The sequence below is a fragment of the Pelophylax lessonae genome (genome assembly GCF_965119305.1).
Source record: "Pelophylax lessonae genome assembly, chromosome: 4".
In the NCBI taxonomy this organism is placed as follows: domain Eukaryota; kingdom Metazoa; phylum Chordata; class Amphibia; order Anura; family Ranidae; genus Pelophylax; species Pelophylax lessonae.
The window spans coordinates 119,637,789-119,781,967 of NC_138771.1; the positions used below are offsets into that span (position 1 = coordinate 119,637,789).

Here is a 144,179-nt window from a genome sequence, read left to right on the forward strand (position 1 = left end):
CTTAAAGGTGTATGCGCACCTTTCCAAAAGAGAATGGTGGGGCGCATACACTTGTGAAAAGAGTAATTTAGGGTACCAAAGGTACCGGAACATTACAATACCCCCCCCCTTAAGGCCGGCTCCTGAAGGCCTCTGGAGCTGGTTTGTCTGGGTATCTCGCATGAAAATTGCGGATTAATCTAGGGGCATGTATTTCAGAGGTGTTTAGCCAGGTGTCGTCTTGGGGCCCATAGTTCTTCCATCTAACCAAGTACTGAAGTCTTCTTCTGTAGATACGAGAATCCAGAATCTCTTTTATCTCGTATTCTTCTCCACCTTCAACTCGTACAGGAGGCGGAGGTGGAATATTAGGCCTTATTCCTTGGTCCGGAACATGGGGCTTCAGTAGCGACACATGGAAAATGGGATGGATTTTTAGGTCTATTGGCAATGTAAGCTGTACTGCAGCTTTTCCAATAAGTTTTTTGATTGGGAAAGGTCCCAAGAACAGAGGTCCAAGCTTTTTGCTAGGGATCTTCAGTCTTAAATTTTTTGTTGAGAGCCAAACGAGGTCCCCGATAGTGTACTGTGGAGAAGGTCTTCTGCGAAGATCATAGTACTTCTTTTGTTGACTGTGAGCGTGTGCAATGGTAGTATTTAATAAACCCAGAGAATCCTTTATTTGGGTAAGATAGTCTGAGGCTACTGGGTTGTTTGAAGGAAGGATGCGTGGTGGAAGAATAGAGGGATGAAACCCATAGTTCAAGTAGAACGGACTCTGCTTGGTTGTACTGTGGGTTGCGTTGTTGTAGGCAAATTCTGCCAGAGGGAGAAGATCCACCCAATCATCCTGTTGGTAAGAAGTGTAACAACGTAAATACTGCTCGATGCATTGGTTGACTCTTTCAGTCTGTCCGTTGGTCTGCGGATGGTAAGGAGAAGTGAGCTTCCGCTCGATCCGTAGTATGTGACATAGTTCTTGCCAGAACTTAGAAATAAATTGGGATCCACGGTCAGACAGAAGAGTTTTTGGGATACCATGTAATCTAAAGACATGTTTCATCAGGAGTTCTGCCGTTTGTTTGGACGAAGGTAGTCTGCGAATAGCAATGAAATGTGCCATCTTTGTCAGATGGTCCACTGACACCAAGATGGTATTAAATCCTTTGGAAAGAGGCAATTCTACGATGAAGTCCAAGGACAAAACTTCCCATGGAGTTTTGGGTATTGGTAGACTGCATAGTAGACCGGATGGTCTCGTAGTGTCAATTTTGGACCTGGCACAGACATTGCATGAAGAGAAGAATTTTTGTATAGATGTTTTCATGTCAGGCCACCAGAATTGCCGGGAAATCAAATTAAGAGTCTTTGTCATACCCATATGTCCTGCCATAGGCACATCATGAGATAATTCCAAGATCTTGGTGCGTAGGGTAGGTGGTATGTAAAGTTTGTCGTTGTAGTAGAGGAAGCCTTCTGCATCAGTATTTAGTTGTAGTGGGGGTGAATCCAAACTTATACCATGCAAAACCTCTTCCTTCAAGGAACGGACAACTCCAATAATGCGTTTGTGAGGTATTATAGGAACGGAAGGGATTTCAAAGTAGTTTTCTTCAGTTAGTCGTGATAGTGCATCCGCCTTTTTGTTCTTATCTGCAGGTGTTTAAGTCACTAGGAAGTTAAACCTTAGAAAGAATAGTGACCATCGTACCTGTCGGTGCGAGAGAGTTTTGCTAGTCTGAAGATATTGGAGGTTTTTATGGTCCGTGTATATAATTATTGGTAATTGGGTGCCTTCGAGTAAATGTCGCCAATTCTCCAGAGCCAATTTTATAGCAAGCAGTTCCTTTTCACCCACGGGGTAATTTATCTCGGGACTGCTTAGGGATTTAGAAAAAAAGGCGACTGGATGAAGTGGTGAAGTGTGGGTTGGTCGTTGGGAGAGTATTGCTCCTACTGCCATGTTTGACGCATCTACCTCCAGAATGTATTGGAGGGATGGGTCTGGATGGCGTAATATGGGAGCGGAAGTAAACCTTGTCTTTAACAAGTGAAAAGCTTTATTTGCTTCTTCTGACCATTTGAATGGTTTTTTTATGCTAGTGAGCTGTGTGAGGGGTCTCACAATAGCAGAAAAGTTTTTAATGAACTTCCTGTAGAAATTTGAAAATCCCAGGAATCGCTGTAGCGCCTTGCGTGTGGTTGGTGTAGACCAATCCTGAATGCAGGATATTTTACTCATGTCCATCTCGATTCCTGTTTTGGATATGATGTAGCCTAGAAAGAGTACCTCGTCTTTATGAAACAAGCATTTCTTCAGTTTCACATAAAGGTTATGTGCAAGCAATCTCGATAGTACAAGTCTTACATGTCTTATGTGTTCAGACAGGGATCGTGAATATATAAGTATATCGTCCAGATATACCACAACACAGACATCTAGTAAGTCTTTAAAAATATAGTTTATAAATCGTTGGAAAACTGCAGGGGCGTTGCATAGCCCGAATGGCATCACAAGATATTCGAACAATCCGTATCTGGTTCTGAATGCAGTCTTCCACTCGTGTCCATCACGGATTCGAATGAGATTGTATGCTCCTTTCAAGTCCAATTTTGAAAAATAGGTAGCTCCACGCACCTGCTCAATGAGCTCAGGGATAAGCGGTAGAGGATAGCGATCTTTTATTGTGATAGCATTCAATTTCCTGTAGTCGATGATAGGTCTGAGACTTGAGTCCTTATTGCGAACAAAAAAGAGTCCTGCTGCTGTGGAAGAAGTGGAAGGTCTAATAAAACCTTTTTCCAAATTCTCATCCAAATAGGTTTTGAGATGGGAAAGTTCATCCTGTGAAAGAGGATAAACATGACCGAACGGCAATTTGCTATTTGGGAGTAGATCAATGCTACAATCATAGTCTCGATGAGGAGGTAATGCTTGAGCATTTTTCTCAAGAAAAACCTCAGAAAGATCCTGATAACATAGTGGTGCAATCTCATCTGTCACCATAGACAGAATCTTCCCGGAAGACGGGAGGTTACACGTATCCTCGCAATAGCAAGAGAGGAAGGCCAAGGACCGTTCCTTCCAATCTATGGTTGGTTGGTGTGTGTGTAACCAGGGAAGTCCCAACACAATGGGAAAGTGGGGTGAAGGTATTAAATCGAAGGTAGTAGTCTCCCTATGAGACTCGTTAATAGTGACTAGAAGTGCTTGTGTCTGATCGGTGATCGGACCAGAGGATAACGGAACACCGGTAATAAGACTTACTGAGACAGGTTTAAGTTTAGAAATAATAGGAATTTTATTTGAAGCAGCAAAACATATATCAATATAATTTCCACAAGATCCTGTGTCAATCATGGCCTTAGTAGTAATCCTGTTCTGGTCCCACTGTAATGTCAAACAAACAAAAATGTAAGGGTTAGTGAATGAAGTTGTCAATCCCCCCTAGGAGGACATGTGAACACTCACCCTTCTTTTTGTTGACTAGGGGACAGACATTTATCTTGTGATCCGGGGATGCACAGTACAAGCAGAGATTTTCATATCGTCTTTTGGCTTTTTCCATAGTTGATAGCGGTGGGCGTATGGTTCCTACCTCCATAGGAACGGGGTTAACGGCCGTAATCCGAGAGGAAACGGATAATGGCATTCCCATTTTCTCAGCCTTTCTTTCTCGTAGTCTTCTATCTATGGTAATACTGAGTTGTATTAATGCATCCAGGGTTTTTGGTAGATCCGCTCGGGCGAGCTCGTCTTTAACGGCCTCTGATAGGCCAAGCCTAAATTGGGTTTTCAGAGATGCATCATTCCATTCTGAATCAAGGGTCCATCTCTTGAATTCCGCGACAAAGTCTTCTACAGGCCTCCTTCCTTGTTTCAAGGATCTTAATTGAAGATCGGCAGTACTCTGCCTATTGGGGTCATCATATAGGCTAGTGATTTCTGCTAGGAACAAGGCATAGGAGTTGAGAAGCTGGTCGTTTTTCTCAAAAAGAGAGTCTGCCCAGGCTCGAGGATCGCCTGTTAGGTAAGAAATAATAGTACAAACCTTAATGTGATCAGTAAGGTAGGTACGAGGTTTTAGCAAAAAAAGTAACTCACATGCGTTTTTAAATTCGCGAAATTTTTTGCGATCGCCTGTAAATACCAAAGGGGGATTTATCTTGGGTTCAGGGGACTGAGCAGAGGTAAGTTGTGTCAGTCTAATTACCTGCTGCGACAGAGCCTGATTGTCTTCTTTTAATTCAGCAAGTGCGTGTATTAACGCAGTTACTTGCTGTTTTAATTGTGTCACCTGAGTGGTTATTTCTGCTGAATCCATTTGTGGGTTCGTTCAATCTGTAACGCTCCTGCGTTTCATGTATGGTGTGGATTTTCAGCTGCAGAAATATTCCACTTCAGTAGTCATGTAAGAGAGATGCTGAGATACCATTCCAACCTCAATGACTCATCATGTGTGGAAGGTCTTAATTCAGCTAGTAAATACACACACTCAACAAGCTGGTTCCTAGAGTGACTTTATGTATGTAGTAACACAGTGATGAAGATTTAAGGGACAGGTTGAGTGGAGGTGGTAGGTGACAGACACTTGAAGGTAAGACAGTAGCAGATGGATGCAGGTAGGTTTAGCAATCATGTATGGTAGCAGATGACAGAGTAGCAGGTGGACATACAAGAGAGATCAACACAGTGCAGGAATAAGTAGCAGTAGTCTTAAGAGCTAGCAATCTAGATATGCAGATGTGATAAATAGTCTTTACTATGCAGAGCTAGATAGTGTAAGCTTAGTATAAGTTTATAGAGGGTTCCCCTGCGGGGTACTTAGCACTAATAGCAATACAGCCGAAGGTTGGTTCAGGAGGAGCGGATGATCCGGAAGCGGGATACAGGGATCAGCGCAGCGAGGTTCCGTCAGCGAGGTATGCTTGCAAGCACGAAAGCTTCAAGCCAAGTTAGCATCCAGGTAAGGGTGTTTGAACGAACACATGTGAGTGAGAACCGGCGATTTAAATAGCCATCTAGTCCGGCGCTGAGTGATGACAGCTTCAGTCTTAAAGGTGTATGCGCACCTTTCCAAAAGAGAATGGTGGGGCGCATACACTTGTGAAAAGAGTAATTTAGGGTACCAAAGGTACCGGAACATTACACAGTCTGGCTTCTATAATCTTGACTTCTTTCAGCCTTTCCAGAATTTCCATTATAGCTTTCATTTCAGCTTTTCGTAGGCGCTGCGCCTCAATAGCAGATTCCATCTCAATTTCTGCTTTCTTGACAGCAAGTTGTTCGACCAGTTCCTTTCTTTTGGCTATTAAGGTACTTGAGGACTCTGATATGTTACTGGCACTTCTGCTAGTGAAGGAAGTCCCACTTGAGATTGTGGTTCCCCCTAAGGACCTAGCATAGTCTCTCATAAAGAGTCCGTTCATTCTATTTCTTGCCTTAACTTCATCATAGTTAGCTTCAGATGATGGTTCTCTCATGAGCTTTACTAAATCTTTAGTGACTGCAGTACACGTGTCCATGTTCCTTACAATATCCTGGGAAGGTGTCGTGGATGACCTCAGATTGACATATGCTGCCATGAGCTCTGATTCAGATTCTTCTATCGTCTCTACAATATTACTCAAGTTTTCTTTTATACTTTCTTGCTTTAGCCTTCTACGAACATCTTTAATGTATAATTTCCACTTATCATACATTCTGGTGAACTTTTTTCCTTTTAATGCTGCTTCTTGCTCCAAATTTTCCAGCATCTTTGCGGTCGGTTTTCTGATACGTTCTGAACATCTTAGTTCATCTGTTTGGGATATATCAGTTTGGGGCAAGACTAATGCTGCATCTGACTCTTCTACCTCAGACAGGTTCCCTTGCTCTTCACTTTCTAACTTATCTATCCTTGTATCCTCTAACAGTGGCATAGCAATACTAGACTTAGACATTTTTACTCTAAATGCTGTAACACTCAATAAGAATATTAAGAAGACTTTCACTTTAAATGCAATAGTAATAGGTGCAGGCAATAAAAATTACTTTCACTTTAAGTGCAATGGCAACAGGTGCAGGCAGTAAAAAATGACATTCACTTTAAATACTTTAGAGTCCGTGTACTACAACTGCCCCTTGTTTTTTACTTACAGTCCTTTTATTCCTGAACACGAAAATGTCTCTTTCTTGTCAAGCCTATTGCAATGATAAGTAATAAAGGAAAGTTCTGACCTTATTCTGAAGAGCAGGATACTGCGATCTGTAGGTTGCTGGAACAAATATCAGTCTTAAAGGAGACTTGTCTTTTCTTGATCTGATGCTCTATGCAGACTTGCGATGCTCTGCGCTGACTTGCGATCCTCTGCGCTGTCTTGCGTTGCTCTGCGCTGACTTGCGATGCTTTGTGCTGCAGGCTTTGGGCCTAGTGGCGGGAAACTAGCTGGCTGCAGTACGTGGTCTCTCCGTAGGTAGCGGTGCAGGCACTCTAGCTCTGGACTTTGGCCTCCCACCATGCGTCTCTTTCTCTCTCTAGGAATTGCAGGAGGGTTGGCGCTCTTTCTGTGTCTATCTTGCCTTTGCCGTTCTGCCACTTTAAGAGTCGGCTGCAGTTTGACTAAAACCACACGTTCTATGGCCTCTATGTAGCTCCGCTGCTCAAATGCGCTCTTTACTCTGCAAGTTGAGGAGCACTATTACTTTGCCCTCAAAGGGCTAAATAGTTCCACTGTGGCAGGCGCAGCACTACAAAGTACCTTATGCGCTGTGGCATTAGAAGAATTGGATCTCTCTGACTTCAGTCTAACCAGACTGTCTGTTACTCTATAAATTCCTCTAATACCGTTCTATGGAAAGCAGTAGGTTTAAAGAGCACACCAAACGCTTAAAGCGGTTGTATCCCGCTTTTTGACACTTTTACCTACAGGTAAGCCTATAATAAGGCTTACCTGTAGGTACAAATAATATCTCCTAAACCGGCACGGTTTAGGAGATATTTACAGTGCATGCAGCCGCTCGCGCGAGCGGCGCATGCGCTCTGAAGGTCCGGGGGGACCTTCAATTAACTTGCCGGGAGCTTGCCGGAAAAATCACTCCCGCGCGCATGCGCGGGAGTGACGTCATCACGGCTCCGGCCAATCAGCGCGCTGGAGCCGTCTCTTCCGGCCAATCAGCGCGCCGGAGCCGCCGAACCCGGAAGAGACGACGAGGGATCATGGCAGTGCCCGCATCGATGTCCGGGGGTCCGTGTCGGGGCTTCGTTTTAAGGTAAGTTAAACATAATGGGCTAGTATGCGATGCATACTAGCTCATTATGCCTTTGTCTTGCAGGTTTTTTTTTTTTATTTTTTTTTTGTATAGGGTTTACAACCGCTTTAAGATATCTTCTTTATTAACTTCAACTTTTCTTCATAGATAACAGTGACACTTTTGCAGCAGACAGTCCATGTACAACATGTGCTGAATACAGTATAACAAATGGTGGATATATTTCTCTCTCTATTGCTGTTTGCTGTTTGAGTTTGTTTGCTTGGGTTTGGTTTTGAGTTGTTAGAGTTGTTTGGGTTTTTTCGATAGTTTGAATTCAATATAACTTTTGAAGTTTGATTGTTTGTTTGTTTGTTTGTTTGGTAGTTTGTTTGATATAACTTTGCTAGGACGTAAGGATTGTTTGATTTCGTGTTCGAGTTTGGTGGAACTACAAGTGAACACATAACTAGTTCAGTATACAGCTCTAATCACATTACTAACAATAGGAACATATATAACTGTTAATTACCTATTTTTGGCCACTTGCTTCCATAAAACTGCTCTGTGGATCTGTGTGTCTGTTCAGCTCTCTTCTGTAGTGGAAAATGAGAAGGCTGGCTGAAGCATGAGGCTTCAGAGAAAAAATGGGTGTAAGGCTGGCTGTAATTGGCCAAGACTGTTGCTGAGTGTGAGATTGGCTGTGATTGGCCACAAACTCCTTATCTGTAATAAAGTTTAACTCTGTGCTTTCTGGTTTAAATTCTGCTGTGTCTGAGCTTACCTTACAGGCATATAAATGAATCTTACAGGCAAATTTCCTTTTGCTTCTGTGAACACAACATACAACTGTTATGTGACATCCAAACATGAAATCACAGTAAATAACTCTGCTTTTGTCTCTCACATATAAACATATGCACTGTATTGAGGTTATTAACAGGTCTAGCTGTATATGCATGTAGGTCATATTAGCAACCTAGGACAGGTTCTAGCTGGCCAGCTACACCCCCTGCTCCCTCCTCACTTTGATTTAACTGACAGCAGCAGGAGCCATTGCTCTTAGCCAAGCCTGTGAGAAATTTGAGAGAGGAGAGAACATCTGCAGCCAAGCACAGTGCTGGATCAGTACAGGACTCGGGTAAGTATTTGGATGAGGGGGAGAAGAAACACGCACTGAATGGTTTTTAACTTACTGCAAAGAATGCAGTAAGTACGGTAAAGAAAACCTCATGACTTTAGAACCACTTTCATACATACTGGCTTTAGAGAGGGAGAAGTCTATGTAGTTGTTTAGTCACAGCAGTCTGAGTCTTTCTGCATTTCGAGGAAGGTATTGTTTATTGCCCTGTGTTAAATGAAAGTGGAACTTTACCCATAATAACGTGGAAAAAAATAATGTTCTTTAGGAAGGAACATTTCTTGGTGTAGAGCTTGCAACAATTATATGATTTTTTGGAGTTTTTCATACATTCATATTTACATAGTTACATAGTAGGTGAGGTTGAATAAAGACAATAGTCCATCCAGTTCAACCTGTGTAGGTGTGTGTGGCTGTACTCATCTCACATACCCCTGAATGTTCTGATCCTTGAGATGTAAGTCTAAGAGTCTTTTGAAAGCCACCATACTACCCGCAGAAACCACCTCTTGTGGTAGAGAATTCCACAATCTTGTAGCCCTAACAGTAAAGAACCCCCCACGTTGCCTGTGGTTAAAACGCTTCTCCTCTAATCGCATTGTATGCCCTCGAGTCCTCATGCAATCCCTTCGAATGAACAGCTTTTTTTCTAAGCTGGGATCCCCATTAAGATATTTATAAATTGCTATCATGTCCCCCCTCAGACGTCTCTTCTCCAGGGAGAATAAATCGAGCGATTGTAGACGCTCTTCATAGTCAAGGTCCTCCAATCCCCTAATTAGTTTAGTTGCCCTTCTCTGGACTCTCTCCAGCTCCAACACATCCCTCCTGAGGACTGGCGACCAGAACTGGACAGAATACTCCAGATGCGGTCGGACCAGAGTTTTATAAAGTGGAAGGATTATAGTCTTATCTCCACATTTGGTGTGGCTGCGCTGATTGATTAATATTTAGTTGTTGCATGTTTCTGTTATACAGTTACACACATACAGTTCCTGTTTTTGCAGCCATGTCATGTAAATAATCCTGTATTTCTAAAGATACCAATTTGGAGCAAGTTGCAAAATAGATTTTAAACAGAAACATGGAAGATAAATAGACCTATAATGACATTTCAGCTATCCTCCACTAGCTTTACTGACCCTGAGAACCAAGCAATTTCCCTTGAGATTCTGATCAACACTTTTCCATTATAACGAAGGCTATACCAACATGTTCAGCAAGAGAAAATTAGCTCATGTATGCCAGTAATGACGCAAGTCATGAAAACTGCAGAAATAAAACATATTTGCAGAATTACGTAGATACTGTACAAAATGGAATCTTACTGGAACAAGACAATGGTAGGAGAAAAAAGAAAAACTCCAAACTGCAACCAGCTGCAATTTGTTGTTATTATTTGTGATAGTAGAAGTAGTAGTATCATCATGTGGGAAACTGCAGCATAGAGGATTTTGCGTTAAGGTGAAAAATCTTAAGGCTTTACAACCACTTTAAAGTCATATTTAGGCTGGGATTCTACTTTATAACACTTTTTGGTGGAAAAAATAATCAAATGGAGAAAAGCCTACCACCAACAATTTGTATGGAAATAAATGAATCTACTGTAGGGGCGGGTAGGGCTAGATGAAAATCAGGGGCACAATTATGATGTGCACAGTGTACCCCAGGAGGATACCTTTCATTTTTTTCCGTGTTATACAATTTAAACAGAAAATCATACATTTTTGATTTTCAATTGGTTCTTTAAAAAAAAAAAAAAAAAAAAACATCAGGCCATATCTGAGTGACGATATACAGTATGTGCCATTTTGCTGTTATGGTTGTTTTTAGTTAAGCTCTCCGCTCCATAGAAATACATTTACACAGTAATTATGCAGTAATTACACTCAGTGTAAGCATACTAGCATATAGCACTTGGGGAGATGCTTTTAAAATAAAGTAACATCCATTAACTTGCAGCAGGAGCAGGCATACCCTTTACATTTGCATATGGTTAACTACCTAAACGGAGTCTCTCAAGAGAACTCTTTCTACACTTTTTTTTAAAGCTAGACTTCTGGCAGATATAAAAAACACACATTTATGCAGCTCTGTATTCATTAATGCATCCTTAACTGTATTGTTTACTATGAAAACAGAGTAAGTACCTGGATTTGAGCTGATATCAGTCCTTGTACAGCAAAGCTCAGAAAGATGGGACGATAAGCAGCACAAAAAGCCAGTCAGGTACATTGCAGTGCAAGAAGCATGCTGCTAGGAGGAGAGATCAGAGTAACAGAGAGGAGCATATCAGTCTGCTGCTTCTCCTTTCACTGTCCAGTTACACAGTGGAGGTTGGGAGGAGACCTGTAAGTAAAAGTGAAACTACCGCAGAAAAAGATCAGGTCCCCTCTGCTTCCAGGCAGGACTGTACTATGTGACAGAACTGTGTAAATCTCAGGACTGTGTGGACAGAAATACAGAAATGTATTTCAGCTGGGTATTTACTGTGTGACTGGATTTCAGCTTAAAAGGTTCCTCTGTAAGCAGACAAAAATACCTGAGTCCCTGGACAAAGATTATTTTCCTAGGTCCAGATGGCAGCTTCCACCCAGTAAATTAAGGAAGGGGAATAATCTTACATGGGACAATGCAACAGAGCAGACACATTTTTTTATGAACACATGCATTGAATTGAAAAACATAACATTGAATAACATGTTGTTTTTTTTCCTGTTACGTTCATTGACGGACACAATTCTGCTGAATCTTGACCATAGGGTTATATCGCCACCTACAGGAGTAGCACACTAGACAGAAAAATAACTTTGCACCACCTATGGGCAGTCCGTTCTGGCATAAAACCCCCTCTCTGCTAAAGGCAATCCAGTTTTTTCTGCCTAGTGTTCAGGAGTAGAGACCAGGCTCCCTGCTGGGACCTGCAGTTCCATAGCTTTTTCATCTTTTTCCTAGGAGTTTTTTCCTGCAGAGACCTTCTATCAACAGCCAGGCTGGGCAATGGGCTTGATGATCTAGATCCATTGGTCACCCCCAGTCTAGCCAGCGAGCGCGCACAGACCTTTAGCTATGCCCTGGGTCAGCTGCGACATGCTATATCCTGGACCGGGCGTCCAGCGAGTAAAACGTCTCTTGGGGACACATATGACGGGGCCCCTATAGTCTGTGTCACAGTGTTACCCTGGCTGACAGCCCCCCCTTCGGTGGAGAGGAGATTCTTTCTTTGGAGTTTTACCCGCACACACCGCTGAATTGGTAAGTTGATGTCCCCTTTCCTCCTTCCCCGGACACGATGTGGGGCGCGGGTGCTCTTGAGGGTGGTTGATCCCTATGGGGAATCCTGCCTGGTGGGGCTATTTGCTCCAGTGGCAGGGCGGCTGGAGGCACCGCTGTGATGCTGGCAGGCCATTCGCCTTCCTCCCTCCAGTTGAGTGTCAATCTTTTTGGGGCCTTCCCTGCAATGGCCTTAGCCAGTGGCCTCTGTTTGTGGGGCCTCAGACTGCAGCCACTTTTGCAGAGTCTCAGACCACGGTCTCTTTTGCAGGGCCTCAAACGTTGGCCTCATTTGTGAGATCTTATACGCCAGCCATAGGGCCTCAGACAATGGGCTCCTTTGCCTCAGATGGCAGCCTCCTTTGCTGGGGCCTCAACCAGTGGTCCCTTTTTATGGGGCCTCACCCTGCAGCCTCATCCGGTGGCCTCATTTGCGGGGCCTCAGACGGCAGCCCCCTTTTGCAGTGCCTTATCCAGCAGCTTCCTTTGTACCTCAGTCGTCAGTCTCCTTTGCAGGCCCTCAGTTTGCAGCCTCCTTTGCACGTTGGTCTTCTCTGGGTGGCTCAACTGGCAGGCCACATTGGAAGAGTCTTTCTCCGAGCCTGCAGTCATGCCTTGGCGTGTAGGCTGACCCCCACCTTGGTTTACCAGGTGGCATGTCTCTGTTGTTGGTTCACGGATCCTAAGACCTGCATTTTGGGACCATGTACTGTGTCTGTCAGGCCACATAATGGCAGTTTCTACCTTTCCGCCTTACCAGTTCCAGCCCTTCATGGCCCCACCGGATAGGGGCAAGCACTCCTGGCCCACAAATCTACAAGGCCCACCGATCAGCATGAAGGTTTGCAATATCCATCTTCAGGGTAGGGGATCATCTTTGCTGGTTTCAGAACATGGAACGCCCCTGTTGCTGTGGAAGAGCATTTTCTTCTTAGCCGCTTCAGTAATTCCTTCCCTACAATTTCCATTTTCTGTTATTGTGCCCTGTGCAGGATCTGACGCACTAGGGGGTATTTTTCCCAATGCCCAGGCTGGCACAATTCCAAGGATTTCCTCCAACCTGTTCACAGTCCCGACACAGGGACCAGAGGCCAGGTTCAGCGGGTGAAACTGGAATCCATCTATTCAGTGGCCTCTCCTTTCAGAGGTTTTTCTTTTTCTCATAACCATGAATGTCCAGGATGCATACCTACACGTTGCTATGGGCAAGGGACACGCGTGGTTCCTACGCTTTGCATTAGGGGACGGGAAATATCAATTTGTGCCACTTCCCTTCAGGTTGGCTTTGTCTCACTGGGTGTTCTCCAAGGTGCTGGCTCCAGGTCTGGCGTTGCTGATACAACAGTGGATTGATGTGACTGGTTACTCGGGTGACTATAGCTGACAAGCTTTTGCGGGCGGACTCCCAGGTTGCGGTGACGGACAACATGGGGAGCTTGAGGAGCTCCCTGCAGGGCCTCCAATGGTTCCGGAACCTCAGGAAGTCTTCCCTGACCAGGGGACTGGAGTCTCTGGGCCTGATTCCTTACTCAGAGCAGGCCAACTTGTTTCTCCTGGTGGACAAGCTTCAAACTGTGATCCAACTACTTTATGGCACGTGAGCGGCCTTCCTGGCGGTCTTGCATTTGGAATCTGGGTCCTATGGTATCCACCTTCTAGATGGTCTTGTGTGCGCAGTTCTTATATTTGCCTGGAGATTTTGTTCAATCAACCCCTTACATTTACTGCAGTTTGGGGCTTTCTGGCAGGTAGATAGACTTAAGATGTCGCTAAAAGCAAACATTCCTCAGGTGTATTTAAATATAAAACTAAGGACTGTATCTTGTAACAGTAGCTTTCATTTATGCATCTCCTATATATTTGTAAATACCTGGTTGATCCTGCCCATTCTATTCACATCCTAGCTGCAGGTAGCAACCTAACAGAAGCTGATTCTCTGGCTGTAGCATTGCCACCTTCATTTCGCATGTGCCGGAGAAAGTCCAGAGGAGCCCACTCGCTTCCTTTTTTGTCTTAAAGCTTTCTCATGTGACTTATGTAATTTTCAAGGGTGTCTCTAGCACTGAGATTGATGTTTCCATATTGTCTCCCATTCCCTGCCATACCAGGTGATCAAGTGTCATCTAACAGGGCAGACCTAAGAGAAATGGCTTCCTTCTCCTACTAGCTGCCCTACATGACAAACATTCCTCTAAATTTAGGCCCCATGCACACGGGGCGTTTTTAACGCCGCTGTAAGCAGCGTCAGGCGTTTTCTTTTTGCAGCCTAAAAACGCCCTCCATGTTATTCTATGGCCTCATGCACACTCAGACGTTTTTGAGCTGTAAGTGGCCTAGGTGTTCTTAAGCTGCAACAAGAACCCCCGACCTGCGCGTTCTGAGGACCAGCGTGACGCTGCTAAAAGCTGAATAACTTTGCTATAACGTTGCTTAAGGTGCGTTAAGCCACGTATATATTTTTCTTCCATTCAAATTCAATGGTTCCCTATGGGAGCCTATTGATTTGAATGGAGGTCGCACCGCAACACCGCAAGTCGGATCCGACTTGCGGGGCGACTTGCGCTGTGGGAATCTTGAGGGGGAACTCCACGCCAAAATGGGAAAAAAACGGCGTGGGGGTCCCCCCCAAGGTCAGCAAAAGAGCAGAAGACCCCGGAGAGAAGAACACAAGAAGAGCGGACAGCAAAAGAGCAGAAGACCCCAGAGAGGAGAAGACCCCGGAGAGGAGAAGACAAGAAGAGTCGGATGAAGATTTTTAATAAACTTTCCAAAACGTCTCCTGTCGTTATTTCCATACACTGCCTTTTATGTGGTGAATGAGTAGGGGTACAGTGTACCCCATACCCATTCACATAGGGAGGCGGTCCGGTATCTGGGGGGCCCCCTTGTTAAAGGGGGCTTCCAGATTCCGATGAGCCCCCTGCCCGCAGACCCCCACAACCACCGGCCAGGGTTGTGGGGATGAGGCCTTTGTCCTCATCAACATGGGGGCAAGGTGTTTTGAGGTGGGGGGTGCAGAGCTCCCCCTGCCCCAAAGCACCAACACCCCCCCATGTTGAGGGCATGTGGCCTGGTGTGGTCCAGGGGGGGTGGGGCCGCTCGCTCGTCCCCTCCCCTTTCCTGGCCTGCCGGGCTGCATGCTCGGATAAGGGTCTGGTATGGATTTTGTGGGGGACCCCACGCCGTTTTTTCGGCATGGGGCTACCTTCAAATTCCATACCAGACCCGAAGGGCCTGGTTTGGAACCTTGGGGGGGACCCCCACGCCGTTTTTTTCCCATTTTGGCGTGGAGTTCCCCCTCAAGATTCTCACAGCGCAAGTCGCCCCGCAAGTCGGATCCGACTTGCGGTGTTGCGGTGCGACCTCCATTTAAATCAATAGGCTTCCATAGGGAACCATTGATTTTGAATGGAAGAAAAAAAACGCTGCTAAAAGCAACGTGGCAAAACGTGCAATAACGCCAATGGAAAAAGCTACTGAAAGCACGTTTTTACAGCTGCTTTTTCCGGACTAACTTTGACGTACGTTTTTTCTAACGCCCCTTGTGCATGGGGCCTAAGGTGTGTGTTTCATATTGGAAATAGTAGCAGCTCCTTCAGAGAGATATGGCCTATCAATCAACACAAACTCCACTTCCACCATGATTCTAACAACAAATATTGACTAAATAAAAGTTACAAAGGTTATTTTTATACACATAAATTTTCGTAATTGCTTTTTTTATAGAAAGCTTTTTTTTTTTTTTTTTTTAATATATGTAATCACAATAGTGCCAATCTATACACTTCCTGATATCACAGTGTGGTGGGCAGCAATTTCGCAGTGTTACCTGACTGAGTGCAGCATTTTCACTCTGCAAAAAGGTAACTTCTTTTGCTGTATCATTTATTTACATTGATTTAATATGGGGAATAAAAGAAGATCGATATTACATTTTTTCAATAGGTATAATAACATAATACATATCTATGGTCAAAATGTAAAATCAAAATGTTAATTTCCACAATATTTCATTTATTTCTAGCCTATTCCTATTACTCTGAATGATTGTGACGTTTGTAAACTTAAGGCCCGTACACACGTACCGATCGTCGGCATACAAACGTCGGTGGACGAAGGATCTGCCGATTGTACGCGTGTTAGTATGGTGCCTCCGACAGATGTCTGCGCACAATCCGCGGACAAAAGTCTTTCGTGCAAACATGAAAATATTTGTATGCCGACACCAGAACGGACGATTGTTCGCCTGTCAGTACACAATTCGGCCGACAGACCGCAGATTTGCAAGACTGGGCATGCTCAGAAAATAGAAAACACAGGGAAAGTTAACCATTACATGACATCACTTCTGCAGTCGGCGGACAAAATTCTTGTGCTGTCCTTGTGCTGTCTTTGCACTTTTCAGCAGACACCGACATCCCGGGGAGAAAAGAGGAACATTTGTAAGCCGACCATCGGTACGTGTGTACGGGGCTTTACATTTGAAGACTCCCACACAATTACTTCCATGAATTCTGTGAGACAGTGAAACAGTCAACAGTAAATGGCATCAAACATGCTTGGGACAAACATATATCTAATCTCCGAAAATAAAGTTATCGAAAAAAAAACAAATCAAAAAATAAATATGTAAAAAAAAATTGGGCAGGCTCGATGCACTACTCGTTTTCTGTCGTCACTTTTCTAAGTTTCTATGACACATATTTGCAATGACCTCTGAGTAGGTATTGCTATGTCACACATTTGACAGAGCCTGCCTTCTGAACTACAGAGGAGCTGAGAGGAGGAGTTTCAGGAGGCGGAATCAGTACAGATGGTACCATGGGACCAAGCTTTTTTTTTTTTTTTTTTTAATATATGTAATCACAATAGTGCCAATCTATACACTTCCTGATATCACAGTGTGGTGGGCAGCAATTTCGCAGTGTTACCTGACTGCGTGCAGCATATGCACTCTGCAAAAAGGTAACTTCTTTTGCTGTATAATTTATTTACATTGATTAAATATGGGGAATAAAGGAAGATCGATATTACATTCTTACAATAGGTCCAATAACATATTAATACATATCTATGGTCAAAATGTAAAATCAAAATGTTAATTTCCACAATATTTCATTTATTTCTAGCCTACTACTATTACTTTGAATGATTGTGAAGTTTGTAAACTTACATTTGAAGACCCCCACACAATTACTTCCATGAATTCTGTGAGACAGTGAAACAGTCAACAGTAAATGACTTCAAACATGCTTGGGACAAACATATATCTAATCTCCGAAAATAAAGTTAACGATGCACTACTCAGTCATTTTCTGCCGTCACTTTTCTAAGTTTCTATGACACATATTTACACTGACCTCTGAGTAGGTATTGCTGTGTCGCACATTTGACAGAGCCTGCCTTCTAAACTACAGAGAAGCTGAGAGGAGGAGATTCAGGAGGCGGAATCAGTACAGACAGTACCATGGGACATGTAGTCTTTATAAATTGAAAGTAGACAGCAAAGGAGAAGCTGCAAAGCATGCAGGAAATCCTGTAAATTATGGAAAGGGATGTCCAGCAGACAGGCAGCACTCACAACATAAATAGGAGATTTTTAAAGAAATCTTTTAATGGATTGTTGGATTATCAAAAATATTGATTGTTTGTATTGCTGTTACAATGTTGGTGTTCTAAAATGAAAGTGCATACAATGACCAGAGAACTAATTTAAGCATCACAACATTCTCTTGAAGGCAGCAAACGGTTAACGTTTGGGTTGAGCATCCAGTTTTAGCTCCGTCTGGTGTGTCTGTGTGTCTGTTTTCATTCTTAGTAGCTGCTGGTTTTTACTAAATTTCACTCTATCAGAATGATAATATTTATATCTATTTTACTCTTTATTTACAAGCAAATGTTATCTATTATAAACTCTATCAAATGAGAAAGCCAAATCATTCCTTCGTAGCTTTCAGGACTGTATGACCAGCAGCTGCATTGTTCTTTTCTGGTTTCCGTCTTTTTATAATATTTTTCCAGGGCATCTTTAAAAATTAAGTGAGTTCACGTTTTTGTCTGCTGATGGAAAGTTTGGCTTTGATATTTTTAACCGAGCGTTCTGTGGATAAATGGAGATGTGTACTCCTTGTACCAAATGACTGAAGCATGAAGAGTATGAAGCAAGGCTGCATCTTGCTGGAGGCTGATAAACAAGGTAAGTGTTTGTTTAAGTTGATGTATTGATGCTGGGATGATGAGGATGGAGTGGATAATGTACAAAATAATAGCTGATATGCCATTTTCCCTTCTGTTCAAAGCAGATAAGTGTTCATTACAGATAATAAAGCAGTGATAATCACTGTCAAATGTTCTTGGAAATAAAAGGCATTAGGAGAAAGGTTTTTTGTTTATTTTTTTATTTTATTTTAATTATAATCAAGTTACAAGTGAAAATGCTAAAAGACTTTGATTTACTATGATGATGTAATATTATAACAGTTATAATATTAATTAAACTTTTACAGTGTACATCATGGATAAAAACAACTATAAAATATGTTCTGTGTTAGCTATTCATAAGTTACAATAAATTACATTTTTGCAGCGCGTGTCGTGGTTAAAGACAATTATAGAATGTGTTTTGTGCTGATTCTGTGTAAATTACAATATTATTACATTTTCACGGTGTATACCATGGACAAATACAGCTCTAAAATGTGCTGACTTTGCATAAGTTAAAATATTACATTTTCAGGGTATATATCATTGAAAAAGACAAGTAAGAAATGTATTTTGTGTTTACTGTGTTGAATACTTCAATATCCACCAACTTCAGAAATATAATTGTGCATAAAAATGGGACTTTTGTGTATTGTGAAAGACCAACGTCTAAATGCATATTATGACAAATTAAAAAGGGGTAGCAGAATAAAAATGAAGTATGGGGTCCATTATAAAGGATTATTTTGATTTTCTCTAGGGGCAGATGAGGAGAATGAAGGTACTGTAAGGATTTGCAATAATATGTATCACTAGGTCACTCACTCTATAACTCTTGTCATCTAAAAGGTAGCAGGTACACAAATATTCAGGATAAAATGCTTTATCACAGTGCTCACTGGTTTCATTGCTCATGAAACAAAAAAACACAATTGCCAAGAATTTGAAAATGATAAGACTCTCACAAAATAGAATTTTTTCAGCTGATTTAAACTTAAACCTTTCAGTTTATGTAAGGTTGGCTCTTGGGAAAGTGAACTGTGCTGTTGGGTTAACTGAACACAATTCTGGAATAGAGGTGTAGTCCATTATGCCAATATATTATCCATTGCTAGTACTGTACTTCATTGTTATCAACTTTTTTATCTGTTTTTTTCTCCATACACCCTCATTTTGAAGATGAGAAGCCAGATCCAGGTGGATCCTATGGGGTCATGTGATGGTTTGTATAGGTAGATTAAAGTAGAACCATAGGCAAAAGTTTTATTTTTTTCAATTTGGATAGAGTAAAGGAGGGTTATAACCCCTGTCAGTTTATTTTTTGCCATCTGTCTTCCATTAGAGAGATTTTTCCTTCACTTCCTGTCCTATAGCCAAAACAAGAAGTGAGAAGAAATCCCTTCAAATTAGGGGAATCCCATAGGGACCCCCAGGTCACCAGAACTTGTGTCCCCATTGAAAGATTTACCCTCTCTTACTTTTCGGAGGACAGCCCAAAATTTGGGATTTTCTTTTACTTTTACTTTCGATAATAATGGTAAATAGAACAAAAAGGAGAAATCTCCCTAACGGGGCACAGACTAAACTGTTCTAATCCATCTCCACTCTATCCAAAACTAAAAAGAAGTTTTGCCTTTAGTTGTACTTTAAGGACGTCTTTTGCTAAAGAGGTATTTATTACACTGGCATAGCAACCATGTGTTAAACAGACAAATTTATAATAGCCACTATAAAATTGCATTCTCACCTGCCATTGTTTGGTGTTCCTGATCATAAAGATCTGAGCTTGATTCATACAGTTGGTTGCCTCCCCAATCTCGGCAACCTTCCAGATCTGGCCAACAGCTGTGGAGGGCAAAGAGCACATGAGGGTTGGGGAGGTACTCAGATCCTGCATAGCTTAGTACAGAATTCACCCCGCAGCTTGACACAGTAAGTAACAATAGTGGCACCTTGAATTGATCCCAGCATCGGGGGAGGTGTTTGGTATTTTGGGTTCTACTCATTTCAGTGCTGAGACTTCAGAACTTTAACTTCAAATATCCAAACAGATTGGGGTGAACATACTAGTTATAAAATGTATCTCATTTCAGTGTGCTTAAATACAGTATATACAGGATAACCCCTTTATCATTTTACTCCATAAGAAAGAACACAAGAGTATTTTCATGGCTAGGAGATAGAAAAATCTTAAATGTATAGTTCTGTAAATTGAACTACCAGCAACAGCAAAAAGCAGATGCTAATCATATGTTATAATGTATTTAAAGGCAAGCAACTCAATTATTGAAATGTATTTGGGTTAGAGTAAATCCAAACAGACCCACCATTAATCCATGCAAACAGTAAGTAGAATCACATTTTAGAAGCTGTCACATTTGGAGTGTATTTAGAGAGACAAAGTACAAAGAGGCTTTAGGTAGTTCTCCCATAAAATGTATTCACACAACAATTTCCAAAATAAGACAAAACCTTTGTGAGCATTGCCTGAAGTCTCCACTTCACCATCATAATTCCTGTGGGATTTTACAAAATAGGCAGAACAGCCCAACACCGACATCCTGTTTATGAGTTGGTGTTCAGGTTAATAAAGGCCAATGGGCGGGTTATTTATTTAAAGACTTGCCTCGCAAAAGTGTCACTTACCCAGATGTCCTTTCTACTTATCTAGAGGGTTTTTCCATCAATTTGCTGAGGGAACAATAATCAACCCTTTAAAAGGTAAGCTCAACTTTAACAGACAATACATGGAATGCCACTCAAGAAACAATGATTTAACTAAAGCTCAACTCTAGAAAAAATAGAAAATTCTCCCTTGCAGTACGGCTGCACTCCACTGAATGGATTAACTGCTCATTTAATTGTAGGGGTATTGGAAAGAAGATTTACTTACCGGATTCTCCACTCTGCTAGACCAGTTCCCACAGTATCTTCTTCCGTGTACTCCAGTAGTTTAAGGTCAAGATTCATACAGGGTTCATTGCCCTACAATGGACATAATGACACCAAAGAACAGTCCACCGCAGGAGCATGGGGGACTGACATCTGCTGGGGGAGTGGAGGATTGGGTAAGTGAAAGTGCTTTTACCCCCCCCCCTAGAAAAAGCAAGCAGTTAGCCCTTGCAGTGCAGGTGGAGCCCCGCCGCAAAGGGAGAACTTTCACATTTTGCAATGTTGGACTTTAGGGTTCTTTGTTGCTGGATAAGACATCATAAACAAGACACTATAAAACATCACTTTCAAATACAATTTTCTGTCAACAGTGGCGATATCTTGATTAACTTAACAATACTAATGTGGTTTAAAGGAATCTATCATAATTGCAACCTATAGTCTGCTATTACTAATTTCTTGAAATGCTAGTTGCCTGGCTTTTTTGCTGATACTCTGATCTCAGAACTATGTTCTACAATGTAGGTACTTTGAGTCACTGGCCTAAAACACGTACACAAATGAGGAGTTCTGACTTCACTTTGACTTAATTGTTGCACAATGGTTCCAGGTAAGTGACTTAAAAACTACATAAGGTAGGTGATCAGCATCACAGTCTGGCAGCTATACTTCTATTTTTGTTGTCTAAGGGTGGTGTGCTCCAAGTAGCTTACTTACAGATGAGAGAAGTATAGCATTGGTATACAATAAAAAGTGTGGACTAGGGGACAAAGAAAATTAAAATATATTATTGATGCAAGGAATACACCTTCCCTAAGAATACAAGGCAAAACCAATTCTTAAAATACACTACCAGCAAAGACAAGCATCCCTAATACCTATATTATAAAGTGTTGAGTGTAACATGTAAGATATATTAACAGCAAGTGTAAGTTAAAGCACGTGCACCATTAACAAATAGTTTGTGAAAGGCACATTCACTACTTTTTTAATATACCTTTTAGGGCCTTAATTGCAAATGCTGAGGTTCCCTTGATATGCTGTAAGTCTCTATCAATTCTGACAAATTCCCTTCACCTCATATACCAAAAAGTCATTTGTAATGTAAAGGCTAATAGTACTGCATCAGCACTCATTTGGGACTATGGATACATACACTTTTTAAAGTTTCAGCACCTATTGTTTTTTTTTTTTTTTCTCCAAGGTGCTACAAAAATGACAAATGATATTTGTGTTTCTGTTGGAGAGCTTTTCTCCCCCAGTGAAAGAAGGTGGGGGGAGGGGCAGAAAGTGAGAAGAGCCCCCCCCCCCCAGGAGGAACAGTCAACAATTAACTTGTTCTATGGTATTGACTGGCATTAGACTTTAAAGCGGAGTTCCACCCTAAAAATTAAGATGGCACCGTCCACTAGCTTAAAAACACCTGAAAAAGAATTGGATAATTAAAATATTTTTTTTTGTTCCACTTACCTTGTTTTTAATGAAAATATACTTACCTTCCTTCCTCTTCCTCCCTCTGCGGACACGGCCTCCGTAGTAACTTCCTCCTTGCATTGACTCCTGGGAGATGAGCGTCATCAATCCCAGAAGTCAATGCGCCTGCACCGGTGTCACTCGTCACTTCCGGTGCATGTGCGTAATTTCCTGCTGAACAGCTTCTGGGCATGCCAAGAAGCTGTTCAGTGATTATGCGCCTGTCCCGGAAGTGACGAGCAGGGCATTCTGGGACTCCGACGTCACCGAAGAGGACACAAAGAGGGACGCTCTGGCTTCAGCTGCCCACACCTGAGATGGCAGCTCTGGACAAGACATTTTCAAGGTAAGTATTTCTTCTTACCGGTAAGTGAAACAGGGGACAGTTCAGAAGCTATCGTTGCTTAAATGCACTAGCCCTGACTGTCCCGGGGGTATTTTTAGCTAAAAAATTTTTTTTGCCCAGAACCCCGCTTTAAATTGGTATAAAAGCTTCACTTTTTGCTTTTTAAAATAACAAACATGTTATACTTACCTGCTCTGTGCAGTGGTTTTCCACAAAGCAGCCCTGATTCCCTTCTTTACAGGTACCCCACTAGGGCTCCTGTCCCCTCCTCCTTGAGCAGTGCCCCCAGAGAAAACCGGTATGTACCTGCTTCCCAGCCGCTGCTCAATGCATCCATAAGACACATAGAGCCGCGGCTCGCCCCCCCACTCTCTCCTCATTGACTCACTGTCTGTGATTGACAGCAGTGGGAGCCAGTGGGCTCCCGCTGCTGTCTCAGCCCCAATGAGGAGAGAGAGTGCTGGAATAGCCAATCTATCGTAGACATTGCTGGATCGGAGGGAGCTTAGGTAAGGATTGGGGGGCTGGGGCACTGCGCACAGAAGATAAAAAAGGCTTCGGTCTTTAGAACCACAAAGCATTTTAATCCTATGGACATTTCAAATCCCCATAGGATCACATATAAAGTGGTTCTAATGGCTAAAGGTTTTTTTTTTATCTTAATGCATTCCTTGTGTGCAGCTCCCCCCTCATCTCCCCCCTTTACTTAATCTCCATCTCGATCCAGCAATGTGCACATGAGCAGCAGCTCTCTCCCTCCTCATAGGCTCAGGCACACTGTCAATCACAGTCAGTGAGGAGAGAGCAGGGACAATATGGGGCAATTGTGCAGACTGTGTCAGACTGAGCTGAGTTGGGGGTGATGATTGTATTAGGAGACAGACTGACTTGGGGGGGGATATTGTACTGGGGGTAGACTGACCTGGGGAGAATTGTGCTGGAGGACAGACTGACTTGGCAGCTCCATGTCTGAATGAATACAAGGAGCTGTGCCTCAGCTCGGGTGCCCCCATAGCAAGCTGCTTGCTGTGGGGGCACTCAACAGCAGAGAGGGGCCAGGAGTGCCCAAGACCCAAGAAGAGGAGGATCAGGACTGCTCTGTGGAAAACTATTTCACAGAGCAGGTAAGTATAACATGTTTTTTATTTTTATTTAAAAGAAACTAGACTTTACAATCACTTTAAAGGCGAAATTTGTGCAGGCGTAACCTTCATAACTTTTTACTAAGTAACTCCTCCTGCAATATCTTATCAATATATTGTTCTATAATATTTAGACATAATAAAGGGTCAGGATTTTCAGCTAAGACGGTGGCCTTAGGAGGACACAACCATTTAGCCTTTAGTGTCTTGGCTGTGTTGAGTCACATAACTTATCCCCTTGTGCTGTCAAGTTATAATGGTATGACAGTGCCAGTGGGCGCAGGGACTAAGAAAATCATTTTCACCTGTCTGCAGCAAACTAATGGCATTATTCTCCCAAGATACTCCTCACAAGTTTAGGCAACGTTACCTGTTTGGAGTTCAAGAACTTATTTTTACTAAGGAATAAAAAAAAAAATCACTTACATTAGTACTGTTAATGTACATTGTGACATATCAGGAATTTATTTATGCAGACTTCTAAAGTTACTAATGGTCCACTTTAAATCTTATTTGTAAAGAGCTCTGCATTAGACAATTATACAATAATGGCATTTATATTTTGAAACACTCACGCTAAATATAAGAAAAATATGAAGTAAACATACCGTCTGTAACAATTTCTGCAAAAAGAGATCAAGTGAAAGCTTTTGGCAAATATTAGTAAGCTTTCACGATGGATTGGGACAGTGATGTCAGGGTAATTTCTTCACTGTCACTAAGTAAAACCCATTGCGTCATTTAGCACTGTATATTCATTTTTGTGTTGATTTTGTAAACCACTGCCCAAACTGATGGCACAATATAAATCCTGAATAATAATAATCCTGAATAATAATAATAATAAAAATGATATGTGATCTTATAAGTCAACATTTAATTACAATGTGACTTGCTTTAAGGCATGGGTGTCCAACCTTTTGGCCTCTCTGGGCCACATTGAGTGTAGAGATATTTTCTCGGGCCGCATATAAAATATATACTATACGTAGTTAAGGCATGTAATAAAATGCCGCCGCGCCCCCTGCACTAATTTAACACAACTAGAGGATGATCAAATTAAATGGAATCAGTATACAGAGGTTTACTTCTTCTGAGGGATAATAAAGGAACACTCTAACCACCATGACCACTTCAGTGATTTGAAGTGGTCATGGTGGTAGGAGTCAGAAACACTGCACGTGCTCGCCTCCCCTCCACCTCTGACTACCATTGGTTGGAAGCTGCTGTGGCCGTGCCCCGACCCGACTTCCTTCCTCCCCAGCAAAAAAAATTGTCAGGGGGCATTGCCTGCGGTTCTGGGCCACATGCGGCCCTCGGGCCGCAGGTTGGACATGCTTGCTTTAAGGCATAGCATATAAATCTGCTCTGTTTATAAATGTCATTTTATTACTTTATACTAAAATCAACATAACCAAAATTAGACAACATATATATTTTTTTTGTTTGATAGGTGTTTTTTAGGTTTTTGCATAAACACACAAAAAGAACCATTGAACAAAGGCACCAGTCAAAATTACAGATTTGATATATAAAGCATATGTAAGTACAGCACCCAGAGTAAACCTGAGTATTGTCATGCCCAAGGACCCCATATAGCCCACAAACCGGGGGGTGGCAGTACTAATTGTCCGGGAGATATAGGTGCCAAAACCCCAGAACAAATCCATACATACCCACACACCCATGTACAACACACATACCAGTGCCTCAATCCCATGTATACGCAACATCAGAGAATTAAAAGAATTAACCTGGACAGAGTCAAATTGTAAAAGTAAATGCATACAGAAATAGTACATTAACATTCAGGTTGGCTGAGACAAAGAGACATCCCCCCAAAATGACTCTGAGATATCCAACCATGGCAGCCATAACTTAGAGAATTGCTTAGGGCATGCCCTACCCTTATATATTAATTTAAACTTTGGCAGATTTGTATTTACTAGAGGATAGAATTATTGACCTGTGGGTGAAGCAGCATCTTTCCAGTGTAGCAAGATCACTTTACATGCATAAAATTAAAGTATACGCAGCAGGGTGCGAGCATGAGTCCTAGGGACAAAATCATTCAAAATATCTAGTAGGCTACGTCCAGGGTCCGAGGTATTGGAAGATTGAAAAAATAAAATAAATTATGCCAAAAAACTGACAGTTCTAGTCAAATCCAAAACATGTGGAGCAGGTCCGCCCCCCTGAGTCCACAGGGGGAACAAGTGACAGCAGACCCAAACCCCACCCCATGCGAGCCTATTTGGCCAGGGTGTCGTGGAGATGATGGATAAACTTGAATTGAATTCGTTTTTCGGCCGTACTAATCACATTTTGAGAACATACTTCCGTGGCCTCTTCCCAACCCTCCTCAGAGATCCCAGACATTAGCATAAGCCACTTGCGATGGGAATTCTAAAAGGGGTGGGTTAGCCTCCGCCAGCAGAAGGTGGATATAATATGTAGTTACCAATTCAGTGAGTTCCAGGTACGATCACAAGTCTTCCAGTGGGGATTCTGTGAGCTCTAGCATCCCAAACTGCTTCCAGATGGCATGGCAAAACAAAAGATAGTTAAAAAAAAAACGTATTATCCACAACATAACTACCCTTCAGATTCTCAAATGACAAAAAAACTGTGTTTTTTAAAAATTTGAGAGACATGGGTGATGCCATGGTGACCCCACCAGTTTGAGTTGGGATGACTGTAGAGCTCAGGGAGGTTAGGGTTATTCCACAGTGAGACCTTAGGTGACACCCCAGGGTTGACAAGGAGAGTATTTTCCCTCCTTCTCGCCAGGCCATAAAGCACACATCTACAGGGGAGTAGAGAGAACATTGAGATCCCACAGACCTGTGCAAGAATCTTTTAAAGTAAGGGAAAGGGCAAAAATGGCAGACAGGAGAGCAGTGGAGGGGGTCGGAAAGGCAGAATGTAGCCAGTCATACAGAAAGTTAAGACGCAATAAAATAATTTCGTAGGTTAGGGCAGGCAAGGCCTCCATTTAATTTAGGGGCCTATAAGGAGGACCTGGCAATACGTAGTTGAGCCCTAATCCAAAGGAAGGAGGACAGGTTGGACTCAATAGTTTGAAAAACGTTTTTGTTAGAAAAACTGGAGCTGCTCTAAAACAATCTGTATATGTAGTAAAGTATGTTTAAATGTGATTGGTGCGCTTTTCAGTGTAAAACGTAAAAAATTTTGAAACCTTCAAAATAAAGTTTCTAATCCACAATGATCACAAAAAATGATTGTATAGTCTTGAAAACTCATAAGATGATGTGTTGAATCAAAGATGATATTTAACGGTGTTAAATTAACCAGAAATAATCAACAATAGAAATGTGTAAAAAAAAAAAAAAAACACATGTGAAAAGTTATTATAATTGTCCTTCAAACTTGTGTAATAAAGAAACAAAAGATTGGTGAAAAGTCCAATAATAAATCAATAAAGTGATGAATAGTTGAATGGTCCCTCCGCCTGGTGAAATGCCTCCTTACCCAGGGGAAAATGAGGTAAGTGCCCTAAATATATTCCTGTGATTGTACCATGTGTATATCCATATAAACACCTTCAAACGTGCATGATCCCCCAGGTGCAAAAGCAATGTAAGCCTCTTACCAAATAAAAAAGGAAAAACAGCCTTTCAATCAACAGATGGAAACTGCAGGCACTCTTCCTATCTCCTTCAATTGGAATGGATGGCTCACACGGTGCATCGGCAATATGCATTAAAAATATGGGAAACTAATAGTGCATTACCTTTGATAATATTGGTTTATTAGAAAGATTGCACTTACATGTTAGCAGATCTCCCATTCTCAGTCGAAGCCCTATTGGAGGAAACGCTTCAGGAGGGAGGTGTGCCGTCATTGCGTCACTCGGAGTCCGCGCTGCAGCCGGACACGAGTCACAATAGAGATCCTCTCTGTCTTAAACATACCTTTATTCCTGCTTGAATCGTCTGCTAACATGTAAGTGCAATCTTTCTAATAAACCAATATCATCTTTAAATATCATCTTTGATTCAACACATCATCTTATGAGTTTTCAAGACTATACAATAATTTTTTGTGATCATTGTGGTTTAGAAACTTTATTTTGAATGTTTCAAAATTTTTTATGTTTTACACTGAAAAGCGCACCAACCACATTTAAACACATCATTTTCACATATTCTGGTAGCTAGGGCTGGGGAATATAATCGAAAGATCGCTGCATCACGATTCGACCCTTCGCGATTCTGCATCGATGCGGGCTGCCGGCATAATCGATTATACGAAATGACGTCATCAGCCGCGGCCACGCCCTATCGCGCAAGGGAAAAAAAATAAAAAATCACAAGATCGCAGGATCGGCAGCTGATTGGTGGGTTAGTGGCGGGAGCTTAATAAAAAGGCTCCGCCCCTCCCCTTCCGCCTCTTTGACCCAGGCCGAGGCGCAGCAAGACATCCCCCGCGTGTATCGGCGTCCCACCTGCGGCCTAGAAGCCAGCCAGCCATCCAAGCCAGAAGCCGCCAGTCCAGTGAGTCCACACACAGGAGCGAGGAGCCCCAAGTGCGTCCCCATCGCTGCCAGCCAGCGCCGCCAGCCTCACCTCACCTCACCGTAGCCGATAGGCCCTGGAGGCCCAGCCGCCATGCCACTGCCAGTGACGCCAGCCGCCCGCCACAGAGCCCAGAGAGCAGCACAGCACCTGTCCTCCTCTGCAATGCAGTGCACAACAACCCACACAGTCACACAGCAGGTATGTCCGAACAAATAATTGTGTAATCATTCATGGGGGTCTCTCGTCTGTATCTCTGGGGGATGTCTGTGATGGGGGGGGGCCTGGGACAGGGGACGGTCGGTCGGGGCCCGGGGGTACTGTTCTGCTGTGGCAGTCTGGCAGCCAGGGGGGTCAGTCAGTGTCAGTGGGGGCCTGGGGGTCTCTGTCAGTGTCAGTCAGCTATGGGGGTCTGGGCAAGGGGGGGACTCACTCAGTGTTTGTCAGTGCTGTGGGGGATTGGGGAAGGTGTGGGGGACATCCAGGTCTCTGTCAGTGTGGGGGTCTGGGCAAGGGGGGGGACTCACTCTCACTCAAGTCCTTTAGTTGTACTTTAAATGGTGGTAGGCCTGGCTTATATTAATATTTTCTTTTATGAAGCAGTAAACTGCACTACTACAGTTTTTTACTAATTTTACTGTTACTTCTAGTAAAATACTAGTGTTGTTGTCTGTCTCTGCTATGCTGTTTGCATTTTCAGACCTTCCTATATGTTTGCAGTGCAAGTGCACTAAAGTATGCAGGGCTTGCAGGCCATGACAGGGTCCAGGAAAGTGTCCTTTGAAGCAAATGAAAATAAAAAGGATTCTTTTATTTGTGACTGATTGTTTGTTTTTTTTGATAAAGTTTTGAAAACAATTGGGCAGTGGGCTGGGCATGGGCATTGGGCAGTAATCGTGATGCATCGTGATGCATCGCAGAATCGAATTGTATCGAATCGCGACCCTAATAATCGTAATCGCATCGAATCGTGAGGTAAGTGAAGATGCACAGCCCTACTGGTAGCAGCCTTTCACATATCAGCGCACCCTTCTTTTTAACCAATATGTAGTAAAGTATGCTTGTTATACTCACGGCGGAACCTAAGGGGTTAATCCTCCACATTGTGTAAAAAAGGCTGTTTGATCCTGTCTTCCCCTCCTTCCACCATCCCCTGATAATTTCCTGATAACACAGAGTCTAAGGAGTCAGGCTGCACATGCTCAGTTTGGTGTGTATTGCTAGAGAGGTTTTTTTTTTCGGGAGGGTGTATGTTATCAGCACAGGGCCAATCAGCACTGTAAATAAATCCAACAAACAGCTGGAAGCTGTGCTTCTTCTTAAAAGGTCCATAGCATGAGGAAGACTGAGGCCGAAACGCGTTGTGCATCAATAAAGGACCTTTTAAGAAGAAGCACCGAGTTTGAGGCTTTTTGTTGGATTTATCTATTGTGGATTGGTTGACCTGAGCCCTGGCAATCTATATTTACATCTTTTTTATTTGGCAGTAGAGCTTGGGTGAGTTTATCTTATCACCAATCAGCACTGTCCCCAGACAGAAGATCAGGGGTCCTGCATCCTGATAGGACAGTTAGTGCAGTATGAAAACTTATCCTACAAGCTTTAACCAGTGGTATTTAGCAGTTTATATTTACTAAAATAATTGCATTTCTATGTTCTATTTACTGTGGAAGACCAGATATGGTAAATGCAGGCTCCTGGGTTTAGTAACACTTTAAGGATTGTTGGAATATTTTGTGGGGAAAGAAATTTATATAACAAAAAAAGAGAAATTAAAGGGAGCATCGGTAGTTTCAAAAAACTATTAGATGGGCACCTTAACCACTTTACCCCCGCTCACATTGCTGCTACTGCGGCAATGTGGCTCGTTATCGTCCAGCGACCTAGACCTACGTCGCTGGTCCCTCCCCTAGTGGGCGGCGCGCGCGTGCCGCCGGAGGCTCACTCCCGCTGTTTTCAGTCACAGCGGGAGTCGGGCCAGGGGAGGAGCAGCGGTGAATACCGCCGCTCTTCCCCGATCGTCGGGGAATCGAGTGTGGAGATCCGCCCGCTTGTGTAAACAAAGCGGGCGGATCTCCTAAGTGACAGGCAGGGTCAGATTGCAGGGTTCAGCATAGCTGAACCTGCGATATGTTCCTGTGTCACTCAGTCACCTTCCCCCCACTCATGTCAGTAAGCACCAGGCATACATTAACCCCTCCCTCTCCAATAAAATTAACCCCTTCCCTGCCAGTGTCATTTTTACAGTAACAGTGCATATTTATAGCACTGATTACTGTAGTAATGTCACTGGTAACCCCAAAAGTGTCAAAAATGTCAGTCAAGGGTCCGATCTGTCCTCTGCAATGCCGCAGTCCCGCAAAAAAAATCGCAGATCGCCGCCATTACTCGTTAAAAAAAACCACCAAAAATGACAGAAATCTTTCCCTTAGTTAGTAAACGCAATAACTTTTGCGCAAACCAATCAAAATACACTTATTGCAATTTTTTTTACCAAAGACATGTAGCAGAAAACAAATTGGCCAAAAATGTTAAAAAATTTTGATTTTTACATTTTTTGGGGGGGAATTTCATATTAAAAAATGTGAAAATAATTGTTATTTTTTCAAAATTTTCGCTTTTTTTTTTTGTTTATAGTGCAAAAAGTAAAAATTGCACAGGTGATCAAATACCACCAAAAGAAAGCTCTATTTGTGGGAAAAAAAGGACGTAAATTTCGTTTGGGTATGACTGCGCAATTGTCAGTTGAAGTCGCACAGTGCCGAATCGCAAAAAGTGGCCTGGACGTAAGACAGCAAAATCCTCCGGTGGTAAAGTGGTTAAAGACCACAACATACAGGGGTATACAATGTACGGTTAACAGCAAACACACACACAAACATCATAGCTTGAACTGGATGGACTGATGTCTTTTTTCAACCTCACTAACTATGTAACTATGTAAAGAGTATAAGTATATGTGTAAGGATATCAAGCCCCAGTTCACACTATGAATCACACAGGAATGCGATGCGCATTCCTGTGCAATTCACATGCGTTTCAGTGCGGTGTAATTTAAGCCCATTCATTTTGAATGGGATCAAATTGCACTGCATCACACCAAAAGTATTGCATGCACTACTTTTGGAAACACACTGCAACCAGATCGCATGATACTTTTGTACAATGCGATCTGGTGCAGGCAAACACACTGCAATTGTGACCTGCATTGGCGGTGTCATTAACTTAAAATGAACACCTGCTGCAAATCACAAGTGCAGTGCTTTCTGAAGGTGGGGCAGGAAACATGCATGGAATGCGGGTTTCCCACACCGCATTCCAATGTTAACCTAGCCTATAGATGATAAGTACATGATTGAAGAGACAAAAATAACTTTATATAATAAGTGCAAACACAGCTGAAGATATGGCAACTTTTCCTTGTAAATGCATATACATAATATGCATGGTGTCCTTACAAGACAACAGTTTGCTGTGAAAAGTTTTCGATAAAACAGAAATTAATTTGACTGCCTACAAATTGAGTTCTTTGGACTTCAAATGCGCATTAATTGGCAGGATATAGGGTGTCAATGTGGCCAATAAAAAGTGAACACTAAGTAAACCACATGAACCATATTTTCCAGCCATTTGTGCTATAATTGAATCTGTAATCATTACACAGTTATTGCCAGGTTCACATTGTTGTTTTATAGTTGTTGGTACATGATCCCCCAGGTATGTGAAGCTGTATTTATTTCTGCTCAGAAACATGAATGTTGTTCATTTATAACATATGCTTCAGTTTTTTCCTCTAGGCAACATTCACACCTGACAGCATGTAGAGCATGGGAGAAAATGAGAAATGGGGTCCCAGCAATTTGCTGAAGGAGGCAGCCCCATTGAAAGCATTGGGAATGTTGCCGTTGCAGCGATTACCCGTGAGTGATCAGCCCTGGATGCAGACCGTTTACATCCAGTGCCAATTGCTCCCAGGTAATTGGCATATACAGTAGCGATTACATATGAGTGGCTGCAATTAGTTGCAGGAGCCGATAGCCTCCCATTTCTGTCAATATGGCTGCCTCCCGCAGCTAATCACTGGGACCCCCCCTGCTGATTTTATTGATTCTACAAGCTATCAGGCAAAAACGCAGGTGTACAATAATGGAAGGAAAGCTGCGCACACAGAACAATGAGCTAAAAAGGCTGCTAGTACAAAGTATATCAAACCAAAAAGACAATGTAAAGATGGTACAGCGCCACTAAATAGAATATCTAACTAAGGAAAAGGAGGTGAACCAATGTCCATAAGTCCATATAGAGGAAAAAGATTCAAATGCTGAAAATGTAGCCACAGATCCAACAAAATTCTTGCAAAGGGAGTTTCTTGGCTGAGATCACACAAAAAAGGATGTACCCTTACCAGACAGTTGGACCCCCTGTTAAGGAAGGTCAAACAGGCGTGCGTAATCAGTCACCAGAAACGAATAGACAACCCAATTCCTCTCCGAACAGCCACAGAACATCCGGATCGGACCATGGAACCGGTAGACCTCAATGGACTCCAGATGTACATAGGGGATGACCTCCAATAATACAAATGGGGGCGCACATGGTGAAGTATGTACGGATTTTATTAATAAAAGAAGGTAAAAAACTCACATGTAACTGCTTGATACAGGCATGTTAATCGATTGATTGGCCGCGGCTGGAACAGCGTGACTGCATGGGGGCTAGCGTACCTGACGCGTTTCGTCCTGCAAAGGCGTTTTCAAAGGCAAAAGCCCCCCACATGCAGCACGCTTTTATAGGGTGCCCCTGATCGTTTGGAATGCGGCCATGTTGTCACTTCCGGTGCGTGATGACGCACTTCCGCTTCCAGTGCGCGATGACGCACTTCCGCTTGCGGTGCGTGATGACGCACTTCCGGTCGCGGCGTGCGTGATGACGCACTTCCGGTTTACCGATCAGCATCGCTGTGAGACGGTGCTGAACTTACAGAAGCCTGGTGTAGGAAGCTCAAGGAAGAGGCAGAGAAGACAGTCAGCAATGGAGGATGGAAATCGTCCGACCGCCCAAGACAAGCCGGAAAGGAACCATCACCTCGCAAACCGTCCCCCCAAACCATAAACCAACATCCAACCAGCGAATTGGAAATTATGGTCCAGCCACATTGCAAACGATCTAATATGCAATATATAATTACATAATAAAAACAGATAAATTTGCAACCAGGTTAAATGCAAAAAAACACACATAAAAACAAGTGCATTATATATAAAACCAAATTAAATAAGTTACAAACCATAACCGATGATAAAATTTATGATAAATTAAACCCATCTGCATGCAATAACTTGAAATTGAATACATTGAAGGTCACATAGTATATATGAGATACTATAGTGCTCAATCTAGTACATTGCCCAGTGGTAACTCTATAACTGCTGGGACAGCAAACCCTCCAAAACTATTCAAAGTAAGAGAAGAAAAAATGGGATAAGCGAATTGGCAGTAGAAAGTTGGTACTTCCTTAACGATCTTACTCCTAGGGGTACAGAAAAAAGTTCCCAAGCAGTGCACTCAAGTTGTTGTACTTGGATGCGGGTGCAAACGCAGGTGTAAATGTCGCCTTATACACTCTTCAGGGGCCATCTTTTCTAGCTGAAGGATTATTCTACACAAGAACAACACATCAATGATTGAGGGGGGGTTTAGATTCTGATTGCCGCCATTACTGATAAAAAAATAAATAAATAAAAATGACATAAATCTTTTGGCTAATTTGTAGACGCGATAACCTTTGCGCAACCAATCAAAATACGCTTATTGGGATTTTTTTTTACCAAAAATATGTAGCAGAATACAAATTGACATAAAATGATATAAAAAAAAAAAAAATTGATTTTTACATGTTTTTCTTGGGTAATGTTATTTAGCAGAAAGTGAAAAATATTTTTTTTTTTTTTTTTTTTTCAGAATTGTTGCTCTTTTTTTGCTTATAGCACAAAAAATAAAAGTCGCACTGGTGATAAAATACTACTAAAAGAAAGCTCTATTTGTGGAAAAAAAGATCAATTTTGTTTGAGTACAGTGCCGCACGACCGCGCCATTGTCCGTTAAAATAACGCAGCGCCGAATCGCAAAAAAATGGCCTGGTCATTAAGGGGGAAAATCTTCCAGTTCAGAAATGGTTAAAGTAGGTGTAACAGAAAATTTTTTTTTCATTTTTGATAGAGAAAGGGAGGGGTCAAGTTTTTTTTTTTTGCCACCTGTGTCCCTTTCTGGAGATTTTCTTTCACTTCCTGTCCCATAGCCAAAACAGGAAGTGAGAGGAAATCCCCTCTAATGTCAAGGAATCCCAGGATGTCACCAGGGTCACCAGAATTAGTGTCCCCATTGGAAGATTTCCACTCTATTAATGCTCTGGTGTAAACCTAAAATTTGGGATTTTCTTTAAATCAGGCTATACATTATGCAATGTTCTTTCCTTCCACCATGGGGAATCCCTCTCACTGCACTACTGTGTTCTACCAGCAGGGAGCATGGGGAGCCTTCCCTGCCAACAGAATACAATAATTAATGTTGCCAGCTTATAGCCAGCGACAATAATCGTTTCGGAAAAACGCAACAGGTTGGTCATATACAAGTTGATCGATGGATTGACTTGTGTACAATCAAGGTGCCCATACATAGATTGAAATTCGACCGATCCCTGCTGAACCGCCCAAATTTTTATCCATGTATGGTCAGATTTACTTCCGCTTTGGATGATAAAGGTAAACAGGACAAATATAGGGTGACTCTCCCTAATTGGGGACACAGACAGCTATAAAAACTGACAGGTGTTCTAATCCAGTCTTTCTCAACTCCGGTCCTCAGGGCACACTAAGGCCCCTTTCACACATGGGAGTCCATCGGCGGACTCCGTTTTTCTCAGCGGGGCATCCGCTGAGCAGGCGGATTGCAGCTCTGTCTCCGTTCTGTGTGCGGAGACGGAGCTGTCAGGTCCCCGCTGTTCTCTATGGGGGAATCAGATGAGAACGGACCGTCTGTTCGTTCTCATTCGATCCCATCCGATCCAATATAGGGTTTCCATCCGTCCAGATTTGACAGACCAGATCGGATCGGATGTCAGCGGACATGTCTCTGCTGACATCCGATGTCCCATAGAAATGCATGAGGCATCTGTTCAGATCCACCTGAAAAACTGACAGGCGGATCTGTGAAAGGGGCCAGATTTTAAGTATTACCTTGGGGAAATGCAGACTAGAATACTGCAATCACTGAGCAGCAAATTATATCACCTGTGATGCATTTCAGTTTTCTTGCAAACCTGGCCTGTTAGTGTGCCCTGAGGACAGGAGTTGAGAACCACTGGTCTAATCCCTCTCCACAATATCCAGAGTTAAAAAAAAATGTTTTGTCTTTACTTACAATTTAAGCTGGACATACACTAGTAAATTTTCATTTGAAATTTTTAATTAATTAGACTTTCTAATGTGAGTTGTTGTTTGATCATCTACTAGTTTATAGCCAGCTTTAGCACCATATTTATTAACCAATTGCAGACCGCCGCCCGACTATATACGGCGGTGGTCAGCCCCTCCCAGGCAAAGTGACGTACCGGTACGTCACTAGCCTGGGAGCGAATAGGGGGCGAGTGCGCGCCGCCGGAGGCACGCTCCCGCCCCCGCTCGTACCCGACGAAGCCGGCGCGTGCGACCGGCGGACCCGATGTCCGCCGGTCACTCGCGATCGTCGGGTAGAGAGGGAAGAAAGGCAGGCGGCTAATGTAAACTAAGTCGCCTGTCACTCTCCCCTGTGTAAAAGCACAGATCACTCGGTCCTGCTATGTAGGACTGTTGATCTGTGCTGTTACACCACTAGCCACATCCAATGACAGTTAGAAACACGCCCCTAGGGACACACTTAACCCCTCTCTCTCCAATAAAGTTAACCCCTTCCCTCCCAGTGTCATTTTTACAGTAACAGTGCATATGTATAGCACGGATTACTGTAGTAATGTCACTGGTAACCCCAAAAGTGTCAAAAATGTCAGTCAAGGGTCCGATCTGTCCGCCGCAATGTCGCAGTACCGCAAAAAATCGCAGATCGCCGCCATTACGCGTTAAAAAAAACAACAAAAATGACAAAAATCTTTCCCTTAGTTAGTAAACGCAATAATTTTTGCGCAAACCAATCAAAATACGCTTATTGTGTTTTTTTTTTTACCAAACATATGTAGCAGAAAACAAATTGGCCAAAAATTTTAAAAAAATCAGATTTTTACATTTTTTTGGGGGGGAATTTCATATAAAAAAAATGTGAAAAATATTGTTATTTTTGCAAAATTGTCGCTCTTTTTTTGTTTATAGCGCATGATCAAAAAATCGCACAGGTGATCAAATACCACCAAAAGAAAGCTCTGTTTGTGGGAAAAAAAGGACGTCAAATTCGTTTGGGTACAGCGTCGCACGACCGCTCAAATGTCCTTTAAATTCACGCAGTACCGAATCGCAAAATGCCCCCTGGTCAGGAAGGGGGTAAAATCTTACGGGGCTTAAGTGGTTAATGTTGTCTGCATGGCATGTGCAAGATTATGGTCCTTGGAATTGCCTAGAAGGAGTGACAGTTAGATAACCATACTCATAAGGTGGAGTCCTAGTCAAGTGCAAGGTCGTTGAAGTGGCAGACAGGCAGAGTAGAGGAAACAAGTTGAAGGTCAGGGCCAGCAGAGGTGCTTGCCTCTCCATCTCACCAATCAGAAGAAGTTTTCAATTCATTCATAGTATACAGAGCTTCCAGTGAATGGCTGAGCTGCGCTGTATAATATACATAGCTAAGCTAAGAAGCTCTGTTCTTCCTCTACCCAATAGTTAGTTTGAACCAGCTTGGCCCAAACTAAGTATTTAATGGGACATTAAATGTGGAGTTAGGCTTAAACATTAGACAAAAGAGGAACTATGGGGTGAAATCTACATACCACTGGGAAAGATCCAGATGACTTATTGGTTGCATTAAGTAAATATTGCCCAGGGGAGTAAGGCAACCCATTCATGAGTCAGTATTGTTCTGGAAAAAAAAAAAAGACTTGATTCCCCCATCCACACATTCTACTTGGATGGGGGCAGGGCAGGGACAAGGGGTGGGCAGGTGATGTGGTTGCCCTGGGTGCAATGGTTTATTGCAGGGATGGGGGTGCCCTGACCCTAACCCTAACGGAATGGGGGTAGTTTGGCATCTTTGCCCTGAGAGCTGGGTGACCTTGTCCTGGCACTGAATGGGGGAATCCTCCCACTAAACGACTGTATTCTGACAGAGAGGAGGCTTCGCTGCAACCAGAATACTCTGATCAGCTATAGCTTGCAGTGCTGATTGAGTGGAAAAAACTCGACAGGGGGGTTGTACAGAAATCGATCGGTAAATCAGCTTCTGTACTACCACAGTACCCATACATGTATGGCCAGCTTAACCCGGCTCAACTGCCTTGATGAGGAGATACTGTAAACTTTCACTGCTCTTGATACAAAACCCGATGACCTATTTCTGTCTGTCTATGTGAGGATGGTAAATAGAAAGGTTAGCAGTGTTCAGCCTACACTCTATATCTTCACAGTGCAGCTGTGCAGTCTTTATGATTGTTTGCAAAGTTCAGGTTGCTGTACACTTAAATGTGCTTGTATATGATTTCACAGAAGTGTGAACTATATTTATTTGTGCCCAGAAACATGTGAACTGTTAATCCATAACAAATACAACACACCCTGCTTCCTTCCCTCGTTACACTTATATACTCTTTAGAGGCCATTGTTGCTTCCTGTAGGATTAACCTGCACATAGATGTAGCGCTACCCCCGCAGGAGTCACTTGAATATTGTTGGTTCCTTGCTCTGCTTTTTCTGCCAGAACAAACTCAAACTCTGTTGGTACATACATATTCGCCAGCACACCAAGGATCTTGCACAGCAGTCCAGAGAAACGTTTTATTCCAAAAGGATCACATCAGGATAGGTGCAATGTTTCGGAGTCACGCAGGACCCCTTCGTCAGGCATGTGACGAACCCCACTGGCACACCTGGTAAAATGTTAATGTAGTTACAGAAGAAAATGGACACAGGTTGTAGTGAACGCAGAAGTTATCTTTACTGTGAACTTGCTTAACCTTCCTAGCGGTATTCCTGAGTGTGGCTCGGGGATAAAATTCAGTGCCAAAAGCGGTAACCCCGAGCCACACTCAGGATTACCCCAGAATGATACTTACCATCCCCTGCGATCACCCTCCGTCCTCCCCAGCCTTCCTCCAGCCGTCCTCCCGCTGTCTTCTCACTGTGTGTTCAGCCAATGCCGGCACCTTCTTCCGGTTCCCTTCCCTGCGAGCGTCACGTCGCAGGGGGGTGAAACCGGTGGGAGATTAAAAAAAAAAAAAAAAATTACATGATACAGTGTAATCTGTTAGGATTACAATTTTGTATCATGCCATTTCACCTAGAGGCTTTTTCAGTGCCCTGCCTGTACTTTTTGTGGTACTTTGTGCCTGGAAAATTGAGAATGTCCATGGTGTCCAAAAAACGTTCTTTTAGCTCAAAAACACTTTTGGACAAACTGGAAAAGAGCAACGGTGAATCGGAAATATTTGAAGAACTGAGTGATAGCTCTTCATGGGAAAATTCGTCATCAGGTACTAAAAGTGAGCTCAGTGATGTGCAGACTTGGTGCTCTATTGACTGTGGTACAGATCAGGCAGTGCCCTCAAGATCCCATTTACTGGAGCACCTGGTATGAAAGTTGACGTTGACCATGACAACCCCTTGGCATACCTACAATTATTTCTGACCGATGAGGTTATTGAAATAATAGTTACCGAGACAAATCGGTACAAAGAGCAACAATTGGCTACACATCAGAAGTTTGCAAGATGCAGAAAGTGAGAATTAGTGACCAAAGATAACATTTAGAAATTTCTTGGTCTAATAATTCTTCAGGGAGTGGGGGGAGGGGGGGGGGACACCTGCAGAAGTGGTATTGCACAACCAATACATTACTTGCCACTCATTCTTTGGCATGGTCATGTCAAAGTACAGATTCTTCCTCATCCTCATAATGAAATATCTCCACTTTGAAAACAATGAAGAATTTGATGACATTTATTATTGTAGCACCCTACAGGTAGGTGCTAGGTTAATGTATAGTGGGCCTTGTCTGCCTAACAGCAGGGCTGTGATTTATTTAGTTAGGGTGTAAGGGCTTCCAGATGTGCCTGCTGAGGGGAGAAGTATCCCCACTGGCTCCTGTGAAAGGCTTCTCATAGGGCAGTGTAGGAAGCCCAATCAGGGAACACATCCAAGCTTGTAACTACCCCAGAAGGCAGATTATGCTGCAAAGGATTCAGGAAGTGGGTATACGTTTGGGGAAGTGCGTGACAGGGTCTTTGGCGGGTGCCAAAGGAGAATTCTTGCAATGTCCTTGGGTTTACTAGAGTTTAATCGATGGTAAGTGTTATTGGTTTTCAAACTTGACAGACATCCCTGGTTTGATGGTACATGAGAACTGTCAACTGTCTTCGAAAGGGGTGTTGACAGAGGCCATCTGAGGAGCGCCCATGGGTTTATAACAGTATCATGGACCTGTCTTACACTCAGTTTTTTACCACTATTGATATCTCCCAATATTTCTTACGGTTGCATTCTTGAACTGATAGATTATTGTTCAGCATTGAATTTCGTGTCCAGGGATACTAAACACAGGTAGCTCAGATAAACCTGTCACCCAGGAGATAAGAGACTAACATCTTCCCTTCTGTAGATGCTATCTTAGTCTCGTATGACCTTGATTCCTTCAGTATTACATTCCCTATTCAAATATTTACTTATTATTAATGTGTCATGTTCTTGTCTGATTTTATGAATCGTGTGTGGATTTATGTTTTGAATCGGGCAAAGGTCTCTGAAGGGTCACTTTTCGCCCCTGAATGCTTTTTATGATCCCCATGATTTCTGGGTATCCTTTTATGGCATGCAAGGCATTCTTAATAGATTTGGTCATCGTTTTATGATAGGTTTGGTTCAGTAAAAAAAAAAAAAGGTCACTGCTTATGCCCCCGCACATGACAATATAGCTGAGACCTGACAAAATGGATGTTGCCTTCCACTTTTCATGGGCTCAATGTGCATCACCATTACAGAAGGGTATTTATATATTATATATGTGTGTATTTTTGATACTATTTTCCCCTGGTAACCTCTGGAGAAACCTTGGTTGAGAAACCCGGCTTTAAGTAATTTTTGCTGTGATATTTGGCAAAGTCATTGCAATATATTTGAGAAGGTCTGTTTTTGCATTAGAGAATAGCCATTGTCATTCTCTGATGTTCTTGAAAGTGTCACTCTGGTATCCATCTGTCAAAACTTCAAATTGATGACACCCCTCTCCTAACGGCTAAGATATCTCTAAAAATAATTGTGAATAAGTAAACTGTTCCCACTACATATGACTTATGTTATAACAAGGGATTAGACTATTGCGATATGCATGTACATTGTATTATGTTTGGAGTGATTGGGAGGTTTGCAGCAAATGACGTATATGATTGTATATACACAAAATAAAGTCTCCAAAAATCTGGCGAAATGACCGGAGAAAATAGATATTTTTCACTACATGTAATGGGGTGGATTTACTAAAGGCACATAAACTGAGGACTTTGCAAGTGCAATGGCTTCAGAGCTTAATAAACAAGGGGGGGGGGCTCTGCTGACTTCCATCATCCAATCATGTGCAAGCAAAAATGCATTTTATTTTATTTTCCTTACATGTGATTGGGTATTCTTTGTAAAGTGAAACTCTGGAGCAACTTACAAATTGCACCGTCTATTTGCCTTAAAGTAGAACTATAGGCACAACTTTTTTTTGCATTTTGAATAGAGTAAAGGAGGGTTATTATCCCTTTCAGTTTTTTCTTGCCCTCTAGGACCCCTTTGGAAGATTTATCTTCTATTACTTTTTTGGGGACAACCCAAAATTTGGGATTTTTTTTTTACTTTTAACGATAATGGTAAACAGGACAAATAGAGGGTGAATCTCCCAAATGGGGGGCACAGACAGCAATAAAAACCTGACTGGTGGCTAATGCACCTCCACTCTATCCAAAAAAAAAAAAAAATGTTTTCTTTAGTTATACTTTATGTAAATCAGCCCCAATGATTTCCATATTTCCATATTTAGGTTTCTATGCATTACTGTTGAGAGAACTGATCCAAAAAGACAGAGACTAATCAAAATTGGCTGTTATATTTTTATATTACTTAAAGTGACATTAAAGGCAAAAAATAAAAATAAGAGACATGTCTTACTACCTGCTCTGTGCTATAGTTTTACACAGAGCAGCCCTGATCCTCCTCTTTTCAGATCCCCCGCCGGCGCTCCTTGCCCCTCCTATCGAGTGCCCGCAGAGCACATAGCTTGCAAGGGGGGCACCCAAACAGGCATGCTCCCAAGCCGCTGCTGTACATGTCCATTCAGACACGGAGTTACGGCTCAGCCCTGCCCCCTCCCTCTCCTCATTGGCTCACTGGCTGTGATTTACTTGTCATTGGCTTTCACTGCTGTCTCAGTCAAAGAGGAGGGAGAGTCTCCGGAGAGCTGATGATCTTGTGCACATCACTGGATCAAGGAAGAGATCAGGTATTATGGGGGCTGAGGGGGGCTGCTGCACACAGAAGGTTTTTTACCTTCATGCAAAAAATGCATGAAGGTAAAAACCCTTCAGCCTTTAGAATCACTTTAAATAATGCATGCCTTAACCACTACTTCATTGCCACATGCATTTAAATATTTATTTCCTTCTGTGAATGGATTTTTAACTCCTTTTTGTTTGATACAGTTCTTACTGACTGTTTTGAGCGTTTTGCAGTAAATACAAAGTGGTACTGTGAGGTGACAGTTGCATGATTGAATATTTAGGGAAAAATGTGTCTGGACACCTAAATACCACATGCGAGATGCTTTTGTGAATTGAGCCCACTGTGTTAGTAAAGTTGACCATAGATTGTAGATAGTGGTAAGACACAGAAACATGATACCATCAGTGAAGTTCCTTTTGTCTTCTCTTGAAACCGTACATACTTGGCTATTACCTTTTCCCAACATGCATGTTCTTGTCAATAGAGGGAATAGATCAGTAAGGTGCTGACACAACGCTGGGGAAAACCCATAACAAACAGTCTATAAAAACTCCAGTGTGACTCAACACTAATCTTCTGGAGCTGACACATAAGGATCCCCTATGCATATTTTTAACATTTGGCAGTCAAATGATGACTTATAAAGCACGTCTGGTACTACTGTGAACTAATATCTCTATGCATGAAACATTTGTTTAATGTGGTCAGTGAAAAACTATTTCTCTGTGTTTGCTTTTTTGGATCAATTATTTGGGCAAAGAATACTTGTGACGGTAATCACTGTCACTGGAGGTGAGGATCAGATACTTAATGGTTTGAATTGCTTCAGATGGGACAGCAATATTTGTCAGCAATATCTTCATATAGAAATATGAAGATTTAATAGTATTTTACACTGGGGGACTTAGACTGTTATAGACAATTGCCATGAAGTCTGACTCCTAGATAATGTGTGTATTCCATGTCCCTGCATGCCAGACAGGTTTCCCTATTGTTTGTGTATTGAAATGGAATGTGTATTGTGTTAAAGCTTACCTGTCTCATTGGTAAATGTTTTGTTTTTTTTTTTAAATAATTTTTATTGAGTTTCTAAAAAAGTAACAAGCAAGTGTAAAACGCACAACATTCTAGTACAGTGCAATACATTTAAAACAAAGTGTTAATAATAACAAGTGCGGTTGATAAAAAGGAGGGGGGGGAAGCGGGGGGGGGGGTGGCAGTCTGTCACCCAGAAGAAGGCAGGCTTAGTGGTGGAGGTTGGGGTGGTGAGCAAGAAAAGAAGGCACATGTTCACGAGAGGCATCAACTGTCATAGAAAAACCGTCAATATCAATTGTCCCTTGGCTAATAACATTGTAGGCACATAAAATTGAAGAGAGAGACTGGGCGTGCAGAGGTCATCACGCACAGGCACAAAGGGCTTATGTCCACACACAGGTAGATTGTATATCGCTTGAAATATCAACCACAATACGTAGATAGCTGAGTCTGCATGGGAGCGTGTTAATGTATGTAAAGTCAGGGAGGAGAGCACGAGGGGGGGGGGGGGAGAGAGGGGGGTAGAGAGGGGGGAGCCCACACACGAGCTGCCCTAAGGTCTCCAGCCCACGTGTGGGATAGGGATGGGAAGATGGGGTGTGGGGGGAGGGGTAAGGGGGAAGAGAGTATTATGCATTATGCAGATGTCCAAAAATCCCAATGGTAATTGAATTTTTTCAGGGTCATGTCATTAATGGCCAAAGATCGTTCATATCTATGGTTGGTTTGTAACGGTGAGATCACTTCCTGCATGGTGGGCGGGGTGGTGGTTTTCCATTTGCGTAGGATCAACAGTCGGGTAGCTATCAGTGTATGTGTAATCCATGCATGGAAGCGGTGAGGGTGGTTATCGATACCTAAGTGTAAGAGAGCTAGAGCCGGATTAGGGGCTATGATGCAACCAGTGTGTGTGGCGATATATTTAAAAACAGTATTCCATAGACTTTTGAGGGATGGGCACTCCCACAAAATATGTAGAAGTGTTTCCGTATGTCCGCAATCCCTCCAGCAGAGGGGGGAATACGCTCGAGAGAAACCCGCTAAGCGATAAGGGGTATAATACCACCTGTTGGTAATTTTCATGGCCATTTCCCAATGTGTAGCGCAATGAGTATGTTTTTGTACTGTCTTCAGGGCCAGTTTCCATTGTGTGATAGTGAATGTGGTACCCAGATCAGTATCCCATTTGAACATAGGTGGGGTCTTCAAAAATTAGGTGTTGTCTAAGAATATGTTGTAATAGTAGGAAAGCCATTTGGGGCTTTTGGGGCAATCTGTAAAGACTTCCCATATCCGCCTGTCGACTAGAATATCCTTCAGTGGGTGCTGAGTCAGAAAGTGATGGACACGTGTGGCGTGAAAGTGAAGGGATGCAGGGAGGTTGTACATTCTCGTCAAGATGGTGTTGGGTATCACATTATCGTCTTTGAGAAATTGATAAATGTGTGTAATACCATATTGTTGAAAAGATTGCAAGGGTAAGTCCGGGACATGTGTAGCCAGGAGTGTCAAGGACATGGTAGTTTGGGGTAGGACATTGTGGGAGAGTGGGTTTCCTCCAAGCTCGTAAGGAGGCTTGGATAGGGCGAGGAAAAACCTTGAGGTCCCAGTGGAGCCATCTGTCCCCAATTAGGAACAATTGGAGATCTTTGGTGGGAGTCAGAGCCGATTCCAAGTCCACCCAAAGAGGAGGAGAGGAGTTCTCCAGCCATAGTTTGGTTTGGGATAGTGTAGTTGCCCAGTAATATGAGGGAATATCTGGCAAACCCGCCCTGCCAAATTGTTTGCTTTTTTGCAGGGTAGAAGCTGCGCATCTTGCACGCTTGCCTTCCCATAGGAAGTAGTGCAATTGTTTAGTGAATAGTGATAAGCTGGTATATGAGAAGGGAACAGGTAGGTTCCTAAAAAGGTAGAGAATTTGGGGAAGAATTATCATCTTATAGGCTGCCAAACGCCCGCACCAGGCCAATTCAGATTTCTTTATATGTTTTATGGCATTGGTTTTTTTGAGCACCTGTGTCAGATTTGTGGAAAGTTACATGTGAGGCTTGGGGGTGATGTCTATTCCTAGATAATGGATACTATCCTTGGTCCAGGGGATAGGGACAATTTTTTGCAGGCGACGGTTCTCTGTGGCACTCACTCCCAAATCAAGGACCGAGGATTTCGTCGCATTGAGCTTATAGTAGGAAACAGCGCCGAAGGACATCAGTGTCTCATACGCAGCTGGTAGTGAGTGCAGGGGATCTGTCAACATGAGGATGACATCGTCCGCAAACAAATTAATTTTGTGGGTTGTGCCTGCCACAGAGGAACCCGAGATAGTGGGATTAGTCCTGATAAATTCTGCCAGGGGTTCGATAACGAGATTGAACAAAGAGGGGGATAATGGGCAGCCCTGCCTGGTACCGTTAGTTATGAGGAAGGGCTTTGAAAGGACACCTGAGGCATTTAACTGAGCTGAGGGGCTTGAGTATAGAGTGGAAATAGCGAGTAGAATAGGTCCAGAGAAGCCGAATTTTTGAAGGGTAGCATACATATACCCCCAATGGACCCTGTCAAAAGCCTTTTCCGCGTCTATAGTCAACAGGACCAAGGGTATATTATGGATGTTGGCATGGGTAACAATGTCTATAACCCTCCTGGTGGCATCAGAGGTGTGGCGACCAGGCATAAACCCCATTTGGTCACGTTTAATGAGTGTGGGTAGTACATTTTTAATTCGTTTAGCAATAATTTTGGCGAAGAGTTTGGCGTCCGAGTTAAGAAGGGAGATTGGGCGGAAATTGGCAGGGGTGACTGGGTCCTTTCCTGGTTTAGGAAGTGTGGAGATATAGGCTTTAAGCATATCCTGCAGGAGAGAGCCACTGGAAACAGCTTTCGCAAAGACCGATTCCAGGGGGGGCTAATATGTGTGCAAATTGTTGGTAGTACTCGTTAATAAGCCCATCCGGACCAGGTGATTTTCCTTTGGGTAATGTTTTGATGCTAGTTTCTATTTCTTTCGCCGTAATGGGAATGTTTAGGGAATCTAGCTGTGCTGACGAGAGAGTGGGAAGTTTAAGCGAATGTAAGAAATGGTTAATGGTGTGGTCTGTAGGTTGGCGCACACTTGGGCAGTCTTTAAGGTTGTACAAAGCGGCATAGAAATCGGCAAATGCGTCTGCAATGGCCTGAGGGTGGGAAACCTTTTGTGAGGTGGACGCGGTTAGCAAAAAGGGGATACGTGTTTTGGCCTGTTTCTGTTTAACCCTAGATGCTAGATGTTTACCTGTCTTGTTGGCCTGCGTGTAGTGGGATTATCTGAGCCTGTTGAGAAGCCTGTCAGATTGTTCAATAAACAATAATCTAAGATCATGACGTAAATGAGATAATTCAGATGATCTTGCATCTGAGGAGGACCGTTTGTTCTCAGTTTCGAGAAGATGAATTTGGGACAGAATTTGGGACAGAAGATCCTTCAGCCCTGGCCTGCTGTTTAATGCACACTCCCCTAATAAAGGCTTTGTGCGCAGACCACAGCACCCAGGGGCCTGAGACTGAGCCCATATTGAATTCAAAGAATTTGTGGAGGTGTTTGATGATATGGGCGTTGGAGGCAGGGTCCTGCACCGTCCCACTGTCATATCGCCAGAGAAAGGTCGAGCGGACCGGCGCCCCCTCCTCAATAATAAGTTCAACCGACCATGTAATATCTCTGATCATCGAGGAGGAGGACTTTTCCAGGAGGAATAAATCTGTGACAAATTAGTCAATGCGGGAGTAGGAACGGTGTCTGTTGGAAAAAAAGGTGTAGTCCCTCTCGGATGCATGTAAACATCTCCACACATCAAATAATCGTGTTACATTCAGCGTAGAAGATAAAGATACAGGTCGGCCCCCAGATGGGCCTGAAGACAACCAAATTAAAGTCACCACATAACATTAAATGCCCATATTTAACTCGATCTATTTGTTTGAGTAATCTCCTCAAGAAACGCAGTTGGAGACCATTGATATCACAGGTAAGGATTATGTAACGGCCAGCTGGGTCTAGTATAGAGGATTTGTGGCAAAAGGTCAAAGTGTCAAAGTGTCTTTCAGAGCCAGCATCACTCCAGCTTTTTTACTCGGTCCGTTCGCTAAAAAAACGTGGGGAAAGTTTTTGTGCAGACATTTTGGATGGTTGTTGGATTGAAAGTGCGTTTCCTGCACCGCTACAATGTCTGTTTTGCTATCACGAATTTCCCTCCATAAAGAGTGTCTCTTGGCCGGGTGATTCAGGCCATTAGCATTAATTGTCAGACATTTTATGGTCATGTTTGGCTATAGAAATAGATATGACTCCGATATGCAGTGTTACAGTAAAGAATGCGACCAAAACGCGTTTACCCAACAGTTGAGACATCGCTCCTGCCCACTCAGGTGACGAAAAGTCAGTTAGAGGAGGACTGGGGGAGATGAGGAATGAGAACAGGGAGGTGAACCTTAAGAAAGGGACTGTCACAGCAGTCCTGGGACATTGAAAACTGTCGCAAAGAAACTTGAGGGCCATGTAAGGAGAACATCCTTAGGCCGGGAACACTATGGGGTTGCGAAATTGAATACGAGGCATACCCCAAAGGAAGCATCATTTAGATTTTGCTGAGCATTTGCGGGAGACCACATGCCACGGTTCTTCCTTATACTCTGGTTGTGGTGCCCTGGAGGGACCCGGCTAAGAAGGGGGGATAATGTTCTAGGAGCGCAAAGCAGATAGTCCCTCCTCCAAGGTCCGGATGGTGACTGTAGAACCCCCATGCGTGACAATGAGGATATTGGGGTACCGCCACTTGTGGGGTACATTATGATTGCGCAAAGCCTTGGTGACTGTGGCCAAGTTGCGTCGGCTCTGCAAGGTGTGCTGAGACAGATCCGTCAGTAGTTGGAGTCCACAAAATTCCCCTGGCAAAGAGGGGATGTTGCGGGTGGCATGCATGAGTTGATCCTTGATATGGAATTGTGGACCCTCATCAATACATCTCTTGGTAACTCACCCGCTATAAAGGACGGCTTGGGGAGCCTGTAGATCCTATCGATCAAGAGATCTGATGCCGATGCTGTGGGTAGCAGCGAGCGAAAGAGGTTGGTAACATGGGGCAGTAGCTGATCTGGAAGCACCGATTCTGGTATACCCTTGATTTTGATGTTGTTCCTTCTGGAACGGTCTTCCAGGCCAACCACGTTTTTTTTTTAGCCACTGAATATCTTCCCTTTGGGCATTAAAGGCATCCACCATGTCATTGTGAGAAGATGCTTGAGCTGACACTACATGTTCTACACTGTCCACCCTGTGACCCAGGGATTTGTATTGATGCATGCAAGACATCAAGTTTTCAGAGTGAGAAGCATGTCTTTGAGTACTGACACAGACAGAGGCTGATCTCCAGATGGAACGGAAACAAAGGGATCAGAGATAGGCTGAGATGCAGATGCAGCAGCGTGGAGGGGCAAGGGGGCATTCATACTTGCAGTTTGATGAGGCCTAGGAGGAGAAGCCGTTCTGGGCTTATTCTTCGCCAGGCTCCGGGAAGATGGAGAGAGAGGAGGAGATGGAGGCAAAGCAGATCCTGAGGATGTCCCGCTGTCCGGATTTGCAATCATCCTGCCTGGATGGGCCCAGGATGATGCCGGATTGTGCAGGCTCGATGCGTTGCTGTTATGGCACGGTCCGCCGCCGCCATCTTGCCGTGGTTCGGGGCCTTGCTGAAGGAAGAACCCTGACAGCTTGTTAAGCTGGCCGGGGTCCTTCTTGCGGCAGGTCATCATAGTCCCGAGGTCTGGCAGGGTGCGCAGATGGAGGAGCGGGGTGCCGATGGTGAGTCTGGGGCTGTATGTGCGGCGGTGTTCCCGATGGACAGCGGAGCGGGACTAGCACACGTCCATTCACTCTGCCGGAAGCCACGCCTCCTCTCATTGGTAAATGTTAATGACCTCTTGTTCTGTCTGCCTTAAGATAAACTTATTATAGCAGTGTAAATCACTGTTTTCATTGGATTGTAAATGTCAGGGTCTGTTTTCCACAAGGTGAACCTGAGCGGTAACCTTGTGGGGGAAAACTGTATAAAAGTATGTTTCTTGTTCAATAAAGTTGAGTTATACACCCTCAATCTGTCCTCATTGAGTCCTGTCTCTCATTGGGGGAATCGGCTACAAGGAATCCGTTAAATGGGAGATATATGTGTGTACCAGCAAAAAGAAACTTTCCTGTACCTTCATGATGCCTCTGTGCAATAAATACATAAAGATGATTTTTTTACATTGATGGCAAGTGGTGGGATGGCCTCCTAATGCAAGGAGAAGCAGCTCATGGAGACACCGGTAACGTCATGGAGCAAACACCTGTACAGCGTCCCCATAGAAAGAGGAGAGGTACAGATATCAACCGCCATGGAAGAGGAATTTGTGAGGCGGTTGCGAGAGATGCAGATACAGCACCAATGTTAGAGCAGGTCCTGCTAGAATGGCATGATTCTGTGCGCTTGGATCTCTGGAAGGAAATGCTAGCCCATGAGCAGTGCCACCAGGGAAAAATCCTCCCCTCCATCCAGAAAAGGTACTGGTTTTCAGTATGGATTGCGGGAGCTGTTTTTGGGAGATACACCGCACAAGGATCAGACAGCTGAATTAAGCAGGCTGATCTGGGCAGAGATGCGGTTGGAAGAGAGCTATAGAGCCCTCCGGTGGCATGTATCCCAAACATGCCCTTGGATAGCGGATGACAGCCCAACAGAAGGCTTTGGCTACAGCGGCCATGGACTGTTGTATGAGAAGCTGTCACGGGACCCTAACTTTGGGAGCGATTTGGAGTGGCGGTTAGAGGAAATTATTGATTACAGAGAAAGGATTCTGAACATCTCGGAAGTGCTCTGGGCACTGGAAGATATGGAGTTTCTGGCCTTTAGGAATGGGAGCTGGAGATCACCTACAAACGGCTGCTAGACTCTGCTCAGCACCAGGGCTGGGCTCCCCTTGCCTGAGAATATCCAGAAGAATCGACCATATGGCACAGTAAAAGTGTGCTTTGCTCACCTGCACCCACGGTCTTGGATTCGGAGGTCTTATGGTGGATGCAAGTGCTGACTCACCTGGACGAACCTGTTTCTGCACAGGATGAGCTTGGATGGAGGAATGCGTCTGTCCAGCCACTGGATAAAGTTATGGGAGAAGAGGAAGCCATCTTCATTTCCCAACCACGGATCACAGATGTAATTGACTTTTCAATCAGAGAATGGTATGGATGATAAGTCACCTGCCAAAGTGTTGGCACTGGGCCCAAGTGCCACCAGCCCATGCCCTGGACTTTCAGCAATTCCAGAGACTGGGGATTTAATAGATTTTTCTGCTGAGGAGGAACTTCCCAGTGAGCCTAGAGCAGAAGAGCGGGCATCCAGGCCTATTGCTGCTGACCTCTGCCTGCAACAATTGGTGACCCAGGATGATGTGTGCAAGGCCACTGACTTTACAGTTTACTTTCCAGCAGAAGTGCTGGCAGCAGGGCAGAGTGCTACCAACCTCTGCCCAGCACCCGCAAAAGCTACAGAGTTCCAGGAAGCTGGGGGAAATTGGCCCCTTGCCCCAACAACAAGCTGATGAAGTAAAGCTTCTACACCCAGCAGAAGAGCCGGCAACAGAGCAGAGTGCGGTTGGCCGCTGTCCTCAATTTAAAAAAGATGGAGTTCCTGTGGTAATGGATGGGACTACAGTCTTCACTTGTATACCCCAGGGATCCTAAGCCCCACCACCCCGTCTCTTCTCCAGCGGCTGAAAGGACTCCCAGGAGAAGGGCCAGTCAACGCTCATCCCCAGAGGCGGGTATGTTCTACAAGAGAGGCAGAGTTTGGCTGGGTGAGTAACGCTGTTTTCTGGACAATTTGTTTGGGGTACTGGGTGGGTGCAGACATTGGGAGGGCCCATGGAACACAATCTACCTTAGAGAGGATGGAAAATCGCTCTCTTAGCCCCCTAGGCCTCTCTTATGTATAAGTCACCCTGTTTCTATTAGGGACACAGGGTGCCCAAGAAGCCCAGTCTGGCCTGCCCAAACCAGACTTTCACAGACTGATCGGCTATGAGAGCTCCATGCGCCTTGCCAGGACAAACTTACAAACTATGTGAAACTTTGTCAAGGAAGCTGCCATGATGGATTGACTCTTCGGGACTTGTTACCCGACTAACTCAGGCACAGACCAGTTGGAGGTCTGGTACCTGGTTAGTCTACTTTTGGGGGGAAGATATGTGACGGTATTCACCGTCACTGGAGGTGAGGAGAAGATGCTTAATGGTTTGAATTGCTTCAGATGGGACAGCAATATTTGTCAGCAATATCTTCATATAGAAATATTAAGATTTAATCCTATTTTACACTGGGAGACTTAGACTGTTATAGACAATTGCCATGAAGTCTGACTCCTAGATAATGTGTGTATTCTATGTCCCTGCATGCCAGACAGGCTTCCCTATTGTTTGTGTATTGAAATGGAATGTGTATTGTGTTAAAGTTTACATGTCTCATTGTTAAATGTTAATGACCTCTCTTGTTCTGTATGCCTTAAGATAAACTTATTATGGGAGTGTAAAACTCTGTTTTCATTGGATTGTGAATGTCAGGGCCTGTTTTCAACAAGGTCCACCTGGGCGGTAACCTTGTGGGGGAAAACTGTATACAAGTCTGTTTCTTGTTCAATAAAGTTGAGTTATACTTCACCCTCAATCTAGAGTCCTGTCTCTAATTGGGGGAATCGGCTACAAGGGATTGCTATGTCCTCCATACTCCCTTGGATAATCACTAAGCTCTTGTAAGAGCTTGTGTAAGAGCTTGTTCTGCTGCACTCTCTGGGGAAAGAGAGGTTCACCCACAGGAACCTGGAGCCTTGTCGCAGGTCCAGGGTGGGTAGGAGACGGCGAGACCCTAGCCAAGCTGCGGCGGTTTGTGGGGTCTGAAGTGGTTACGGTGTCTGGTGGAGTGCTTGGAGCCCCTGGGAAGCACTAGGAGCATCTTTCAACGGAGGTCCCCGGTCGGGATGCCGGTTGATCCGTTAAATGGGAGATATATGTGTGTACCAGCAAAAAGAAACTTTCCTGTACCTTCATGATGCCTCTGTGCAATGAATACATAAAGACGCTTAACCTGCATTCTAAATAAAGCAAAATCTGCAATTATCGAACTACAAACCATCATTTAAAGTGTACACACCTATGAAGTTGTCTTCCTAGATCATGAAGGATTCCACTTTCCTAATACTATTTTTTCTTAGTACTTTGCAGTGGGCTACCAATGAGACTTTTTTAGGGTATCTAAAAACTTTCTGGTATTTGACTAATAAATAATTACTACTTACCATGGGCTCCTTTATTTTTACAATTTCACTAATTAGTTATTAAGCTGAAGAACACAATTAAAAATCCTTTCTCTTTCCACTTTCTACGCTGTCATCTCTTGAAACAAATTGCACTATGAATGGCTTAGAAGCTAGCGTGACTTCAGATATCAATGGGAACCTGAAACAAAGAAATCCAACAATGATATATCTATTAAATATCTGGAGGAATAATAGCAACCTATTAGCAACTCTCTTTCATGTTGCAGTGAAAGATTAGAAAATAAAAAGTTAATTGCATCTAATAAATGCGTTTCACTATGAAACATTAATGCAATTAGCTATTCAGATAAAACCTCCCTAAAATAACTATATTGTGCAGATCATTTTGAACAAGTAATAGAATGTAAAGCTCACCAGTCAGATTAGCAAATAACTGGTTATTTCCCCTTAATATTCAACCACTAGTTTCTACTAACTGTGAGGATAAAATAAATGCATAGCATTTTTAGATACCGTATATACTCGAATATAAGCCGACCTGAATATGTGCCGAGGCACCTAATTTTACCACAAAAAACTGGGAAAACTTATTGACTCAAGTATAAGCCTTGGGTGGGAAATGCAGCAGCTACTGGACCCAACTGGACCACCACGAGACCCAAAGCAGGGGCTGTGGTCATGGTGCAGGGGCTGCAGACATGGTGCAGGGGCTACCTTGGGTGGGAGATGCAGGGCTGTGGGCATGGTGCAGGAGTTGTTACAGGCATGGTACAGGAGATGGTACAAGCATGGTACAGGAGATGGTAAAGGCATGGCACAGGAGATGGTCCTGGAATGGCACAGATGGTACAGGCATGGCAAAGATGGTACAGTCATGGCACAGATATGGCACAGATGGTACAGGTATGGCACAGATATGGTACAGGCATGGCACAGATATGGCACTGATGGTACAGGAGATGCAGTGCTGTGGGCATGGTACAGGAGTCTCACTTACCTTTACCTGCAGTGCTGCGGAGGAGTCTCACTTACCTTTCCGCCTTACATTTAAAAATGGCGCCACCCGGTGCCAGCACGTCACTGCGAATGCGCTGTCTGCCCGGGAATAGCCGAACGTGTACGGGCTTTTCCGAGCGGCGGCGGCGCATGTGCACTGACTGGGGAAAGGGTAAGTGAGCCAGTGACTCGAGTATAAGCCGAGGGGGGCTTTTTTCAGCATAAAAAAACATGCTGAAAAACTTGGCTTATGCTCGAGTATATACGGTAACTCTAAACAAAGACTCCTTAATACAGCAATTGAGTATCGGAGCTCTAGCACTGCAGGCACATTTCTGCACAATGGGGTTTATTTACTAAAGGCAAATAGGCTATCTGCTTTGCAAGGGAAGTTGCAATTTGCAAGGGAATTAGTGATTGTGGTGAAATTTTACTTTGCAAATAAAACACAATCACATGCAAGCAAAATAAAAAACAGCATTTTTGCTTAATCGCATGATTGGATGATGGAAGTCAGTAGAGCTTAACCTCATTCACTAAACTAAGGGAAAACTCCCTGCAAAGTGAAAGCTGTCTTGCAAAGTTAAGAGCCTATTCGATTTTAGTAAATCGACCCTTAGGAGTCTTATACAACAATGTATTTTACTTTGCTAAGAAATTGCCTCAGTGGTATTGTAAAAATGTCGCAAAAGGAAGAATGTTACTCCAAATTGTTGAGTGATATTCACAGACCTTAGAAGAAATATCCAGAGGTTTTTTTTTTTTTTTTTTTTTTTTTGTAATACAAAGGCAGCTCAACAATCGGAACAGAAATATCCAGGATTTATAGAAATTGGCTGTCCATCTGAGACACCTCTACAAAGTACTACACCTTCTGGCTTCTGCAGCACTAGCTAAACAACAACAGGGCCCTCACTGTACTGATACTGTATATACAGTGCTGGGAGGACTACGGTCTGGCCAGTCAGATACAGTGCTCATCAGATATTTCCTGTTTCTCAATTATTAATAATATTGCTTTACTGATTTACGTTTTACAAAAAAAAAAAAAAAAAATCTGATAAGCATTTATGAGCATAGAATAATCCACTTTATCATAATGACCAGTAAGCTGTAAAAACCTAGTTTATAGTTGAGTAATAAATGGCTTTGGTAGGACTTACTGGATATAACACTGTATATAAATGTGTTATTTATTTTTATTAAATGCCTTTATAACTGTATCAACTCCTGGCTACCATATGGATGTTGTTTTTCCAGAATGATTTGTCTTCTGTGTGAGTCTTAAATCTTCACAATGACATTTTAATTTCTCTGTGATTGTATTCATTTACCTGATTGTTGGTCATCCTGTTCTTCTTTTCCCTTCAACTTTTCCAAGCATAATTGTCATTCCAGTGAGTCAGTTATTTTCATAAAATATTCAAAATAGGAAAACCACAGCCAAGTCATCTGGGCTTCTAGTGAAAGACTGGGCTTGACTTGCTGTCTACGTTATTTGTAGGATTTATTGCCAGTGCCCACGTTTAAGGCACCAATTCTTTTTCTCTTTATTCTTCATTGTCCAGCTTTCACATACATAGAGAAATACAGAAAGTACCATGGCTTGAAAAATTCTGATTTGTGTACCTAAAGAGGCATCAGTACTTTGAGATTTTTTCTAGGTCTTTTATCCTTGCTCTTCCAAATGCCAGTGTGCTAACTGCCTTTACTGTTATCATAACTTTAGGAAACTTTTGTTTTTAATATTCTTACTATATAGCTGAATGTTTTTAATATATAGCCAGAGTCCCACGTTTTCACTTTGTTCTTTTACTTCATAGGGCTCTTGAGGTCCGACTCCTCTACATTTTCAGCTAAGAACATAGTGTCATCAGCATATAGAAGATTGCTTCTCTCATTATATGTTCAGCATACTGGTTGAATAAGTATGGTAATCAGTAAATTGAGTATTGATTTCTATGTTGTGCTCAAGGGCTTCATCTGAAATGATGACTCTATAATTGACAATAATGTCCAATGCACAATACATTTTTTTAGTTTTACTTTTGTTTTGTATGGATGCTATAATAAATTTAATTGTAGAAATCTATTAAAATCTTGTTAGGTGCATGAAAGCACTAGCATGGAATCCTATACACAATTTGATCATCCCTACAAGAAACACCACATCACTCCAACCTTGTGATGAGATAAATGATTGGTGAGAAAGTAAATGCAGGCTTCAGTCAACACATTGCCTTAGGTATAGTTACTGAATAGGATGCAATAAACCAACAGACGTGTCTATTCTGTCAACCACCTGTGCTTAATACTTATATAAACATTGCTTGGTATTGACAGTATTTACAATTGGAGTTTGGCAATCCAAAACCTTTAGAATTGCTATATAAAATGCGCAATAATCTTGCCCTTTATTATTGTAAGCAGAAATAAGCAACATGGTTGATCGGGTCTTCTAAATTGCTCATTTCAAATAATAATAAAAAAATAAATAAAAATGCAGCCAAACATGAGCTTGTTTTTTTAAAACTAAGGAACATACCAATCACTGACATTTTACTTTAACTCTTGAATTCCATTAATTATTTCACTCCTTTATTCAATTGAACACTGCAGACATTAGCTTCTGCCTCCTTGCAGCATTTCTGAGCTGGCCTTGCATAGCGAGCCCTGGACTCCACCAGCTCAGCACCTGTTACCCTGTTCCAGTGACACCACTACAGCTTATTGCCTCTTTGCTCCGACATTGTATGCACCACTTAGCTAGATACTGTAGTTTCTCCTGGGAAGCACTGTACTGTTCTCTATCTGTACTTTGATTCCTTGAGGCCTCGCACAATCTTCCATGAGTCCCAGGCCAAGTCCCCAGAAGACACCGTACCACAATCACACCCAAATTGGGGTATGGATCGCTAGGAAAGAAACCCTAGGACAATACCAAGGTCCTCCATCACCTATACAAAGTCAACTCAGCTTACCGGCTGGCTGGTTGCTGTATTGCACTTAGACACTTGTACTGTAGTCACAGGCAATGACAACCCAACCCTCCAAGGGTTAACTTGGCTGCTCATAGGACACCTGTACTGTATCTTCTCCTTGTAATGTGTCTGTGTGAAGTGATATGCCATGCATGTACCCCTTTGTGTGTGTCCCTAAATAACTTCGGACAAGACAAAAATCGGTTTACAACAGGAACTAATTTTACTGCAGCCACTTTTGTTACTGCTAAATCTTACAGCTACATTCCAAGCATAGCACTCTCTAGTATGTGCTAGGTGTAAGGTAGGTTAGTATAGTATTGTTAGTGTAGGAAAATTTCATTTAGTTTAGCTTGGTGCTAAACTTGAGCTGTGAATCTGGGTCAGAGTTCAGTGAGTCAGTGCTTGGTGACTCGTCCTGACAGCTACTCTGGTGCCTCTCCTTGGTCTAGAAGGTTGTAGAAACTTCTAGAGCTAGAGGGTGGAGGTTAGGAGGAGCTGTTTGGAATATTTATAAAGGCCTCAGCCAATCCCCAGTAAAGGGCTGACAGGGGGAAGGCTACCTCATAAAAATCCATGAGTCATGCCAGCAGGGAGTCAGGTGGAAGATGGAGATGGAGTGCTGAGGAGACTGTCGGTGGCCCACAAGGGTGCCCCCTAGGCTCGGGTGTTGGAAGGATCTTGCCATAACACATAGAGCAAGTCTTTTCTTGAGGCACTGGCGCAAGGAGAGAGAACAGCAGGAGCAGGTCAGCACTGCTGGGCAGGGGCGTACCTAGAGCATTTGGCACCCGGGGCAGAACCTATATCTGGCACCCCCCCCCCTGCGTGCAGGCGACGAACCGCACATTGACCCGGCGGCCAGGCCCCTCCTCCTCTGCAAAAACGGCGCCAATTGACCTGAGGCGCCAGACAGAAATACGTGTAACTGGCAGTGGCATACTTACTGGGGTTGGTGTCACCTGGTGCAGTAAACCATGGTGTCACTCCCCCCCAAAAAATTATTTTCCTGTTTTCTCAAAGCGTGCCAAAGATGCAGCATGCAAGACTTTTGGTGCGCTTTCAGAAAATGCAGAAAAAAATCTGTAGGACTGCAGTAATAACTGTGAGCAAAATGTAGGAAGACACCCTTTACATTACACAGCCCCCGTACCCCTGGACCCCTTTACATTACACAGCCCCCCCATTGGAACCCTTTACATTACACAGCCCCACCCCCCTCATGGAACCCTTTACATTACACAGCCCACACCCCCCTCATGGAAACCTTTATGTTACACAGCTCCCGTCCCCCCATAGAACCTTTTCCATTATACAGCCCCCGTCCCCCAATAGAACCCCTTACATTACACAGCCCCCACCCCCCATGGAACCCTTCACATTACACAGCCCCTGCCCCCCAAAAGAACCCCTTACATTACACAGCCCCCACCCCCCCATAGAACCCTTTACATTACACAGTTTCCGCACCCCCCCAATAGAACCCTTTACATGACATAGCCCTCGCCCCTCCCCTCAATAGAACTCTTTACATTATACAGCCCCCCCTAATAGAACCCCTTTACAATACAAAGCCCCCGCCAATAGAACCCCTTTACAATGCAGACCCCCCCAATAGAACCCCTTTACAATACAAACCCCCCCAATAGTACCCCTTTACAATACAAACCCCCCCCCATTTAACCCTTTACAATACAACCCCCCCCATAAAACCCCTCTAAAATGCAGACCCCCCCTAATAGAACCACTTTACAATACAAGCCCCCAATAGTGTTGCAGAGTGCGATCACTGGGTGCAGCAGAGTCCATTTAGATCAGACATTGTGGAGTAACAGGAACTGGCTTCTTTATTGGAACATAACACAGAAAGCAAAGATGTCACCTCATTGTAATAAGAACAACAGACAGGAAGAGATAACCAACAAGTTCAGTACAGTGTATAGGATATTACAACACATCATAGAAAATGCATAGCATATCACTGAGCATTAGCAACACCTAGTGTCCTATTTGTGAACTGCAGTTAATCTATAATAGGCTAAGCTTTAAAGTTGTTGTATCCCCAACACCCCTTCTCAACAGCTAAGGCTTAGTTTATTAAACCCATCTTCTTTGTAAGCCTTGAGTGTCTTTCAGCGGTCAGAGGCTTTGTAAGGATATCTGCTGTCATATCTTCGGTTGGGCAATAAAGTAACTCAAGAAGAACTTGCTCTTGAAGATCCCTAAGAAAGTGGAACTTCACATCAATGTGCTTGGTTCTTGAATTAATTCCTTTCATGCGCGCAAGTGCGAGGCATCCTTGATTGTCCTCATAGATTTCTGTTGGTCCCAACTGTGGTTGACCCAAATCTGTAAATAGCTGTCTCAGCCATATAACTTCTTGACCTGCCTGCGCTGCAGCAACGTATTCTGCTTCAGTAGACGACAGTGCAACAGAGAGTTGCTTCTTACTAGTCCAACTGATGGCACCTCCTGACAGAAAAAATAAGTATCCACTGGTAGATTTCCTGTCGCTGGTGTCTCCTGCCCAGTCAGCATCAACATATCCTGTTAAGGTGCTTTCATCACTTGCTGGTAACTTTAACTTGTAGTGCAAAGTCCCTTTAAGATAGCGAATGATTCGCTTTACAGCATTCCAGTCCTTTTGACTTGGCATTGAAACCTTTCTGCATAGGATTCCAACAGTTGCTGCAATGTCCGGCCTTGTAGCAGTGGTAAGATATTGCAATTTCCCTATTGCCTTCCTGTATTGAGTATTAGTAGGTAATGGGTTATCTTGGCAATTCATCTCCTTTAGGTAGTTGGTTTCCATAGGAGACTTTACTGGTTTGGCGTCTTCCATTCCAAATGTTTCAATTATTTCTTGTATTTTGTGTCTTCGGTTCAGAAGAAAGCTGCCATCTTCCTCTCTCTCGATCTGGATGCCGAGGTAATTCTTTATGTTGCCAAGATCTTTGGTGTTGAAGTTCTGATTTAATTTTACTAGTATTTCTGCTTCATCCCCTTCTTGCTCAAAGCAAATCAGGATATCATCCACATAAATAAGCATATAGACCCATCTGTCTTCCAATTTCTTTGTGTATAAGCAGGGGTCTGCTTTACTCCTCAGAAAGTTTTGATCTGTAAGCACTTAATTTATTTTTATATTCCACGCTCTGGCTGCTTGCTTTAGACCATATATACTCCTGCAAAGTTTGCATACTAGGTCTGGCCTTTGTTCATCTTTAAACCTTGGAGGCTGTTCCATGTAAATTTCTTCTGTTAGCTCGTCATGTAGAAACGCGGTTTTCACATCAAAATGTTTCACTTGCATTTTCCTTGTGACGCCTACTGTTAGTAAAGTCTGTATTGTAGTGTGCTTGACTACTGGTGCAAATGTCTCGTCATAGTCCTCTCCGTATTTTTGAGAATAGCCCTTGGCTACTAGCCTTGCTTTGTATCGCTCAATTGTGCCATCTGCATTGTATTTCACTTTAAAAGTCTATTTACAGCCTATAGCTTTCCTTCCTGGTGGTAGCTCTGTAAGTGTCCATGTTTTAGTGTCATGCATGGATTTTATCTCTTCATCAGCAGCCTTTATCCATTTACTTGCTTCTTGTTCTGAAAACTGAGATATTTCTTCCCAGGTTGCAGGTTCGTTGATACTGGCAGTATTTGCTTTGTATGAGAGATGTACAAGTGGTTTACCCTTATTTTCTCTTGTTGAACGTCTCAGTTTTGTGTCTGAGCCTTCTTGTATCTGCTCTTCAGTACTGGTAGAGTCTGCACTCACTTCAACTGTTTGTTCAGAAGTTACAGAGATAGGCTGGTCAATGTCAGTTTTCCCTTCTATTTTTGCTTCTACTGTTGTCATTACACTGTCTCTGAAATCTTCAACAAAAGTTATGCTGTTGCTAATGGTAACCTTGTCTGTTTTGGGATTTAGGACTCTGTAACCTTTGATATTGTCACTGTATCCAACAAAGATACCTTCAAATGCTCTGTTTTGGAGTTTGGTGTGTTTTTCTTCAGGTATGTAGATAAATGCTTTGCATCCAAAAACTCTTAGGTGTTTTACATTTGGCTTCTCATTGTGCCAAAGTTCATATGGAGTTTTCTCTACTGTTCTGGAAAGAAGTCTGTTCTGCAAATATGTAGCTGTCATAGCTGCTTCACCCCAGTATTTTTGTGGTAGTCCAGAGTCTGTCAGCATACATGTGATCATTTCAGTCAGAGTTCTGTTCTTTCTTTCAGCTACTCCATTTTGTTCTGGTGTATATGGGACTGTCTTTTGATGTTCTATTCCATTCTGTTTTAAGTACTCTTGTATCTTATATCCTGTGAATTCACCTCCATTGTCACTCCGAAGTATGAGAGGCTTCCTCTGAAACTTGTTACTGGTCTTTATTATATAGTCTTGTAATTTGTCAAAAACGTCATTCTTGTGTTGCATTAGGTAGGTGACTGTGTATCTTGAATAGTCATCTATGAAAGTCACTATGTACCTTTTGCCTCCAGGTGTAGGTGGATTTAGGGGACCACACACGTCACTGTGAACTAAGTCAAGTGGTCTTGAAGCTCTCTTCTGACTGACTTTGGGAAGTGTTGCTCTTGTAGCTTTTTATTTAATGCAACATTCACACTTAACAGTAACTGGACAAGGGGATATTGTTAGATCCCTTGTCAGATTTCTCCTCTGTAGTTCCTGTATGCATTCTGGGTGTCTGTGACCTAGACGTCTGTGCCATATATGTATACAGTCATTGTGCTTGTGTGTACATAGTCTCACCTTTTCCTTCACTGTGTCGAGGTGATATAGATGATCATCCAGCTTGGCGCATGCTACTGTCTGGTTGCCTTTTAGGATTGAACACTTGTCACCTTGGAATTTTACAGTGAGTTCTCTGGCTGTTAGACGATTCACAGATAAGAGTCCTCCTTCTAGATTAGGAACATAAAGTACATCTTTCACTGGTATGGCTAGATTGTGTCCCGCATCATCAGGGCATACAAGGGTTCCATGCCCATATCCTTCTGCATGTATTTTGCTTCCATCTGCAAGATAAATAGTTTCTCTGTTGTTCAGATCAAGTTCTGTAAAAAACTTCTATCTCTTGTCATGTGACTAGTTGCCCCTGAATCGATGCACCAGCCTTGACATTTATTGTTGCCTGTCGCTTTAAATGTGGCATTCCAGTTTCCTTCCCATGGATCATTGATTATGGCTTCGACCTTTTGTTTAGCATAAGAGGGACGCTGTCTTCTTTGCTCTGCTTTCCATATAGTACAGTCTTTCTTTATGTGTCCCTGTTTGTGACATCTGAAACACACTCTGGTCTCTTTCCTGTGTAACCTTGCGTCTGTAGCTTTAAGAGCGGTTCTGGTGTCGGTTTCTGTGGAGTCATGCACTAATTCCTTTCTTCCCTGATACTCATCTATGAGCCTGGTTTTTGCAAATGCTAGCGTCAGATCTGTCTCAGGTCGTGTCTCCAGTGCATTGATCAGTGCAGTATATGTATCGGGCAAACTGCATAACAACATGGCTGCAGCGTGGCTGTCTGTTATATTCTCCCCGATTGATCTGAGTTGCACAATCATTTCCAGCATTGTGTTTATATGTTCCTGCATGTCCTGTTCTCTGCTAAGTCTCATTCTGTAAAGTTTCCGTAGTAGAAACAGCTTGCTGTTTAAACTGGATCTTTCATGCAGTCTATTCAGCACACCCCACATGCCTTTCGCTGTGTCCTCATGGCGTATATGTATGAGCTGATCATCCTCCACTAGTAAGCTCATGGTGGCCCGTGCCTATCTGTTTTTCTTGTCCCAGTCCTGATTATTGTCCTGTGGCTTCTCTGTGGTGGTAACCTCCCACAAGTCGTCTCTAGATAATAGCATTTCCACTTTAAACTTCCATAGCTGATAATTGTCATTGTTCAGCTTGGCCACTGAGAGTTTAAGTTCTGAGTTTCCGGCCATTTTTCCCTCCCTTACTTGTCTATAGGAGATGTCACTGGAAAGCTTCCTTATGTCAATCTTTATCTGGATCCTGGGCCCATAACCTGTTGCAGAGTGCGATCACTGGGTGCAGCGGAGTCCATTCAGATCAGACATTGTGGAGTAACAGGAATTGGCTTCTTTATTGGAACATAACACAGAAAGCAAAGATGTCACCTCATTATAATAAGAACAACAGACAGGAAGAGATAACCAACAAGTTCAGTACAGTGTACAGGATATTACAACACATCATAGAAAATGCATAGCATATCACTGAGCATTAGCGACACCTAGTGTCCTATTTGTGAACTGCAGTTAATCTATAATAGGCTAATCTTTAAAGTTGTTGTATCTCCAACAAATCGAACCCCTTTACAATGCAGACAACCCCCCCCTCCAGTTAAAACCCCTTTACAATGCAGACCCCCCCCAATAAAACCCCTCTACAATGCAGACACCCCCCCCAATACAACCCCTTTACAATGCAGACAACCCCCCCCCAATAAAACCCCTTTACAATGCAGACACCCCCCATAAAACCCCTCTACAATGCAGACACCCCCCCCCATACAACCCCTTTACAATGCAGACAACCCCCCCCCCAATGAAACCCCTTTACAATGCAGACACACACACCCCCCTCCAATAAAACCCCTCTACAATGCAGACCCCCTCCCCCTACCTTATTAGGAGGAGAGCAGAGAGGGAGGATCTGTTCAAAGCAGAGAATGGGAGAGAGGCTCACGAGCCCTGCATACACAGCGGTCAGCGGGAAATGCCGAAGTTAATTGTGCAAGTTAATGAGCCGGTGATTGGTTGCTAGGCAGTCCTAGCAACCAATCGCCTTCTCATTATCTAGCCCAGTAAACTTCGGCATTTCCCGCTGTGTATGCAGGGCTCGTGAGCCAAGTGAGTCTCTCTCCCATTCTCTGCTTTATGCAGTTTCTCCTCCTCTGCGCTCCTGTGTCAGCGAGCGGCGGAAGCAGTCCGGCGGCCGGCCCCGGGTGTCACCTTGGTGCTTGCTGACACCCCCCTAATGTGTGGCACCCGGGGCGGACCGCCCCCCCTATTGGTACACCACTGCTGCTGGAAGATCTCCTGAGAGACAGCCAGGTTGGCTGGAGGACTGTGGTGGAGAAGTTAGCGTGGAGGGCTAGTAAAGGGGCAGCTGCAGCCAGGTTGGTTGGCAGTGCTTGAAGAGATGGTTCTGTTGGTAAGTGGGCATCCCATTACCTTCCATCCCTATCCAAGTTATTACTCTCAATAAATAACAACAAAAAAAAAAACAAAGTCTCTGAAATCTGTGAAAATTTGGTGTGCCTGGCTGTGCAGGGTGAGGGATCCCAGTTTAACTGCGACTCCCTAGGGGGTATGCTACACAATAGATATGCTTTCAGCTCCTAATAAATAGATCTCTCTCTGGTGCCCCGTGTACCCCTGCCCAATAGTTAATCATACCTTTAGTATTTACAATGTTTATTTTGGTTGAGCATAAAGTCCATGTACTTGAACCCCGACCCGATTACCGCCAAGGGTGTACGTAGGACAAAATTTAATTACATGGCAGCACAGTGCCCCTCTCCTGATCCCATACACAGAGCGAGCCCTGGCAGACATCCCCTGATATTTATAGCCTCCACTAGGGGGCTGGGTCATGAACATCAGGGAGAGAGCGTGCTCACACAATTTAACTCTTTCCTGACTTCTAGGCACCAACCCCACTATAGACACATCATATAGTGCAAACAGTTGTGAACATATGACATATCCTACTGTCATCAGCAGTCTGGTCATCACTAATTGACAGACATTGTATTGTGTTTTGATCATTTCAATTAACCCGCTTACTGTACATTTGTAATATAATATATGTATATTTGTTTGCCTGATTTTTTCTGCATGCAACTAAAGGAATTATTAAAGGAATACAGGAATTATAAAAAAAAAAAACAAATGATATAAAGTTAGGAAATGGAAAGGTGAAGTAACATATACACACAAAATGTAGGCACCTGCCTAGTCATTGCCAATAGTGTCCCCCATACATACATGTTGTCAACACACAAAAGAAGTGTAGCACCCTCTAGTGTGTGCTACTAAAATTTTAAAAGGAAAATTATAGTCTGGCCCAGGGTTAAACCAGAGTCACTGAATCTGGGCAGGGCTGGATGACTCATCCTGGCTGCTCTCTGGTGCCTCCCCATGTTTGTAGAATGTTGGAGAACATTCTGGAAGATAGTGGGCGGAAGCTAGAAGGGGTTGCCTTGAATATTTAGGGGCCCCTAATCAATCTCCAGGTAGGGGGCCTGCTAGGGAACTGAGGAGCCCTTAAATAGACGTGAGCCATACCAACAGGGGAGTCAGGTAGAAGATGGAGAAGCAGTGCTGAAGAGAGTCTGTTGGTGGCCCTTGATGGACCCCTGCTGGGGAGGGGCTTTACCTTGGGCTGGAGCTCGGGAGGCTGGCCTGGAAGAATCCCACCACAGGAGGCAGTTGGAGGGATCCTAACCGTATAAGGCAGCGGAGAGAGCAAAAAGAGACAGTGGGTAGATCAGCATGGTGCAAGAAAGCACAAGGGGAGAGACTGCCAGCTGTAGCAGTGCTCTTTTGAAGACAGCGGTGTGCCAAGTCTTTATTCAACCTTGCCCTGGGAAGTCTCCATGTGTGTGTCAGTCAGGAGGACTGGAAAGAGAAAGCAGCAGGGTAGGCTAATGGCAGCCAGGTGGGCTAGCATTTTTGCAAGCAGTAGAACTGGGATCAGTTTCTACGGAGAGGCATAAAGTTGTGTGAGATGTTGTTCACTCCACATGTGCTACTTTACCAAGGGACTGTAAGTTCCTAGTCTGTAATGGGCTGTTGCTGAACTAACTAGAGACTGTTAGTTCCTCCAGGAGTGACCCAGTAAGAGCTGGACAAGAGAACCACGTCTGTGCAGGTGGAAGGAAAAAGAGGGGTCTGTAAATAGGGAGGATGTTTTCCCTGGTTCTGATTGTTGGACATTTTCAAGTTGGGCATCCCATAATCCCTTACCCCATCCATGTTGTCATCCACAAAAACAAGCCAAAGGGCTGATTACTGTGTCTGGATGCAAAAAGAAAATGCTTTGTGACTGGCTGTGCAGCAGTGGGGAACCCTAACATCATCGACTCCTACGAGGGTAGTGCTACAGATGCATTAATAGTGTCTAATATTAATAGCAAGAGAATTGAGTCTTGTATACATCTGTTTCAAGTCTATCCCATAACTGGCCTTAACAGCAAGGAGCACATGAAAGGGTGATGCATGTCAAGCAAAAACAAAGAAAAACTCCCAGCTCAACTTACCAACCAGCCTGCAACAAACCAAATTGTCCTGTCTAACATTTCACGTTGAAAACAGGGGTTTGGTTTGCACACATTTACAAATATATGCGTAAGCTGCACAGACTGCGATAAGGCACCCCAGGATTATCTGCAGTCCTAACCTTTGCAGCCATTGTGCTATTTCCTGGGTGTCCAGTTCCCTCCTGTGCCTTTAAGGGGCATGGGCTCCCTCCAGGCTCACCTGCCCTCAATCTATTCATTATTATATATACAGGATGTGCTCCTACTATGGAGGCTCTCAAAATTCATAGTTAGGACTGCAGATAATACTGGGGTGTCTTGTCGTGGCCTCTGCAGCTTACTCATTTACATGCAAAAATGTGCAAACTAAACCCTGTTTTTAACATGAACTGTTAGACAGGACAATTCGGGTTGTTGCAGGCTGGTTGGTGAGTTGAGCTGGGAATTTTTCTTTTTTTTGTTTTTCAAGTCCATCCCCCTGGGGTCTTTTTATTGGGAAATATTTTCAACATTCTTTCCAACTTCCAAAGTAAAAGAATAATCTAAGTAATTCATTTCTCCCAACTCCCAAACCGAAAAGTTACATAGTTATTCAGTTATTCGTCTACATATACCCTTGTACAGGCATATACAGTAAATCACTACAGAATTGATAGATTAAATCTACAGCATCAGAGATAGAAGAGGCACCAACCTGTGTACAAGTATACTAACACCACATGAATTGGAAGAATAACAAGAATGTATACCCTGAATATAATTAGACCAATTTAGATACCTCACTGTATTCAGCATAGCGTGTCTCTTGCAAACAAATTATAGTAGGCTGCTATTGTTTCAATAAATGGAAAATTGTATTGCACTTAGTGGCATTCTCCATCCCATGTACTTTCCAATAGACCACATACTTACAACTATTCATGTTCTAAATAACCATTCTCAAAAATATAAATAATATACTGTAAGAACATATCTTCGGCAATTCAAACCACAAAATATGTGAAATATCATTGTTCCCTATTGACAATAACAACTGCTTAAACTCAATGTCAAAACAATCAATAAAACAATAAAAAATATCTTCCACAAATTCATATCACACAATATATTTAGAGTATTTTTTGGAAGAAACATCATTCCCCACTGACAATAATGGATGCTTGAGCTTGGTATTAAAAGGACCAGAAAAAGGCAAAAAACACAGTAAAACTAAATTATAATATGAAACAACATCCATCCCCATTGACAATGACAACTGCTCAAGCACAGTGTTAAAAGCCCAAGAAAAAAATTATAATGTACAATTAGCATATTTACCCATTGACTATAAAAAAATGCTCAGGCTCGGTATTTAAAGGACCAGAAGCATAGGAGATTAAAAAAACAAAAAAACAAAAAAAACAACACTCAAACATGAGGAATAAAACCTACGGAAAGACAACCGTAAGAACTCTGTCAGGGCACAGCATTACAGTGGCCCTGTAAGTAGTGGCTGTGTATAGTATAGTATAGTTTTTTGGGGAAAAGGACATTGTTTAGTGTCACTTTAAGGCTTTTATGGCTTTGTTTTTTTTTCAAATGAAAATAACAAACATGTTATACTTACCTGCTCTTTGCAATGGTTTTGCACAGAGCAGCCCTGATCCTCTTTTTCTGGGGACCCAGCCAGTGTTCCTGGCTCCACCCTCCCACCGAGTGCCCCATAGCAAGCCCCTTTGTATGGGGGCACTTGTTCATGCTCGCTTCTGAGCCCTGCTCTGTGCATCCAAAAGACACACAGAGCAGGGCTAGGTCCTGCCCCCACTCCCTCCTCACTGGCTCTGATTGACAGCATTAGGAGCCAATTGCTACTGCTGCCGCTTCTGAGCCAATGAGGAGTGAGAGAGCCGAGAGAACCTTGGCTCTTGTGCATATCCCTGGATCAAGAGTGGGCTCAAGAAGGTATTTACGGGGGCTGCGAGGGAAGCTGCATGCAGAAGGGTTTTTTTACCTGATTTCATAGAACACATAGAATGTTTATGCAAATATTTTTTTAAAGGGTAAGCCACATCCTATATGTCACATATTCTCCGTTCCAGAACTGAGATTTTTTCCCATTATTTTTTTATATAATAGAGTTTTTATCAATCAAATGGAAATCCACATTTTTGCACTTTAATAAAACATCTTCCAGTGCAGTCTCTTTTTCACCTTGCAATTTTTCAGAGATAGCTGAAGGGATTAATGTGCTCTCTAAAATCTGAGAATCACTTGCTTCCTCAGAAATCAATCCTGATGTATCAGAATGATCTGGGTCTGTAAGTTAATGGCCTCGGGCACACTGGGGCTCTTCTGAACACGTTTCCCCTGCCAGGAGAAAAGCAGCTGCAAAAACACTCCTAAGCTGCATGTTTTGCAATTGCACATAGGCGTCAAGCACTTGGGGGTTTATTCATTTCATTGGCCAGAGTATTAATTTCTGGCCATTGAAATGTAAAAACACTCAAGTGCTAAAAGCGCCTAGTGTTACCGCACATTTCGATGTGTTTACATTCATTTAGGTGCTTCAAAAGTTTTTAATGCTCAAAAGCTCATCTCCTGAACGCACAAGTGATGGGGATTTTTTCTGCCTCTAAACACATGTAGCACCCTACAGGTAGGTGCTAGGTAAAGGTATAGTGGGCCTTGTGTGCCTAACAGCAGGGCTGTGATTTATTTGGTCAGGGTGTCATGGTTTCCAGGTGTGCCTGCAGAAGGGGGAGTCTCCCCACCGGCTCCTGTGAGAGGGTTCTCATAGGTCGGTGGAGGAAACCCAATCAGGGGACACATCCAGCCTTGTAACTACCCCAGAAGGCAGATTGTGCTGCAAGGGATTCTGGGAGTGGATATAAGTTTGGGGGTGGCATATGACACGATGTCTTTGGCGGGAGCAGAGTCCCAGAATGGAGAGTGTGGCTGTCTCTCCTCCTGTCTGAGGAAAGAGGATGTCTCGAGGTGTCGCCTGAGAATCCAGAGAGTGCTGAGTTGAACTGAGGGGATCCGGTGTGCCGAGAACCTGCGGAGACAGAGAGGGGTTCAGTCCCAGGAAAGCCTACACAGGTCGTGAGTACTAAGGATTGCCCCTGGGGACCACTCCGGAAGAGGTTCTGGGATCCAGTGCCAGCTAGCAGAAAGGGGGTACCTAGGTTGAGGACCCTGAAGTTACAGAGGGGGGTACATAGACAGTGAACCCCGAAGGATTCAAGGTTAAAGGAGGCATCCACTATTGGGCCCTAAATTGTACAGAGAGTGTGCCAGTGGGGATTTACAGTTCTACAATGTACTACCTCGAGCCAGAGCAAGGCAGGAGGGAAGTATTCAGTGACTTTTTGTAGTGTAACAGTGTCGGTGGTTCTACAATTTCAAAGTCCTGGATCTTTTGGACTTTAAGTCAAGGATTCAGCACTTCTATTAAGCTACAGAGTATTCTCAGAGCTAGTGAGCGTTGGCTTGCGCCGGCTTGCGTCAAGGTAGCGCCAACTGGCATTTTTCAGGAACCAAGTCCCAAGTGTACATAATTGAAGCCTAAAGGAGTATCCCACTCATTCCCTTCTCCCATCCCCTTTATATACAATAAAATAACAAAACCAAGATGCCGGAGTTGTCCTTGTCTCAGTCTCTACATCCAGGACCACAGCTCACATGGGCTAGAAAGGTAACCGGTAACAGTGGCAGACCCACATCAGGCCACAGGCCTGGAAACCTTGCTACACGCACATAGTGTGCACGGATGCATAGGTTACCATGGAGGGGCATTTAGAGATAAAAAAGCTCAAATGCTTGAAAAAGCAATGATTTTCAACTCAAGTGTGCATGAGGCCTTTTGGTGGATAGGGAGTATGCAGATTGAGTTGAAACATTATCTGAATTATTTGTTCCCTTTTACATATGCCACTGGACAAGCTGTTCCTGGCTAGCTGCCATCCTATTCCCCTTCTTTTTAGGCGTTTACCCACCTTCCGGTAATAGTCTTACTGGTGTAGGGAATAGGGATGATCGAACCTTTCAAAAGTTCGGTTCGGCCAGAACATCCGAACTTCCCGAAAGTTCGGCCCGGATTTCAGAACCCCATTGAAATCAATGGGACCTGAACTTCGGTAATCAAAAAAACACAATTTTGAAGCCCTAAAACCCAATAAATGCCCCTAAAAAGTGCCTAGGGTTCTGGGTCATACCACAGGGACTATTAATCACACAAAAAAAAGTTCAAAAAAATTTCCATTTTTGATAGAGAGCCAATTATTGAAAAAATAAAAAAAAAAAAAATTTGGATTTAGTATTTGGGGGGGGGGGGGGGTCTAGAAAGTGTACCTGTGAAGTTTCAGCTCTGTAGCATGTCCAGAACCATTAAAAAAATATCATTTGTATTTTATCACTTATAGAACAGGTTAGTGGCTTCTCTCTTTTCACACCTTGCCGGTTTAGTAGCAAGCGTTTTTTTTGGGCATTTTTTGTGGTCTTTTCAGGCAGGCAAAACATCTGAACTTGTGTACACACATGCTGATATGTACAGTGGGTACGGAAAGTATTCAGACCCCCTTAAATTTTTCACTCTTTGTTATATTGCAGCCATTTGCTAAAATCATTTAAGTTCATTCTTCTTCCTCATGAATGTACACATAGCACCCCATACTGACAGAAAAACACAGAATTGTTGACATTGTTGCAGATTTATTAAAAAAGAAAAACTGAAATATCACATGGTCCAAAGTATTCAGACCCTTTGCTGTGACACTCATATATTTAACTCAGGTGCTTTCCATTTCTTCTGATCATCCTTGAGATGGTTCTACACCTTCATTTGAGTCCAGCTGTGTTTGATTATACTGATTGGACTTGATTAGGAAAGCCACACACCTGTCTATATAAGACCTTCCAAATCACAATGCATGTCAGAGCAAATGAGAATCATGAGGTCAAAGGAACTGCCTGAAGAGCTCAGAGACAGAATTGTGGCAAGGCACAGATCTGGCCAAGGTTACAAAAAGATTTCTGCTGCACTTAAGGTTCCTAAGAGCACAGTGGCCTCAATAATCCTCAAATGGAAGACGTTTGGGACGACCAGAACCCTTCCTAGAGCTGGCCGTCCGGCCAAACTGAGCTATCGGGGGAGAAGAGCCTTGGTGAGAGAGGTAAAGAAGAACCCAAAGATCACTGTGGCTGAGCTCCAGAGATGCAGTCAGGAGATGGGAGAAAGTTGTAGAAAGTCAACCATCACTGCAGCCCTCCACCAGTCGGGGCTTTATGGCAGAGTGGCCCGACGGAAGCCTCTCCTCAGTGTAAGACACATGAAAGCCCGCATGGAGTTTGCTAAAAAACACCTGAAGGACTCCAAGATGGTGAGGAATAAGATTCTCTGGTCTGATGAGACCAAAATATAACTTTTTGGCCTTAATTCTAAGCGGTATGTGTGGAGAAAACCAGGCACTGCTCATCACCTGTCCAATACAGTCCCAACAGTGAAGCATGGTGGTGGCAGCATCATGCTGTGGGGGTGTTTTTCAGCTGCAGGGACAGGACGACTGGTTGCAATCGAGGGAAAGATGAATGCGGCCAAGTACAGGGATATCCTGGACAAAAACCTTCTCCAGAGTGCTCTGGACCTCAGACTGGGCCGAAGGTTTACCTTCCAACAAGACAATGACCCTAAGCACACAGCTAAAATAACGAAGGAGTGGCCTCACAATAACTCCGTGACTGTTCTTGAATGGCCCAGCCAGAGCCCTGACTTAAACCCAATTGAGCATCTCTGGAGAGACCTAAAAATGGCTGTCCACCAACGTTTACCATCCAACCTGACAGAACTGGAGAGGATCTGCAAGGAGGAATGGCAGAGGATCCCCAAATCCAGGTGTGAAAGACTTGTTGCATCTTTCCCAAAAAGACTCCTGGCTGTATTAGATCAAAAGGGGGCTTCTACTAAATACTGAGCAAAGGGTCTGAATACTTAGGACCATGTGATATTTCAGTTTTTCTTTTTTAATAAATCTGCAACAATGTCAAAAATTCTGTGTTTTTCTGTCAGTATGGGGTGCTATGTGTACATTCATGAGGATGAAGAATGAACTTAAATGATTTTAGCAAATGGCTGCAATATAACAAAGAGTGAAAAATTTAAGGGGGTCTGAATACTTTCCGTACCCACTGTATATATACACCTAGACCTATATAGGTGTGATAGGAGCAGAAATATATGCTTGCGCTAATTAAATCATTTACACTAATATGGCTCCGCTCCTAGAACACCTATATATGTCTAAGTGTAAATTACATATAAGTATGTGTGTATATATACCACTATACACAAGTTCAGATGTTTTGCCTGCCTCCAAAGAACCCAAAAAAATGCCCAAAAAAACGCTAGCATCAAAAAAAAAAAAAAACGCCCAGGTGTGTTGTTGCAGGCATTCTTTTGGGGTTTTTGGAGGCAGGCAAAACATCTGAACTTGTGTATAGTGGTATATATACACACATACTTATATGTATTTTACACTTAGACATATATAGGTGTTATAGGAGCGGAGCCATATTAGTGTAAATGATTTCATTAGCGCAAGCATATATTTCTACTACTATCACATCTAGATATGTCTCGGTGTATATTTACATATAAGTATGTGTGTATATATATACCCGTATACAGAAGTTCAGATGTTTTGCCTGCCTCCAAAAACCCCAAAAAAATGCCTGCAACAACACACCTGAGCTTTTTCTTTTGGCGCTAGCGTTTTTTTGGGCATTTTTTGGGTTTTTGGAGGCAGGCAAAACATCTGAACTTCTGCATACGGGTATATATACACACATACTTATATGTATATATACACCTAGACATATATAGGTGTGATAGTAGCAGAAATATATGCTTGCGCTAATGAAATCATTTACACTAATAAGGCTCCGCTCCTATAACACCTATATATGTCTAAGTGTAAAATACATATAAGTATGTGTACATATAATACATATAAGTATATACCACTATACACAAGTTCAGATGTTTTGCCTGCCTCCAAAAACCCCCAAAAAATGTCTACAACAACACACCTGGGCGTTTTTTTTTTGACACTAGCGTTTTTTGGGCATTTTTTTGGGTTCTTTGGAGGCAGGCAAAACATCTGAACTTGTGTATAGTGGTATATATACACACACCCTTATATGTATTTTACACTTAGACATATATAGGTGTGGTAGGAGCGTAACCATATTGGTGTTAATTATTTCATTAGCGCAAGTAGTGTTTTCTGCTCCTTTCACACCTATATATGTGCAGGTGTATATATACATACATGGGTGTGTATATATACCCCCTATACACATGTTCAGATGTCCTGCCTGACTCCAAACATGTGCTCAAAAAAACCCTATAGACGCCTGCAGCCAAAAAGCAAGCTGACGGGTGAGAAGCCATATCCCTGCAGCGAAAGTGACTTCAGAGAAACTAGCTTTTCTCTATTGCGGTCACCCTGCTATGGAAGGGTTTGGTCACCCTGCCATAGCAGTCACTGTCAGTTAACCCTACACTACATTAGGGTCACCCTGGCACTTAACACTTTCCCTATAGAAACTAAATTTTTGCATCTAACTAAAGTGTAAAGGAGCACTCTAACTACACTAGATATCCCTTTCCTCACACTAATAAATGCTAAATGACACTTTTGAAGCCAATTTAACAGAACTGCTTCCATTCTCTTCCATGTCCCTGTATTACAATGCTAGGAATTTGCCGGGGCTATCTTATATACTGGGGGGCGTATTCACTAATGATTGGTCTAGGAACCCCCTAGTCACTCCAATCACATTCCTAGCGTTCTCCTGCCCCCTCAATTGGCTTTTGCTAATGGTTCTGGTCCAATCACGGGCTTTTAAAGCCCATTTCCTGTCCCATTGCATTTTGGTCGGTTCTGGTTGCCGAATTCTGAACTTTTTGGGCAAAAAGTTCTAAATTCGGCCGAACCTCGAACAGCCAATGTTTGGGTCGAACCGATGGTCGACCCAAACCGTTCGATCATCCCTAGTAGGGAACTCTTCTCTTGGATATTTTGGTATCACTGTTGGCAACCAAAATCTCCCGTCGTCAGATGAGAAAGAAAGAACTAAAAGACTAAATTGGGCTATGCTGGTGCCAGTAATACTTACGTGCAGAGTACTGGGCTATGCTGGTACCTCCAATGCTCCTTACAGGACACTGGGCTGTGCTGGTACCAGTAATACTTGCGTGCAGAGTACTGGGCTACACTGGTACCTCTAATGCTCCTTCCAGGATACTGGACTGTGGTGGTACCAGTGATAATGTTTGCGTGCAGAGTCCTGGGCTATGCTGGTACCTCCAATGCTCCTTACAGGACACTGGGCTGTGCTGGTACCAGTAATACTTGCGTGCAGAGTACTGGGCTACACTGGTACCTCTAATGCTCCTTCCAGGATACTGGACTGTGGTGGTACCAGTAATAATGTTTGCGTGCAGAGTCCTGGGCTATGCTGGTACCTCTAATGCTTCTTATAGGATACTGGTCTGTGCTGGTGCCAGTAATACTTGCGTGAAGCAGAGGACTGGGCTACTCTGGTACCTCCAATGCTCCTTACAGGACACTGGGCTGTGCTGGTACCAGTAATACTTGCGTGCAGAGTACTGGGCTACGCTGGTACCTCTAACGCTCCTTACAGAATACTGGGCTGTGCTGGTACCAGTAATACTTGCGTGCAGAGTACTGGGCTATGCTGGCACCTCCAATGCTCCTTACAGGACACTGGGCTGTGCTGGTACCAGTAATACTTGCGTGCAGAGTACTGGGCTACACTGGTACCTCTAATGCTCCTTCCAGGATACTGGACTGTGGTGGTACCAGTAATAATGTTTGCGTGCAGAGTCCTGGGCTATGCTGGTACCTCTAATGCTTCTTACAGGATACTGGTCTGGGCTGGTGCCAGTAATACTTGCGTGAAGCAGAGGACTGGGCTACTCTGGTACCTCTAATGCTCCTTACACGAAACTGGGCTGTGGTAGTACCAGTAATGCTTGCATGCAGAGTACTGGGCTATGCTGGTACAACTAATGCTTCTTACAGGATTGGATTAATATTTTAATGTCAAATCAAAAGGGTTTGCAAATCCTCGTTATTTATCTTAATAAAAATCACAAACATGCCTATACCTACCTGCTCTGTGAAATTGTTTTGCACAAAGCTGCCCCGATCCTCTTCTTCTGGGGTGCCCCCCCAGCGCTCCAGGCCCCTCCTGTCTCCATTGACACAGACAGCCCCCTGCTCCCGTGTCACTGAATTTGATTGACAGCAGCGGAAGCCAATGGCTCCTGCTGCTATCAATCTGTCCAATGAGGAGAGAAACATCCGCCAGAGCCGCTGCGCTCGTGCACATCACTGGATCGGATCGGGCTCAGGTAAGAAAAAAATGGGGGGGGGGTCTGGGGGGGAGCTGCAGCACAGTAGGTTTTTCACCCTAATGTATAGAATGCACAATGAACAGAAAAAAAAAGCAGGTTCCTTCATCCACAAGAACATGGTGGATGGAGGAATCAACCCCCCCCCCCCCACACACACACACATGGAAATATTAGATCCTGACAGCTGTATTCAGAGCTGTTAGAATACACTGATCAGGTGCTGCAGCCAATTGGTCTCAGCCACTGATCTAGAAATGTTTTACAACGTGTGAAAACAACTTCTGTCAAACAGGGCCGGCCACACTCTTTGAAATTTGGGTGGTCCCTGCTGAATCGGGCTACATTTCGATCAGTCTATCTTCAGTAAGCAAATGTGAGGGTTCAACAAGTTCCAATTGTAATTATGTTTACTGTAACTATTGTGGTTTGTAAATGAACTCAGCTGGATTAAATTCTTTGTATTACAAGGACAGTGTGACTTTTGGCTCAGACTGTTTTACGAAAAATCCAACTACAGCCAAAACTTTATATTCAGTTTTGTATAAGGTAGAGAGGGGTTAGAACTGTTAAGTTTTAGAACTGAAATCAAACAACTATATGTACAGATGAAATACACATATGCGGGCTATTTTACCTAGCAAAAAAATATTTCTGTTCATCTAGCATTAAGATTTCTATAGTCCTTTTGGGTAGGGTAGGAGAGTTGATTTTTATTCTGCTGTAGTTCATTAATGCATACTCGTCTTTTCCCTCCTCCACCCTGTAACTGGACAGTAAAAGGAGAAGCAACAGACTGATAAGCTTCTCTCTCTGCTCTCTTCTCCTACTAATATGCTCCTTGGGGAACCTTAAGTGGAACTTTATTAAAAAAATTAAATACTGATAGATCACTTTAGGCAGTCCCCTTTTGCAGGTATATCTATTTAAAACATTAAAAATAAGTGTCTATCCTGTTAAAAATGCAGTAATCCACCGTCTCACCCTGATCTGCACATGCTCAGTTGCTCTCTATTCTTAGGCACTGCAGAATTTTTAGAAGCTGATCTGCTGACAGACTTAAAGTGATTGTAAAGTCTCATTTTTTCCCTTTCTTTAAAAATAACAAACATGTAATACTTACCTGCTCTGTGCAGTTGGTTTTGCACAGAGCAGCCTAGATCCTCCTCTTCTCAGGTCCTTCTTCGGCTCCCCGCTCCTGCAGCCTCTCCCCGATCCCACTTTTAATTGTAAAAGTGGACTGGGTATCTTCTCTCACTGTTACAATTCTCTCGCTGTCACAAAAGAATGCGGCCGTACAAAGTTTTGTGAATGAATTAACTACAAGTACCGACAGCCTTTGTGGCTGATGGCTTCTAGTTCTCAATGAAGTACCAGGGCACTGGTAAGTGCTCTAGTAGTTAATTGATTCTTCCTGTTATTCAGGAACTGCCTGCTCATACGAGGTACAGGCAGACAGCTACACAGGCAGTCTGCAGGAGCCTACGATTGCACCTGCAATCTGCTGATCATGGATGCAAAGCTTTATAGGCTCCTAATAGCAAAAATAAAAAATGGAATTTTATTTACCTGCAATTTGCATGTATTATTATGTTTTAGAAAGGTGAACGTATCCTTTAAACTAAGTTTGTATACACTGCTTTTTGCTGATCTTGTTGACTTATGAGTTGATTCAAGTCTAGGGGTACAGAATTCTGTTATAAGTCAGTTAATCCTACAGATCACATTGTTTAGCAGATTGTGTCTGAATCATTCCTCTGTGTGCTCATTTATGCTCAAACCACCATTTATTCCAAACCATTGGTCTCCAAACTTCAACCTGGGGGCTGGATGCGGCCCTTTGCCTGCCTTTATCCAGTCTATATTCGGCTCTTGGGGCACAATTCCTCCCACTGACACCAGCGATGGGGCACTATTCTTCTGCTGACACCAACAGTGGGGCACCATTCCTCCTACTGACACCAATGATGAGGCACTATTCCTTCCCCTGATACTAAGGATGAGGCACTATTCCTCCAACTAACACCAATGATAGGGCATTGTTTATTTGATTGATGCCAGGGCATTTTCCACTCACACTGAGAGATCGGTCCCCCTCAAAGTCTGAAAAACAGTAAACTGGCCCTTTGTTTAGACTTTATGTACACTGGCCTACATTTATCGGGGCCGGGGGAAAATGCAAAACGCTGAAAAATTGCAGCACATTTTTGCCATGTTTTGTGTTTTTACCCACGGCCGGGGGTCAAAAAATTCCTATCCTAAATGGGATTCTCCCATGTTCAGGAGAGGGAAGTTTAACCTCACCTAAACGCAGCAGCTCCTAAACTCTGCTAAAAGCCTATGTGTACATGGACTCAAGCTTAGGAGCTGCAAGTGTAGGCTAGTGTACATGAAACCTTAGACAGTTTGGAGACCCCTGCTCTAAGGCTCCATGTACACGGGACGCTGGAAATGGCCGTTTAGGAGCAGTTGGACATTTTTTTCAGAAGCCCCTGAACCCATCTACATTTTATCTTATCTGTCCATGTACACCAGGTCGTTTACAGTCATTTGCAGGCAGTTGCGTTCAGAGACTGTTTTTAGAACGCAATTATTTGCGTTCAAACGTGTGTTTCCCGGCGTTTCAAATGCACAAACGCGTCCGAACGCGTCTGAACGCGATGACCCGCGTTTAGCGTTCGCGTTTTTCCATTTTAAAGGGGAATAATTTTTTTGACCTCTAGGAACGCTTCTAAACGCAAACGCCCGCAAACGCCGCTAAACGCCCGCTAAACGCGGGTACAAACGCGACCGAACGGACGTTTCAAACGTCCTAAAAATTCCAGCATTCAAAGGGACTTTTAGCAACGTCCCGTGTACATGGAGCCTAAAGCTTCATGTATACTATAGCTCCTAAACTTGAGTTTAGGATCTTTTGTTGTTTTTTTGCCAAAGCTCCTCAACTCAACTCCATAAAAGCCTAAGGGTCCATGTACACATAGGCTTTTAGGATCGTTTAGGAGCTGCTGTGGTTAGGGGAGGTTCAACCTCCCTCTCCTGAACGCGAACGCATTCAGGATAGGAATGTTTTGACTGTCGTCTGCAAAACGCTGCAAAATCGCAGTAAAATCGCAGCATGATTTTGCATTTTCCCAAGGCCAGTTTTCATAATAGGCTATATGCACATGAAGCCTAACTCATAACAATACATTGAGTTAATTTACCCGTAAACGGTCTTGTGTCTATTTCATGATACTTTTTCACTAGTGTTGAGCGAACACGGACTGTATTATTCGTGTTCGTACCGAATAATTGGATTTTTTGTACCCGAACACGGACACGGACACTTTACTGTATGTTCGGGTAAAAATCCGTGTTCGGTCGTTTTATTTCCGGGTTTTGCATGCTTTGGCGCTCTTTTCATGGTGGGCTTTCAACAGCCAATCAACAATCGTTTAACTGGTGTGCCTTAAGCCATCTCAGCCATGCCTGCAAATGTCTCAGTAGCTGTGATTGGCCATCTGAAGCATGTGACCAAGTCTTTATAAGTTCCAGGCAGCCGCAGCGTCTTCATTCTGCTGCTTAGATCAGGGACAGAGCACACATCAACGTGCTGGCTGCTGATTAGGGAAAGACAGGCAGGAAAAAACCATTTGTGTCCGGATAGAATTGAGGGACAGGTCGGAGTGTTTAGGCAGGGCGAGTTGTAGGCATTTTAGGGATAGAGTCTGCTGAATTATAGGGTCAGTGTCTTCTACAAAGTACAATCGATATTGCTGTGTGGGGGGTGGGGTGACTCTGCACTCAATCCTGATCTACGATCTCTTCTCAATCCTGTTAGGGAGAGGCTGCTGCTGCTGAATTTTAGGGAAACTGTGTTCTACAAACTACAATCGATATTGCTGTGTGGTGTGGGATAGGAGATAGGCAGGTGTCAGTGATCCACATCCACTTTTCTGTGTGTGAGCTGCAGTGAACACAATCTTTTTGGGCTGCAGTGAACACAATCCTTTTGGGGTGCAGTGAACAACGTCCTTTTTGGGGTGCAGTGAACAAAATCTTTTTGAGGTGCAGTGAACAAAATCCTTTTTGGGGTGCAGTGAACAACATCCTTTTTGGGGTGCAGTGAACACAATCTTTTTGGGGTGCAGCGAACAAAATCCTTTGTGGGGTGCAGTGAACACAATCTTTGTGGGGTGCAGTGAACACAATCTTTTTGGGGTGCAGTGAACAACATCCTTTTTGGGGTGCAGTGAACACAATCTTTGTGGGGTGCAGTGAACACAATCTTTTTGGGGTGCAGTGAACAAAATCCTTTTTGGGGTGCAGTGAACACAATCTTTGTGGGGTGCAGTGAACACAATCTTTTTGGGGTGGAGTGAACAAAATCCTTTTTGGGGTGCAGTGAACAACATCCTTTTTGGGGTGCAGTGAACAAAATCCTTTTTGGGGTGCAGTGAACACAATCTTTTTGGGGTGCAGTGAACAAAATCCTTTGTGGGGTGCAGTGAACACAATCTTTGTGGGGTGCAGTGAACACAATCTTTTTGGGGTACAGTGAACAACATCCTTTTTGGGGTGAAGTGAACAAAATCCTTTTTGGGGTGCAGTGAACACAATCTTTTTGGGGTGCAGTGAACAAAATCCTTTGTGGGGTGCAGTGAACACAATCTTTGTGGGGTACAGTGAACAGAATCTTTGTGGGGTGCAGTGAACACAATCTTTGGGGGGTACAGTGAACACAATATTTTTGGGGTGCAGTGAACAAAATCCTTTGTGGGGTGCAGTGAACACAATCTTTGGGGGGTACAGTGAACACAATCTTTTTGGGGTGCAGTGAACAAAATCCTTTGTGGGGTGCAGTGAACACAATCTTTGTGGGGTGCAGTGAACACAATCTTTTTGGGGTGCAGTGAACAAAATCCTTTTTGGGGTGCAGTGAACAACATCCTTTTTGGGGTACAGTGAACACAATCTTTTTGGGGTGCAGTGAACAAAATCCTTTGTGGGGTGCAGTGAACACAATCTTTGTGGGGTACAGTGAACAGAATCTTTGTGGGGGTGCAGTGAACACAATCTTTGGGGGGGTACAGTGAACACAATCTTTTTGGGGTGCAGTGAACAAAATCCTTTGTGGGGTGCAGTGAACACAATCTTTGGGGGGTACAGTGAACACAATCTTTTTGGGGTGCAGTGAACAAAATCCTTTGTGGGGTGCAGTGAACACAATCTTTGTAGGGTGCAGTGAACACAATCTTTTTGGGGTGCAGTGAACAAAATCCTTTTTGGGGTGCAGTGAACAACATCCTTTTTGGGGTGCAGTGAACACAATCTTTTTGGGGTGCAGTGAACAAAATCCTTTGTGGGGTGCAGTGAACACAATCTTTGTGGGGTACAGGGAACAGAATCTTTGTGGGGTGCAGTGAACACAATCTTTGGGGGGTACAGTGAACACAATCTTTTTGGGGTGCAGTGAACAAAATCCTTTTAGGGTGCAGTGAACACAATCTTTGTGGGGTGCAGTGAACAAAATCCTTTTTGAGGTGCAGTGAACACAATCTTTGTGGGGTGCAGTGAACACAATCTTTGTGGGGTACAGTGAACACAATCTCATACTTCTGAAGATTTGAGGGTGCTGCCTGTTCCATACTCCTCCTCCTACTGCTCAACCATCCTTTTAGGGGTAGAAACAATAGTAATTGTGGCCTAGTGTGGTGGTGTACGTGTGAGATACATACACTTTCTTTTTGATCATATTTTCTATTCCGCTATTCAATTAAAACCTTTGGGGATTAATTAAATTGCGTGATAGTCTGTGTCGGTACGTTTGAGATCCACCTTTCCAAGTTTTTTGGGGTTCATCTCATACTTCTGAAGATTTGAGGGTGCTGCCTGTTCCATACTCCTCCTACTACTGCTCAACCATCCTTTTAGGGGTACAAACAATAGTAATTGGGGCCTAGTGTGGTGGTGTACGTGTGAGATACATACACTTTCTTTTTGATCATATTTTCTATTCCGCTATTCAATTAAATCCTTTGGGGATCAATTCAATTGCGTGATAGTCTGTGTCGGTACGTGTGAGATCCACCTTTCCAAGTTTTTGGGGTTCATCTCATACTTCTGAAGATTTGAGGGTGCTGCCTGTTCCATACTCCTCCTCCTACTGCTCAACCATCCTTTTAGGGGTACAAACAATAGTAATTGGGGCCTAGTGTGGTGGTGTACATGTGAGATACATACACTTTCTTTTTGATCATATTTTCTATTCCGCTATTCAATTAAAACCTTTGGGGATCAATTAAATTGCGTGATAGTCTGTGTCGGTACGTGTGAGATCCACCTTTCCAAGTTTTTGGGGTTCATCTCATACTTCTGAAGATTTGAGGGTACTGCCTGTTCCATACTCCTCCTCCTACTGCTCAACCATCCTTTTAGGGGTACAAACAATAGTAATTGGGGCCTAGTGTGGTGGTGTACGTGTGAGATACATACACTTTCTTTTTGATCATATTTTCTATTCCGCTATTCAATTAAAACCTTTGGGGATCAATTAAATTGCGTGATAGTGTGTGTCGGTACGTGTGAGATCCACCTTTCCAAGTTTTTGGGGTTCATCTCATACTTCTGAAGATTTGAGGGTGCTGCCTGTTCCATACTCCTCCTCCTACTCCTCAACCATCCTTTTAGGGGTACAAACAATAGTGATTGGGGCCTAGTGTGGTGGTGTACGTGTGAGATACATACACTTTCTTTTTGATCATATTTTCTATTCCGCTATTCAATTAAAACCTTTGGGGATCAATTAAATTGCGTGATAGTCTGTGTCGGTACGTGTGAGATCCACCTTTCCAAGTTTTTGGGGTTCATCTCATACTTCTGAAGATTTGAGGGTGCTGCCTGTTCCATACTCCTCCTCCTACTGCTCAACCATCCTTTTAGGGGTACAAACAATAGTAATTGGGGCCTAGTGTGGTGGTGTACGTGTGAGATACATACACTTTCTTTTTGATCATATTTTCTATTCCGCTATTCAATTAAATCCTTTGGGGATCAATTAAATTGCGTGATAGTCTGTGTCGGTACGTGTGAGATCCACCTTTCCAAGTTTTTGGGGTTCATCTCATACTTCTGAAGATTTGAGGGTGCTGCCTGTTCCATACTCCTCCTCCTACTGCTCAACCATCCTTTTAGGGGTACAAACAATAGTAATTTGGGCCTAGTGTGGTGGTGTATGTGTGAGATACATACACTTTCTTTTTGATCATATTTTCTATTCCGCTATTCAATTAAAACCTTTGGGGATCAATTAAATTGCGTGATAGTGTGTGTCGGTACGTGTGAGATCCACCTTTCCAAGTTTTTGGGGTTCATCTCATACTTCTGAAGATTTGAGGGTGCTGCCTGTTCCATACTCCTCCTCCTACTCCTCAACCATCCTTTTAGGGGTACAAACAATAGTAATTGGGGCCTAGTGTGGTGGTGTACGTGTGAGATACATACACTTTCTTTTTGATCATATTTTCTATTCCGCTATTCAATTAAAACCTTTGGGGATCAATTAAATTGCGTGATAGTCTGTGTCGGTACGTGTGAGATCCACCTTTCCAAGTTTTTGGGGTTCATCTCATACTTCTGAAGATTTGAGGGTGCTGCCTGTTCCATACTCCTCCTCCTACTGCTCAACCATCCTTTTAGGGGTACAAACAATAGTAATTGGGGCCTAGTGTGGTGGTGTACGTGTGAGATACATACACTTTCTTTTTGATCATATTTTCTATTCCGCTATTCAATTAAAACCTTTGGGGATCAATTAAATTGCGTGATAGTCTGTGTCGGTACGTGTGAGATCCACCTTTCCAAGTTTTTGGGGTTCATCTCATACTTCTGAAGATTTGAGGGTGCTGCCTGTTCCATACTCCTCCTCCTACTGCTCAACCATCCTTTTAGGGGTACAAACAATAGTAATTGGGGCCTAGTGTGGTTTTGTACGTGCGAGATACATACCCTTTTTTGGATCATATTTCCTATTCCGCTATTCAATAAAAACCTTTCTAGGGCAAGATCTTAAATTACAGAAATATGAGGAGACCGTCAAATAAGGGCCGTGGCCTGGGTCGTGGTGCTGCTGGTAGAGGAAGGTGTTTCACTTGTGCGTGTAGCTGGCACAGATCGACCACGTCCTCTCCTTGCAACAGGAGAGGACGTGGTCGATCTGTGCCAGCTACACGCACAAGTGAAACACCTTCCTCAAGTGTGAGTAGGCGACAGAACCTGCATCAGTATTTGGTAGGGCATCATACGCCCCTAGAAGTGATGAGGCCAGAACAAGTGGAGGCGATAGTAGATTGGTTTGCTGCTGACAGTGCCTCCAGTTCCTTCACATTGTCTCCCACCCAGTCTACTGCAGAAAGGTCACAGTTGGCACCTGCAGCCGATGTCCAACCGTCTTTCACCTCACCCCCTTGCAAATCAGGCAAGCAGTCTGAGCCCCAAGCCATACAGCAGTCTCTTCTTCTTTTTGATGACTCTGTCAGCAGGGTTTCCCAGGGCCATCCACCTAGCCCTGCCCCAGAAGTGGAAGAGATTGAGTGCAGCGATGCCCAACCACTTATTTCTCAAGATGAGTACATGCAAGGATCATCGCAGCACGTCTCAGATGATGACGAAACGCAGGTGCCAACTGCTGCGGCGTTCAGCATTGTGGAGACCGACAAGGAGGGCAGGGGTGAAGACTGGGTGGAAGATGATGTGGAGGACGATGAGGTCCTCGACCCCACATGGAATGAACGTCATGCAGGTGACCTGAGTAGTTTGGAGGAAGAGGCGGTGGTCGCACAGAGCCACCAGCACAGCAGAAGAGGGAGCAGGGTGCAGAAGCGGAGCGGCCGTGCCCTAGACACTACGCCCGCTACTGCCCAACGCAGCAAGGGAACGAGCGCACCAAAGTCAGCTCAAAGGAGTTCTCTAGCGTGGAAGTTCTTTAGAAAATGTGCTGATGACAGGACACGAGTGGTTTGCACCCTGTGCAATCAGAGCTTGAAGTGAGGCATAAACCTTCTCAACCTGAGCACAACCTGCATGATCAGGCATCTAAGTGCAAAGCACGAGCTGCAGTGGAGTACACACCTTCAAAACCAAGAAACGTCTCTGGCTCATCCTGCTTCCTCTTCTGCTGCAGTCTCGGCCGCTCCAGCCACATCTGTAGTGATACCGGCACCTGCCACCCCGCAAACAGACGATCTGTCAGCAACACCACCACCTGGGTCACCAACAACCATCTCCACAATGTCCCGTGGAAGCGTTCAGCTTTCCATCTCCCAAACACTTGAGAGGAAGAGGAAGTACCCCCCTACCCACCCGCGATCCCTGGCCCTGAATGCCAGCATTTCAAAATTATTGGCCTTTGAAATGCTGTCATTCCCTCTGGTGGAGATGCACAGTTTTAAAAACCTTATGTCGGTGGCTGTCCCACAGTACGTCGTGCCCAGCCGCCACTACTTTTCCAGGCAAGCCATCCCTTCCCTGCACAACCAAGTGGGGGAAAAAATCAGGTGTGCACTGCGCAACGCCATCTGTGCCAAGGTCCACCTAACTACCGATACGTGGACCAGTAAGCACGGTCAGGGGCGTTATATCTCCCTAACGGCACACTGGGTAAATGCAGTGGCGGATGGGCCTGAGGCAGATAGCAATTTGGCGCATGTCCTTCCACCACCGAGGATTGCAGGGCGCTTCAGTTTGCCTCCTGTTCCTAACTCCTCCTACTCCGCTTCCTCATCCTCTACCGCCTCCTCATCCGGACAGCGTAACACCTTCACCACCAACTTCAGCACGGCCAGGGGTAAACGACAGCAGGCAGTTTTACAACTTGCCTGTTTGGGGGACAAACCACACACCGCGCAGGAGTTGTGGAGGAGCATGGAACAGCAGACAAATGAGTGGTTGCTGCCAGCGAGCCTCAAGCCCGGCCTGGTGGTGTGCGATAACGGGCGAAATCTCATAACAGCTCTGGGCCTAGCCGGTTTGACGCACATCCCTTGCCTGGCGCATGTGCTGAATTTGGTGGTGCAGAGGTTCCTTAAAAACTACCCCGATATGTCAGAGCTGCTGCAGAAAGTGCGGGCCGTTTGTGCGCACTTTCGGCGTTCTCACCCTGCTGCTGCTCGCCTGGCAGCGCTGCAGCGTAACTTCGGCCTACCCGCTCACCGCCTCATATGTGACGTGCCCACAAGGTGGAACTCCACCTTGCACATGCTGGAAAGACTGTGCGAGCAGCAGCAGGCCATAGTGGAGTTTCAGCTGCAGCACGCACGCGTGAGTCGCTCTGCGGAACAGCACCACTTCACCACAAATAACTGGGCCTCCATGCGAGACCTGTGTGCCTTGTTGCGCTGTTTTGAGTACTCCACCAACATGGCCAGTGGCAATGACGCCGTTCTCAGCTTAACTATCCCACTTCTATGCCTCCTTGAAAAAACAATTCGGGCGATGATGGAAGAGGATGTGGCACAGGATGAGGAGGAGGAGGAGGATGAAGAGGTAACATTTCCAAGGCTTTCAGGGCAGTCATTCGCAAGGGGCTCCGAGGGTGGGTTCCTGCACACACAAACGCCAGGGACACAATTGTCCAGCAGGGGCACAGTTCTGGAGGATGAGGAGGATGAGGAGGATGAGGAGGAGGAGGAGCTGGAGGAGGAGATGGAACCATGTTCACAGCAGGGTGGCACCCAGGCCAGCTCATGGCCATCACTGGTGCGTGGCTGGGGGGATACAGAGGACACGGACGATACACCTCCCACAGAGGACAGCCTTTCGTTGCCTCTGGGCAGCCTGGCACACATGAGCGATTACATGCTGCAGTGTCTCCACAACGACCGCCGAGTTGCCCACATTCTAACTTGTGCTGATTACTGGGTGGCCACACTGCTGGATCCCCGTTACAAGGACAACGTACCGTCCTTAATTCACTCACTGGAGCGCGATCGCAAGATGCGCGAGTACAAGCGCACGCTGGTAGACGCCATGCTGCTGGCATTCCCATCTGACAGCGGGGCCGCAGTGGAAGCACAAGGCAGAGGAGGAGGAGGAGGAGGAGGAGGTCGCCAACGCAACCAGGGCACCGCCAGCACCTCAGAAGGCAGGGTTAGCATGGCCGAAATGTGGAAAAGCTTTGTCAGCACGCCACAACAAACAGCAGCACCAGCAGCTCAGATGGAACGTCTTAGCAGGAGGCAGCATTTTACCAACATGGTGGAGCAGTATGTGTGCACATGCCTACATGTAGTGAATGAGGGGTCTGCCCCCTTCAACTTCTGGGTCTCCAAATTGGGCACATGGCCTGAGCTTGCCCTTTACGCCTTGGAGGTGCTGGCGTGCCCTGCAGCCAGTGTATTATCTGAACGGGTATTTAGCACGGCTGGGGGCGTTATAACAGACAAGCACAGCCGCCTGTCCAGAGACAATGTGGACAAGCTCACGTTCATTAAAATGAACCAGGCATGGATCCCACGGGACTTTTCCGTACCTTGTGCAGAATAGCAATGGATACCGACCTTACCCACCCATTGTTCCATTTTTGCTCTTTCTCACTCTTTTGGGGTGTACCCTCATTTAAAATTTGTGAAAAGAAGCAGTGTTGGCTACCTCGTCCTCCTCCTCAGGGCCAGATTAACGTAGGGGCTATTGGAGCTGCAGCTCCAGGCCCCTACCTTTTATATAGGCCCCGGGTTGGCCATATTCACTGTTACCGCTCTTCTGTCACTTGTAAACACAGAAGTCTGGCTTCTATGCTCGCTTCCCCAGGCAGCACCCTCAGAACCTCCCCACACAGCGCGAAGGCCGGACAAGGAGGGACAGTTGCCGATGCATGGATGTGTTTATGGGCTTCAGAGACAGCATCCCATGTTGAATTAGGCATGCATGGCTGCACCCTTCCTCCTCTGGGTGCATGGCAAGGCACGGCCCTTAAGGCCCTTCAAAATCCTCAGCACCAAGCCCATGATGCTCTTAATCCGGCCCTGGTCCTCCTCCACCGCCGCTTCCACCTACACCGCCCATAGGTGTGCGCAGCCTATTGCATTAAGGTGTGCACCCCAAAGTTGAAATACACATGCATGTGTTTGCCAGCAGGGAGAGTAATGTATCGGGGCCATGTACCTGTAGGCAAAGAGAAATAGAGCAGAGCAGGTCCGAGGGAGATCTTTCCCATCTCCTCACTGGCAATGCTATGTGCCCTAGGTGATTAGGGTGTGCCCAGGCACACCCGGCACACCCTGTGCGCATGCCTATGTCACCGCCACATCCACCACCACCTCAACCTCCCTCCTACTCCATATGGGCCTCGTCCTTCAGAGATGAAGAAGAACATTGTTTTATTTTTCTGTTTTTTTTTGTTGTTTTAAGTTATTTCCCTATCCACATGTGTTTGCAGAGCACTTGCCATGCTCTTAATTACGTTTTGCTGCCATTTGCAGCACTCTAGCCCTTTCCTTTGGTGTTTTAGAGCCATTTTAGTGCCTTTAAGTTCGGGTCCCCATTGACTTCAATGGGGTTCGGTGTCCGGGAAAAGTTCGGTAAAAGTCCGGGACATGGACCCGGACTTTTTTTTAAAGTTCGGCCGAACCCGTCGAACACGGACATCTAGGTGTCCGCTCAACCCTATTTTTCACACTCAAGTTAAAGGTGTCCACACTTGTTTTCCTATAAGTGCTTGCAATAACTTTCACTCAACCTGGTTTATCAGGGGATATGATTATTTTCTTGGAGATGAGGTGCAGTACAGAGAACTTGTAACACTAAACAGCTCCTTCGGGGGTAGCGCTACAAATGGTTGCATGTGTATTTAGTTTAGGCCACATTCACACTGGGCATTTACCCCCGGTGCATAGGGCTCTGGCGTGTAGGTTTGGGCGGAAGGCATGGGTACACCATCCAGCCCTGCTGCTGGCAGCTTTTTAAATTCTATGAGGCAGACAACTGAAAGGCAGGCATTCCGGGCATTCATCCCAGATTGCATACTGCTAGTGCCTTCCACCCGAAACGAAACACCGAATTCCCCTTTACCAAGGCTAAACACCCAGTATAGAGAGATAAAATACTTCTGCTCACAATCTTCTTTTGTCTGAAACCATCACCGGGATAAGAAGTAAGTGTAAACCTCTCCAATGGGGCACAGCCAGCAATCCAAAATGCCATGTTTTCCATCACTTCTCAAAAATGAAAAAGGTTTTTGCGGAAGTTGGGCCTTATAAGTACAAACAGTATGCATATACCTATCATACAAGAATTCTGACATTAGCAGACAAAAAAAAAGGCCAAACATTTAATTTGGGAACTACTTAAGCTGTAAATGAATTTGTGATTTTCCTCATGCCAGACAGATATTAAACTTTTGTCTTCTTTGCTGTAATGGTTGGCTAAGAATGAAGTGTTTATATTAGCACACTTGGCCTTAATATTTGAAACTCCCAAGTTTAGAGTGGCATTCTTTTTGTGTACATTTGTGAGGGAAAGAAATAGTCTGTATATGTTCAGGGGTGTGAAAAGGTTCTTTTGTTAATGCTGTAATCCGTAATTTTAAATACTTGCACATATTTACTGAACTAGTTACTTAGCAGAAATTTGTGTTTTATTGTGACTGTTTAAAATAAATTATGATATCATAGTGTTAGGAACGGCTTTAGTGTATTCTCACTCATTTATTTATTTGCAGTGCTGCATACTACTTTAGAAACACCCGAGTATGCTATGGACTACATCTGCATCTACACTACTGGGACTATTGGCCTGATTTACTATAGGAATTTAAATGGACAAGGGGTCCCCCTGGGTTCCGGGATTCTAGCGGCACATACACTTCCACAAGAAAGTAAAATTTAAACCATTTTATTAACAAAAACATATTAAAATCGATCTGTAAAAGATCTAGAATGTAGACATATTACAATATATACAGAGAGTGTGTATGGATGTAAAACCAAGACAATAAAGATGATGGTGGTACATGTACTCGGTGGCATATGTTTACATTGAAGGAAATCCTCCCACCCAACGCGTTTCAGGCACGCAGGCCTTTCTTCAGGGGTTTGGATGCAGAGAGATTTTGATTTCCTACATAACATAGCAGATAGTAGTTTTGTTAGTTACACAGGTTGTGGTGTGTTAAATATATGTTCATATACATATATAACAGAGTAGGTAATCATTACATGTGTGAATATCATTTGATGTACAGAAATGCATACCAGTAGAGTTATCTGAATGTGACAAGAGGGTCACAGCTGATAAAAGCAGAGAAGGGAGAGGTCCGCTGCGTATGGTGCCGACACTGCACCACGAGGGGATCCTGGGGGTACCGATCCTCCCGCATGTGGTCCCAGCGAGGATACCCAGTGGAAGGTTGCAATAGCGTCTTTGTTGGCATATATAGGGGTATATGTAGAGTAGTTCCTTTATTTGAAAATATCCTGCGAGTTATAGGTGAAATATATACTATGGTAAGAGAGAAGGTATACCTTGTGGAAATATTAGTATGTCTGTGGAGGCGAGATCCTGTATTAAGCGGGTCCGAGTGCAGGAGAGTATGTTTCCAACCGGAATCACCTTCCTGCAATGTATATATCCTTATATGAGTACTGGTCTGGGGGTAACATAATTTTAAGTTGTAGGATCTGTGTTGCATCGTACCTTGGTATGTCAGTGGGTGAATGATGGGGTGGTCGGGTCCTCCAAAAAGAAGCGTTATGGGGGTCCGGTGTTCCCCCAAATAAACAAGATGTGTGTAGGGATAGGGTGGTCCCAGGATAGGCACTGAAACTAGGAACATATGTTGTTATATATCACTGTTAATCATGTCTTCATCTATATATGGAGTTAATTGGTGCTCTTCTACCTGAAGAGTAGAGATTCAAGCGTAACCAGTTCTTGAATTGAGTGGTTGAATCATGCACCTAGAAAAATAGCATAGTGTGTATGCCAGACTATGTAGGGATCGATAGGGTAATGTAATCATTGTCTAAACAGAGGAGGATATAAAAATCGGAAAAAAGTTCCTGGAGTAGCTGGACCTAGGTAGTAGGAGCTATAGATAGGGTGCAGCTTCCTGTTAGGTTCCTAGGATAGCAAATTTCTAATCAGATGCAATGGAATGGTTAAAAAGCAGGTTTTCAGAGAGAAAAGAGGGAGTTGTAGAGTACCTTGCAGTCCTATCTTGGATATCCTGGTCCGGATAAACAGCAGCAGATCGGTGTGTATCGTCTGCTGCTGTTTAAATGGAGTAGTGGGGACCCCAGGGCGTGCGCAGTGCGGGCCGGAGCTCGCCGTTGTGCTGGTAAGGCGACCAATAGGATCCCCTGTCGCTGGAACGCAGGCCCCGCCCCCAGATGCGGAAGCACGGCCTGCGTTCCAGCGGCACAGACGCACGTAATGGCTCCATCGAGACAGGCAGGAAGACGCCCGTGGGAGGAGACAGGATGTGGAGGACGTGCATGAGGCACGCCCCCTGGGTGCGTCGGGTGGAGCCACAGCGGGAGGAGAGGACCAAAAGGGGTGGAACCCACAGTGGTACATGCCAGCACACACAGAGATCTCTGTGCCCTTGGAGAGATGGGAAAGGGAAGGAAGGGAGAAATGGAATGGCAAGGTGGTTCATTAGGTATTAGTAGAATAGCATTCGGTGGTACAATGTGAATAGTCAATTAGGTTTATAGTAATACAGTTGTGAATGACGTTCATTCGTTTTTAAATACAGCGAAATGTATATTGGAGTATATTCAAAGTTTAAAAGGACCCGAAGTGGGTCGAGAGATATAGTTATATTTTATGAACAACAAACATCTGTAACATTAAATCAATAAATGCGAGTATGAAGTTATAAGAGTGTGCTACATTGTTCACAGGTGCGGATGGAAGGTAAATATGCAACTAAACCTGGAACCAGGAACCTTTAACGGTCTGGGAGCAGCAGACCTGGTTGATAAAGCAGATTAGTGGGCAGCCAATACAAATATAAGCGTATTAAATCACAGGAAATATGCAATATCAAGGAACATACCGTATACATGCAAATGACGCAGTAAATGCAGGGGGGGGGCCCTCGGGGGGGGGGGTTCAGTGGGAGGGGATGATATGCCTTTTTGAAAAATTGGGTCGTGCAGAAATTTATTTTTTTGGCTTGATAAACGGTCAAGGAGGAGGTTGTTTATTTCTCCCAACCTCCTGAGGCGAAGCCTTCCAAGAAAGGTCTGAAACTGAGGGAGTCGTTGAGCCTTGGTGGTGATGTTGCGTTGAGTTCTACTATCCATTGTACTTCACGTTGTAGAAGTATTTTATTCCAGTCGCCCCCTCTTTTATTAGGGTGTATTCTATCCAAAATCAAGAACTGGATGGCAGGGAAGTGGCCTTGGTGGAAGTCCCTTACATGCCTGCCTAAAGGGAGGTCGGGATTGGCTGTCTTCATGCTCAATATATGGCGGTAAGCTCTGTTGTGGAATTCTAATTTTGTTTTACCCACGTAGTAGCTACCGCATGGGCATAGTAAGAGGTATATCACCCAGACGGTTTTACAATTGGCGTAGTGGTGTGGTTTGTATCTTTTGCCATTTGGTAGAATAATGTTGGTAGTAGTGCACATATATTGGCAATAGGGGCAGCCCCCGCAACGGAAGGTCCCTAGTCGTTTACATGGGTCTCGTCTGGGTTCACCTGTGTATTCGCTGTGAACTAGCATGTCTTTCAGTGATTTGGTTTTCCTGAAAGTTATTGCTGGGTAGTGTTGCACAAGCGGGTTAAGGGTCAGAAGGTGCCAGTATTTGTTGATAATTTTCCTTACTGTTTCGTGTTGTTTCGTGTATTTTGTGATGATGCGAATCGTGTCTGGTTTGCTTCTTATAGGTTGCTGAGATGGTTTAGGGAACAATAGGTCTGCCCTATTTTTTGATGCAGCACGTTTAAAGGCCTTTTTGAGGCAGGTGTTTGTGTACCCCCGTGTGCGTAGTCTATCTCTCAGTTTGTTGGCTTCCACTTTGAAGGTCTCATCGTTCGAGCAGTTTCTACGGATTCTAAGGTACTGGCTTTAGGTTCTTTTGTTAATGCTGTAATCCGTAATTTTAAATACTTGAACATATTTACTGAACTAGTTTCTTACCAGAAATGTGTGTTTTATTGTGACTGTTTAAAATAAATTATGATATCATAGTGTTAGGAACGGCTTTAGTGTATTCTCACTAATTTATTTAATTTGCAGTGCTGCATACTACTTTAGAAACACCCGAGTATGCTATGGACTACATCTGCATCTACACTACTGGGACTATTGGCCTGATTTACTAAAGGAATTTAGAATCTTCCCACAATAAAATGAGGCTGGGTTCACATCTTTCCATGTCCACTTTTGTTCATTTTTTTGTGCATTTTTAAATGTGCATTGTAGTGCATTGTACACGTGTTTTCATTATCCTATTGGGCATCACCGTGTGTGAAAATACACAGAAAATCAGACATGCCTAATATTTTACCAACACACCGCAATGCAGTACAGGGTTGTAGATGGGCTCAATGGAGTCATTGTGTGTTATATCTCTTAGATGTCAATCAGGGTTTCAGCTATTCACAGTATCGGAGGCATTTGCAAGTTTTTTTTTTTTTTTGTTGTTGTGGCGTGTGCCATGAAAGGGCTACACACATACGCTGTAGCTGCAAATGACTTAAAGCGATTGTAAAATAAACTTTTTGATTAAAATAACAAACATCTCTATACTTAGAGTAAAGTTTCACTTTACAGTTATCAAATCATGTGATGCAAATTCCTGTTTATTTCTTCTGCAAATTATTTTCTTTCTGTGAAGCTTCCTTTAGGCCTGCCTCACACGGTTTAGAAAGCATAAAAATGCAGGTCATAAAAATACAATGGGGTGGATTTACAAAAAGGCAAATAGTCTGTGCACTTTTCAAGTGCAGCTGCACTCATTTTTCCCAGCGCTTAGTAAATGTGGTAAAGCTCTGCTGATTTCCATCATCCAATCGCGTGCAAGCAATTTTTTTTTCTTTGCACCTGATTGGGTATTCTTTACAAAGTGAAGCTTTACCACATTACATTTACTAAGGAAAACGAGTGCAACTTGCTTAGGGGAAAAAAAACGTGCTACAAATGATGAATGAATGACACCAACAATTTAAAAAGCTGCAACTCCACTGTGTGATATAAACACAGTAAACAAGTATATGTAGAAAAACAGAGTCGCGCGTTGAGCTAATAAATAGGGATGATCGAGCGGTTCGGGTCGACCATCGGTTCGGCCCGAACATTGGGTGTTCGAGGTTCGGCCAAATTTAGAACTTTTTGCCCAAAAAGTTCGGAATTCGGCAACCAGAACCGCCCAAAATGCAATGCTTCAGGAAATGGGCTTTAAATCATCATTAGTGAATACGCCCCCCAGTATATAAGATCGCCCCCGCCATATTCCTAGCATTGTTATACTGGACATGGAAGAGAGTGGAAGCAGTTCTGTTAATTTTACTTTAAAAGTGTCATTTAGCTATTTTTAGTGTAAGGAAAGGGATATCTAGTGTAGTTAGAGTGCTCCTTTACACTTAAGTTAGCTTCAAAAATTCAGTTTCTGTAGGGAAAGTATGAAGTGTCAGGGGACCGTAGTGTAGTGTAGGGTTAACTGACAGTGACTGCTATGGCAGGGTGACAAAACCCTTCCATAGCAGGGTGACCGCTATAGAGAAATTATCATTTCTCTGAATAGCTTCGGGACACCATTATGGCTTCTCACCAGCCAAGCATTTTTTATGCTGCAGGGGCTGCCACTGTCAGTGCTTTTTTGAGGACATGTTTGATGTCAGACATGACATCTGAACATGTGTATAGGGGGTATATATAGACATATATGTCTGTATATACACCCCTAGACATATATAGGTGTGATAGTAGCAAAAATAAATGCTTGCGCTAATTAAATCATTTACACAGATATATTTCTGCTACTATCACACCTATATATGTCTAGGTGTGTATATAAATATATGTATGTGTGTATATATGCCACTATACACAAGTTCAGATGTTTTGCCTGCCTCAAAAGAACCCCCAAAAATGCCAAAAAAATGCTAGCGTCAAAAAAAAAAATGCCCAGGTGTGTTTTTGCTGGCATTTTTTGGGAGTTTTTGGAGGCAGGCAAAACATCAGAACTTGTGCACAGTACCACTATACACATGTTCAGATGTTTTTCCTGACTGCAAAGAACCCCAAAAAATGCCTGCTATTAAACCGGGAGAGAAGCTAACTACCTGTGTTTAAAGTGTTCTAATACAAACAATCCTTTTTTTTCTGGTTCTGGACATGCTACAGAGCTGAAACTTTACAGGTACACCTTTTAGACCCCCCAGACACAAAAACACACAAAAAAAAGTTCTTACAAATTGTCATTTTTAATAAAAAAGCCAATTATTGAAAAAAAAAAGAGATTTTTTGGATTTCAGATCTGGGGGGTCTAAAAGGTGTGCATGTGAAGTTTCAGCTCTGTAGCATGTCCAGAACCAGAAAAAAAAAGATTGTTTGTATTAGAACACTTTCTTTCAGGACAGGTAGTTAGCTTCTCTCCCGGTTTAATAGCAGGCATTTTTTGGGGTTCTTTGCAGTCAGGAAAAACATCTGAACTTGTGTATAGTGGTACTGTGCACAAGTTCTGATGTTTTGCCTGCCTCCAAAAACCCCCAAAAAATGGCAGCAAAAACACACCTGGGCATTTTTTTTTGGACGCTAGCGTTTTTTTTTTGGCATTTTTTTGGGTTCTTTGCAGTCAGGAAAAACATCTGAACTTGTGTATAGTGGTACTGTGCACAAGTTCTGATGTTTTGCCTGCCTCCAAAACCCCCCAAAAAATGGCAGCAAAAACACACCTGGGCATTTTTTTTGGACGCTAGCTTTTTTTTTTTGGCATTTTTTTGGGTTCTTTGCAGTCAGGAAAAACATCTGAACTTGTGTATAGTGGTACTGTGCACAAGTTCTGATGTTTTGCCTGCCTCCAAAAACCCCCCAAAAATGGCAGCAAGAACACACCTGGGAATTTTTTTTTGGACGCTAGCGTTTTTTTTGGCATTTTTTTGGGTTCTTTGCAGTCAGGAAAAACATCTGAACTTGTGTATAGCGTCCAAAAAAGATCATATAGGTGTTAAAGTTAAAGCAGGGTCCCGACCCACATCCCTGTTCTACTGAAAAATTTCTTTTTTTTTTCATGGTTCTGGACATGCTACAGAGCTGAAACTTCACATGCACACCCTTTAGACCCCCCAGATACTAAATCCAAAGTCAAAATCAAAAAATCTCTTTTTTTTTTTAATTTTTTCAATAATTGGCTTTTTTATCAAAAATTACAATTTTTAAGAACTTTTTTTTGTGTGATTAATAGTTAATGGGGCATGACCCAGAACCCTGGGCACTTTTTAGGGGCGTTTATTGGGTTTTAGGGCTTAAAAATTGTGTTTTTTTATTACCGAAGTTCGGGTCCCATTGATTTCAATGGGGTTCTGCAATCCGGGCCGAACTTTCGGGAAGTTCGGATGTTCTGGCCGAACCGAACTTTTCAAAAGTTCGATCATCCTTACTAATAAAACATCAAAAGTGATAAAACATCCAAAGAACAAAAATATACATATAAAAGTTCAAAGAAATGTCAAAAAGATAAAATTTCTCAGTTGGTGGTACAAGAGGAAAAGTGGTGGTTGAATTCAAAAAGAACTTTGCCACATGAGATTCCTCATAAGAATGTCATTGTGTATAGCTGACCACAAAAAGTACCGCCAACTTAAATGCCAGGCATTTGTTTTATTTAAGGTGGCGGTACTGTCACAGATTGCACACTGTCCTATTACAATCCACTACTGGTCTTGTCCACCAACAGACCCCACCAAGCACTAGTCCAAATGGCCATTTCCAAGAGACATCCCTAGAGAGGTTGGAGGAAGGAGCAATCCGCACAAGAAGTCTCTTCACTAATGACAACATTTTATTAAAGGCAAGAATTGTACAAGCCTTGTCACAATGTCACAGAGAGTATCTTACTGCAAGATCACAGTAGAGGAGAAAAATGCAAGGACTTGCTTTGGACAGACAAAGGATGTTTGATGGTAATTTTGGGGTTTGCCTTATCATACACTTTCATTGTTACCAGTGCTACTCTTTATGCTGAACTCACACAGTACTTGAATGTCCTGTTTAGTTTATAGCTTACACTTTTTTGTTATTGCTTTTCTTTCACAGCCTATGAAAAACAATGCTGAGAGTGAAAACAGAAGAATATATTCGACCACCACAGATAAAAACTGTCTGCATCTGGATGAAGCATACTTTCTGGACACCATGTATGACTCAAGCTGAACGACTAAAGTACATAATCATGTGCAAGATCTTGGATCCAAACATTTAGAATCATTTAAAAATCATTTCCACATAGTATTCTGATAAACTGTTTATAAAATGTCCTCGTTGTTCATTTCCATGAGTCCAGAGAACATAACCAACCAACCTTCTGTGGCAGAGACAATGTACTGGAATAATCATACCATGTTGTTCAAACCAGTGTTCCATATAGTAATCTCACCCATAACTATGATAATATCAATAATTGGTATATGTGGAAACAGCTTAGTTGTGTGGTACCTCTCTTTTAAGATAAAGAGGAACACTTCCACAACCTATATCTTCAACCTTGCCTTGGCTGATGCTGCCTTTCTGCTTTTTGTAATGGTATTGACTTTTGTTGCTATGGTTTTTACCCTGGCCCCAGGGTTAGAAGCTCACTATGAAGATATCAATTTTATTAATGTGATTGATACACTCATCCAAGCATGCATTTTTGGATACAATTCCAGCTTATGCCTTCTTACAGCTATAAGCATTGAAAGATGTATTTCTGTCCTATTTCCTATCTGGTATCACTGCAACAGACCAAAACATCTATCTGTTGTTGTCTGTGCCTTCATATGGGTCACTTCTTGCCTGCTTAGTGCTCTTGAGTTAGCTTTTTGTTACAACGTTACATACAATCGCACAGGCCTAAAAGATGGATCTGGTAAGGAATGTAAAGTTGTCTTTATTATTATCTGTTGCTTTAGCTTCATGATCTTTATTCCATCCATGACAGTATCAAGCTTGGTTCTGCTTATTAAAGTATGGAAAAGTTCTCAGCAACGACAGCCTAGGAAGTTATACGTGGTCATTACAGTGACAGTGGTCTTCTTTCTTGTGTTTGGAATGCCCATGAGAATCTTGCTACTAGCATGGTACAAACACCATATTATGCCACCTTTCCCCATGATGGATATATTTTCTTTGTTCTGCTCTATAAACAGTGCCATAAATCCTTTTGTATACTTCCTTGTTGGTCGCAAAGGCACCCATGGTGGAAAAATGACACTGCTAGCAATTCTTCAGGCTGTATTTCGAGATGAAGGATCACAGTATAAAAGAGGACAAAGAAAAATATCAGCGGAACCAGAGACAGTAATATGAAATTTCCATGGTTAAAAGATTATATGCATCCTCTTTGGTTAGACATAGAAAAGTGGAGGTTGGTTAGCCTGGAAAGCTGGGTTTAAGAACAGCTGTTTGCTCTCTGTTGTCAAACTGCCATTTTTTCAGATAGAGGCATCATGATGGAATAATGTACACATGTATCTAAAGGAATTAAATAAATGTTGATATAATTTATTTTAATTGTGCAAAAATTGATTGAAATTTTTAAGAATTCAATTTGTCACATAGACATTATTTTTAGGGGTATTTATGTAAAAGTAGCAATGTGTTACATGTTAGATCACATTTTTAGGTACATGTACAGGCTATGACAGCTTGGATACTTAGTTTGTAGCTCAGTTTATGACTATACTGTTTAAAGTTTACCCAGCTTAGGTCTGGCTTTATGCTATTTGATTTTTCTCTAGCAAGGAGAACAATCCAACCTGAAAAGAGAGAAATGACAGCTGTTTGTTTAATCCAAGCTACAAATGGGCAGCACACAGTGGGAAACGTGTCCGCCAAGTGTGCCTGGTGATTAATCCAAGCATTGATAATAATAATAAAAACACAATGTTGGGTTTAAGCAATTGCCATTGTCAGTCATTGGCAGTCATCTGCAATCTATTTATTCATCTTTGGTTGAACAAATTCAATATTTTTCTTAGCATGACAATCATTTGCGTTAAAGATTGAACTTGCCATGTACACTGAGCAGCCATAATGTTTTGACCACTGAGAGGTTAAGTGAATAACATTATTATTCTCCTTACATGGGCATCTGAAAGTTGATGGGATATATTAGACAGAAAGTAAACCTGCTGATGTCTTAGAAGCAGAAAAAATGGGTATCACAGTTTGTTGTGTATGGGGCTGTGTAGCTGAAGACCAGTCAGGATATCCATTCTGACCTGTGTCCACAGTCAAAAATGCCTACATTGAACACATGAGCATCAGAACTGGACCACAGGAAGGTTGTCTGGTCTGACGAATCTTGTTTTCTTTTACATCATTGTATTAGCCAGGTGCATGTGCATTGCTTACCTTGGGGAAGAGATGGCACCAGGATGCAGTATGGGAAGACGGCAGAGGCAGTGTAATGCTGTAGACAATGTTCTACTGGGAAACTTTGGGTCCTGCCAGTCATGTGGATGTTATTTGACACATACTTCCTACCTAAACATTATTGCTGACCATGTATACCCTTTTATCAAAATAGTATTCTCTGATGGCAGTGGTCTCTTTCACCAGAATAATGTGTCCTGCTGCACTGAAAAAAATGGTTCAATCAAGGTTTGAAGAACATAACAACTGGTTTGAGCTGTAAATTCAAAATTTTCCAGATTTGATTTGAATCTGGTCAATGTTCTGAAAAAAACAAGTCTGATCCATAGAGGCCCCACCTCGCAATGTACAGGAATTAAAGTATCTGCTACTGAGATGGTCAAGTGCCATCAGAGGTCAGAGTTCAGAGGTCAAGTGCCATCCATGCCTCAATTAGTCAGGGCTGGTTTGGTGGCAAAAGGGGCTGTTTTAGTGGTAAAAGGGGTGCCTACCCAATATTAAGTGGGTGGTCATAAAGATATGTCTGATCAGTGTTAGTAACCTTGTTCTGCTGAGTGACCAGACAACAAATAGGGGGTGCTGCTCAATGCTCCAGCTCTATCCTCCCCTGTTGGACAGAGCTCACCCCAGCTCCAAAAATACAAGAGACAAAAAAAATCATGATTAAGCACTAGGGTGGAGTGAAATGCATGGGGGGGGGGGCTGTCTTGGCTGGAGCCCGGGCTGAGGCTGCCATTTCACATATGCACAAGGTTTTGCAGTGATGAAGGGTGCATAGGACCTTTTTTGCCTCTTGTTCTGCTGGGTGCCACAATCTGGGATGGGATGTCAGCAGACCCAGAGCTGTCAAGTGATACTCCCTGATATAAATAAGCAAATGGACAGATTCTCTCTCACTCAGGGTTTTGCCACAGAAAGTAATATTAAGCGCATTGGGTTGTGGTTATGTTTTATGACATATTTGTTTTAGCACCAAGAAACCAATGTATCATATAACACAACCCAATGCACTTACAAGTCCTTTCTAAACAAATAAGCTGAATGATGGGTGAGATTTGTTATTCCATATCTATAAAAAACTATTATCTGCAAACAAGGTAAAAAATGAATTAGCCTGGCGAGCACTTGGCACGTGTACTGTACAGGTAACTTAGTTGCGGTCAAATGTGTTAGTAGTTTTTTATGATGCAGTTAGTCAAAATGGCCACTATTTTTACATGCAATATGAATAGGCACAACAAAAAGAAAGAAAAAAACTCATAAAGGCAGGCATTCAGGCATTCTTTAAAAAGGAATGAACACACAAAGCATTGCTGTTTTTTGTATTTGGAGAATTTGTAGCAACAACGAGCATGAAAAAAGATTTGTAATGTTATAAATAAGCAAATGTGATTATTCACCAAACATTTACTGTAGGTGTATCTTCCTGGTGAATGCATTTTAAAATGCAGTGATTAGTTCACATAAATTAAATGTTTGGTGAATGTAACAATCAGTGTTTTATAAATGATAAAAATAATAGTAGGTAATTAAAACAAAGTTGGAAATAGATTCAGTTTTGCAAGGACTTTATTTGTCTGCTGCTTTGATCTAGTTTGCTGACCATTTTGTAAGATATTTATAAAGCAGAAAACAGGAAAACTTTAAAAATATTAAAACAAAATGCCAATTGGAACTTGGAAGCACTGAATTTTTCAAAGCTTAGAGAGAAAACATCAGCATTGTTTGAAAACTAGCAATGAACTAAGGCTCCATGTACACGGGACGTTGTTAAAAGTCCCTTTGAATGCTGGAATTTTTAGGACGTTCAGTCGCGTTTGTACCCGCGTTTAGCGGGCGTTTAGGGGCGTTTAGGGGCGTTTGCGTTTAGAACCGTTCCTAGAGGTCAAAAAAATTATTCCCCTTTAAAATGGAAAAACGCGAACGCTAAACGCGGGTCATCGCGTTCGGACGCGTTCAGACGCGTTTGTGCGTTTGAAACGCCGGGAAACACACGTTCAAACGCAAATAATTGCGTTCTAAAAAAAGTCCCTGAACGCAACTGCCGGCAAATGACTGTAAACGACCTGGTGTACATGGACAGATAAGATAAAATGTAGGTGGGTTCAGGGGCTTCTGAAAAAAACGCCCAACTGCTCCTAAACGGCCATTTCCAGCGTCCCGTGTACATGGAGCCTTAAAGTTCAAAGTATCCAAGGCCTGTATTACAGGTATTCATACACTTTATTGTAATACCGGGGTACTTATTTTTGGTGATATTCCAAATTAACTTTATGAATGTAACAAAATTAACATTTAGGATTGACAAAAGAATAGTGGCATTTCAATCTAATGGATAAAGAAACGTCAAATTAAAATGTCACATAAGTGTAGCAGTATTTCCAGGTCTTATGCCTGATGTGGATCTGCCATTGTTATCGGTGACACCTCCAACACATTTGAGTTGTGACCCCAGGTGTGAAGACTAAGACAATTACCATTCAGGCATCTTTGGTTTGTTTTGTTTTATTGTATTTAGGGGATGGGAGAAGGGAATGAGTGGGATACTCCTCTGGCTCAACTAGGTTTGATTGGGACACTATACAAGAAAAATGCCCACTGGCGTTGTCTTGACACCAGCTTAATGCCGACCAGCGCTTCCTGAGACTTAAAGATACTGTGATACTGAAATTGTGCTGGAACCTCGACTTTAACTTGACTGTTAACTCAGAAGATCCAGGACTGGAGAATACTTGACTTCTGACGCTGCTTTTAGCTCAAAAGTCACTAAACAGCTCCCTCCAGCCCTGCACTGGCTGAGGTAACTCCTTGTAAATACTTGTGCTGCTGTAACTCTTAACTTTGTACACTTCACACTGTACACTGACTCTTCAGGGCCCAAACTGCAGGTACCCCATCTAATACTTCAGGGTCCTTTGACTAGGTACCCCCTCTAATACTTCAAGGTCCTCTGACTAGGTACCCCCTCTAATACTTCTAGCTGACTCCTGGATCCCTAGAACCTTCTCCGGAGTGGTCCCCTCTGATGCTAGGCAGACCCCCAGGGGCAATCAACAGTACTCACGACCTTTGTAGGCTTTCCTGGAACTGGACCCCTCTCTCTCTCCGCTGGTTCTCGGCACACTGGATCCCCTCCACAGCTTAGCTCAGCACTCTCTGGATTCTCAGGCAGCCACCTGAGACACCCGCTTCCTCTGACAAGAGGAGAGACATACTTCCCCTCCCGGGACTCTGTTTCCCGCCAGAGACGCTGCGTCATGCTTTCCCTTCAAACTTCCAGAATCCTCTATGGCAGAATCTGCCTTCTGGGGCAGCTACAAGCCTGAATGAGTCTCTGATTGCTTTTCCTTCACTGCCCAATGAGAATCCTCTCATGGAGCCAGTGGGGATACTCCCCTCTCAGCAGACTCACCTGGGAGACATGACAGCCTAGCTGAAATCATGGCCCTGCTGTTAGGCAGCCAAGGCCCACTATACTTTTACCTAGCACCTACCCTGTAGGGTGCTACATCCATCCCACACCAAACTGACCAAACTCAGAGTCCCTCTGACTCTGAGGCAACCGCCTCCTATCAAAAACTCTGCCAAAAATTCAGGAGTATCCCACAAACCTGGAAAGGGGGGAGAAGGGAAAAACGAATATACAAATAAGTTACGGTGAAAAAATATATCTTTACACTGCTGTACAAATTTACAAACATTTTTAAGGTGCTTGAAAACTGATGCACCCCCCACCAAACAAACTCGTTTGAACAGACAAGGACTCACTGCTCAAGGTGGTGTAATTGCCTGATGACTCACACAGGTGCATGCCCCGGCTCGCCTCCGTGAAAACTTGATAAAAGAAAAGGAATTGGCAGCACTCCAGGTTGAGTCAAAATCCAGATTTATTGACTGGACATCCAAATATGACAATCGTGACAAGGTAGACGCGTTTCACACACTGACTGTGTGCTTAATCATTACAAAGAAAAATGGGTATAACATCTCAATATATACACACACAAAAATCCAATCATCAATTAAAAAACAGGTGATACAAATAAGGGGTAAACCATTTTCCTAATTACCGAGGACACTGATAGACCCATAAAACATCTATGTGAAACCAGTGAAAAATCAAATGTGAATGCCGTGACACAATTGTGTATGAAAAAATATATAAATGCAAAAAATCTGATAAAATCTAAATATGTGTAAACTATATGTGAAAATTAAATGTATTGTGATTAAAGATATGGATAACATTACCATTGTTTAATAATATGTGTCAATTATAAAATGAGAATAAAAGCGCAAAAAATGCACAAAAAATATACAAAAATACAAGGAACAGTGAATATATATATTGATATCTGTACAATCCGATTATGTGAATATAAAACTATGAAATAGTTTGTTATTAAATTTTCAATTTTAAAAATGTTTTTTGTCAAATATATAAATCTATTTGTGCATATTAGTTGTATGGGTCAGAAGAAAATCGATCGTATAACATACACAGGCCAAACGATATATGTACAATAAAAACAATTTCAAACAATATGGTTTTTAGAACAAAATAAACACATATGATCCTGTGTATATATGCATCAACCGGTCACCCATAAAAACAATTACAATCATATCGGGGTGACCGGAGAGAGATATATAGTTCGAGGAGATCACGGCTACATACATCAGATTATAACATTAGATACTGAACAAGATAGAGGATCCATACATGGTAAGATCTTATTGTAGAGAATCCATAATTGGAAGGATATATGGAGGGATAGGGGATCCATACATGGTAAGATCTAATTGTAAAGAATCCATAATTGGAAGGATAAGGGATCCACACATGGTAAGATCTAATTGTAGAGAATCCATAATTGGAAGGATATACGGAGGGATAAGGGATCCATACATGGTAAGATCTAATTGTAAAGAATCCATAATTGGAAGGATAAGGGATCCACACATGGTAAGATCTAATTGTAGAGAATCCATAATTGGAAGGATATATGGAGGGATATAGGCCTGGAAGATGAACAACTACACAGAGTATATTTAATATTATGCAGGATAATGGCCAAACATTTAAGCTCATTATATAAATAGAATATAAAGTATATGTAATATAATATAAACTCTGCAGTGTTGGCCATATCATGCTATAACTCTTAGGGACGGACGTTGAGATCTACTCAGAGTTCAAAGGATCCGAGGGACAAAGCTAAATACACCAGACTACAACACTAGATATCGTGCAAGAGAGGGGGTCCATACATGGTAAGATCCAACTGCGCAGAATCCGCACATAAAAAGGACATAAATATGGGAGATAATTAACTATGCAAAGTATCGTTAATATTATGTAGGATGATGGCCCAACCTCTAAGCTCATTATATAAATAAAATGTAAAGTGAAAGTAATATAATATGAACTCTTTAGTGTTGGCCACGTCATGCTATGAACTCCCAGGAATGGATATCGAGATCCAGCCAGAATTCAAAGGATCTGAGGAACAAAGGATCAGTTAATCAAAAGATCCAGAGATCCTGGCCCCCAATTGTGAAAAAACATGCGGCTATGTATATGGGCAATTCCTGTTGTAATTGAATGTGGAAATGCAACAAGTTTGGAGGCAATTATGTATCTGGATTTGTTACCCGATGTCAACATCCAATCCCAAGCAATGTGTGAAATAGATCATATAGTATACAGTATATTTATTGTTATATCGTATCAACACTATTAGCAGATTGACATGGGAACTGTAACAACACTGGAGATAAATTCTCCAATGTGTTGCATTGGACGGACACTGGATATGGAGGATTCCAATCATAAATGGTTTAAATCCATTTTATGTGAAGGAGAAAAATACCCTCAATATTTGTGAATATCCGTATGAACCACCATTTTCTATATAACATACAGAACACACATACGCAGTCTGCGAATAGGGCCAGAAATTGTATATAATATCATAAAGATATAGGTTTGCACACGACCTAATGGATGTATTATCTACAGATAAGGAAATTATGGTTTGGCCCGACCCATTGTGCCGTATGTGTGCAGATCCAAATGAATCATGTCAATGATCGCCGACATCTCCCGATGTATGAACAAAAGAGATTATAATGGTGAATCATCAGTTTATTGTACATAGAGATACAAAACACTGACTTCCTAGATATAGGTCGCTATGGATCATTATCTTTTGGATATGCACACATGTAGCTGATGTTTGGAGATGTAAGAAGGCACCTATTCATAAAAATGGGTTACATCCCATTCAAAGTTCATGCCTTGTGGCAACCTAGTTCGCAAGTGGAAGATCCAAAAGACTTCTCTCTCTTGCATAGAAGCCGAAATATGTCACCCCCCGTGGTGGTGTTTTAATTTTTTCAATAACTTGTATGTTCATAGCTGTGGTGTCTCCATTGTGGCACAAGTTAAAGTGTTTGGCTACATTAGTTTTTGATTTTTTATTGACGCTATATAGGTGTTCATTGAAGCGATCTCGTAGTCGCCTAATCGTTCTACCCACATATTGTACATGGCAGATTTTACATGTTAACAAATATATGATATAGTTGGTGTTACAGTTAAAGAATTCACTTATATTATATCTTTTGCCTGTACATGTGGAGACAAATTGGTCTCCCCTGAGCATGTGGCTACAACATGGGCATCCAGTACTGCCACATCTATAGTTCCCTTTAAAATGTAGCCAAGTAGGGGTTTTTAGAGTATTTCTACGAAAAAAAAACTAGGGGAGAGTGATTGGCCAAGGGTAGGGGCACGTCTTGGGACTACATTAATGCCTCCCTTAAGTAATTTTGCACATGTTTCATCGGTACCTAACATAGGGAGGTGTCGATTAATAATGTCCCGAATTTCTCTAAATTCAGAACTGTATGGGGTAGAAAAGGTAAGTTTGGTTTGGTGCATGCTCCTGCTGTGTGATCTTTTTAACCCTATAAGATCTGATCTTTTTTTGTTTTAGCTATATTCCAAGCCAACACTGCAGAGTTTATATTATATTACATATACTTTATATTCTATTTATATAATGAGCTTAAATGTTTGGCCATTATCCTGCATAATATTAAATATACTCTGTGTAGTTGTTCATCTTCCAGGCCTATATCCCTCCATATATCCTTCCAATTATGGATTCTCTACAATTAGATCTTACCATGTGTGGATCCCTTATCCTTCCAATTATGGATTCTCTACAATTAGATCTTACCATGTGTGGATCCCTTATCCTTCCAATTATGGATTCTTTACAATTAGATCTTACCATGTATGGATCCCTTATCCCTCCATATATCCTTCCAACTATGGATTCTCTACAATTAGATCTTACCATGTATGGATCCTCTATCTTGTTCAGTATCTAATGTTATAATCTGATGTATGTAGCCTTGATCTCCTCGAACTATATATCTCTCTCCGGTCACCCCAATATGATTGTAATTGTTTTTATGGGTGACCGGTTGATGCATATATACACAGGATCATATGTGTTTATTTTGTTCTAAAAACCATATTGTTTGGAATTGTTTTTATTGTACATATATCGTTTGGCCTGTGTATGTTATACGATCGATTTTCTTCTGACCCATACAACTAATATGCACGAATAGATTTATATATTTGACAAAAAACATTTTTAAAATTGAAAATTTAATAACAAACTATTTCATAGTTTTATATTCACATAATCGGATTGTACAGATATCAATATATATATTCACTATTCCTTGTATTTTTGTATATTTTTTGTGCATTTTTTTGCGCTTTTATTCTCATTTTATAATTGACACATATTATTAAACAATGGTAATTTTATCCATATCTTTAATCACAATACATTTAATTTTCACATATAGTTTACACATATTTAGATTTTATCAGATTTTTTGCATTTATATATTTTTTCATACACAATTGTGTCACGGCATTCACATTTGATTTTTCACTGGTTTCACATAGATGTTTTATGGGTCTATCAGTGTCCTCGGTAATTAGGAAAATGGTTTACCCCTTATTTGTATCACCTGTTTTTTAATTGATGATTGGATTTTTGTGTGTGTATATATTGAGATGTTATATCCATTTTTCTTTGTAATCATTAAGCACACAGTCAGTGTGTGAAACGCGTCTACCTTGTCACGATTGTCATATTTGGATGTCCAGTCAATAAATCCAAACAAACTCGTTTGGTGAGAACTAAGAAGAAAAATACAATGCAAATCTCCTAACTGACTATCTCTAAGCTGATCCCACCTGTAGAGAGAAATGGAAGCAAAAGTTAGTCAAATGCAAGCCTAACTGCCTTGACAGTTGAATGGAAAGATCCTCCTTTTATCTCTAAGGGCGACCTTTCCACTCCCTTCCCTGACTACCTCTGCTGACCAGTATCTTGACTCGCCGGGGTCCACTTCTTTCCGATGAGTCTGTACCCTGTCACTGGCTAACTATTCAGAGTCCTTAAATTAAGTGATCTACAGCGCCCTCTTGCTGTCTTTCTAAGTACTTCTTGAAGGGACAAGACAAGTCACAGTTCTGTATGACCTGCAGTCTTGCTGAGTCAGGGTAGTAACACAGGGGTCTTGTAGGACACCCCCCCCCCACCAAAGTTCCTGGACACTTGAACTTTGCAACAACAAATCTTCACTTTGTCAAAACTGTGGACGACGTCCCACACAGTTATTTGTAATCCACAGAGACCCTGGCCCGATGGCCCAAGGGGTCTAATATAGCAACAATTTTCCAAAAGACCCTGGCCCGATGGCCCAAGGGGTCTAGCATAGCAACATTCCTTCCAAGACCCTGGCCCCGATGGCCCAAGGGGTCTGCGTTGAACTAGAACACTTTCAAACTTGTGAATTCAGCCCTACATTTTTAAAGTTCCTTGGTCAGTTGTGATAGCCAGCCGGCCAACATGGATTTTCTTGCTTTTGAAATTTCCTCTTTTTTTTTTTTTCGAACAAACACTTGCTGCCCTCAGATATAATAGTCAGGATGAGGGACTTGAACACATTCTCCTATTTCATTTTTGACTCTGATGGACCAGGCACGCCCTGATCCATCTGGGCGACGGACCTCCACCCTGTCTATGTAGATAGAGCTCCCAAAGTTCCACTGAGCTTTCCCACTATTGAACTTTTCTTTCAGCTTTTCCTCTGGGGAATCCCTGTATGGCTTGAGGACAAACAGGAAATCCCAAATCATCTCATCGCACCAAAAGTCCCGAAACTTCTCCACTAGCAACATTACTTCTCTTGGTGCATACGGGTAATCATACCCAAATTCAAGGGCTACCTTCTTTTGCATCTACCTCTGCATCCTGGATAACTGGGGAAGAGTCCTCCTGTTTCCTCTCTCTTGTGGAAAAAATGAAGTATACACCCTTTGTATCATGTGCTCATAGGCCGCATTATGGTCTCTGGCCCAAGCAATATTTTCTGAGGGGTGAGGTCTTGAACCCTTTCAACGTAGGCATCGCAGAACCCCAATTTCTGAGCCAAATCCCCTCTCTCTATGGCTCCCTTAGCCTCTTGATCCAGTGGAACTGTTACTTCAGGACCCGGGGAGCTGCTCCCAGCTTCTGACCCCCAGTCCCACTTGGTCTCATCTATGGACCCCCAGTCATCAATCCCTTCCTCGATTGACCCATATCGGTTTTGGAAAGATGGGGAATCAATGCGTACAGGACACTTTCCCCCCTCATTACTAGTACTGTGGGGTGAGGCTTGAATCACTGCAGGTTTGTCATGCTGATGGATGCTAATAGGGGCGGATCCTGCCATGACCACTGAGGTAGTTATGTCCTCTGGAAACCCTCCGATTGCAGGTGCGGACATGGATCCCCTTCCTATGCGACCGAGTTCCCTTTCCACAAATTGCAGGCCCACCAACTGCTTGCAGGGCCTCCAGCTACATCATCAGCTGAAACATGTCCCTCCCAGCTCCGCGGAGGAACTTAGATTCAGTCCCGATCACCTCCTGAGTAAGGCCCGATTCCCACATAACAGAGAGCTTTTTGGGACGGCCCTCGCTCTTTTCTGCCCAGAGCAGTGGATAACCACATTGCCCACATTGGACCCACGCTTGCACTCATAATGTAACTGAGGACATACCACTCCCAGGGACTCCCGGTCGCCTCCTGTGCACAGTGCGAGTCCGCCGTCCAGCACCATCCGGATACCGGTATCCCAAACTAGGGGTGAATCAGGCTGGTGGATCTGCTCCCGGTTCTGCTTCGCAGGGTCTTCACCCATGGTGGCAGTGATAGCAGGCACACTCTTCGTTTCTCTATCAAACAACATGCTCCTCTCTCCTACACGTGTCTCCCACACAGGTACAGCTGAAGGAGGGGATATTAATAGGGTCCCCTTAGTCACTCCTGATTGGCTGGATGTTCCCGCTGTCTCCACCCTCTTGCCATATTGGGTGATGACTCCTCCTGCTAGGGAGATCTGCAAGTGGCGCGCTTTCCCGTGCAGTGCTGTAACTCTTCCCCTTGCCATGCTTTTTCACTGTAAGCCACAGGGAAGTAGCTGCTAAGCGGATCATTTCACTCGCCAGACATCCACCCTTCTCAATTGCACTAGGGCCACAACTGCGCCTTCCTTCACTGAAGCCAGCTGTCCCTCCTTGCTTGGCAAGAGTAGTATCCCACTGTCGGTCGTACGGTCGATAGTCCTCTTCCTCGCCATACATGTGCAACTTTTATCTTCCATACTGGCTCTGAGATTAGCCCCACTGCCCCTCTCGGCATGGCCGACTATGATCCCCACAGTATCGATGCAACTACTATATAGAATAAATGTCCCCCTGTCAAATGCATGGTTAACATCAGTCCACATAGCATGCACATACACCAGGCCCCTGGCACCACTCTTCCCATGCCCCTGGCCTCCATCTTCACTGTCCATACTGGAACCACCGTTGTCCTCTTCGCTGTCCTCCCTGGGACCACTGACGCCATCTTCACCGTCCACACTGGGACCTCTCTCTGTTAAGCAGTTGCATGCACCTTTACACTTTTTCCCCCTGCTCTCCAGATTCTGACAGCAGAGTACATCTCATAGTCCATATGTAAAGTTCTCATCAGATTGCAGGTTTCCTTTGAACATTTGCGTTGCCACAAGCAAGCTTCCATATGGGCTTCTTACTTCATCCCACTCTCCCTGCCTCCAGCAGATGCAGTCTCACACCTGGCCTAGTGCTTGAATAACAGTTCTGGGCACAAAAATTGACTTTTATTACTTTTTCTTCCGCTGTTGCCAAGGGCAACTGGCCCAGTAACTAATGGCAAAATCCCGGATGAGCCCCCAAATGTAGCATTATTTCCAGGTCTTATGCCTGATGTGGGTCTGCCATTGTTACCGGTGACACCTCCAACACATTTGAGTTGTGACCCCAGGTGTGAAGACTGAGACAATAACCATTCCGGTATCTTTGGTTTGTTTTGTTTTATTGTATTTAGGAGATGGGAGAAGGGAATGAGTGGGATACTCCTCTGGCTCAACTAGGTTTGATTGGGACACTATACAAGAAAAATGCCCACTGGAGCTGTCTTGAGGCCAGCTGAATGCCGACAAGCGCTTCCTGAGACTTAAAGATACTGTGATACTGAAATTGTGCTTGAACCTCGACTTTAACTTGACTGTTAACTCAGAAGATCCAGGACTGTAGAATACGTGACTCCTGAAGCTGCTTTTAGCTCAAAAGTCACTGAACAGCTCCCTCCAGCCCTGCACTGGCTGAGGTAGCTCCTTGTAAATACTTGTGCTGCTGCAACTCTTAACTTTGTATACTTCACACTGTACACTGACTCTTCAGGGCCCAAACTGCAGGTACCCCCTCTAATACTTCAGGGTCCTCTGACTAGGTAACCCCTCTAATACTTCAGGGTCCTCTGACTAGGTACCCCCTCTAATACTTCAGGGTCCTTTGACCAGGCACCCCCTTTAACAGCTAGCTGACTCCTGGATCCCTAGAACCTTCTCCGGAGTGGTCCCCTCTGACGCTAGGCAGACCCCCAGGGGCAATCCACAGTACTCACGACCTTTGTAGGCTTTCCTGGAACTGGATCCCCTCTACAGCTTAGCTCTGCACTCTCTGGATTCTCAGGCAGCCACCTGAGACACCCGCTTCCTCTGACAGGAGAAGAGACAGCCGTACTCGGGACACTGCTTCCCGCCAAAGACGCTGCTTCATGCTTTCCCCTCAAACTTATACCCACTCCCAGAATCCTCTACAGCAGACTCTGCCTTCTGGGGTAGCTACAAGCCTGAATGAGTCTCTAATTGGGTTTCCTCCACTGCCCAATGAGAATCCTCTCATGGAGACAGTGGGGAGACTCCCCTCTTAGCAGACTCATCTGGGAGACATGACAGCCCAGCTAAAATCATGGCCCTGCTGTTAGGCAGCCAAGGCCCACTATACTTTTACCTAGCACCTACCCTGTAGGGTACAACATCAGCTTTCTAACAAAGCCAACAAGAAAAAAGCATAAATTGACTATTGCAAACCATTATAACTAGGCCCCCCAACAAAGGAACTAAAACCTGAATAGTATATACATTATATTTAGCATACAGGTGATGTCTGTGAATGGAAGCACAGAAGTACAGCCTTGAAAGCATTTTTCCTCATTAGATTGTCTCTATAATATCTCTGAATAAGTCACATACATCCATTGATCAAAGGCACCTTCATCTCAGAAGAATATAATTTTTTAACAAATATGGATAGAGGGATTTTAATAGTGCCACAACACAGAAATTAGACAGGACAGTTAATAAAGGGCTTAGTTTAACCACTTCCATACAGAGCTGTTACACCCCCTTCCTGCCCAGACCAATTTTCAGCTTTCTGCGCTCTCACACTTTGAATGATAATTACTCAGTAATGCAACGCTGTACCCAATCAAATTTTTTATCATTTTTTTTCACACAAATAGAGCTTTCTTTTGGTAGTATTTAATCACCACTCGATTTTGTGAAAAAATAGCGAAAATTTTGAAAAAAAACACATTTTGTTTTAGTTTCTATTATAAAATTTTGCAAATAAGTAATTTCTTTTCATAAATTTGGGCCAAAATTTATACTTCTATATATCTTTGGTAAAAATAACCCAAATTCGTGGTTATTATTTAGTCTGTGTGAAAGTTATAGAGTCTACAAGCTATGGTGCCAATCATTGAAAATTGATCACACCTGATGTACCAATGGCCTCTCATTTCTTGAGGCCCTGAAATGTTAGGACAGTACAAATAACCCCAAAATGACCCCTTTTTGGAAAGTATACATTCCAGGGTATTTAGTAAGAGGCATGGTGAGTTTTTTGAAGTTGTAATTTTTTCCCACAATTCTTGGGAAAATGAAGAAGTCATTTTTTTTCCACAAAATTGTCATAATTACAAGTTATGTCTCACACACAGTATATGCATACTTGCAATTACACCCCAAAATGCATTCTGCTACTCCTCCTGAGTATGGCGATACCACATGTGTGAGACTTTTACACAGCCTGGCAAGATACAGAGGCCCAAAATGCAGGGAGCACCATCAGGTGTTCTAGGAGCATAAATTACACATATAATTTCCTAACGACCTATCACACTTTTGAAGGCCCTGGAACACCAGGACAATGCAATTACCCACAAAATGACCCCATTTTGGAAAGCAAACACCCCAATGTATATTCTATGAGGCATAATGAGTCTTTTGAACATGTCATTTTTTTCCACAGGTTTTTGGAAAATGTGGAAAGAAAATGAAAACTCACAAAGTTTTTACACAAAGTTGTCAATTTATAGGATATTTCTAACACATAGCATGTACATAGCAAAAATGACACCCCAAAATACATTCTACTTCTCCTCCTGAGTATAGCGATACCACATGTGTTGGACTTTGTCACAGCATAGCCACATACAGAGGCCCAACATGCAAGAAACACCGTCAGGTGTTCTAGGAGCATAAATTACACATATAATTTCATTACAACCAATCACACTTTTGAAGGCCCTGGAACCCCAAGACAATGGAAATCCCCACAAAATGACCCCATTTTGGAAAGCAAACACCCCAACACATAATCTAGGAGGCATGCGCTGCAGATAGGTACTCAGGTACACTGATCGGCTTCAGAAAGGTACTCGGGTACTCTGATGAGCTTCAGAGAGGTACTTGGGTATTCTGATGGGCTAGAGACAGGTACTCGGGTAATCTGATGGGGTGCAGATATGTAGTCGGGCACTCTGGGCTGGAGAAAGATACTTAGGTACTCTGATGACAGGTACTCGGGTACTCTGATGACAGGTACTCAAAGTACCCGAATACCTGTCATCAGAGTACCCGAATACCTGTCATCAGAGTACCCGAGTACCTGTCATCAGAGTACCCGAGTACCTGTCTCCAGCCCATTAGAGTACCCGAGTACCTGTCACCAGCCCATTAGAGTACCCAAGTACCTGTCATAAGAGTACCCAAGTACCTGTCACAAGCCCATCAGAGTACCCGAGTACCTGTCATCAGAGTACCTGATGGGCTGGTGACAGGTACTTGGGTACTCCGATGACAGGTACTCGGGTACTCCGATGACAGGTAACCAAGTACCCAAGTACCTGTCATCAGAGTACCCAAGTACCTGTCATCAGAGTACCCAAGTACCTGTCATCAGAGTACCCGAATACCTGTCACCAGCCCATCAGAGTACCCAAGTACCCGTCACCAGCCCATCAGAGTACCCGAGTACCTGTCATCAGAGTACCTGATGGGCTGCTGACAGGTACTCAGGTACTCTGATGGGCTGGTGACAGGTACTTTGATGGGCTAGTGACAGGTCCTTTTTATTGGGGGGACAATCAGTGTGTTTTGGGGTGCACTGTAATCGGTAACTAGCTGTTACCACAATCTCCTCCTCACACAGGATCAGTGTGTGAGGAGGAGAACACGGTGACAGCTAGTTACCGTGTTCTCTGTTGACATTCTGTGACCGGCTGTGATTGACAGCCAGTTATGTGGTAAAAAGCCAATTTCATTGGCTCTTTACCTAGATCCAAGATGGGCTCTGTCTGAGGGACGAGCCCGGGGGCGCGCATTGAGGAGAGAACGAGCGGCTCACGCTGGAGCCCCTCATGTGATCGTCTGTAATTGACACAGCCGATCACGTGGTAAACAGGCAATTTCATTGGCTGTTTACCTCGATCTGGGATGGGCTCAGTCCGAGGGACGAGCCTCATCCCTGATCGCCGCGCTCCACGCCACCGGGGGTGCGCGGTAGCGGCGAGAGCAGGCCGCCGTCATATGACGTTGACCGGGATCGAGGAGCACTTCCTGCCGCCGTCATTTTTCAATGACGCGGTATGGAAGTGGTTAAAAAGGATCTTCACTGCATCTGAGCACAACAAAGCAAAAACACTATTTCATTAATTTTTTTATTATTCAAAGCAAACTCACCCATTTATTCAGGTCTACATTCTTTATTTTGTTGAGAAATGAAATTAAAACACACTCCTCTAGCATTTCTGGACATGGCCATCTTGAGTAAGGGCAGATGATTTATGTAGCATTCACTTACTGGAATCCCTCTTCCCTTGGCTCATGTATGTATGCAGGAGAATATGCTTAGCTGAGAAAACTGCATTCTCCCCTCCTGAAGTCTTCTGGGAAATATGACATCATTTGCCTAGGCAAAAAAAAAAACAGGAAGTAACTGAAGAAATTTGGAAAAAAGGTTAAAAAAAGGAAATATGGTTTGCTTTCCTATCTTGTTACTAATGCTAACGGCATGAGCATGAAAAAATAATCAAAGTTAATTGGGACAGTGAAGTTCCACTTTAAGTTCTTTTTGAGTAGTCTGTCTATTTGCAAAGTAAGAACCTGTATATAAATGTAATTGTTGTTGCATGTTTTTACAAATTCCAAATAATAGTGCAATGCAACCTAAAAAAACAAAAAGCAATCAAAATCACATAACATAAATACAGTACATAATAGGATTCATAAAGAATGATATAGAAAATCTAATTTTTCCAAAAGCAAAAAATAAAGTGTCCATACAGTATATGTGTAGACAAATGCAATCAGAATCACATAACATAAATTAAGTCCATAGTAAGACTTTATTAGGGGGCGGGGCCTATTTGTGACGTCATCCCATCTTGCCATCAGCTGACAGCTAACTTGTATAATGTGTTTCTCTTTAGCACTTTAATGGAAAAGTGCCACATCCTGTAAGTGTATTTTTTATTACTGGGCAGTATTAAAGATTTTTATGGAGAGCACCAGAGGCTCTCTGTTGTTTTTACGTTTTCTTTATCCCATGCATGGAGCTCGATGATGAGTGGAGAGGTAGATTGTAAGGACACCAGAGGATTAACACCCCTGATGGGGAAGGTGTTTTGTTGACCTTACTATTGAATCAGTGGTCATACATGGGAGGTGAGCAGCCATTCTTCCCTGTTTGGTGGAGGCACTTTTTGGACACTCAAATGTTATTCTATAGAAATCATCACTTTAGAAGCACTGTGGTGGATTTACTTTGCACTGATTCTTGTGAATCTTGTTATGGACTTTATTTATGTTATGTGATTGTGATTGCATTTGTCTACACAAATATGGACACTATTATTTGGTTTTGGAAAAATTTAACCTCCCTGGCGGTATGATTCTGTCAGGAATTCTGTTCCAAAAGCGGTACAATTCTTTTCATGGAAATTTGGCGTTATGTATTATAGGCCTACAATTCTTAGTAATTACTGACTTAAACCTGACCAAAACAAGTCTCTAGTAGACATCCCAGATGTGATAAATTTGAAACACAAACAAGTGAATTATAATCGAATCAATAATATTATTTTATTATTTAATATATAATATATATAATAAAATTATATTATTGATTAGATTATAATTCATGCGTTATATATTATATATATATATGTGTGTGTATATATATATATATGTGTGTGTATATAGATATATATATATATATATATATATATATATATATATGTGTGTGTATATATATATATATATATATATATATATATATATATATATATATATATATATACATATATATATATATATATACATATATATATATATGCATATATATATATTCATATATATAATATAAAATGTGTTATGTGTTTTGTGCAACGTTTTTTTTTTTTTTTTTAATTTCCCTCTCTAGTTCCGCTCCCATGCAGCATTGCTGCTGCAGGGAACGGAACTAGGAAGTCCTCCTACCGACAGACGAGCGGCGGAGATCTCACTGGCGGTCACAGCAATGAGAGCTCATCGCTGGATCGCCAGGATAAGGTAAGAGACGCTCCGCTGCGCTGTCTGCATAGCTCTGCCATTCACCCCGAGCGTGACTCGGGGATACCGCTAATAGCAGAAAATTCCTACCCCGAGTCACGCTCGGGGATACCGCTAGCGAGGTTAATTTACTTTGGACCGATTTTATATATCATTCCTTGTGCATCTTATTACGGACTGTGTTTATGTTATGTGATTTTAATTGCATTTTTTTGCACATATACAGACACTGTCGGGATTATTGGGGATTAAATAATAAGAAAAATAAATGGATTTAAAAAGCCATGTATATTCAGTCTCATATAGATTTTGAATAGTGCAGCTTCCATTTTGTTTGAAGGTGAATGAAAGTTCATATATGTTCTGTGGCAAGATGTCTCTTACAAAAGAGTCTAGAATTGCAATAGAAGATCTCTGTATCTATGTAGTCATAAATAGGTGGAAAACTGACGTTTTTTTAGATAAGACTCAGTCAGCCTGACGCTATACCAGATGTTAAGGGGGTGATATCTCCTTAATTGTCTGTATTCTAAAGAAGAACAATAGGTTAATTTAGACTATATTTATCTTGGGATAATGAGATATTTCCAATATAAAAATATACATTGTAGTAAAAATATAATTATTGAAATGGCATTACTTGCCAGGGTGAATGATGGAGATTAGATGGCCATTTATGTATGTACTGAGAGTATGGACAAGTTTATATGTTGCTTTTATGATTACTCTTACATATAGAGAAATCATCAATTTAATTTTATTATACAAAGTATTGGGTTAATTATTAGGAGAGGTGTGACTATGACCTCACCAGTTAAGGTATAGAATATCCCAACCAATGGGGATAATGTTTCATCCCTCTGGGTTTAACTTATGGTAATTTTAATAGTCCTTTGTTCATACCATATAAAAGGAGAACCCAGATGTGAGAGGACACATTACATTGCCCAACATACATTACACATACATCACACACACTACTACGTCCATTTATAGACTCTCCATCTTGCTCCATCATTTATCTGAAACTTGGAGGGAAGCCACCATCTTAAGAAAGGCAGCCATCTTACGACTCTGGTAACGACCATTTGAAGCTAGCAGCCATCTTAAGTGTGGTAAATATGCCTTGCTGTGTTATTTGCTTTTATTTAACAATTATTTATTCCTTCCTTATATGTTTTATATTGTATATTTAAGGGTAATGAGATTACAATCCCAGCCGTATAAACCATAGTAGATTTTTCCCAAAAAAGCTGATTTTTGTTTTTATACATTTTTATTAATATCAGATTTAGCACATTAATTGCGATTTTAGTCTTCCGTTTTGCATGGCTTATTCTCGCTCCATCTGCAGTGAAGTGACTTTTGGCTATGCAATTCACAGACAATTGTGGTCTGTTTATATAGAACACTTACCTATGGTTTATGCTATACCTGGAGAAAAGGTATTCTGGTTTCACTTTCACTTTCATTATTGAGCTAAACATCACATTGCATTGATTGTTTGAAGTCTGTATTTTATGTAGAGTTATCTTTTTGTGTCATTTCCAGTTTGATCATATATTGTGAATACATTGTGAATACATGTCTTGTGAATAAATATTTTTATATATTTATATATTCCATACTGTAGACTGTACTCACTAAGATTGGTATTTTAAAAAGAAATTAATCAACTAAAAAGAATTCGCTACATATTGATTTATGGAAATAAGTGGAGATTCTCCTTCCTCACAGATCTTTGCTTATTGACATAAATAGACACTGTTATATTAAGAGCAGTATAAATATTCTGACATAATGGAGGCACAGCGAGATATTATAAATATTCTTACAACACTTTATTATTTGTTTTGCTTTTTGGAAAAATTTGTTTTATGGGTTGCGCTGCACTATTGTTTGGAAATTGTTTAATTGAAGGTGTGGTGAAATCACTTTCTTGGTGTAGAGCTTGCAACAATTATATGATTTTTTGAGGTTTTTCATGCATTCATATTTGGTGTGGCTGTGCTGATTGACTAATATTTAGTTGTTGCATGTTTCTGTTATACAGTTACACACATACAGTTCCTGTTTTTGCAGCCATGTCGTGTAAATAATCCTGTATTTCTAGAGATACCAATTTGGAGCAAGTTGCAAAATAGATTTTAAACAGAAACATGGAAGATAAATAGACCTATAATGACATTTCAGCTATCCTCCACTAGCTTTACTGACCTTGAGAACCAAACAATTTCCCTTGAGATTCTGATCAACACTTTTCCATTATAGCGAAGGCTTTACCAACATGTTCAGCAAGAGAAAATTAGCTCATGTATGCCAGTAATGACGCAAGTCATGAAAACTGCAGAAATAAAACATATTTGCAGAATTACGTAGATACTGTACAAAATGGAATCTTACTGGAACAAGACAATGGTAGGAGAAAAAGATAAAAACAACAAAACTACAACCAGCTGCAATTTGTTGTTATTATTTGTGATAGTAGAAGTAGTAGTATCATCATGCACAAACAAAGAACACCACTCCAGGTGAGATCTGTGTTCACATTTATATCCAAAACAGTTGAACTTTATTAGGAGGGATGGCTCACATTTTTAGTATTCAGTATATATTTGTAATGTTGCTTTTCCCTTTTAAAAAAATAATAAATGCACATTTTTATTGGGATCCTGTAAAGCCTGGGAGCCCGCTCATCGCTGGTACCATGCAGGTCTCCTGCAGATCTGTCAGTATATCTGTATGCCCGTACATCCTACTGACGGGAAGAATCAATGAACTACCACGGCGCTCCACAACACCCTGGTAGCTCATTAAGAACTACAAGCCAACAGCCGCAAAGCATGTCAGGACTTGAAGTTTATTCATACACAGAGCTCTGTGCATTAATGACAGGGCCGTGTGTATGGAGCCCCGCACGGCTGATTTCAAGAAGTACAGCTAGTATGGGGAGCTTCTCCCTGTACTGCTGCCACAGGGAGGGAGGGAAGGGGATCGCAGCGCGGCTGCAGCATTGGGAACATGTTACATGTTCCACCCTAAAAATGAGTGGAAAATATAACATGTTCCCAAAGGTGAACTTATCATTTAAAGCGTAACTCCACTTGTTGAGAAAAAACATTCTCCCCTGGGTGATCTCTGTACATTACAAGGATTTTAACAAAGTTTGATGCAGATTCCTACCTTTTGTTATTCTGAAGAATTCTCTGTGTGTTTGTCTGTATCCATGTGGGAAAGTAAATCTAATAGGAGTGGTTTCATAATTATCAGTCAGCTGTGCAGCTGCAGAGCACTAATGAGGAAAGTTGCTGGGCCTGCATCCCTTTAGACGTGTTCCTATTGGGAGTATCTTACCAAAAATTACATTTTTGTTGCAGGGGATGCCTGAAATTTGACTTGTAGCTTAGGGCAGACTTATGGGAAAATTGGCGAGCCAATCATGCAAGCAGGAACCTATGTTTCTGGGGGGGGGGGGGCTCGTTCACTCATGTGTTGATTAGGAAAAACAAAGCAGTGCTCATTAGTGCACCTTTAGCATTTTTTGATGCACTTGTGAAGTGTTTAAAAAGCATTGAGAAAGCCTGTCAAACGCAGATGAAAGTATTGCTGTTCTAGAGTGGAAATGCTTAAAGGTGAAGTGATGTTGATGGAAATGATCTGCTTTGAGGTGTGTTGAGGTTGTGGTGTGATAGCAGACATTTTTGTGATTTCTCTGCAAGATGATTTTATATACTTTAATTTGTTTATAACACTTGGCTCATAGAAAGGTTGGCCCGGTCACTTGCTGGCACTTCACATGCTTGCGAAGTAAGGTGCTGGCACCCAGACTTGCTGGCACGGTCACTTGCTTGCATTGACACTTGCTGGCGAAGTCGTTTGCTGGCACTGACATTTTACTGACACAAAAAGATTTGCACTGGCAATATTGCTCAATGCTTCTGCTCCTGCCTGGCACAATCACTATTGCTGGCTTGATACTTTTGCCTGCACACAGTAACAAACAGTGTTACCACATGGCTGCGCTGTACAAACAGGAAATGGCTGGAGCTGCTCTATTATTTCCCAGTGCATTCTGGGATACAGAAACCCCCACTGCCTCTCCCACAGCATCCAGCTAACACTTTTAAATGCTTTGGCATGTCCACAATTGAAACTAATGGAGGTGGCTTACAAGTGACAATGGGGTTGATTTACTAAAAGTATATAGTCTGTGCAGTTGCTCTAGTTCTGAAGGGAGCATACAAGGAAAATAAAAAACTGCATTTTTGCTTCCATATGCATGGATGATAGAAATCAGCAGAGCTTCTCCTCATTTCAGAGCTTCCCTTCAGATCTAAAACAACTGCACTTGCAGTGCACAGTATATTTGTCTTTAGTAAATGAACCTCCCTGTCTCCTGAAAGCAACATGCTGCCTAATTTGTAATGCAAGACAATGCTACCACACCTGTGTGCACTGCACTTTATGGTGCCTGTTGTAATATTCATGGCAGGCATTGAAGGGCAGTTGAAGCCTTTAAAAACACTGCCTAACCATGACATAAACTCAGGATATAGCCACATGTGTGAACAGGCCCTTAGTGTTATTGGTCATCAGATGCCTCTATTAGGAAGTTTTAGAGATTGAAAGTAAATTTAAAGTAGGATTCTAGTTTAATATTACTTTACATAGTTTGTTTGGGCCAAGCTGGTTCTTTCCATTATAGCATGATGTGGTCGTTGAGTCTGTTGTAATATACTGTTGTGTATTGGCTACATACAGTAGGCAACGATGTGTTCCGGAATTAATACAGGTGACTTTCTGTCTGCCGCTGGTTATCAGAGTCAGCTGAGTGCTTCTCCACCATTCAAAAGAAGTCTTGTATTTTTATTGATAAATACTTGGGTTCCTCTGATTGGCTGAGGTAGAGAGATGGGCGAATGCAATGACGTCACTATTTTCACCTTGGCTAGTCAGAGGAAGCCTTGTATTCAATAATAAAAATACAAGAAACCCAATAAGTGTTAGTAGCGCAGACGAAATTATGATCTAGGGGTGAAATGAGTGACCCCTGAAGACAGCACAATACAGTCAATGAGGAATAAAGTCTCTTGGATAGAGTCTATATATTACTGAATATCTTCAGTGACAGGGTAAAGTCGCAGAGAATCCTGTATGTGGATCAAAATACGCCTCTTATCTCCTACACCACTAAGGCACCAATCATGGACAAGATGGCAACTCACCAGAGCTCATGCCCATTCACTCACATGGATATGGTAATCGGGCAAGTATGATGATCTCCACAAAAGGCTTGGATCCCAATGATTGTATCCAGTATAGATGATAGCACCTTGGGGTATCTTCTAATACAGCACACACTTCTTCTATGTCTCTCCTCAATCCAATTGGATTCCTCACTGACTGTATTGTGCTGTCTTGAGGGGTCACTCATTTCAGCCCTAGATCATAATTTCGTCTGCGCTACTAACACTTATTGGGTTTCTTTGAGATTTAATTGGTGTTTTTTGAGAATGCTATAACTGGAAAATAGCTGCGACTTGTTTAAGTTCAAGATATTAATTGATTTATGTTCAGTACCTTTGAGCGCAGGGGACCATCTATTTGTCTTTTAGTGGTTTTTAGATTGTAATAAAAATACAAGGCTTCACCTGAATGGCAGAATACTATTCAGCCTGACTCTTCAAACCCAGAAACAGATAGTAATTCGCCCGGACCACAGCACTGTATTTAGCCTGGATATTACAGTATATTACAGCACACAGAACAGCTCTATTGTTCTGTAATGGATATCATTTTTTTTTTTTTGGGCCAAGCTATTTAAAGTGGTTGTAAACATTTGTTTAAAAAAGACTGGAAATTGGAAAATTGGAAGCCAGGGGGAGCATGAAGCTCACCTAATATAGGTTTTGGTTAGTGGATGAAAACAGTCCTCCTGGATCTTACACTGTGAGAGCTGTCATCACATTATGAGCTAATGAGTGTCCAAAGCTGGTAAAAGGAGCAAGCCATCTGGTCCAAAAGGGGCTGATAAATGTATACAACCGTAAGGGTATATATAAATCAAAAAAGTGTCCACACCCGTAATCTGGCTCCTAAAAATGCCTCACCCCCCGTGGATGGGGAACCACTGGGGGGTGAGGCGCGTTTAGGAGCCAGATTACGGGTGTGGACACTTTTTTGACTATCTATATATATACCCTTACGTTGTATACATTTATCAGCCCCTTTTGGACCAGATGGCTTGCTCCTTTTACCAGCTTTGGACACTCATGAACTCATAATGTGATGACAGCTCTCACAGTGTAAGATCTAGGAGGACTGTTTTCATCCACTAGCCATGGATGGGGAACCACTGGGGGGTGAGGCGCGTTTAGGAGCCATATTACGGGTGTGGACACTTTTTTGATTATCTATATATATATATATATATATATATATATATATATATATTGATGACAGCTCTCACAGTGTAAAGCTGGATACACACTATCCAACTTTTGTGGTTAGATTTCCTTCAGATTTACCTTTTCTATGTAGTGCAAGGGCCTGCCAGATTGCATACAAATTGAAAGTGTTTAGGCTTGACCTCATTATATGGTTTTGGTAAGTCTAAAGGAAAAAGTCTTCAGAAAATCTTATAGTGTGTATGGCCCATAAGATCTAGGAGGAATGTTTTCATCCACGAATCAAAACTTATATTAGGTGAGCTTCATACTCCCTCTGGCTTCTCTGGCTCCTCACCCCCTGTGCTGTTCTACATTTTTACAAGCAGAGTACAGAGCAAGGAACTTAAACTCCAGACGAAGCATGATAAGAGAAACATGTCAAGTGTTCTAGCTCCGATTCTATGAAGTATATGTACCTGCAAGGTCCACATGCAGTGATCCTCTCAGAGGACAGCTCCTACTATCTGTTCCCTCTGACAGAATTGTCCGCTGTGGTTTGAATTATTATCTTGTATTTTTTATTATGTATCTTTCTATGTATTTTGTGTTATGCCCTTGTTGTGTACTTTACCCATTACATAACCTCCGGCATACTTTGACCTTATAGTTGCGATATGTGTGTGTTCTTTTTTTTTTAAAATGCAAAACTAATAAACAGAACCTTTTATGATACTTTTGTGCCTACAAAGTCCATGTCATTTTTTCAAATTTCCAGTCTAGTCAATAGGAGGACGTGGCCCATCTATATAGATTTTATGCGCCCAGTGAACCGCTTATGATTTTTTCATGTACATTTGTTTAAAAAAAATAAAAAAAAACATTATACTTACGTGCTCTGTGCAGTCATTTTGCACAGAGCAGCCCAATCCTCCTCTTCTGGGGTCCCCCGCCGGCGCTCCAGGCCCCTCCTCTTCATCGGGTGCCCCACAGAGAGCCGCTTTCCATGGGGTCAGCTGTGCGGGCTCACTCCTGAGTACCGCTGCTGCGTCCATTTACACAGACAGCAGAACTCGGCCCCGCCCCCGGTCCACTGTCACAGCTTTTAAATGACAGCAACAGGAGCCAATGGCTCCTGCTGCTATCAATCTGTTGAAAGAGAAGAGCGACAGCAGCTGTAGCCGCTGCGGTCGTGCACATTGCTGGATCGGATCAGGCTCAGGTAAGAAAAAGGTGGTGGGGGGGGGGGGGAATCTGTGGGAAACTGCAGCATAGAGGATTTTGCGTTAAGGTGAAAAATCTTAAGGCTTTACAACCACTTTAAAGTCATATTTAGGCTGGGATTCTACTTTATAACACTTTTTGGTGGAAAAAGTAATCAAATGGATGAGAAAGGCCTACCACCAACAATTTGTATGGAAATAAATGAATCTGCTGTAGGAGCGGGTAGGGCTAGATGAAAATCAGGGGCACAATTATGATGTGCACAGTGTACCCCAGGAGGATACCTTTCTTTTTTTTCTGTGTTATACAATTTAAATCATACATTTTTGATTTTCTATAGGTTCTTAAAAAAAAAAAAAAAATCAGGCCATATCTGAGTAACAATATACAGTATGTGCCATTTTGCTGCTATGGTTGTTTTTAGTTAAGCTCTCCGCTCCATAGAAATACATTTACACAGTAATTATGCAGTAATTACACTCAGTGTAAGTGTACTAGCATATAGCATTTGGAGAGATGCTTTTAAAATAAAGTAACATCCATTAACTTGCAGCAGGAGCAGGCATACCCTTTGCATTTGCATATGGTTAACTACCTAAACAGAGTCTCTCAAGAGAACTCTTTCTACACTTTTTTTAAAGCTAGACTTCTGGCAGATATAAAAGACACACATTTATGCAGCTCTGTATTCATTAATGCATCCTTAACTGTATTGTTTACAGTTAACTGTATTGTAAACAGTACCTGAATTTGAGCTGATATCAGTCCTTGTACAGCAAAGCTCACAAGCTCATAAGCAGCACAAAAGGCCAGTCAGGTACATTGCAGTGCAAGAAGCATGCTGCTAGGAGGAGAGATCAGAGTAACAGAGAGATGAGCATATCAGTCTGCTGCTTCTCCTTTCATTGTCCAGTTACACAGTGGTGGTTGGGAGGAGCCCTTTAAGTGAAAGTGAAACTACCGCAGAGAAAGATCAGGTCCCCTTGCTTCCAGGCAGGACTGTACTATGTGACAGAACTGTGTAAATCTCAGGACTGTGTGTACAGAAATACAGAAATGTATTTCAGCTGGGTATTTAACTGTGTGCCTGGAGTTCAGCTTAAAAGGTTCCTCTGTAAGCAGACAAAAATACCTGAGTCCCTGGACAAAGATTATTTTTCCTAGGTCCAGATGGCAGCTCCCACCCAGTAAATTAAGGAAGGGGAATAATCTTACATGGGACAATGCAAAAGAGCAGACAAATTTTTTTATGAACACATGCATTGAATGGAAAAAACATAACATGTTGTTTTTTTTCCTCTTACGTTCATTGGCGGACACAATTCTGCTGAATCTTGACCATAGGGTTATATCGCCACCTACAGGAGTAGCACACTAGACAGAAAAATAACTTTGCACCACCTATGGGCAGTCCGTTCTGGCATAAAACCCCCTCTCTGCAAAAGGCAATCCAGTTTTTTCTGCCTAGTGTTCAGGAGTAGAGACCAGGCTCCCTGCTGGGACCTGCAGTTCCATAGCTTTTTCATCTTTTTCGTAGGAGTTTTTTCCTGCAGAGACCTTCTATCAACAGCCAGGCTGGGCAACGGGCTTGATGATCTAGATCCATTGGTCACCCCCAGTCTAGTCAGCGAGCGTGCACAGACCTTTAGCTATGCCCTGGGTCAGCTGCGACATGCTATATCCTGGACCGGGGCGGCCAGCGAGTTGAACGTCTCGTGGGGACACATATGACGGGGCCCCTATAGTCTGTGTCACAGTGTTACCCTGGCTGACAGCCCCCCACTTCGGTGGAGAGGAGATTCTTTCTTTAGAGTGTTACCCGCACACACCGCTGAATTGGTAAGTTGATGTCCCCTTTCCTCCTTCCCCGGACACGATGTGGGGGCGCCGGTGCTCTTGAGGGTGGTTGATCCCTATGGGGAATCCTGCCTGGTGGGGCTATTTGCTCCAGTGGCAGGGCGGATGGAGGCACCGCTGTGATACTGGCAGGCCATTCGCCTTCCTCCCTCCAGTTGAGTGTCCATCTTTTTGGGGCCTTCCCTGCAATGGCCTTAGCCAGTGGCCTCTGTTTGTGGGGCCTCAGACTGCAGCCACTTTTGCAGAGTCTCAGACCATGGCCTCTTTTGCAGGGCCTCAGACGTTGGCCTCATTCGCGATATCTTATACGGCAGCCGTAGGGCCTCAGACAATGGGCTCCTTTGCCTCAGATGGCAGCCTCCTTTGCTGGGGCTTAGATGATGGTCTCCCTTGCAGGGCCTCAACCAGTGGTCCCTTTTTATGGGGCGTCCCCCTGCAGCCTCATCCGGTGGCCACCTTTGCAGGGCCTCAGATGGCAGCCCCCTTTTGCAGTGCCTTATCCAGCAGCTTCCATTGCGTGACCTCAGTCGTCAGTCTCCTTTGCAGGCCCTCAGTTTGCAGCCTCCTTTGCACGTTGGTCTTCTCTGGGTGGCTCAACCGGCAGGCCACATTGGAAGAGTCTCTCTCCGAGCCTGCAGTCATGCCTTGGCGTGTAGGCTGACCCCCACCTTGGTTTACCAGGTGGCATGTCACTGTTGTTGGTTCACGGATCCTAAGACCTGCATTTTGGGACCATGTACTGTGTCTGTCAGGCCACATAATGGCAGTTTCTACTTTTCCGCCTTACCAGTTCCAGCCCTTCATTTCCCCACCGGATAGGGGCAAGCACTCCTGGACCCACAAATCTACAAGGCTCCCCGATCAGCATGAAGGTTTGCAATATCCATCTTCAGGGTAGGGGATCATCTTTGCTGGTTTCAGATCATGGAACTCCCCTGTTGCTGTGGAAGAGCATTTTCTTCTTAGCCGCTTTAGTAATTACTTCCCTACAATTTCCATTTTCTGTTATCGTGCCCTGTGCAGGATCTGAGGCACTAGGGGTATTTTTCCCAATGCCCAGGCTGGCACAATTCCAAGGGTTTCCTCCAACCTGTTCACAGTCCCGACACAGGGACCAGAGGCCAGGTTCAGCGGGTGAAACTGGAATCCATCTATTCAGTGGCCTCTCCTCTCAGAGGTTTTTCTTTTTCTCATAATCATGAATGTCCAGGATGCATACCTACACGTTGCTATGGGCAAGGGACACGTGTGGTTCCTACGCTTTGCATTAGGGGACGGGAAATATCAATTTGTGCCACTTCCCTTCGGGTTGGCTTTGTCTCACTGGATGTTCTCCAAGGTGCTGGCTCCAGGCCTGGCGTTGCTGATACAACAGTGGATTGATGTGACTGGTTACTTGGGGGACTATAGCTGACAAGCTTTTGTGGGCGGACTCCCAGGTTGCGGTGACGGACAACATGGGGAGATGAGGAGCTCCCTGCAGGGCCTCCAATGGTTCCGGAACCTCAGGAAGTCTTCCCTGACCAGGGGACTGGAGTCTCTGCCCCTGATTCCTGACTCAGAGCAGGCAAACTTGTTTCTCCTGGTGGACAAGCTTCGAACTGTAAATTCAACTACTTTTTGGCCCGTGAGCGGCCTTCCTGGCAGTCTTGCATTTGGACTCTGGGTCCTATGGTATTTACCTTCTAGATGGTCTTGTGTGCGCAGTTCCACATGAGAATTCTGCGGAGAGAAATTCAGGATGAATCTACAGGCTCCCTAAATGATCGGTTCATCTGGAACGATTGGTGAGGGCCTTCCTCTTATTGTAGATTCAGCCTCCTGTCCTACAAGCTAAGGTGTGCTTCCTTTCCTTCCTCTGGACAGTGGTTACTATGAATGCCAGCCTGTCTGGCTGAATGGGAGCTCTTGGTTTGAGATTAGAATGAGGTCATTGGACTCTGGGGGAGGCTCACCTGTTCATCAATGTCCTGGGGCTGAGAGCATTCAGGTTGCCTCGGGTGCACTGGATTACACATGAGCTGCCCGTCTGGATCTATTCTGACACTACCACCACTGTGGCCTATGTCAACCATCAGGGCAGCACGTGCATTGTGGCAGCAGTGCTGGAGGCTTGCTGCTTTTTGTGGTGGGTAGCACAGCGCATTCTGGTTCTCTCTGCAGTGCTCATTCCTGGCATTGAGAATTGGCATAGGGAGTTCTGCATGCAGACTGTTTTTGGGGAGATCTGCCTACGGTGGGGAAGCTTCTGACATTCTGCCTTGGTTGCCATGGTTGTGGCGAGGATGCGGGTTCCCCTGGCAGATGCAAATGGATGGCTGGTGCCATAATAGAACCAGTATTGTTTCTTTCCGCCAAAATTCCAGTTAATCTAGTGGCTCCAGGCTGCTCTGTGGTATGCCGACATGGTTCGGCTGATCTTAGAAACTCCCTGGTGCTTGCCTCCCCAGAAGGACCACCTTCCCAGGATCTGGTCTACCACTCTGGGTTACCTTCTCTGGCTGAAAGACATCACTAGTATAGGCCAGCTACAAGGGACAGGGAGATGTCAGGTTTGATGTTCTTCCCAATTGTTGCTTGCCCACTCTTCGGTAGATTTGTTTTCGCACCTGGGTGGCTTTGACTGCTGGGTGCTAGGATCTGAGTTTCCATTCATGTCTCTCCTCAGGGGCCTCGGTGTTGGCCTTTCTTCAAAGGAGAATTGCACATATGTTGCTTTGAGTACCATTATGGGTCAAGTTTCTGCCCTGACTGTTTGTTTCAATGTCTCTTGGCCACGCACGTCCTGCTTTGCACCTTTGTTCTAGGGGGTCATCATTGATGCCCCCCCGCCCTCCCTGTTATCTCCATGGGGCTTGAACTTGGTTTTTCGGTGCGCCCTTTTTGGTCGCCATTGCTTCTGCATGCAGGTGTCTGAGCTGGTGGTCTTGTTTTGTCTCCCTGTTTGGTTTTACACAAAGATAAGGTGGTTCTTCATGTGTGCCTCCTTCTGAACAGGTGGTGTGAGTTTTTAACCTGACTGAGGATATTGTCCTGCCTTCCTTGTGTCCACGGCCGTTGCATCCTAAAGTGTGTCCTTGTCTACTGCAACCTCTTGCCAGTTGGTCAGATGTCTTTTATGCTCACGGTTTGCTCCGGGAAAGGCCTGAGGCCTCCTCTGCCATGTTTTCCTGTGGAATCTGTCAGATGCTTGTTCAGGCATACACTCTTAAGGGGCGGGCTCCTTTCCTACGGTGCGCTCCATGAGGGCGCTAGCGCCTCCGGTGCTGGCATTTGTGTCTCAGGGTTGCTACCTGGTCCTTTGTGAATTTCTCTAATTAAATTTTCACAGTTGATGTGTTTGTGTCTTCGGATGCTAGTTTTGACTGCAAGGATTTGCAGGCTGCTGTTTCAGATTCCTTGTTTGCCCCTTTAGGAGTTGTTTGGGTGGGTGGCATGTTTGCCTGGTTGCTCCAGTTGCTTATTGGTTTGCGCTCATCGAGGCACTGATTTGGGACATCCCTATGGTCAAGATTAAGCAGAGCTGTGTCCGTCGATGTACGTAAGAAAAAATTGGATTTTTTTTTGTTACTCATGGTAAAATCTCTTTCTCTGAGTTTATTGAAGGACCTACCCCTCTATTGGAATTTTTACTTTTGACACTGCTTTGTTACAAACTAGATTGCCTACTGCAGAGAGGGGGTTTATGCCACAAGGGACTACCCGGTGGTCTTTTTCTGCCTAGTGTTCTACTCAAGTAGTTGGCGATATAACCCTATGGTAAGATTCAGCAGATCTGTGCCTGTCAAAGAACTTAGAGAAAGGGATTTTATGGTGAGTAACAAAAAATCAATTTTTTTTCTAATATTTGCCTGGAGATTTTGTTCAATCAACACCTTACATTTACTGCAGGTTGGGGCTTTCTGGCAGGTAGAGTTAAGGTGTCGCTAAAAGCAAACATTCCTCAGGTGTATTTAAATATAAAACTAAGGACAGTATCTTGTAACAGTAGCTTTCATTTATGCATCTCCTATATATTTGTAAATACCTGGTTGATCCTGCCCATTCTATTCACATCCTAGTTACAGGTAGCAACCCAACAGAAGCTGATTCTCTGGCTGTAGCATTGCCACCTTCATTTCGCATGTGCCGGAGAAAGTCCAGAGGAGGCCACTCGCTTCCTTTTTTGTTTTAAAGCTTTCCCATCATAAATTTTCGTAATAGCTTTTTTTTTATAGAAAGCTTTTTTTTTTCTTTTTTTTTTAATATATGTAATCACAATAGTGCCAATCTATACACTTCCTGATATCACAGTGTGGTGGGCAGCAATTTCGCAGTGTTACCTGACTGAGTGCAGCATTTTCACTCTGCAAAAAGGTAACTTCTTTTGCTGTATCATTTATTTACATTGATTTAATATGGGGAATAAAAGAAGATCGATATTACATTTTTTCAATAGGTATAATAACATAATACATATTTATGGTCAAAATGTAAAATCAAAATGTTAATTTCCACAATATTTCATTTATTTCTAGCCTATTCCTATTACTCTGAATGATTGTGACCTTTGTAAACTTATATTTGAAGACTCCCACACAATTACTTCCATGAATTCTGTGAGACAGTGAAACAGTCAACAGTAAATGGCATCAAACATGCTTGGGACAAACATATATCTAATCTCCGAAAATAAAGTTATCGAAAAAAAAACATATCAAAAAATAAATATGTAAAAAAAAAATTGGGCATGCTCGATGCACTACTCGTTTTCTGTCGTCACTTTTCTAAGTTTCTATGACACATATTTGCAATGACCTCTGAGTAGGTATTGCTATGTCACACATTTGACAGAGCCTGCCTTATGAACTACAGAGGAGCTGAGAGGAGTTTCAGGAGGCGGAATCAGTACAGATGGTACCATGGGACATGTAGTCCTTAGAAATTGAAAGTAGACAGCAAAGGAGAAGCTGCAAAGCATGCAGGAAATCCGGTAAATTATGGAAAGGGATGTCCAGCAGACAGGCAGCACTCACAACATAAAAAGGAGATTTTTAAAGAAATCTTATATTGGATTGTTGGATTGTCAAAAATATTGATTGTTTGTATTGCTTTTACAATGCTGGTGTTCTAAAATGAAGGTGCATACAATGACCAGAGAACTCATTTAACCTCCCTGGCGGTATGATTCTTTCGGATTTTAGGTGCTGAAAGCAGTACCATTATTTTGCATGTAATTCTTGTGAATGAGCAGCCCAAACCAACTATATATATATATATACATACATACATACATACATATACATATACATTATACAATATTTATTGGATATTTCAAACTTTTTTTTAACAAATAAAAAATTGAAAAATTGGGCGTGCAAAATTATTCAGCCCCCTTAAGTTAATACTTTGTAGCGCCACCTTTTGCTGCAATTACAGCTGTAAGTCACTTGGGGTATGTCTCTATCAGTTTTGCACATCGAGAGACTGACATTTTTTCCCATTCCTCCTTGCAAAACAGCTCGAGCTCAGTGAGGTTGGATGGAGAGCGTTTGTCAACAGCAGTTGTCAGTTCTTTCCACAGATTCTCAATTGGATTCAGGTCTGGACTTTGACTTTGCCATTCTAACACCTGGATATGTTTATTTGTGAACCATTCCATTGTAGATTTTGCTTTATGTTTTGGATCATTGTCTTGTTGGAAGACAAATCTCCGTCCCAGTCTCAGGTCTTTTGCAGACTCCATCAGGTTTTCTTCCAGAATGGTCCTGTATTTGGCTCCATCCATCTTCCCATCAATTTTAACCATCTTCCCTGTCCCCGCTGAAGAAAAGCAGGCCCAAACCATGATGCTGCCACCACCATGTTTGACAGTGGGGATGGTGTGTTCAGGGTGATGAGCTGTGTTGCTTTTTTACGCCAAACATAATGTTTTGTATTGTTGCCAAAAAGTTTGATTTTGTTTTCATCTGACCAGAGCACCTTCTTCCACATGTTGGTGTGTCTCCCAGGTGGCTTGTGGCAAACTTTAAACAACACTTTTTATGGATATCTTTAAGAAATGGCTTTCTTCTTGCCACTCTTCCATAAAGGCCAGATTTATGCAGTATACGACTGGTTGTTGTCCTATGGACAGAGTCTCCCACCTCAGCTGTAGATCTCTGCAGTTCATCCAGAGTGATAATGGGCCTCTTGGCTGCATCTCTGGTCAGTCTTCTCCTTGTATGAGCTGAGTTTTTAGAGGGACGGCCAGGTCTTCGCAGATTTGCAGTGGTCTGATACTCCTTCCATTTCAATATTATTGCTTGCACAGTGCTCCTTGGGATTTTTAAAGCTTGGGAAATCTTTTTGTATCCAAATCCGGCTTTAAATTTCTCCACAACAGTATCTCGGACCTGCCTGGTGTGTTCTTTGTTCTTCATGATGCTCTCTGCGCTTTAAACAGACCTCTGAGACTATCACAGTGCAGGTGCATTTATACGGAGACTTGATTACACACAGGTGGATTCCATTTATCATCATTAGTCATTTAGGTCAACATTGGATCATTCAGAGATCCTCACTGAACTTCTGGAGAGAGTTTGCTGCACTGAAAGTAAAGGGGCTGAATAATTTTGCACGCCCAATTTTTCAGTTTTTTATTTGATAACAAAGTTTGAAATATCCAATAAATTTTGTTCCACTTCATGATTGTGTCCCACTTGTTGTTGATTCTTCACAAAAAAATACAGTTTTACATCTTTATGTTTGAAGCCTGAAATGTGGCAAAAGGTCGCAAAGTTAAAGGGGGCCGAATACTTTCGCAAGGCACTGTATATATATATATATATATATATATATATATATACATACAAAGTACAGTAAAACTGCAGGAAAGGGCACTGGGGGGCAAACTAATGTGATTTTTTTTTATTTTGCATTGCATCAGTGTGTTCGGTGTGTTTTACATTTGAATTTTCCGCCGGTTCCACCCCCCTGCGAACGTCACATCGCAGGAGACGGAAGCCGGGGCACAGAGAGGATCGGCAGGAAGAACCGCTGCTAGACACCGCCGGGACACATCGCTGGATCCCGGTGACAAGGTAAGTAACCCTGCTTACAGGATCCAGCGTGGCTCGGGGTTACCGCCTTTGGCTCTGAAATTGAACCCCGAGCCACGCTCGGGAATACCGCTAAGGAGGTTAAGCATCACAACATTCTCTTGAAGGCAGCAAATGGCTAACGTTTGGGTTGAGCATCCAGTTTTAGCTCCGTCTGGTGTGTCTGTGTGTCTGTTTTCATTCTTAGTAGCTGCTGGTTTTTACTAAATTTCACTCTATCAGAATGATAATATTTATCTCTATTTTACTCTTTATTTACAAGCAAATGTTATCTATAATTATCAAATGAGAAAGCCAAATCATTCCTTTGTAGCTTTCAATACTGTATGACCAGCAGCTGCATTGTTCTTTTGTGGTTTCCATCTTTTTATAATATTTTTCCAGGGCATCGTTAAAAATTAAGTGAGTTCATGTTTTTGTCTGCTGATGGAAAGTTTGGCTTTGATATTTTTAACCGAGCGTTCTGTGGATAAATGGAGATGTGTACTCCTTGTACCAAATGACTGAAGCATGAAGAGTATGAAGCAAGGCTGCATCTTGCTGGAGGCTGATAAACAAGGTAAGTGTTTGTTTACGTTGATGTATTGATGCTGGGATGATGAGGATGGAGTGGATAATGTACAAAATAATAGCTGATATGCCATTTTCCCTTCTGTTCAAAGCAGATAAGTGTTCATTACAGATAATGAAGCAGTGATAATCACTGTCAAATGTTCTTGGAAATAAAAGGCATTAGGAGAAAGTTTTTTGGTTTATTTTTTATTTTATTTTAATTATAATCAAGTTACAAGTGAAAATGCTAAAATACTTTGATTTGCTATGATGATGTAATATTATAACAGTTATAATATTAATTAAACTTTCACAGTGTACATCATGGATAAAAACAACTATAAAATATGTTCTGTGTTAGCTATTCATAAGTTACAATAATATTACATTTTTGCAGCGCGTGTCCTGGTTAAAGACAATTATAGAATGTGTTTTGTGCTGATTCTGTGTAAATTACAATATTATTACATTTTCACTGTGTATACCATGGACAAATACAGCTCTAAAATGTGTTGACTTTGCATAAGTTAAAATAATATTACATTTTCAGGGTATATATCGTTGAAAAAGACAAGTAAGAAATGTCTTTTGTGTTTACTGTGTTGAATACTTCAATATCCACCAACTTCAGAAATATCATTGTGGATAAAAATGGGACTTTTGTGTATTGTGAGAGACTGACGTCTAAATGCATATTATAACTAATTAAAAAGGTGTAGCAGAATAAAAATGAAGTATGGGGTCCATTATAAAGGATTATTTTGATTTTCTCTAGGGGCAGATGAGGAGAATGAAGGTACTGTAAGGATTTGCAATAATATGTATCACTAGGTCACTCACTCTATAACTCTTGTCATCTAAAAGGTAGCAGGCACACAAATATTCAGGATAAAATACTTTCCTGACAGACTCCATGGCAGCACACGTATGGGTAGGCTCCGCCTCCTCTCCTACCCTATAGGACCCCACTCCCATAAATTTTTGCTCCAAGCCAGGAGCCGTGTTCCTTTTTTGTCCTCCTTCCGCAAGAGAAGTCTTACCTTATAGGATGCGTTTTCTTACATACCTGGTGGCGTGTGGCTTTCCTGGATGATGCCTTTCTACCTTAGTCCAGCAATCTCAGTACTACTGGGTGGACCCGGGCAATTTGAAATGATGCCGGAAGATGCCATAAATCCTGAATGAGAGGTGGGCTGCATCGCTTGGCCAAACGTCCTTGCTACTAGCGGGAGGCCCTTATGCCCTGACGCACACGCTAGTCTCCGGTTGAGGAGCGTTCCAGGTCCTTCTGTCGGTATTGGTGGTAATGTATTGCTTACTTTTATATTTTACATCGTTTTGCTTCCTGGTTAGTATGGCGGCTGGAGCGCTCCTGCGTTCCAGGCCGTCGCTCTCGGCTCCTCCCCTGCCTCCTGATTCCCAGTTGGGTGTTCATTGCGAGGCTTGGTTCCTAAGTGGTCTGCGCATGTGCGCACGCCACTTCCGGTCCTCCATGACGCGGTGGCGTCGGGGGGGGGGCGTGGCTTTACGGCTCCCGGGAAATTTAAACAGCTGATGGAGCTGTCATTCTTGGGATGTCTGTGGGCTTTTGCGGCGGCCTCCCCACGCTGTGTCTCTGCCTGTGTTTGGTAAGTCCTGTGCTGGGTCAGTCCTGCTTGAATGGGGGAGGGGAAAGGCGGCTATGGGAAGGTAAGATTGAGTTCTTACATCCTTCCTATTGCAGGTTATCTCGCTGTGATTTGCAATGGATGCCTCACCGCCCCCCGGTGGCCAGTCCCTGCGCAACAGGTGAGCTTTAGCTTTTAACTCTCGCTTGTCTGCCAGCTGGCTTACTGTAGCCTGAGCTTTTCTTTCCTTTGTTTTCAGCCCTTTTAGGTCTGACCAACGTCCTGCATCGGGATCAAAGGATAGATCACCTTCAGGCCATCACCATGCATCATCCAAATCCAGGCACCATAGATCCAGGTCTAGGTCTAGGCGCCATGATGATTGTCCAAGCCGGTCTTCCCGACATGCTGACCGCCCCGCACACAAATCGTGCTGGGGTTGTAGGGCTGTAGTCCCTGAGGATAGATCCTTGTGTGATGCCTGCTATTCTCGGGCAATCAAGGAAAAACAAGTCCCAGATCCACCAGTGGAAACCCTGGTCAGGCGGATCGTGCAAGAATCCTTAAGGGATTGGGATCCCAACCGGCTGTCTGGTCATACAACTGATACTCCAGTTCTCCCTCAGAGGGAAGACGTAGAGCCAGGCACTTCCCAGCCTAGTCGCTTCTCGGATTCCTCTGAAAGTGAGGATGACCTAGAAGACCAAAGTTCAGGTTTTGATTTTGCCATGATCTCTCCGCTAGTGAGAGCGGTAAAAGAGGCGTTAAAGTGGGAAGAGCCAGCAGACTCCCCAGCAAAACAGAAGAAATACTTTAAACATCTCAAGAAAGAACGGGATCATTTCCCTTTTCTGAGTGAGCTGGGGGAAATCATTACAGACGAATGGCATGGAGTTGAAAGAAAGAATTCCTTATCGTCCAAATTTTCCAGGTTATATCCTTTTAAGACCGACAAAGTGAAGCATCTTGATTCTGCACCTACAATAGACGCAGCCTTGATGAGGCTAGTCAAACACGTTACCCTACCTTTGGAAGATTCCGTCTCATTTAAAGATGGTCTGGATAGACGAATTGATACGGATCTCAAAAAGATCTATCTGTTAGCTGGTATGACCTGCAAGCCAGCCCTAGCCCTTGCAGCCACATCCAAAGCTATGGAGGCTTGGGTAGATAACGTGGAGACCACACTGCAAGGTGTCTCAGAGGAAGCAGCCAGAAGCTCGGCTGTGTATGAACTAAGGTTGGCAACGGCCTTTTTGGGAGAGGCTTCCATTGATATCATTCGCCTGGTGGCGCGGGTCATGCTCTCTTCTGTCACGGCCAAACGTGCTTTATGGTTACGTCCCTGGCTGGCCGATCCTGCTTCCAAACAAGCCTGGTGCAGGATTCCGTTTGAGGGTGCGTCCCTTTTTGGCAACAAACTGGACAGTGCCATTACCCGTGCCACTGGTGGTAAATCAGGTTTCCTCCCTCAGGATCGCCGTTTGCTTGACCGCAGAAGATTTCAGCACAAACCAAGTTCGGATCGATCCAGAGAAGCTCGCTCTTACAGGCCTGGACGTGAGTTCAGAAAGAATTGGAAAAGATCTCAACCTACAGGTCAGAAGTTCAACAAGGGAACACCTTCCAGTGGTCGGGAGACCACAAAGTCTTTTTGATATCAGGCCTGCTCAAGCGTTGCGAGTAGGCGCTCGTCTACGTCAGTTTGCGCACGTTTGGGCAGCCTCGATTACAGACCAGTGGACCGTCAAGACCGTGTCTCATGGTCACGTTTGGTCTTTCGAAGAAACTCCAATTCTGCGGTTCATCCCTACGGCTCTACCTCGCGTGGAAGAAAAGAAGTCAATTCTTCTGTCATACGTAGATTCCCTGATCTCTCAAGGTGCTGTCATCCCAGTTCCGGCCGAAGAAAGGTTTCAAGGCCTTTATTCACCTCTATTCATGGTTCTAAAGAAGAACGGTTCTTGGAGGCCGGTCATAGACCTGACTCATCTGAACTCTTTCATAAAGAAAGAGAGGTTCAGGATGGAGACACTCTTCACTATCCGCCAAGTGGTGCAACCAGAAGATTGGATGATCTCCATAGATCTAAAAGATGCCTATTTCCATGTCCCAGTGGCAGCAGAACTACAAAAATTTCTTCGCTTTGCCGTGGGTCAAGTGCATCTTCAGTTTACCTGTCTCCCTTTCGGGCTTACCACCTCACCTCGAGTCTTTTCAAAGATCTTACTGGCTATTGTAGCTTTGATCAGATCGAAAGGGATCCGACTGTTTCACTACTTAGACGATCTGCTTCTTCTTTCTCAAGACCAAGCACAGATTCTGCAACACAGATCTCAGGTAATCTCCACCCTTCAAGAATTCGGGTGGCTCTTGAATCTGGAGAAAAGCCATCTGGATCCGACAAAATCCTTGATCTTCCTGGGGGCACTCTTCAACACCTCCAGAGGCACCATCTCTCTTCCAGTGGAGAAGATTCCGGTGATCCGCAGCAGAATACAACCGGCAATGTCAACCCCTTATCTTCGGGCATCACAGTGTCTGAAAATAATAGGGACCATGGTCTCCACGGCCCCCATGGTCAAGTGGGCACAGTGGAGGATGAGGCCCTTTCAAATCGGTTTCCTCCGCCAATGGAGCTCCGGGAATCCAGACACTCCTGTACGGATAACATCCTCTATGAGGGCGAGTCTGTCTTGGTGGCTACAACGGGAAAATCTCCTGAATTGTCATTCGATCGTTCCCGTTCCTTGGATCGTTGTGACATCGGATGCCAGCCAGACGGGCTGGGGTGCGCACTGCCTGTCAGAGGTGGCCCAGGGCAGGTGGGACTTTCCCACCCTCGGGTTGGTCTCAAATGTCCTGGAGCTTCGGGCAGCTTTTCGTGCCATCATGGCCTTCCGTCACTTGGTGAAAGGGTCCTCGGTCCTTCTACGGCTAGACAATACGACGGCAGTCGCATATATCAAGAGGCAAGGGGGCACCCGCAGTTCCTCCCTTCTGGAAGAAGTGAAACCGATCATGGCATGGGCCCAACGGAATCTTTCCAATCTATCAGCTGCTTATCTTCCAGGAGTCCAGAACGTTCAGGCAGATTTTCTGTCAAGAACCAATCTAGACAACAACGAATGGTCTCTTCATCCAGAAACCTTCAAGTGGGTCATCTCTCTGGGGATTCTTCCGGAGGTAGACCTGTTTGCCTCTCCAAACAATGCCAAACTGACGAAATTCTACTCGAGATGGCGTTACCCCCAAGCCTACGGGGTAGATGCTCTGACGGACCACTGGAAGTTCCACAAAGCATATGCTTTTCCCCCGGTCCCAGTGATATTCAAGTTCCTGCAGAGACTCAGGAGAGAGAGGGTAGAAGTCATAGCAATTCTTCCGTTTTGGCCAAGGAGGCCCTGGTTTCCTCTGCTGCTCCAACTGAGCTTTCGGGATCCTGTTCCCCTGCCATTCAGGTCGGACCTTCTATCTCAGGGTCCAGTGCTGCATCCATGCCCAGCGCAGTTACATCTCATGGCATGGTCCTTGAGAGGGAAAGACTAAAAGCTCTTGGCTGTCCAAGTGCGGCAATGTCCACAATGATGAGTGCCAGGAGACCGGGCACCAACAAAGTCTACGAGAGGATCTGGTCTAAGTTTGAGGATTACATGTCTAATGAGTCCGATTTCATCACTAATCCTAAGATCCATCATATTCTGGGGTTCCTCCAGACAGGCTTAGACCTATCTCTGGCTGTTGGCTCTCTCAGAGTACAGATCTCAGCAATCTCTGCCTTCACGGGGACCTCATGGGCAAAACATCCTCTGGTCCGGCAGTTTTTCAGAGGTGCGTCAAGAATGAGACCTCCCAGGAAACCCAGGTTCCCCAAATGGGACCTTCCACTAGTCCTTGAGTTTCTCTCAGCAACAGTTTTGGAACATGGAGATTCCTTCTTCCTTAAGAATCTGTCTATGAAGACGGCCTTTTTAGTAGCCATCACATCGGCTAAACGTGTCTCTGAAATTAGTGACCTGGGTTGCAAAGAACCTTTTCTGACATTTTTTCCTGATCGGGTCGTCCTGGTCCCTATGCTAGGGTCCAATCCGAAGGTAAATTCAGTTTTTCATGTCAACCAAGAGAATGTTTTACCTACATTCAAGTCTCAAGATGACCAGAGTACCCATCCGTTGGATGTGGGCGAAGTCCTTCAAACATACTTGAAGTTCACAGCTTCCTTTCGCAAGTCAGACTATCTATTTGTTCTCTTTTATGGAAAGAACAGAGGCAAGAGGGCTTCTTCCAGAACAATTTCTAGCTGGATAGTTCAGACCATCCAGTGGGCATATAGAGCCAAGGGACTGGCTCCTCCGGAAGTGATGACGGCGCATTCCACCAGAGGGATTTCTACGTCTTGGGCGGCTTCCCTTCATGTTGCACCAGATGTCATTTGCAGAGCGGCCTCATGGTCCTCAATTAACACTTTCATGTCACACTATTGTGTTGAACCTGCTTCTTTATCTTCAGTTGATTTTGGTTTAAAAATTTTGTCTGTTGACGGTGCAAATTAAACCTATTTCTGTTTGACCAGCAGTTGCCCACCCGGGTGTGTATGGCTAGTTATTTCCCATACGTGTGCTGCCATGGAGTCTGTCAGGAAAACGGAAAATTTATATCAATACTTACCGTAATTTTCCTTTCCTGATAGAACTCCATGGCAGCAGGAGTTCCCTCCCATCTGCTGGAGTAGTCTATATATGGAACACGGCTCCTGGCTTGGAGCAAAAATTTATGGGAGTGGGGTCCTATAGGGTAGGAGAGGAGGCGGAGCCTACCCATACGTGTGCTGCCATGGAGTTCTATCAGGAAAGGAAAATTACGGTAAGTATTGATATAAATTTTCCGTTTTATCACAGTGCTCACTTGTTTCATTGCTCATGAAACAAAAAAACACAATTGCCAAGAATTTGAAAATGATAAGACTCTCACAAAATAGATTTTTTTCAGCTAATTTAAACTTAAAACTTTCAGTTTATGTAAGGTTGGCTCTTGGGAAAGTGAATTTTGCTGTTGGGTTAACTGAACGCAAATCTGGAATAGAGGTGTAGTCCATCATGCCAATATATTATCCATTGCTAGTACTGTACTTCATTGTTATCAACTTTTTTTATCTGTTTTTTTCTCCATACACCCTCATATTGTTAGACCAAGAAGTCAGATCCAGGGGGATCCTATGGGGTCATGTGATGGTGTGTATAGGTAGATTAAAGTAGAACTATAGGCAAAATTCAATTTGGATAGAGTAAGGGAGGATTATAACCCCTATCAGTTTATTTTTTGCTATCTGTCTTCCATTAGAGAGATTTTCCTTCACTTCCTGTCCTATAGCCAAAACAAGAAGTGAGAGGAAATCCCTGCAAATTAGGGGAATCCCTTAGGGACACCCAGGTCACCAGAACTTGTGTCCCCATTGAAAGATTTACCCTCTCTTACTTTTCGGAGGTCAGCCCAAAATTTGGGATTTTCTTTTCCTTTTACTTTCGATAATAATGGTAAATAGAACAAAAGGAGAAATCTCCCCAACGGGGCCCAGGCTAAACTGTTCTAATCCATCTCCACTCTATCCAAAACTAAAAAGAAGTTTTGCCTTTAGTTGTACTTTAAGGACATCTTTTGCTAAAGAGGTATTTATTACACTGGCATAGCAACCATGTGTTAAACAGACACATTTATAATAGCCACTATAAAATTGCATTCTCACCTGCCATTGTTTGGTGTTCCTGATCATACAGATCTGAGCTTGATTCATACAGTTGGTTGCCTCCCCAATCTCGGCAACTTTCCAGATCTGGCCAACAGCTGCGGAGGGCAAAGAGCACATGAGGGTTGGGGAGGTACTCAGATCCTGCATAGCTTAGTACAGAATTCACCCCGCAGCTTGACACAGTAAGTAACAATATTGGCACCTTGAATTGATCCCAGCATCAGGGGAGGCAGCAATGAGTTTGGTATTTTGGGATCTACTCATTTCAGTGCTGAAACTTCAAAACTTTAACTTCAAATGTCCAAACAGATTGGGGTGAATATACTAGTTATAAAATGTATCTCATTTCAGTGTGCTTAAAATACAGTATATACAGGATAACCCATTTATCATTTTATTCCATAAAAAAGAACACAAGAGTATTTTCATGGCTAGGAGATGGAAGAATCTTAAATGTATAGTTCTGTAAATTGAACTACCAGCAACAGCAAAAAGCAGATGCTAATCATATGTTATAATGTATTTAAAGGCAAGCAACTCAATTATTGAAATGTATTTGGGTTAGAGTAAATCCAAACAGACCCACCATTAAACCATGCAAACAGTAAGTAGAATCACTTTTTAGAAGCTGTCACATTTGGAGTGTATTTAGAGAGACAAAGTACAAATAGGCTTTAGGTAGTTCACCCATAAAATGTATTCAGACAACAATTTCCAAAATAAGACAAAACTTTTGTGAGCATTGCCTGAAGTCTCCACTTCACCATCATAATTCCTGTGGGATTTTACAAAATAGGCAGAACAGCCCAACACCGACATCCTGTTTATGAGTTGGTGTTCAGGTTAATAAAGGCCAATGGGCGGGTTTTTTATTTAAAGACTTGCCTCGCAAAAGTGTCACTTACCCAGATGTCCTTTCTACTTATCTAGAGGGTTTTTCCATCAATTTGCTGAGGGAACAATAATCAACCCTTTAAAAGGTAAGCTCAACTTTATCAGACAATACATGGAATGCAAAAGAAGAATACTGGATACACAAATGGTAAAATATTCCTGTAGCGCAAGGGGGAGATCACACTCCAGCCCCTACCAAAATCGTCAGCTGACACTGACAATGTACAAAAACAGTAAAAAATCACCAATGAGGTACAGTTCATAAATTGATATGCAGCAATAGTCCACAAATATCGGTTTTGAGGAAGCAAATTGTAGGTGCAGATGTATGGGATCACCAAACCGTCACCACTGTGCTCTGAAGGGGGATAAGCAATGCCCACTCACCGACTCCATAGGCTCAGTCACTCTCGTGACAGAGCAAACAGGCAAATAGTAATAACAGCTTCCCTCAGACTTCCAAACCGGAACAATGACTCAGGACCAATCAAGAATAAGACATGCAGAGGAAGAGAAATGCTCCACTAGTGTAATAACGTTTAACACTTCGCTTTATTAACACATAAAATATTGCACTCACATGTCTCAACTGGATACACAGCATATCACGCAACTGGAGGTGTTCACCCTTCGGGACCGGGACCCAGGCTCCACGCCGTGGGTTGCGCGCCTTCCGGGTTTGCAAACTCCTTGTAAACAGGAATGAGGTTACGCCGGCGTGGCCATACATCTGTACCTACAATTTGCTTCCTCAAAACCGATATTTGTGGACTATTGCTGCATATCAATTTATGAACTGTACCTCATTGGTGATTTTTTACTGTTTTTGTACATTGTCAGTGTCAGCTGACGATTTTGGTAGGGGCTGGAGTGTGATATCCCATTGCGCTACAGGAATATTTTACCATTTGTGTATCCAGTATTCTTTTTTATTCTATGTTTTTAAGTAGCAGCATTCACCATACTATTGTGAGAGTTATCTCCTCATTTAAGCGCTTGGTTGCTTGCAACTAGTTTGGTCTCCGTGTGCTTGTAAGCAGTTTATCAATACATGGAATGCCACTCAAGAAACAATGATTTAACTAAAACTCAACTCTAGAAAAATTTGAAAATTCTCCCTTGCAGTACGGCTGCACTCCACTGAATGGATTACCTGCTCATTTAATTGTAGGGGTATGGAAAAGATTTACTTACCGGTTTCTACACTCTGCTAGACCAGTTCCCACAGTATCTTCTTCAGTGTACTCCAGCAGTTTAAGGTCAAGATTCATACAGGGTTCATTGCCCTACAATGGACATAATGACACCAAAGAACAGTCCACCGCAGGAGCATGGGGGACTGACATATGCTGGGGGAGACAAGGATTGGGTAAGTGAAAGTGCTTTTACTCCCTCCCTATAATAAGCAAGCAGTTAGCCCTTGCAGTGCAGGTGGAGCCCCACCGCAAAGGGAGAACTTTCACATTTTGCAAAGTTGGACTTTAGGGTTCTTTGTTGCTGGATAAGACATCATAAACAAGACACTATAAAACATCACTTTCAAATACAATTTTCTGTCAACAGTGGCAATATCTTGATTAACTTAACAATACTAATGGGGTTTAAAGAAATCTATCATGATTGCAACCTATAGTCTGCTATTACTAATTTCTTGAAATGCTAGTTGCCTGGCTTTTTTGCTGATACTCTGATCTCAGAACTATGTTCTACAATGTAGGTACTTTGAGTCACTGGCCTGAAACATGTACACAAATGAGGAGTTCTGACTTCACTTTGACTTAATTTTTGCACAATGGTTCCAGGTAAGTGACTTAAAAACTACACAAGGTAGGTGATCAGCATCACAGTCTGGCAGCTATACTTTTATTTTTATATAATAAGGTCAGCAATGGCACCATACACTTAAGTATACAAACAAGCATTACACATACATGTTTTCATTCGCTATAAAAACATTGCAGTTGCCTAAGGGTGGTGTGCTCCAAGTAGCTTACTTAGGTGACAGATGAGAGAAGTATAGCATTGGTATACAATAAAAAGTGTGGACTAGGGGACAAAGAAAATGAAAATATATTATTGATGCAAGGGATACACTTCCCCTAAGAATACAAGGCAAAATAAATTCTTAACATACACTACCAAGAAAGACAAGCATTCCTAACACCTATTTTATAAGGCGCTGAGTGTAACATTTAAGAAATATTCACAGTAACTTTACGGTAAGTTAAAGCACGTGCACCATTACCAAATAGTTGGTCAAAGGCACATTCACTACTTTTTTAATATACCCCTTAGGGCCTTAATTGCAAATGCTGAGGTTTCCTTGACAGGCTGTAAGTCTCTAGCAATCCTGACAAATTCCCTTCACCTCATATACCAAAAAGTCATTTGTAATGAAAATAGTACTGCATCAGCACTCATTTGGGACTATGGATACATACACTTTTTAAAGTTTCAGCACCTATTGTCTTTTTATTTTCACCAATGTGCTACAAAAATGACAAATGATATTTGTGTTTCTGTTGGAGAGCTTTTTACCCCAGTGACAGAAGGTGTGGGGGGTGTGGGGGGGGGGGGAGTGAGGTGAGCCCTCCCCTCCCCAGTAGGAGCGGACAACAATAAACTTGTTCTATGGTATTGACTGCCGTTAGACTTTAGATTGGTAATAAAGCTTCATTTTTTGCTTTTTTAAATAACAGACATGTTATACTTACCTGCTCTGTATAGTGGTTTTGCACAAAGAAGCCCTGAAGCCCTGATTCACTTCTTTGCGGGTCCCCCACTGGGGCTCCTGGCCCCTCCTCCTTGAGCAGTGCCCCCAGAGAAAGCCGGTTTGTACCTGCTCCCCAGCCGCTGCTCAATGCATCCTTAAGACACATAGAGCCGTGGCTCACCTCCCCCCCCCCCCCCCTCTCCTCATTGACTCACTTTCTGTGATCGACAGCAGTAAGAGCCAGTGGGCTCCCGCTGAT

General features: G+C 43.1%; 1 protein-coding gene across 2 annotated transcripts; it reads left to right on the plus strand.

The window, feature by feature from the left end:
• Positions 1-17,626: 17,626 nt before the first annotated feature.
• LOC309554255 (proto-oncogene Mas-like) lies at positions 17,627-97,445 on the plus strand (the record flags this gene model as incomplete). Of its 2 annotated transcripts, none has more annotated exons than XM_082255895.1 (2): positions 17,627-17,820; positions 96,195-97,445. In XM_082255895.1, the coding sequence occupies exon 2, from the start codon at positions 96,411-96,413 to the stop codon at positions 97,443-97,445; it is 1,035 nt and encodes a 344-aa protein (XP_082112021.1). In that variant the 5' UTR covers positions 17,627-17,820; positions 96,195-96,410. The 2 variants fall into 2 exon arrangements, with proteins under 2 accessions (XP_082112021.1, XP_082112022.1); XM_082255896.1 differs by lacking the exon at positions 17,627-17,820 and adding an exon at positions 20,492-20,546.
• Between the last annotated feature and the right edge of the window lie 46,734 nt (positions 97,446-144,179).